Source organism: Myotis myotis, unplaced genomic scaffold (genome assembly GCF_014108235.1).
Source record: "Myotis myotis isolate mMyoMyo1 unplaced genomic scaffold, mMyoMyo1.p scaffold_m19_p_58, whole genome shotgun sequence".
NCBI classification, from domain to species: Eukaryota; Metazoa; Chordata; class Mammalia; order Chiroptera; family Vespertilionidae; genus Myotis; species Myotis myotis.
The window spans coordinates 225393-346703 of record NW_023416366.1 but is presented as its reverse complement, the minus strand read 5'-3'; the positions used below and the strand labels follow the sequence as shown (position 1 = coordinate 346703).

At 49.3% G+C, this 121311-nt stretch overlaps 4 protein-coding genes across 8 annotated transcripts; 3 read left to right on the top strand and 1 right to left on the bottom strand.

Annotated features, from left to right (window-relative positions):
* Positions 1–10886: 10886 nt before the first annotated feature.
* On the bottom strand, positions 10887–16005 carry TMEM74B (transmembrane protein 74B). Of its 2 annotated transcripts, none has more exons than XM_036311590.1 (2): positions 15486–16005; positions 10887–11626 (listed from the first exon to the last, which is right to left on the bottom strand). In XM_036311590.1, exon 2 carries the CDS (start codon positions 11583–11585, stop codon positions 10887–10889), a length of 699 nt encoding a protein of 232 aa, XP_036167483.1. In that variant the 5' UTR covers positions 11586–11626; positions 15486–16005. The 2 variants fall into 2 exon arrangements, with proteins under 2 accessions (XP_036167483.1, XP_036167484.1); XM_036311591.1 differs by lacking the exon at positions 15486–16005 and adding an exon at positions 15244–15423.
* Positions 16006–16222: 217 nt separating this feature from the next.
* CUNH20orf202 (chromosome unknown C20orf202 homolog) lies at positions 16223–35403 on the top strand. The gene is made up of 4 exons (XM_036311607.1): positions 16223–16322; positions 16706–16851; positions 33016–33225; positions 35042–35403. Exons 1-4 carry the CDS (start codon positions 16223–16225, stop codon positions 35273–35275), a joined length of 690 nt encoding a protein of 229 aa, XP_036167500.1. The 3' UTR covers positions 35276–35403.
* Positions 35404–44693: 9290 nt separating this feature from the next.
* Positions 44694–73278, top strand: RAD21L1 (RAD21 cohesin complex component like 1). Of its 2 annotated transcripts, none has more exons than XM_036311615.1 (13): positions 44694–44844; positions 46704–46833; positions 48378–48471; positions 51625–51731; positions 53617–53787; positions 54700–54795; positions 55814–55924; positions 57545–57771; positions 58364–58463; positions 59277–59401; positions 61610–61693; positions 68266–68343; positions 72922–73278. In XM_036311615.1, exons 1-13 carry the CDS (start codon positions 44701–44703, stop codon positions 73108–73110), a joined length of 1656 nt encoding a protein of 551 aa, XP_036167508.1. In that variant the 5' UTR covers positions 44694–44700; the 3' UTR covers positions 73111–73278. The 2 variants fall into 2 exon arrangements, with proteins under 2 accessions (XP_036167508.1, XP_036167507.1); XM_036311614.1 differs by having other exon boundaries at positions 61607–61693.
* Positions 73279–79267: 5989 nt separating this feature from the next.
* On the top strand, positions 79268–119333 carry SNPH (syntaphilin). Of its 3 annotated transcripts, none has more exons than XM_036311618.1 (7): positions 79268–79383; positions 79638–79744; positions 107830–107857; positions 108560–109153; positions 109763–109870; positions 113945–114094; positions 116838–119333. In XM_036311618.1, exons 4-7 carry the CDS (start codon positions 108972–108974, stop codon positions 118009–118011), a joined length of 1614 nt encoding a protein of 537 aa, XP_036167511.1. In that variant the 5' UTR covers positions 79268–79383; positions 79638–79744; positions 107830–107857; positions 108560–108971; the 3' UTR covers positions 118012–119333. The 3 variants fall into 3 exon arrangements, with proteins under 3 accessions (XP_036167511.1, XP_036167509.1, XP_036167512.1); XM_036311616.1 differs by having other exon boundaries at positions 109664–109870; XM_036311619.1 differs by lacking the exon at positions 107830–107857 and having other exon boundaries at positions 79274–79383; positions 109057–109153; positions 109664–109870.
* The last annotated feature ends 1978 nt before the right edge of the window (positions 119334–121311 follow it).

Genomic DNA, 121311 nt, shown 5'->3' with positions numbered 1-121311 from the left:
GTCATGCTTCCCCAGCTCACCCGAACCAGAGAGTCTCCTGCGATGCTTGCTGTACACCCTGTACACCCTGGGCCCAAGCCAGACCGGGATGCAGATCTCAGGGAAGGGCCTTTGAATCCATGTTTATGAGTAACTCAGGTGATTCACATTATCAGGCAAGTTTGAGAACTGAGAAGGGAGGAACAGACTTTCTACATTCTTGGTACTCAGATCAGCAGCAGCACCTGGAAACTTGTTAGAAATGTAGACTCTCAGGCTGCACCCAAGACTTATTAAATGTGAGGCTGCATTTTAACAAATTCCCCAGGTGACTCATGTGCATGTTAAAGTTTAAGATGTTCTAGTGTACAAACTACAATGTTTTCCTTCACCTGGATATCAGGTGCAGTCTTGGTTCATGGCACAATATGATTAGTGCATGCAGGAGCCCCTCGTTTTAAGTTTTCCTACTTTTACCCCCTGTATCCACTCCATTCGCTTGACCTGTGAATCAAATGTGTTTCATATGTTTTTAAATATGCATATATTCTTATAGAATACATTATATCTTCAAATAACCATAATGAGATACTATCCTCATTTTCTAGGCCAGAAAAAGAGACTTTGGAAAGGTCCAATAATTTGCTCAAAACCTAGCAGGGGTCTCAGAACCAGGCAGGCATGAGTGCAACTCTCAGCCCTACCTTTGCTGGTGTGTGGCCTTATCTGCAAAGTGAGTATCGCCTCTACCTTTGGGATTGTTGTAGGGTCTGGCCAGATACTGTGTCTTATAAACAGATAGTTGGAGCTCAGGGGCTACCAGCTATTATTACTGAGGCCACGTGAGTAGGTAAGCCTGGGGGCTCATGGACAAGAGGAAGAAAACTGGCTGCCCTCCAGTGCTGGAAACAAGCATTATCTGGTACTTGGCATACTAGGCTTTTCCTAGTCATGTGTGGTATCTTAGCCACCCCTGCCATAACACTGTTGGCAATTGGTTGAGGTGCTGGACTTGCCCTCTAGGGGTGGTAGCATGATGGGAACCTGGGTCAGCCTGGTTCTAAAGCCAGTGCTCTCTCTGTAGAACCGCTGCACCCTATGCAAGTGAAGAGCATGGATCCCTGGGCAAAACCTATTTCTGAAGCTGGAAAATGAAATCAGGGTTTGTGTGAGACAGGAACATGACTCCAGAATGGTCTCAGACTCCTAACTCGGTCCTCTCCTGTTTGTAAGGTGTATCTCATATTCGGAGCACTTCCACATACAGCCACGGTGCCCAGGGCACCCAGGTTAGGGGCATCTGCAACCACCCAGCACAGGAGCATTAAACAGAAGAAACAGGCCCACGAAATCCCTCCGTTATGGTGAGCTCCTGAGCGCCTTCACGAGACCCCAGAGAAGGGCTTGGGCTCTGTGCCGGGCTCTGTCACCAAATAACACTCACCTCCGCCTCCTGAGTTTAGTAGGATAGGAGCTACTCTCCCCATTGAACAGATGAAAAAGCGGGCCCAGAGCAGTTAAGTGGCCTTTCTAAGGTCATGCAGACCACAGAATTTCTAGCTACAAGGTTTTCCCACTAAAAACTGGCCCAGACAGGTTGGCCCCCAAGTGACTAAAATGTAAGTCCTCTTCCCTTCCACCTCCCTCTTTCCCCTCAGTCTGAGCATTATGAGGAAGGAGCCATACAAGTTCAGCACCTTGGTCAGCGCCCTCCTTCCTCGCAGCTGCCAGAGGCAGCCTTTAGGCCAGATTAGGTCAGAGTCTAATACCTAATCCAGGATGGCCCACCCCTGGGACAGACAGGCATCCCTAAAAGAAGAGGACTGGGCCCTAACGGGTTTGGCTCAGTGGATAGAGCCTGCGAACTGAAAGGTCCCAGGTACGATTCCAGTCAAGGGCATGTGCCTTGGTTGTGGGCATATCCCCAGCAGGGGGGTGTGCAGGAGGCAGCTGATTGATGTTTCTCTCTCATCGAAGTTTCTAACTATCCCTCTCCCTTCCTATCTGTAAAAAATCAATAAAATACATTTTTTTAAAAAAGAAGGGGACCTGGCTATAGGTGTTCTGCCTCCAGGAAAGAGCCCTGTCCGTCCCCTCTAGATTGGAACCACAGGAGCACAGTTTCATCCTGTAGACTGCTTGGTGCCCAGGGCATAAATTCAAGCGAGAAGCCTATAAAAAGAGAGGGATATGCAAGGGCCCTGAGCCATGGTGACCTTAGGCAAGTCCTTTAGCTTCTCCCATCTGTAAAATGGGGATAAAGTGGGCCTGACTGTTGCCAAGATCCTGTCCACCTATGAGATTCCATGGTTTTAAGTGGGCTGGCTACCTGACCAAGTTCAGTACTCCCCCACCTGCCCTCTCCCCTACAGAACTTTCCAGCTCACATTTAAACCATGGGCCTGAGAGAGGCAGCCCACAGCCCATATCTGTCCAAAACATGCTCTGACTGGCCTGCATGTTATTAAACTTGGTAAGATGCACAATGGCATGTTGTTAAGTCTGAGACTTGACTGCTATTTACCAGCTCTCACCTTGTGGTCTTGAGTAAGTCACTTAATCCACCTGTTCCTCAGCTGCCTCGTCTGTAAAATGGAAGTAAGATAGCATCCACTCTCCAAGGTGGTTATGAGGCTTAAATAAGCTAGTAGATGTAAAGACTTGAAAGCATGCCTGGCACAGAGAGGACACTATTTCATGTAAAAATTTGATGATCTAATGTGTAATGCATGACTGGTTCACTGAAATATAGTGACATGAAGTCTTTATTCTACCAACCTCTGTCAATTCCCCCTTTCTCATCTCAGCAGTGAGCGTCCAACCAATAACTAACTGGTCAATTTGATTTTCAAACTCAGTTCAATTTAAAACTTTTCTACTCACAGCCAGTTCTAGGATGTCTCCTCTGGCCTCTTAAATCCTTGCCCCACTGTGGTGGGGTGGGAAGGACGAAGGGAGAAAGATAAATGGTCTCTTCACTGGCCATGATGTTGGGGATTGTGGGAGGTGCTCTTGTTCCAATTCACACTGCTTTTGGTGTGTGGAGGGGCATGTTTGATTGGTTGGTGGGTTTTTGTGTTTGTTTTTTATGCTGGGGTCTCCAGTAGACAACATGAATAATTTGGGGAATGGGTAGAGCTTCATCTCAGACTCTCAGAGAGGAGTCGGGGTAGTCAGGGTCTCTGTCCAGTCCACAGAGACCCACAGTCCATCTGCTTCTTGAGGAAATATGCTGGGCTGCATAGCCACCTATACCACCCCACAGCTCCAGCCTCCCTTCACTGCCCTTCATCAACACTTGGAGCCCAGGAGTGCCAGCGTCCTTCACCTCCCTCCAAGGCCTCAGAACACTGGGAGGGGATGCAGGACTTCCCTCTTCCTCCCTGTCAATACCACCATCCCTTTAGGCTAGCATGGCTGCACCCATGGGCCTCCCACATCAGAAATTCTGCAGGTAGAAACAGACCTCATCTCCACGTTCACAATCGCCCTTATGCTCCAGAAGACGCCTTTCAAGCCCTCAAGAACAACTTCCTTATATTTTTCATCTGTTTGGTGCTATACCTCCAAAACCAGCACAGAGCTGACGCTCAGATCTTTGTTGGAAGAATGGATTCTCTTGGGTGAGCAGTACTCGAGTGGTCCGCAGGCCATGCAGTTCAGCAGCCTCCAGCTGGGAGGCAGAGGCTACTCCACTTCCTGAGAGAACTCCCATCTCTGTGAGTGATGCAGTAAGCCCTGGGCAGGGGGCGGGGGATGCCTGGGCCCAGCAGGTAACATCTCATTGGACACTCCCTTGTCCTCAGACTTGGCCTGTCACAATTCTCCAGCAGTAGGATAATCCTTTTCTCCATCCTTTTACCTACACAAAGGTCCAGATGTCCAGCTGCTTTTTAAAAAATCATGAACCCTGGCAACCCTAAACCCATCCATCATAGTGTAACAGCCAGCCAGCCCTGACACAGGCGCCCCTTCTCATCCTGCCACTGCTGCCTACAGCCACTTGCTTCATTCGTGAATGTCACCTAAGGCATTTGCACTTGGGCCCCTGCTTTCAGTTTTTACGGGGGAGGCTGGAGACTCTCAGGATGAGAGTCAGATGCTGTCGGTGAGTCAGCAATAATAATTCACCTGTGGGTATTTAACCCCTAGGAGTGGCTTCAGTAAAAGGAGATGTGGACACAGAGAAAGGAATCAAAAAGAGAAGGGTAGGGAGAGATTGGAGGAAGAGAACTGGGAGAGAGAGAGAGGGATGGCCTTTCCTGAATGCCCTTGACCCTACCTCAGTATTGGCCCAGATGCCCCACCACCCTACTCCCCTGGCCAGCTTTCCTCATTAACCTTCCCCCAGGTCCAGGAGAGCAGCAGCTGCCACCTCCGCCTTGGCAGCTCCGATGCTGAGAAGGGACAGGCTGCCGAGATGGAGTCCTGGGTTTTGAGGTCAGCCCTTCAATGCATTTGGCTTCCAAAGATTCTTCCTGCCACACACATCTGCAAGCAACCATATGGTTGACTGAGCCTCAGCACATACCAGGGCCTGTGCTATGTGCTGTATCAGCATGAACGTGAGTCCTCATAACAACCCTATGAGTTGAGGACTGGTCGCCCCCATTCTATAGATGATGAAATGCAAACTCCCATGATGATGCCCCTGCCTTACCGCATGCCTCATCTCGACACTCCAGCACAGAACCTGCAGGCCTCCCTCCCAGCTTGCTTCTCCCCGTACATACCGGGCTGTTTTATGCCCCTCCGCCTCTGTTTATGCTGTTCCTCTGCCTGGAATACCTTTCCGGCCCCCCACATCCAATACTGCCTCACTGTTTTAAGATTCCTATTAGATATCATCCCTTCCACAAAAGCCTTTTCTGACCCCAACTCAATCCGACAATCCTGTACTTCCTCTGTACCCCACAACACACACACACACACACACACACACACACACACACACACACACACACGGCCTCCTGGGCACTGTCCTGTTTCCCTAGATGGTCTTTGACCAACTCAAGGGCAGGTGCCACTTGCCCCACAGTGCCTTGCCCAGGGAAGAGTGCAGATTAGGTGTGAATGAATGGACAAGTGAACGGAAATAGCTAACATTATTGAGGGGTTATGAGGTGCCAGGCACTGTGCTAAGTGCTTTGCAGGTATCAACTCATTTACTGCTCACCCCGTCTTATGAGGAAGGCACTGTTATTAGCACCCCCATTTCACAGATGAGAAAACAGAGGCTCGAGTACATTAAGCAGCCACCAAGCATCCAGGGAATCAGATTCCAGAGCCAGGGCCTTTGTACTTTTATGTGATGGATGATCCCCAGTGGACCCCCTCCATAAGGGGGCCTGTTCCCAGTCACTCAGAAAGCTCAGAAGTGCCTGGCCTCCTAGGAGGAGGGAGGCAATAATCTTGCCATCAAGCTACCCTGGGCCCTCCCATCTGCTCATTAACAACCCGGCCCAGGAAGAAGAATGAGTGAGGAAGAGGGTGTTCAGACCAAAGACAAGAAGATACAGCATGTCCAGGGATGCTACTCTCTCTAGCCAGGCTCTGGTCACTGGGGCACTGGGTTTTCTCAAAGGAGGGGAGTTGGAAGCTTGGGGAGCCTCTTGACTAAATCCTGCCTGACTCCCCTACTCTATCCCTGAAGGTACCCAACACTGACCAGTAAATGCTAACATACCTCCACTAACAAGGAGCTCCCTACCACTCCAACCCAGGCAGGTCTCAGCAAGCTTCTCCTTCCCGTAGCTGAAGTTTACCTCCTCGTGGACATCCAGGGAAGCCCATTCTCTCCCAGGGAAACCAGCAGACTCAGCTGGAGGCATCTCCTTGACTTCATCAGTACCACCGACACCCCATTCCCTCCCAAACAGAACAGAAACCCTCCTCCTGTGGCCTCTCAGTGACGCTCCCTTCCCCCCCCTCCCCTCCTCGTGCCCCTCCAAAGCTCTCCAGGCGCAGGGTAACGTGCCCGTAGCTTTGAAGAGCCCTCTGCTTGGTTCCCCACTTCCCTTGTTCCCGGAGAAGGCAGAGTGGGGAGGTTCCCAATTTTATTCAGAGGTAGAATGATTTGCCCAAAGGCCTACAGGGAAGGGATGACCTGCAGGACCTTGCTCACCTGGTTCCCTGCCCAGAACCACACCGAATTCCAGGTAGAAAATGCTCCCTGGACATCTCTCTGCTTCCTCCCGTCAGGGAGCAGGAAGGACACAGAGCAGCTTAGCATGGAGAGGGGAGGGAAACTGTTGCTGTGGGTTAGCATCCTGGGAGCTGCAAGCCTGTGGCTTCCGGAGAAAGAGAAAACGTTATCAATAACCCAGAGGCTGCCTGGCTGGGAGCTGCTTCAGGAGCATGTGTCCTTGGCTTCTGAGCTAGGTCACGCCAGAGAAGCTATGTGTGCGCGAGTGTGTGTGTGTTCATGCACAAGGTGTGTGCATGTGAGTGCGTATACATGCACAGGCATGTGCTCCTGCAGGTGTGCATGTATGTGTATGTGTAGGTGCATACATGGAAGGAAGAGGACATTTTAAAGAGAATACCCATAATTTGATTAACAAAATAAACTGATGAATGGAGTGGATCCAGAGATTTGGAAACATGGAACAGAGTGTGGAATCTCAGAGGGAAGGCGGGGGTGGGACAGGGAGATTGATGAGTAGGAGATGATCAACCAAAGACCTTGTATGCATATATGCATAACCTATGGACACAGACTATAGGGTGGTGAAGGCCTGGGGTGGGGGTGTGAGACGGGCTGGAGGGGGTCAGTGGGGGGAAAGGGAGGCCATATGTAATACTTTCAACAATAAAGATTTTTTAAAAAGAAACTTAAAAATAAATAAATAAAATAAAATCCCTAAGAAGATGATGCTTATTGCCAAGGAAGGGAGCGGTAATGGTGGGCTCTCCGGCAGCAGCATTTTCAGCTGGGAGACGCAGAGGATGCCTGAGATGCGCAGATGCAATGGTGGATATTGGAGCTCCAAAGGTCCAGGCCTGGGCACTCCCTTGAGTGAGGAGAATCAGGATGGTGGATCTCAGGCTCCTAAACACCTGGCAAATGTCCCCAAGATGAGCTGGAACCTGGCTGTCTCCTGACAAGGCTGGGGAGAGGGGTCTTCTGCCATCAGGGAGACCCTCACCTCTCCAATATAAAGTGGGAGACAAGGAGGCGAGCCTGGCTTTCCTGGAATAAGCCAGAGGCAAGGGATGGGGAAATAAGGTCAGGGAGGCCCAGGGGCCATATTGCTTGGTGTTTTATAGGCCACTAGAGGCCTAGTGCATGAAATTCATGCATGAGTGTGGTCTCTAGGCCTGGCCGGTGATCGAAGCGGGAGCATCTGGTGTGGAAGGGCAGGTACCAGGTGACAACACCTGGGTCCCAGACCCCTGTACACGCCCCTCTGCCTGAGTCAAGGTGCCCGAGTTCCCACACGAGGCTGCGATGAGCGTGGCCAGACTCCGCGAGCTGGGGTGCAGCGTGGGCCTCTGGGCCGCCCAGTAGCACCACACAGAAGCTGGATGGACAGAGCGCTCTCTCCCAGCCAACCTCGCAGACCAGCTCCTGCACTAACCCACGGGGAACCCGACTGACCGGCCCCTATGGTCCTGGCCGCTGTGGCAGGTCCCAGTGGCTATGGCCCAGCTCACCCAGAAGAGGCCACGGTGGGGGGAGCGGGGGTGCAGGGGCGGGCTCCTCATGGGCACCAGCACCATGGGGGGGTGGGGGTGGGGGGCTTCCCTGGAGCCAAACCCTGGCATCCTGGGGGAGGGCAGTAGGGGGAGTGAGAATGAGCTCGGGGGACACCCTGCATTCTCACCACACCTCCATCCCCATCACCCCCAGGAAGCTGGCAAGAGGTCACAGCACGTTGCCATGGTGGTCAGCACACATCATAGCAAGCAGCTGAACTCCTGGTCTCCCAGTAGAACTCCCGGTCGAATGACCGCCCGAGGGGACAATTTGCATATTAGGCTTTTATTATATAGGCTTGTGAGGGACCTAAAACTTAGGCAATTTAGGGAGTCATCCTTTTAAAAATCAAAATTATAAATAAAAACTTGACTCGGGACCTTGGAGCCTATGCAAGTGAGGGGCCTACACGGTAAAACCTCCTTTGGACAGGGCAACAACTTCTGCTTTTGCCTGGAGTGAGAGGGAGCCATCGGAGGGCTCTGAGCTGAGGAGTGACCTGCCCCAAGTAACCTTTTCACAGGATTCATCTGGCTGCAGACTGGAGGCTGAATGGGGAGCAGAGGGGGGTGCAGCAGAGGGCCAGATTCTGAAGACAGAACAAAGATCTGCCGATGAGTAGAATGAGGCGTGAGAGAAAAAAGGCAGACAGTTGACCCTGAGGTTTGAGGCCTAATCCAGTTGTCTCCACTGCGGCGGGGAGGAGAGCGAGCACTGACCGGACCTCATTCCATGCAGGTCTGTAGCTCTCATCTCTTACCACCTCCCTGAGCCCGAGCTCTCATTCTTCTCACCTCACAGATAAAGAAGGCAATATACTTGGAGGTGGAGTATAACTTGCCTAATGTCACACAGCCAGTAAAGAGCAGAGCCTGGGTCCAAACCCAGTTTTCCCAACTCCCAAGACACTATCTGTTCTAATGCACCAGGAGAAGCAAGACGTGCGCCCCAGTAGCATGTCTGGTGGGAGAGGCCGTTCCTGGAGGGGAGCCCCCCGTTCCAGTGGCCACCCGGTCCTGTGGAACCACTCCACACTTACCCCCCAAAATCCTGCAAAGAAAGTTCTCGGCACCCTCCCTGCTGACTCCTCCCTAACCTCATTCCCATCCACTGCTGGGAGAGTTCAGCTGCAGCCCTGGAGAAATGTTTTTGGCATCTCTCAGGTTTTCCTAATTCACTGACAAGGTAATGACTGCCTCAATCCATTACATTTTCTAAAGGAATTTCTGCATTAGGATGCAAAGCAGGCTTCTCTGTTTTAGAGAAAACCTGAGATTCCTGGGATTTCATCTTCTGATTTAGCTCCTTAAATATAATTCATTGCATTTAAATTATAGGAACTGATGATCCCAGGTGTCTACTCCACGGGTCTAGTCTCCAAATGGGCCCCCCACCATCCCAGGAATCCATATGGCCTGGGTTTGTGTTTTTATTATCATTATGAATTTGAAGAGCCTTGGCTCATCATTTGGGATGCTCAGTTCTACTGTCATTTCCCTAGAATGGCTCGTGCCACTTTCTGCAGCCACTCCTCACGGGGAGCCCACGGGAAACGGGCACCGTGGTGGAAGCCCTGGCTTGTGAATCTCTCCCCATCTTGAAGCCTTGTTCTTTTCGCACCACATCCCTTCATCACCAGGAGCAGCACCTGGCAGGCCAAGCTGAACAGCCCTTGTGCCCTCCAGCCCTCCCCTAGCCCTCTGCTTCTGGCAAAACCTGCCGGCAGGAGCAGATACTTGATCTCCCATAGAAGCTGTGATGTTACACTGCCCCATGTGCCACTCACCAGACTGGAGGCTCAGGTTACAGCTCTAATCAGGGCTGCTCTAGCCTACAGACCCCATGCCCACCCCACCTGCCCACCCCCAAGGGACAGTCAGATCCAAGGCCCACATGGCCAGTGGAGATGGAGTGAAACAGGATCTGCACGGAGTCAGGGGGCTCACTGAAATGACCCCTCCCGCCCATGGCCTAGAAAGCATGGACTCTCAAAGCCTTCCCAGGCCATTCAGACTGGACAGAGACTCCCCCAGTCCTCAAACACCTGTATCTCCTTGCCCCCTAGAACTCACTTCCTTTCCTTGTCAGTAGTTTAAAAAGAGTCTGGACAGAGCCTGGGATCACTCCACAAGAGAAATGAACAAACCATGATCAATGTGGCCGGAGTTTCCAGGCCACCCAAATGTGCCTGATTCCTCCCCAGATATTTTGGGGCTGCACTTTACTGCTGAGAAGGGCTGGGGGAGAGGGAGAGATTACAAATTCAGCACTAAAAAAAAATTTTTTTTTTCTGCTATCAGAATAAAGCCAGGCCCACGAGAAATACTGTGGAGAAGGGGGAGGTAATGCAGGGCCACCTCGTGTCCACAGAAACACAGCAAAGCCCTCACCCTCTCTTGCATAAAAGACCCCTCTTGTTCAGGGATTTGGTGAAAACTGTGCACTTGACTTTGTGAAATGTGTGCTAAGATCTAGTCACTGCAGGAAATTCAATCCCAAGACCAAAACCAGGATGTAGCGAATTTTGAACTTAACCTGGCATCACCGGGAGACAAGGAACTCTAGCAGGGCCGTGAGAGCTCCTGGAGTGGCCCAGAAAACGGCACAGAGAATGGTCAGTACCTGAAGGAATGGCCAGAGGCAGGTAATGGGCGCTCCTCCTAGGGCAGAACTGGAGGCGCCCAAGGGATCGTCCAGTCCAACCCTCACTTTACAGTCAGGGGGACAGAGGCCTGGAGAGGGGAGGGTCACCCCAGTGCTGACTTCTCCCCTCATTGTGAAGCCACCTCCCACCTTAGATGGTCAGAGCTAAAAGGGGTCCCTCCAAAGTCGCCCAGCACCCACACTTTGCTGATGAGGACTGTATACAGAGATTCTGGAATTTCCCAAGGCATGAGGACCAGGATGGGCAGCCTTTCAAACTGCTCTCAATTGTCAGAAATGCCAAGAAACCTCATCCTCCAAGGGCAGCAGTTTCTGAACTTCTGTATTTTTAGCAGCAGAAGCCATCTCCGAACAAAACTTATACAAAACCTCAAGCTACAAAACAGATCAGGGGGCCACCCTCTGCAGGGGAGCCTGAGCCCGCCCCTGGCCTCCCCTTCCAGCACCCAAGACTCCTGCCCCAGGCCCCTGTGTGGAGCTCAGTCTAAAACCCAAGGCCTTGGGGGGCTTGTAGCCTTGGGTTTCAGATCAGGGGAGCTCCTAATTAAGACCCCTGGAGGGTGCGGCTGGTCTCTGAGACCTGGACAACTTCGTTTTCCACCAGGCCCTGGCCCCCATCCCCACTGAGCTGTCTCATGCGCAGGTTAATGGAGCCATAGGTCTTCCTGGAGCCCCTGTAGGGGACGAAGGTCGGCCGGCGGTAGAGCTCGCCCTTGCACAGGGAGATCATCAGCAGCACGGACAAGAGCATGCCGCCCACTGTGAGCAGCCCCAGGCCCGCGATAATGCACTTGTCCAGGTGGGAGCCCAGGCGGGCGTAGTACATCTCTAGTCGTTCCATCTCCCGCGCTGTCACCGAGTCCGGGTTGACATGGGCCTCACGGGGAATGGCATACGCTGTCACCACCAGGAGGATCCCACTCACCAGGAAAACCAGAGCAGAAGCAAAGCCATAATCCACCGGGCGGCTCACGGGCTCCAGGCCTGGCCCTTCTTCTGAATGCAGGGACAGGTCATCCCGCTGGGATCGGGGCCTTGAGGGTACACCCCCGGGAGGGCTGGGGGAGCTGCCGAGTCTGATGTCCCCAGGGTTCTGGAAATGGGTCTCATGCTCCTCCGAGGAGAAGCAGGCGTTCTCCACACCCTGCCTGGATGGGGCCAGGAGGCCTAGAGGAGCTGGTCTCCTTGGGGTCTGGGGACCACTGCTCAGTGTCTTCAGTTCCAGACCAGGGGGAGATGCCATTGGGAAGGAGGGGCCCAGCTCATCCCTTGGCCCCTTGGCAGCTGGAAGAGAAAACAGAAAGTCAGTAAAATTTAGCAAACCTCGACCAAGATCCTGCTGGTGTTGGACGGCACACTGGACCCCAAGCGATGTGCAGGTGAGCCAGGCACAGTTCCCACCAGGGGGAGCCTGCCAGAGAGTGGGGAGGTGGGATTGAGACAAAGACAATCCTTGCCGGGATCCTGCTCTACCACTGGCTGGCATGTGGCCCTGGGCAATTCATTTATCCTTTCTGGGCCTCGGTTTCCCCATCTATTAAATGACAGTACTACTACCCCTCCCTTATTTAATGGGGCTGATGTAGGGATTGAGATAATCCATATAAAGCTCTCATGACAGTAAGTGCTTGTAAGGATCAGCGCCGGGCTATTTTATGATGGAGGGAACTTAGACACAGTGGCTATCAGGTGTAAATCCCAGCTTCACCACTTGGGCTTGGGCAGGCAATGTGGCCTCTCCACCCTCAATTTTCTTATCGGTTAAATGGGAATAAGCGAAGTGCCTCCCTCACAGGGTCAACTTGTGGGTTTCATAAAATAATGCATGTAAGGCCCAGCCAGTTCAATTAATGGACACCATTGTGATGAAGTGAGGATGACAAGGAGCAGGGGAGGGATAGAGGTGATGACGGTGATGTGGGAACAAAGCAGAGAAAGTCAGAAAAGATTCTGGGAGTGGGTGGCATTTGAGCCAGATCTGAGAGGATGAGTGGGGATAGGGGGATGGGGTACCTCACAGGTCAGCTGGGAATCCACTCTCAAAGGTCTCTACACGTCAGGCCAAGGAGTCAGGGAGGTGAGGTGTGGGGACAGGGAGGACTGCCTAGGTTTCACAAAGCTCTTTCTGGCTGCTGTGCGGAGGCCAGGGGTCCAGGGAGGACTCTGATGTGGTCAGGGGAGGCATGGGTGGGACTGAGAGGAAGGAGCATACTTGAGAGCCACGCTGAAGTCAAAGCCAAATGCCTTCATGTAAGTAGAAGCTGGGGGTTGGAGGGGGCTGGCTGAGGACTGCAGATGGGGAGATAGAGGGGGAGGGGGAGGGGGAAAGGGAGCACGCTGCTCAAAGAGGAGGTGTCACACCCAAAACCAGAACACACTCCCGCACAGTCAGACAGGTAGACAGCACAGGTGCATTCCTGCCAAAGGATACCAATTTATGGCTCATGGGCCAATGTTGGCTCACAGAAGTTTCAGGGGTGTTTTTTGTTTGTTTGTTTCTGGTCTGTCCATTTGTTTTTGGTGAAGTATTTGCCAATATATAAAAAGCAAAATATTTTACATTTTAAGCTTTGGGTTCCTGGCTTCTCTTATAAAATGAATAATCTCAACACCCTAGGCACCCATGTCCTCACAACACCTCAGCTGAAGTTGATGGAGGCCTCCTGTTAGCGGATTCAGTGCTGCCCCTCCCAGGTCCCATCAAAGCCCCCTTCCCCACCTGGCATGTAAAATTCCCGGTCCCACAGCAGAACTACTCAGTTCCCCACACACCCGATGTCCTGGGAGTACATACCCAGGGCCCCAGGCACACAGACCCAAGTCCCCACACTGTACAGAGACCCTCCAGTTGCAGAGTGGCTCACACACTCTGGTGTGTCTACATACACCCATATACATGATTCTAGATGTTTCTGTGCACTCTCATGCCTAAATTTATTTTCCAGTGCATTGTTGTTCCGTGTGTGTGTGTGTGTGTGTGTGTGTGTGTGTGAGAGAGAGAGAGAGAGGGCGGGGGGGGGGGGGAGAGAGAGATGGGGCGGGGGAGGGGGGATATGAGTTAGTTAATGAAGTGAAAACTGAATGAAATGAATGAGTGAATAAATGAAACTCAAAGAGCCTCAGTGCAGGAAGACACGTTTTTCTATCTTTCTGATCTTTTTTCCAACATGGACTTGCATTGGACACCTCTGAGCTCACACAGAGCCTTTCATCTGAGTACAAAGCCTGTTTCCACTTACAACCCAATTCTATCACCACATTCTTCTTTCCTGAGTTCCAATTTAGTAAGTGTTTACTGAGCACCTCCACGCCCTGTTGGGCCCTACACTGGTCACCAGCCCCGAGCGCAGGAATTACTCTCTCCACTTGACAACACGTGGCCAAGGTCCCATGCGTGCGTGTGGGCACCCGAAGGCAAGCACAGCTTCTTTTATCACCTGCAAACCTGCAAACCCACACACTCCTGCACCAGCGGCATCATTCCACCCGCCCTCGCTCTCGACTGACTTTCTCCCACTACTTATCAGCCACTATGAGCAGCTTGAGGGCAGGGAGGGATATGTGTGGATTCCGTCTGGATCCCCAGCCCCCTGCCCAGGGCTTAGAACACAGGCAGCCCCCAGGAGTGGCTTGGCAACCTGCCCAGGGAGACCATCTCTCCCACACAAGGATAAGGGAGGCCAACTCAAGGCCAGGCCCAGCCGACTGCTCCCACTCCCAGTAAACGGAGAGGAGAGATAGATTGTTTGGCTTTTCTATTCTTTGCACCAAACGCATTTTCCTGAGTGCCCTGCACAAACAGGGAGTGGTGATGACAGCTGCTGCCCAGTGGATGTCCAGATGTGCCCCCCACCCCCAGTTTTCAGCAGTCTCCAGAGAACTCAGCTCCTGCAGTGGCCTGGGAACCACCTTCCCAGCTTGGCACACGGATGCCTCCGTGTCCCAGAGGAAATCCAGGGCACCCAAATTCTGGCAGCAGGGCTTTCACCAGCAGGAGCCCGAAACTTTTTCCTCAGGATGCCAGAGTTAGGAAGAGGGCAGAGAAAAGGGGGACTCGCTCTCACAACAGGTTCAGAGATGCCCACATGCCCAATCAATAACCCAAAACATAAGGAGAAATGGACAAACTGACAAAGATGCTGGAGTCCACTGCTCACATGGCAACTGTCCCAACGACACTCCAATTTCACCTGCAGTCCCACAAGACCTGAGAGGCACCCCCCAGTCCTACAGTCACACCCCAGGGGCCGTTTCCACCCGCAGCACCCACAGACATGGGGAGCCACACGGTGTGACCCACAGATTCACGGGTCACACAGGCAATCACACCCAAAAGGGATAAGGCTGGACACACACACACACAGTTAACTACCCCCAGGACTGCCAAGGTCTACGCCAGACCCACCCGGGGCCCAGCACCACCACCAACCCGCGCGCACTAACACGCGGAAAGACAGACGTAGAGCCGGCGTGGATGAAGCTTCACAAAACCCAGTCGACAGATACACGCTCGAGTTGTACACAAAGACTTGGGGCGCGCACAGACGCACACGCAGATCCACGCTGTTACACCCAAAGTTCCGCTCAGGAAGCGCCAACACCCGACTGCCCGCCGCACCGGCGCGCCGCCTGCCCGCAGCTCACACCCCCTGCTCCTGCCCTTGACCACTAACGCGGCCGGGCCGGGCCGGGCCGGGACAGACGGAACCGGGCCGAGCGGCGCCGGTAGCAGGACTGCCTGGCGGCCCAGGGAGACCAGGTCCGCGAGGACCGGCGTGCGCCCGGGTCCCCTCGCCGCGTGTCCTTCGGCCGGGCCGCGAGGTCAGGCGAGCTCTCCTCGCCGCCCTCCCCGCCTCGGGCCTCCGCCTCCCGCCGCCCCGCAGTCGTCCCCGCGGGCGTACCTGTGCCGGGCCTCCTTCCCTGCCTCCCCACGCGGGCGGCTCTGCGCCCCGCGGCCGCGGACGAAGGCGAGGGCGCGTCCTCCCCGGCGCCCACCCACCTCCCGGCAGCCGGCGCCCGCCCGCCGGAGTCGCCGCTGCGGCGCAGCCCGGGAGGCGCGGGCCCGGCCGCCACCCTGTGCCTCCCGCAGCTCCCGCCCCCTTCCCGGCCCGGCGCGGAGCCGCTGCTGCCGGGGCGCACGTACCTGCTCGCGCCGCGCGGGGCTGCACGGCGGCGGCGGCCGCTGGGGGCTCCGGGGAGGAGGGACGCGAGAAGGGGAGGGAGCCGGGGATCGCCGAACGCAGCGGATCGAGCTCCGCCCGCGGCCGGCGAGGGCGCCCGGAGAGTTAGCGTGGGGAGGGACGGGGAGGCCGGGAACAGACGGGGGTGAGGAGCGGGGGACATGGCGCCATCCTCCTCCCCTCCCCTTAGGGCTTATCTGCCGAGTGGGGGGACCGAAGCTCCAGGGCGCAGGGGCGGGGCCTGGGAGGGGGGCTGCTGAAGGAGACCCCTCCCCCGCCGCTTGCCAGTCTCCACGGCTGGGGCGCCCCGACTGCGCCGATCTCAGACGCCGCCTCCCCGCCCTAGCCCTCCCCTCTCTGCCCGGCACACAGACCCCAGGTAGGACCTGGTCCTTAGGTCCCGACGGTCTTCAATGACTCGTGCGGCTCCGCGGCTCGAGGGCGCCACCTGAAGGCTGGAAGAAAGCCATTGAGACACCCCCACCCTCCCCACCACCAACCACCTTTCCCTGCTCTTCTTTCTCAGTGGGACAGTGGGGTGCACGGCCCCAGCGAGGTGCTCTCTTGGTCCCCGGGAGCCCAGCGCGGTGGGTGTGAGTGGACAGGTGGTGAGTAGGGGTGACTTTCACGGCTTTTTTCCTCTACAGGGTCTCGGTTAAGGTAGATCAAGTGAGGTGCCCAGAGCACAAGAGTTAAAGAGATGCTCCTCGTTTTGGGCGCCCAGGCCAAGTCCAAAGAGAAGTTTGGTCTGAAGGTCATGGGCTCCTGGGAAGACTCGGTGGCCGCCAGCGTGGCCTCAGGTAAGTGCTCTTGTCTGTGAGCCTCAGTGTTCGCCCTGCTGATGGGATCCTGAAAGTGCAGGCTCCCGGGCCTCTGAGGGGTTAGCAGGGGTCCGCCATCCGGAAAGGTAAGTAGGGGTGGAGCCCTGCCCTGGCTCCTCGAGCCACCTTATTGGAGAGCCTGCCCTGCCCTGCCCTGCCCTGCCCTGCCCTGCCCTGCCCTGCCCTGCCCTGCCCTGCCCTGCCCTGCTCTGCTCCAACGGCCTGTGCGGTTCTCAGCAGCCAGGAGGGTCCTCAGCAGCCAGGAGGGTTCTCAGCAGCCAGGAGAGCCAAGGTCACCCCGGAAGCCAGATGTCTGGGCCTCCAGGGTTGAGAAGGCTTCGGTCTCTGTGTGCCTTCCAAAGGGCTGGCTTGTCAGGGACTTCGAGGGGAAGCTAGCGGCAACACCTCACTCCAGAGCGAATCCCAGCGCTGCCGCTCACAGCTGTGTGGCCTTGTGCAAAAGGCTCCCCTCGCAGAGCTCAGTTTCCTCATCTGCCAAGTGGACGTCGTAAGGGTTTGGGGGATTAGATGAGATACTCCCTATAAACCACGTACATTTTCCTCCCTCACTCACGCACAGCCCCACCTCAGAGCCATTGCCTTCGCTGTCCCTTCTGCCTGGGACACTTCTTCCTGAGATCCCCAGGCTCACTCTCTTACTCCTTCACGTCCTTGCTCAAGTGTCACCTTCTCAGAGACTTCTTCCCAGACCATCCTTTGTTTTGTTTTGTTTTTAAATATGTTTTTATTTAGTTTAGAGAGAGAAGAAGGGAGAGGGAGAGAGAAACATCAATGAGAGAATCATTGATCTGCTGCCTTCTGCACACCCCCTACTGGGGATTAAGCCTACAACCTGGGCATGTGCCCTGACCAGGAATCCAACCGGTAACCTCTTGGTGCATCAGGACGTTTTTGCTCAACCAACTGAGCCACACCAGCTGGGCCCCAGACCATCCTTTGAAAAATAACATGCCCCAGAACCCTTTACTCCTTGATTTTTTTTCTCCCTAGATTGATCGACTCCAGACACTAGCTTCTCTTTGTTAATTGTCACTCCTACCAAAAATAATTGCAGGAGGCAGAGGCTTTAGCTGTTTCCCTCCCTGCTGTATCCCTAGAGACGAGAAACAGAACCAATACATTGGAAGCCATTAATAAATATTTATTAAATAGAGAATGGAGAAAATAGGCAAATATTTACTGAGCATCTATTGTTTCCCCCTTTTAAATCAGAGTCACCCATAGGCTGTGCTACATAGCAAACACTTATTTTCACAGACAGCATAAATCTAGGGTACAAATAAGAATTATAGGTCCACAGTCCCTTTATAGAGACCCTTGTCAGAATTTAGAATTTTAAGAGTTTAGAAAGATAACATGATACTTATACTACAATTTATAGACTACACCAATGTTGTCTGGGATAGCATCCCCAAATGAATGGATATTCACACTAAGCGGGCTGGATAAAGACACAAATAGCCTCTTATCAGTTCAGGAAAGGTTTTGCCACAAAATCACTTGGAGAAGAGAACTTAGAGCTTTGGGGTTTGGGAGTTCTGGATAAGGAACTGTAGATACGTGGGAGAACAGAGTACTTTCAGGCTGCCTGAGGCACCTCTCTTGATGTGCAGTTGATATGTTTGCTATTGATATTATTTTCTCCTAAGAAAAACTAGTCCGGAATGAATTGCTAGTAATCATTTGAGCTTAAAAATAAGACATTTTAAAGTAGTTTAGCTCCAGCTGGTTTGGCTCAGTGGATAGAGCGTCAGCCTGTGGACTAAAGGGTCCCAGGTTCAATTCCTGTCAAGGGCACATATCCAGGTTGCAGGCTCAATCTCCAGTAGGGGGGCGTGCCGGGGGTGTGCAGGAGGCAGTCGATCAATGATTCTCTCTCATCATTCATGTTTCTATCTCTTCCTGAGGCAGTCGATCAATGATTCTCTCTCATCATTCATGTTTCTATCTCTTCCTCCCTCTCCCTTCCTCTCTGAAATCAATAAAAATATATATATATATATATATTTTAAAAAAAGTAGTTTATCCCAGCCAGTGTGGCTAAGTGTATTGAGCATCTTCCCATGCACCATGAGGTCACTGTTTTGATTCCTAGTCATGGCACATGCCAGGGTTGCAGGCTGGATCCCCAGTAGTGGCTGTGCAGGAGGCAGCTGATCAATGTTTCTCGCTGATGTTTTTAATCTCTCTCTCCTTCTCCCTCTCTCCAAAAAATCAATAAAAACATATTTTAAAAAGTAGTTTATAAAATCAGTTGTGGCCCTAGCCGGTTTGGCTCAGTGGATAGAGCATCAGCCTGCGGACCCAAGGGTCCCAGGTTCGATTCCGGTCAAGGGCATGTACCTTGGTTGCGGGCACATCCCCAGGAGGCAGCCGATGGATGTTTCTCTCTCATCGATGTTTCTAACTCTCTATCCCTCTCCCTTCCGCTCTGTAAAAAATCAATAAAATATCTTTAAAAAATAAAAAAATAAAATCAGTTGTGTATAGGTTGCCAGTAAACCCCCCTTGGTTGGTCTATCTATCTGAACAAATGAAAAATCAGACTTATGCAAACCTGTCACCCATTTCCTCACTCACTCATTCTTCTGTCTGTTTTGTTTACCATCATCCCCCCACCCCTTTCCTTTACCCTATTTTTTCAAGCCCCAGTTTAAATTATACCTTTCCTATCATCTCAGCTCCAGGCGTCTCAACCCACACTGCTCTTCCCTTCCCTGCTTATTTTACCTGAAATCCTGTTGTCTATGGAACAGGTCAATCATTGTTTTATGCACATTTGTTTTAAAAGCTTTGTTTCCCCAGCAAGACTATATCTGCCTTAAAGGAAAGACAGGAACTATATTGTATACTTCATCTGCATCACCCACTGTATCTTTCATCCACAGTGTTTCTGTAACTTCTATAAATAAAAAGAGGAACTTTGTAAAACATGAGTTTTGGGGTCAAGTGAATTTGAGAAATGCTGAATAATTTGTTCCCCTGTCGGAGATTTGCAAAGCATATTGGCCTTAAAGGCTCTAAGGCAGTGGTTCTCAACCTTGGCTGCACATTAGAATCACCTGGGGATCTTTTTAAAATCCTGATTTCTGGGCCTCATCCTCCAGAAATTGTGTTTCTTTGTTACTAATGTTGTGGCCCCACCCCATAACAAAGAAACAGAATTTCCGGAGGATGAGGCCCAGAAATCAGGATTTTAAAAAGATTCCCAGGTGATTCTAATGTGCAGCCAAGGTTGAGAACCACTGCTCTAAGGAGTCCTTCTCTAAAGAAACCTATATTAGCTTTATTAACCACACATTTCCTATTCACGGTTGACCTCAGAACTCCCCTTTTCACTAGGAATATCCTGCCAATTTTTTTTCTTTGTTTAGTTTTTTCCATTTATTTTAATGGGGAAAAAAATCTGTTTACCCCATATCTTCCCCTAACCCCCAACCCCCACCTCTGGCAACCACCAATATGTTCTCTGTACCTATGAGCTTGGATTAATTTATTTATTCATTTGTTTGTTTATTTATTTACTAGAGGCCTGGTGCATGACATTCACGCACTGGGGGTTGGGGGGTCCTTCAGCCCTCTTGCAGTCTGGGACTCCTTGGGGGATGTCTGCCAGCCAGCAGTCAGACACCCCTCTTGCAGTCCGGGGCTCACGCAGTCCAGGACCCTTCACTCTTTACCGCCCACCTGCAGCGGAGGCAGGAGGGGCTCCCACTACTGCTGCTGCACCCGCCAGCCATGAACCCAGCTTCTGGCTGAACAGCGCTCCCTCTGTGGAAGCACACTGACCACCAGGGGCAGCTCCTGCATTGAACGTATGCCCCCTGGTGGTCAGTGCGTGTCATAGCGACCAGTCGTTTTGCCATTATGTTGATTTGCATATTAGGGTTTTATTATATAGGATAGATTCCACATATAGGAGAGATCATATGGTATTTGTATTTTTCTGTCTGACTTATTTCACTTAGCATAATACTTTTGTTTTTCAAATATGTTTTTATTGATTTCAGAGAGGAAAAGCAAGGAAGAGAGAAATAGAAACATCAATGATGAGAGAGAATCATTGATCAACTGCCTTCTGCATGCCCCAACTGGGGATCGAACCTGCAACCCGGGCAGGTGCCCTGACTGGAAATCCAACCATGGCCTCCTGGTTCATAGGTTGATGCTCAACCTTTGAGCCACATCAGCTGGGCAAAAATTCAACTCTTGAAAGATAAAATAGTTTAAAATTTTATTCTGAGCACAAGTTTAATATCTTTCTTTAGTGATATGCTTTTATTCCTTTCTCTTTGCCTTTTGTGTATTTACTATAGGTTTCACTTTGTAGTTATCATGAGGCTTACATTTAACAACTTATATCCATAACAGTCTATTTTAAGTTGATAACAACTTACGTTTGATGCCGTTTTAAAATTCAATATTATTACTATCCCTCACACATTTCATTTTTGATGTCATATTTTATCTCTTTTTATCTTGTGTATCCCTTAAATAAGTATTGTAATCCTAGTTGATTTTACTACTTTTGTATTTTAACCTTTATATTAGTTTTATAAGTGATTCATTCACTACTTTCCAGTGAGATTTATCCTTTCATATATGTACTTGCACTAACAAGTGCCTTTTTTTAGCTTAAAGAGGTTCCTTTAACAACTGTATATATACATTACTTTAACATTTCTTGTAAGGCGGATTTAGTGGTGATAAACAACTTTAGCTTTTACCATTCTGGGAAATGCTTTATCTCTCCTTCACTTCTTAGTTGGAAGTTTTATTCTTTTAGCACTTTGAATATATCATACCATCTCTTCTGGCCTGTGAAGTTTCTGCTGAAAGATCTACTTATAGTCTGATAGGGGTTCCCTTGTACATAGTAAGTTATTTTCTCTTGCTGCTTTTAATATTCTCTCCTTAGCTTTAAATTTTGACATTTTAATTATAACGTGTTTTAGTGTAGGTCACTTTGGGTTCCTCTTGTCTGGAACTCTCTGGTATTCCTGGGACTGGATGTGTTTCCTTCCCCAAGTTAGGGAAGCTTTCAGTCATTGTTTCCTCAAATAATACTTCTGCCCCTTTCTCTTTATCTTCTCCTTCTGGGAGCCATGTTTGATATCTATATAAATATCATGGCTATATATATATATGGCTAATATGCAAAGTGTCCCTCAGGAGTTTGACCGGGAAACCGGGAGTTTGATCACTTGCTATGACGTGTGCTGACCACCACGGGGTGGCACAGAATGAAGGAAGGCCCCAGCCAGCAGCCAGGGAAGAAAGGCTCTGGCCAGCAGCCAGAAGGCCTCGATTGGCCCTGATCGCCGGCGAGGCATAGAGACCCTACCCGTACACTAATTTCGTGCACCAGGCCTCTGGTTGTCCTATAAGTCCCTTGAGCTATCTTCACTTTTTTTATTATATTCTTTTTTCTTTTTGCTGCTTTAACGGGTAACCACTGCCTTGTCTTCGAGTTCACTGATTCTGTCTTCTACTTCATCTAGGAGAGACTTGGAGACAATTCACCATAACCCCCACCCCAGGTGCAGTGACTCACAATGAGTGGGACTCAAAACCCAGAGCTTCTCCCTTAGGATCAAAGGGTTTGAACCCCCACATTGGGCATTCCAACTTTTAAGACATACATTTGAGCCCTAGTTGGTTTGGCTCAGTGGATAGAGCGTCAGCCTGCGGACTGAAGAGTCCCAGATTCAATTCCAGCCAAGGGCACATGCCTGGGTTGCGGGCTCGGTCCCCAGTGTGGGGTATGCAGGAGGCAGCCGGTCAATGATTCTCTCTCCTCATTGATGTTTCTATCTCCCTCTCCCTTCCTGTCTAAAATCAATAGAATATATTTTTTTTAAAAAAAGACATACATTTGAGAGATGAGCCCCCAAAATGTCTAACTTTGAAAACCAATGTGCCTCCCATCCTGAGACCCACAAGACTGAAGCAATTTGAGAAACTGCTCTTAAAGGTCTCACTTGCTCAGACTTGCTCAGCTCAGGGCCCAGCTCAGAGGCAGCCGGCCGTGCCCAGACTTAAACTGAAGGAGGTTCACCTGCTTGTGTTAAAGCGTCAGCCTGGGAACCAGGCATCTCATGTAACACACGTGTCTGGGAGTCTGCTGGGACTGTCCAGGGATGGAGACTGGCAGGTGCCATCTTCACACTCGCCCTGTGCCATGCTCAGAGCACCAGCATCTCCCAGAATGGAGCTTTTGCACACGTCTGATGTCCCAATTTTTGTGGCTGCTGCCTAGGGGACACCTCCTGTTGCTTGGCTCTGGAGGCCAGAGAAGCCAGGGACTATAATAATTGGTGTCACCCAGAAAGGAGCTTATGCCCTTCGCTGGCACCCCAATGTTTATGACTACTGCCGACGGACACCTCTACCTTTTCTGGCTCTGGTGGCCAGTGGGGCTTATGCTCGTGGGTCCTACAGGACTATAACCACTGGGGAGTTTTAACAGCCACCCCAGCACACAGCAAGGGACAACAGACCCAAGAGCTTGGTTAGCTAATCGTCATGCCTGAGGCCTGAGGGGCAGGATTCTCATTAAATATGCATCGAGGGGCCCATTGTAATCCTTTCTAGAGACCCCTGAGGGGGTCTTTGCGCTCACCCTCTGACATGCTCTGGAGCACCAGTGTCTCCTGAAGGGAGCTTTACATGAGTCTGCACTGGTTTTTGCAGCTTCTGCCCAGGGGACACGCCTTGATTGCCTGGATCTGGTGCCAGTGGGGCTTGCATTCTGGGACCATGGCAATTGGAAAGTTCTTGGAGAGCTGCTGCCCCCGGGGCATTGCACACACAGTGGACTGAGGCCGACCCCCAGTCTTTCTGTGCAGGAGGCCTCTTTGCTTGTCCTGGAGCTTTCGTCTGAGGGACAGGCTTCAGGTCTGACACATGTTTAGTGGCCTAGAGAGTTCATCTCAAGGAGCGTGGGCTGTGGATGCGATCTCGGCGCTCCCCCTCTGCCTTGCTGCAGCTCACCAGTATCATCCAGAAAAGACTTATACACTCGTCTGGAGCCCTGATTTTTGCCACTGCCACCCAAATGACACCTCCAGATCACCTGGCTCTGCTGGTCAGTAGCAGTCCCACGGACTGTTTATATTTGCATACTTTTAAAAGCCGGTGCCCGAGGATCTGGCTCCCAGTCAGCCTATGTCCAGGGGCTGAGATGCTCCCCTTTAGGACACTGACAGGTCTTGGCATATCCTCAACTACTGGGCGCTATTAAGAATATAATAGGGCCTTAGCCAGTTTGGCTCAGTGGATAGAGTGTCGGCCTGCGGACTGCAGAGTCCCGGGTTCGATTCCAGTCGGGGGCACATGCCTGGGTTGCGGGCTCAGTCCCCAGTTGGGGGCATGCGGGAGACGGCCGATGAATGTTCTCTCTCATCATTGATGTTTCTCTCTCTCTCCCTTCCTCTCTGAAATCAATAAAAACATATTTTTTAATAAAAGAATATAACAGGCTGCTTGGACAAGTACAAGTACAAAGTTTTGAGAGACAGCCCAGAGCTGAGGAAGGGCTGAATCACAAAAGTTCATGTCTTACACAGGCCACTCCTTCAAGACTGGGAGAGGTGGTTGCTTCATCTGCTGTAGAGAAACCAACACAGAGAGTCAAGCAAAATGAAGAAACACAGGAATAGGTTCCAAATAAAAGAACAAGACAAAAACCTCAGGGAAAAACCTTAATGAAATGGACATAAATCATTTACCTGATAAAGACTTTAAAGTATTGGTCATAAAGATGCTCACTGAACTGGGGAGAAGAATGGTGAACGCAGTGAGAACGTCAACAAAGAGAGGATGAGCCCTGTTATATACCGTTAACTAGGTAGACACCATCCCCACCCTCAAGAAGCGTGTGTTCTAGTGGGAGAAAAGGAAAAGGAAACATAACACTGCTGTTGTAGTCAGTGCTACAACGCCAAGGTGCATAGGCTGCGCAAGCCCGAAACAGTGCTGACCTAGCTTGGGAGACGGGGTGACTCCCCAGCAGAAGCGAGGACTGAGCAGAGATCGGAGAGATGAGTAGGAGGCAGCCAGGTAAAGAGGGCCAGGAAGAGAGACCCAGCAGAGAGACTGGCCTGGGCAAGGGCCCTAGGAGAGAAGGGAGTGTGGTGAGCGTGAGGCCTGAAGGAGAAGAGCGTGGTTGCCATGGAAGCTCAGAAAGCAAGTGGGAGGAGAAAAGGCTGGACTGTCAGCAGGCCAGGTCACTGCAGAACCTTGTGGGCCAAGGTGTTAGTTCTTTATCCTCAGAGCAGTGAGTAGCCACTGATCAGTGAGAGTAAAGGCTTAACATCTTTTCCTCTTTTGCCTGAGAATTGTACCTTTCGTTAACTGTCTAGCACTGTCTCCTTGGAAACACATAAATGTGTGTCCACTATGTTACTAGGCAACATTGCTGTGATAAAAATGACCCCTGAGGAGGAGGCTGGAATGATCCATGTGGTAACGGATTGGAGATATCAGTATGAACTCGTGCTTGGCTTGTATAGATGCAGATGACTCCGTATAGAAATATTTATAGATATGTATATACACCGGGTTAGTATACAGGCATGGTTTCCTTTCTCTGCCAGCCAAAAGGTCCTAGAAGCAATGATACTGCATAACAATAAGCACACCTCGTGCCCAGATCCTGGTTTCTAATACCATTCTCCAATAAAAAGGAATCAGGGAGAAATGGCTGGTTGTAGGCCTGGGGCAGGAAATATACAAGATGAGCTTGGAACATTATATAGTGCCAGAAACTAACTCTCTCTCTCTCTCTCTCTCTCTCTCTCTCTCTCTCTCTCTCTCTCTCTCTCTCACACACACACACACACACACACACACACACGCGCGCGCGCGCGTTGGGGTATGTTAAAGGACATAGGGACCAACTGGAAGAGCTCCCAATGGCCAAACCTGAAAAAATTTGATCAACAAAATAAATAAAGGAATATTGGATTATACCCTAAAGTATGATAAATGAAAAAATGGGAAAAAGATCAATCCCCCATGAAAGGGAGTTGGGGTGGGGGGCAGAGCAACTTTGCAGGGGAGAAACCTGACATGCCTGCTTACCTCCGGCAGGCGATCAAGGTCAACAACGGTCAAATCATATTGGCAGTACATGGCCTTGATATAATGTGATGAGAATGGCACTTTACCCCTGTGGTTTTCCTCCCCAGTCCCATAGCCCTAGTCTAGCCATGAGATGAGCATAAAATAAATCCCAATGGAGGGACATTTTTCAAAATACCTGAGCAGTACTCCTCAAAACGATCACGGTCATCAAAAATAAGGGAAGTCTGAGAAACCGTCCGCCAAGTGGAGCCTAAAGCGACATGGTGACTAGATGTGGCATGTTATCCTCAATGTAGTCCTGGAACAGAAAAAAGACATTAGGTAAACACTAAAGAAATCAGAATAAAGGACTTTAGCTAATAATGCGTCAATATTAGTTAACTAGAGGCCTGATACACGAAAATTCATGCAAGAGTAGGCCTTCCTTCCCCCGGCTGCTAGCACCGGCTTCCCTCCGGCACCGGGGACACAGGCTTTACTCTGGCCCTAGCTTTGTCTGGAAGGACGTCCGGTCTAATTAGCATATTACCTTTTTATTATTATAGATTAATTGTAACAAATGTATCATACTGATATAAGGTGTTAATAATAGAGGAGATGAGTGTGAGGATATGGAAACTCTCTCTACTACCTTCCCAATTTTTCTGTACTCTAAAATTGTTCTAGAAAATGAAGTTTTTTGCCCTAACCGGTTTGGCTTAGTGGATAGAGCATCAGCCCACAGACTGAAGGGTCCTGGGTTCGATTCCAGTCAAGGATACATACCTTGGTTGCAGGCCTAAAAGATCCCCAGCCCTGGCTGGGGGGCATGTGAGAGTCAACCAATCAATGTGTCTCTCTCATCGATGTTTCTGTTTCTCCCCCTCCATTCCTCTCTCTCTAAAAATTAAATAAATAAATAAATAAATAAATAAAGTGGTTTTTTAAAGACACTGATAGGTAAATTACATCTGGGCTAGGAGGAATTATAAATGCATGGCAGGAAATCATACTTTGGGCTTCATGAACCTGGTGACACATATAACTGGGCAGGTGCAAAGATATTGGCTCCATGGGACATGAAGCTTTTAAGCCAGGATGGCTCCTGTACCCATCGGATGGGGATCTCACAGCCTTGCACCTGCACTGTACTGCCTGCTGGATGGCAGCGAGGACTGCTGCTGAGAGAGGAGCACCTGATGCTAGCATTTGTGGGGTGCCATGCCAGCAAGCTGAGGTTTCTGAACTCTATCCTGCAGCGTAGGCCAATGCCAAGTGGGACTTGGGACCCACTTGACTGCTAATGGGTCCTCTTACCAGCTGTGGGCTAACACCTTGGCCCACAATCATCTCCTGAGCCTGAGGGTGTATTTGAACCAAAGAAGACCCTTTGTGGACCTTGTGGTGGGTGGCAATGAGCAGGAGAGAGGTTTGCATTTTGAAAATATTCTCCCTGTGGTTGCTCATTCTCCCTCAGGTGCAAGGAGACAAGAGAGAAAATAGAGACCACTTCATTTCTGTCACTCAGAAAAAAATTGTTCCTTTAAAGAATAATTTAAAGACAAATATATGTCAATCAAAGCAGAGATGGTAGGGAAAAATTGAGGAGGAGGTACGTGAGTAGCAGAAGTTTGAAAAATACAGATCAAATCTGACCCCCTGTGTTCTAGGTGAGAAAACTGAAAACAGCCTGCAATGTGACAAGGGGAGTGATATGAAAGAACAGCCCCGGTAAGATTGAAATTTCGCTAGGTGAAGGAAGGGGGAGAAAGGAAAAGTATTCCTGGAAGAGGGAACAACACTTAACAGGCTCAGAGGTGAAGTAATAGTAATAAATTACTTGTGTGTGTATTTTAGTTTACAACCACTTATATGGGCCTCCCCGTATGCCAGGCACTGTTCTAAGTGCTTTTCGAATACTAACTCAACCATCTTAACCACAGTGTTCTGTGGGTGCATCATCCCCATGCTCCCCCTCGTTGGCACGATGGCAGGTGCTCACGTGGGAGGAAGGGAGGGTGGGAGGGCTTGAGGGCTCTAACCTGTGGAAGCTTCTTCCTGCTACACATCTGCCTCGTGTATTTTACTAAGTGGGGAGAGAACTAAGGTGCCTAGAATAGGAGAGGGGACAGCCCCAAGGGCGGGTAGGGCCCTAGACTGGGAGTCAGAAATGGGGGCAGAGCTAAATGACACTCTGAGTCCACTTGCCCGTCCAAGAGATGGGAACTCTGCCCATGAGCCTCAGGGCAGGTCACTACACCGCTCGCGTCTCTGTGAGCCCTGTGAGCGTCACGGGGTGCGCTCTCTGCTGTGAACCTCACGGAGCTGTTGTGAGGAGCAGGCCAGGTCCCGAACACGAAAACACTTGGAAGAAAATAAAATAGGTGGGAGGATTATAGGAAGGGCCAGAGGGGGACGGAAATCAAGGGACCTGACTTCTGCCGCTATATTTCTAAGGACATTGGTTTGACTCCTGTATTAAATAGTGTTTTTAATAAAGCAGAACTTAATAAAGAACTTTAATAAAGCAGAACTGTTCTTAATATGTTTGCTCATATTCTGTCTCATGTAAAAGTATACTTGGCAGTTAGGACTGGCATGGTGGCTTCATCAGTCACAAGAGACCTGGGTTCCTGCTATCGTGTTGCTCTGCTGTCCTCCACTTTGTGGTCCAAGCTGGCTACGCCACCTCCAGCCCTTGTGGCTACATTCCAGTCAGCAGGAGGAGGAGGGAAGAGGCAGGGCCCCTCCTCCTTCCTTTTAAGGGCACAACCCAGGAATTGCACAGATCACTTCCATTTGTATCCCATTGGCCAGGATTTAACCACATGGCCACACTTACCTACAAGGAAAACTGGGACTGTGTCTTTGCTATGAGTGACTAGGAGAAGGGATATCAAAGGACAACTGATGTTTGCCACAGCTGCTGAATTGCTTGGGCAACTCGTATCTCCATCTGAGCCACAGTTTCATTTGCAAATCCCTTCATTCCTTCACTCATGTATTCATTCTACATATCCTATATAATAAAACCCTAATATGCAAACTGACCAAACAGCAGAACAACCGGTCACTATGATGTGCACTGACCACCAGGAGGCAGATGCTCAATGCAGGAACTGCCCGCTGGTGGTCTATGCGCTCCCACAGGGGGAGTGCCACTCAGCCAGAAGCCAGGCTCATGGTTGGCAAGTGCAGTGGTGGTGGCGGGAGCCTCTCTCGCCTCCGCTGCAGGCAGGTGGTAAGGAGCGAGGGGTCCCAGATTGCTAAAGCCCAAGACTGTGAGAGGGATGTCGGGCCTAAGCCGGCAGTCAGACATCCCCTGAGGGGTCCCACACTCTGAGAGGGCGCAGGCTGGGCTAAGGGTCCCCCCCCCCCTTCAGTGCATGAATTTCGTGCACTGGGCCTCTAGTACTAGTATATGTGCCAGGCTTGTGTTACAAAGTACTATTTTTGAACCACTTGACTGCTAATGGGTCCTCTTACCAGCTGGACCATAAGCCCCATGAGGTCAGCTGTGGGGCTCTTTCTTGCTCACCGCTATACCCCAGCATCCCTGTACCCCCAGCATCAGTGCAGGGTCTGACACATGGAAGCCATAGTATTAGCTGCCCATGGATGATGAATAGATGGCGATTCTGGCTTTTGTATTTGGTGAAGACATTTTTCCTTGCTCAGAGTTTAAGTTCCTTTCTGTTCCAGGCCTCCTGGCTCCCCCTTCCCTTACCCCACATGCCAAGCCTTTCTGAGCTTATGAAGTAAAATGAGCCAGAATCCCAAGATTAAAAATAAATGAAAATGCATCAGAACAAGTTAACCACGAGAAATGGCTTTCCAGGTGATCAGGTGTCAGCACTGGAGGCCAAGGACCGAGCGCCAGACTCCAACTGCCACGCACTCCTATCGACTCTCCACTGTGTCGGGCAGAGAACCCACTGGGCCTGCCCAGGAGCTCAGCAGATGGCTGGCTCGAGCCCCTGCCTGGCGCTCCATCACTTCAAAACAACAGGCAAGGCCTTCCACACAGGTCAGGGGGAACAGGTTCTAATTCCAGCCCTGCGGGGGTGATCCTGAGAAATCCGTGCCTCTTGGTTTTGTTTTGTTTTTTCAGTCCTCATCAGAGGAGTGAAGATATTTTTTCCATTGATTTTTAGAGAGAGTGGAAGCAAGGGGGAGGAGAAGAGAGAGTGAGAGAAACGTCACCATAAGAGAGACACATCAATTGATTCCCTCCTGCTCGTGCTCTGACTGGGGGGGAGATGGGGGGAGGAGGAGGATTGAACCTGCAACCTTGACTGGAAATTGAACTGGCGACCCTTCGGTCCTCAGGCAGACACTCTAACCACTGAGTGACACCGGCCAGGGCCAGGGCCTCTTTGAATGTCAGTTTCCTCATCTAGAAAAAGGGGCGAATAGTAGGATCTATCTGTACTCAACTATAAAATGCAGATAACAATGGTGCCTCCCTCGCAGGCAGAGGTTCCTAAACTTCCTCAGTTCACAGCACCCTTAGCTGCCAGGAGCTGGTCCATGCTTGCTGTTTCAAGGGACCTGGCATATATGGCGTACTGTTCTTAATATGTTTGCTCACCTTCTTGGCACTATGTGTTTTAACCAAGGTCTCTGAGAAAGGTTGTTTCCCCAGGTAGGGATTTTCCCCTGAAGTTAGGGAGGGAATAAAACCTCTTAACTAAGTGCCAGGCGGGTAATTAATCACTTTAACTATGAACAATCATGCTTAAGCTACATAATCTTTACTCCCTGGAATGGAGATAAGAAACGCCCTAACCTTTGGAATAGAGATTGATAGGATTGAATCAACTGGCATAAATACAGATGTAACAAGACAACAGGAGACAGAACTTAGAACACAGAACTTAGAAGACAGAACCAGGAGGCACAGAACCTACACAGAACGTTCTCTAGAGACAGAAGGACTTCGCTGGAGAGAACATGGCAAAAGATCCTGGACAGAAACTGGCCACAGAACCTAGAGACAAAACCTAGCGAGAGAACCTGGCTGAAGAACCTAGAGACAGAACCTGGCTACAGAACCTGGACAGAACATGGCAAGAGAACCTGATAGAACCTGGTGACTGAACCTGGCTGGAGAACCTGGACAGAACTTAGCGAGGGAACATGGCTACAGAACCTGGCTGGAGAACCTGGAGAACCTGGCTGGAGAACCTAGCAAGAGAACATGGACACAGAACTGGCTGGAGATCCTGACCAGAACTTGGCTAGAGATCCTGGATAGGCTGCTGATCAACTGAACGCTGTCTCCGTGTCATTCCTTCTTCGCTGACTCCATCCACACCTTTGGGGACCCCTGGACCTGCTGGGGTTGGACCCCAGCACTTAGCATGTCAGTAATTTTTTCACAGTGTGCCAGGCCCAAAGAAATACCTAACAGTTATTAAGCAATTCATTTTAAACAACTTAATAATTGTAATTTACACAGTACCCAACAGAGGTTATTGTGTTTTCTTCAAATTTTAAAAATACTTTGTTGTACATCTGTGAGATTTCTGCCATACCTCAGGGTGCCTCAGCACATGGTTTGGGAATTGAAGCCAGAAGCTTTTTTTTTTTTTTTTTAAATATATTTTATTGATTTCTTACAGAGAGGAAGGGAGAGAGATAGAGAGTTAGAAACATCAATGAGAGAGAAACATCGATCAGCTGCCTCCTGCACACCCCCTGGGGATGTGCCCGCACCCAGGTACATGCCCTTGACCGGAATCGAACCTGGGACCTTTCAGTCTGCAGGCCGACGCTCTATCCACTGAGCCAAACCGGTTTCGGCAAAGCCAGAAGCTTTTGAAGATGAAATGAAGTTATGGATGCCATGATACCTGGTCTGGAGTAGATCAACAAATGCTGACTGTCCTACATTATCCTTCAATTCTCTAGTTCTTTCTGGGTCTCCTGCCACGGCCACACAGCCATACTTCCTGTCTCCGACTCCCACCGCCTGCTGGTTTCCGCTTGCTGCCTTTCCTCTGGGCCCCTCCAGGCTCTGGCCCCACTTCTGAACTAACTTCCTTCCTGGTGTAGGATTGTTGGTCCCACTTCCCCACCCCTCCCCAACTCCACACACTTGACGTGACCTCTTCCTGGGTGGAGGGTGCATCCCTGCCCCTTACCTTGGACTTGGCCATGGGACTCACTGTGCCCAATGGAATGTGTTGAAAGTGACAATCCTGAGCGTAGGCTTTAAGAGGCCGCACGGGGTTCCACTTGCTCTCTTATCCTTTGCCACTGAGAAGGGAAGAACACACCCCAGAGGCCCAGTGATTCGAGGAGGAGGACGAGAGACCCAGGAAGCAGGCTCAACTCTGCAGGTCTGAAGTCTGACGCAGACCACCCCCACCAACCCACCACTCAAAGGTGAAAATAAACAATTGTTGTTTGAAAGCATGGGGTTTTGGAGAGGTTTGAGAGGTCCTTGTGACAATCCAGCCTCTGTACCCAGTTCCTACAGCTGAACTTGGCTCACAGTAGGCACTCAATGAGTGATTGTGGAAAGAGAATTAAAGGGTATCCACTTCAGCCCTCGCCCTTGGCTCAGTGGATAGTACGTCAGCCTGTGGACTGAAGGGTCCTGGGTTCGATTCCGGTCAAGGGCACATACATAGGGTGCAGGCTCGATCCTTGGCCCTGGTCGGGGTGCGTGCAGGAGGCAACCAATCAATGTGTCTCTCTCACATGGATGTTTCTCTCTCTCTGTCTCTCCCCCTCCCTTCCACTCTCTGTAAAAACCAATGGGAAAAAATCCTCGGGTGAAGATTAACAACAACAGTAAAGGATATCTGCTTCATAGCAAGTTGTGAAGAATAAATGGGGTGTCAGTTAAGGCTGTGTTTGCCCAATTAAAACTGGGGTTCACTGTCTCACAAAACAGGCAGATGCTATTGGTGATTCTGTGACTCCGTGATCGCAAAGCCTGTGCAGTTTTCTTGCCCTTTGTCTTACTTAGGGGTGTAAGCTGGTTACTGTAGCTCCAGGCATCACTCCCACATTCAAGGCAGAAAGATGGGGAAGAAAAAAGTAGGAAGAAAGGGGAGCATCGCTGACACTTTCCCTTTTGCCAGCTAGACAAAAGTTTTCCTAGCAGTCTCAGAGCAAATTTCTGTTTTGATCCCATTCACTAGAAATGGGACACCTGGGCATCCCAGAAGCAGGGGGACTTAGGGAGTGAACATTCCCCTTTATCTAGACGCGATGGATAAGTGAGGAAGGGGGGGGAGGGACTGGGGACACAGCAGGAATAGATGGGGTATTTGCCTCAAGTGAGATTTCATATATAAATAATAGAAATACATGTTTTAGAGGGAGAGACTATAGATATATATGTCACTTGGAGCCCTCAGAAGAGGACCCCTATTCCCATAATAATTGTTGTTTTCATCATGTGAGGCTTTGCAGTCTCTGTAGTCCTATTGGCATCAGATCTTGGATTCTGGAACTCGCAGGCACGGAGGCACTGTTATCCCAGCGGTCTCCCTCCTGCCCTCCCTACTTTTTCTCTTTAGAGCACTGAAACACTTAAAAAAAAAAAAAACCCTACATTTTCCAATGTGAGCCACTTCCTGGTCTCATTAACTTCATCCTCGGTGATTTGGCCAGACTCTGCTTCCAGCCTGAAGCAGGCAGGAGACTGTGCAAGTCAACGGTCCGCCAGGCCCATCACCAGGCCAGCGTCAAGGTCTCTCCCAAGGACACTGAGATGAAAACAGCAGAAGAGCCAACCCCGAGTCTTGGGCAGACCCTGGAGTGGCTGAGGAAGGAACTGGTAAGGCTCTGCATTTCTTTTTACCTGACGCCTCCACCCCACGTATGCCAAGGTTCGCTGGTCCCCCTTCCCAGGTGCCCATTGGCTGGGACAGAGGCTGCAGGCTGGGGTGCAGGCCCTGCAGGCAGCCCTCTGGGACCAGCCACACAGCGCACAGTCGCCACCTCAGGCACAGGGATAAGTAGGTCATGGCCCACATAGGAGGCTCTGGGTGCACTGCGTGCCAGACCGTTTTCAGAAATTACACTGAGTCCTGGGTATGTGCCCAGCTCTGCTGCTGTGTGGCTTCTACCAAGTGGCTTTACCTCTTTGAGCCTCAGTTTCCTTATCATAAGATGGGGGTAACAGTTGTACCAACACTGCAGGGCTTACTGAAAGGGTTCGGTGAGAAGATGGTGTAATTCGCTCAGTGTCTGCTCGGCACGTCTGCTACAATCCTGACCCAGGTGGCTGTGGAGTACAGCCGCTGTCTTAGCCTGGGTGCGCTCTGTGTCCGCCTGGGGCAGAGGCTTGCACAAGGATTGGGGTACTAACAATTCATTTTGGAGGTGCAAGCCCAGAGCAGTGAGGAAAATGGGGAGTGGAGGCCAAGGGCATATGCCCAGGTTGTGGGCTCAATCCCCAGTGAGGGACTTGCAGAAGGCAGCCGATCCATGATTCTCTCTCATCATGGATGTTTCTATCTCTCTCCCTCTTCCTTCCTCTCTGAAATCAATAAAAATATATTTTTTAAAAAATGTGTGGGAGGAAAATCCTAAAATTGAGAAAACACAGGCAACGTTTTCCCAGGAATTGGGAAGGGATGGCTGTGTGTTCTCGGGGGTTTCCTCTTTCTAGCTCCCTGCTCTCTTGGTGTTATTACTACTGCCTGCAGGGTGTACTTCACTTTAATATGAAGTCACTATCTCCTTAATGCCTATAAAATGATTTGTTAGTGAGGGTTATAGCATATAAGTGGGGTTGTAAATAAGAAGAATCATGTTTAATATTGATGATGATAATGAAGATCATCACAGATCTTGGTAGTTCCGCATGTCCTATTTTAGAGTGGGAACTAATTCATTCCATCCTCATAATGTTACTGGACCGAAGTCTGTGTGCCCAATGCTTTGAAAGGCCAAAACTCAAAAAGTCTGGGTTTGGAATAAGGAAAGGTTTATTGATCAAGAAGGCACCCACCGAGAAGATGGGAGACCTAGTGGTGCCTCAGATCCATCTTGCCCACTGGACCAGGCCAAGGGTTCTTAAGGGGCTCTGAGGAAGTGCTGGTGCTGCTGGGGCACGTCTTAATTAGAGGACCTCGGAACCTGGCCATTGGTGGTAAAAAGGCATCAACACTGGATCTTCCTGGACAATAGAACCCTGACTTCTGAAAGGATTCCAGTGTTCAAGTTCCGATTATGTCCTGGTCCTGTGGTTCTGTGAGGTGCGGGCTGGGGCATGGGAGGTGGAGGATGGGAGGTGGGGCGGGGGGATGGTTGTGGTGAGACCTTGGTTCTGGGTGCAGCTGGAGGCCAAAGTTCTCTCCTCTGTGCCATGCTCCGGCTGCATGATTGTGGTCTTGGTCTGCTTTGTCTGAAAAGCAACTCAGTATCTCGTTGAACAGCAGAGGACCATCTTGAGCTGGTTACAGTAAGAGCCCTGGGAGGTAGGTAATTTGCTTTCCGCTTTGCAGATGAAGAAACTGAGGCTTTGGTGCAAACGGCTTCTTTGAGCTTGTGGGCTTGTCTCCGGCGAGACGGTAATGAGAACAGGCTTTCTGGGGGAGCGTCCAGTGCACTGCCCGCACCTCGCAGACCTGTTCTCTCTCTCCCAGGCCGAGATGCAGATCCAAGACCAGAAGCTCCTGCTCACACTGAGGCATCTTCGCAGTGTCCTGGAGGAGCTGCGTTCCGAGAGTGCCCACTGGGAGGATGCCGTGTCCAGCAGAGGGACATCGCCCATCAGAGCTCGAGCAGGCTCCGAAGGCCGGGGTCACCAGCCCGTGTCATCCAGGCGGCTGGCCCAGCTCCTCCAAGGGGTAGATGGCCGGCGAAGCTCCCTCCCCTAACTGGTCAGAGATGACCCTGGGCTTGAACCCCCCACCACTAATCTAAGTTTTGTGATGCTGTTGGGGTGGGGGACACTGGGATGGGAGTCAAGAAGTCCCTAGGTTCACCTCTGTCCTCATCTACTAAATGTCCCTGGACCCATCACTCAACTTCTCTGTGTCACTGGTTCTTTCTCTGTCCGTTATGAGCATTTTTTTGATGAGGCACAAATAAGGTATTGGGTGTGAACATGCTTTGAAAAACACAAATATGTTACATGGTTCTGGAAAGCACCATCAAGTAATCCTACCCTTGGGAATTTCTCAAAAAGTAATTGTTAGAACCAAGAGCTCAGTATGTGAGGAAGTTTATCTAGCCTTGCCATGGTGACAAGCAGAAGCCTGCGTAAAGCTTGATGGTTGTTTTCTGTCTTCCAACAGGACTTCTCATTCCCCTTTATCTGAAAGCAACAGACGCTGTCACCATTCTGGCCGTAGGGGTGGACATGTGACCAGGCCTGCCCAATTATAATGCATGGCCACTCTAACAACAGGATTGGCTAAGTGGGTTGGCTGAGTGGGTCAGCACAGCCAATCACAGCCCTTCTCTGGGATTGCTAGCTGGATGCTTGTTCTATTGCAGTTGCAAAGCTGGGGCTGCCAGAGGCCATGTAACCGGCCAGGTGGGGAAGACCTGTCTGTGCTCAGAAAGAAAAAGGCTAATCTTAAAAGAGAAGTAGAGAGAGGATCACACGAGAGATAGGCTGAGAGGTAGAGTGCTTGCTCGTTTTAGTCCCTGGTTTCAGGTCCCAGTTCAATGAGTTACTCCTGCGTTCTTTCCAGTGACTGAGGCCAGTGAATTCCACCACCACCACCACACACACCAATTTGTTTTTGCTTAAGCAGCTTTGAGTAGGGTTTCCCTCATTTGCAACCAAAACAGTCCTCGAGAATACAATCCAGATGTTCACAGAAGCAAAGGAGGGAAGTGATGAAGAAAACAGCATTTCACTCATTCTGGGTTGGCAATAACAACCCTGTAATAGCAGGCAACAAGGTTTATGATGTGGCAGAACATTCAGTGGGATGGGGTGCAGGAGTTATAGCTTTGAAAACATAGGAGAGGTGAAAATAAAACACCCTGTTGTTAGGATGGTCTGATGATTGGTAGGCCTTTCTATTTTTTAAAATCAACTTGCATGTTGTTAGCATATTGTTTTTATGGTTTTGAAAAAGTAAACTCATTGCATACAAACACAGAGTGTGGGGGATTTGCATTATATGTACAATGTTTACAGCCAGACTAATCGGAGACTTTTTAAATATAATAGTTGATAATACAAAAATACTTCTCTATTGACAGCTAAATGGATAAGCAAAATGTGATATATACATAAAGTGGAATTTCATTCAGCCTTCAAAAGGAAGGAAATTCTGGCACATGCTACAACGTGGATGAACTTCAAAGGCATTATGCTGAGTGAAATAAGCCGGTCAATCACAAAAGGACAAATACTGTATGATTCCGTTTATATGAGGTGCCTACAGTAGTCAAATCCATAAAGACACGAAGTAGAATAGTGGTTTCTAGAAGCTTGGAGAGTGGGAGTGGGGAGTTTAATGGGTACTGAGTTTCAGTTTTGCAAGATGAAAAACATTCTGGATGGATGGTGTGATGGTGGCATAATAGTGTGAATGTACTTGATGCCACACTGAACTGTACACTTATAATGCTAAAATGGCAACATTTGTGTTATATTTTTAATATAACACAAAAATAAATACTGAAAAAAAAACCGCACTGTGATGCTGGGGCTGGGGCTGGGGCTCAGGCTTCACGAACCACATTTCTGTGTTACCAGTGCCCCATGTTAGAGTTTGTTAGACTTTGCCAATAATCAGGATGGGGCTAGAGGGACACCCCAAGGCTGGAGGAGGGAGAAAGAATTCACTTCTTCATCTTTGTTCTCTGTAGCTTCCTGTTCCTATGAGCAGCACCACCTTGCCATACTTCACCTCACAGCAGCAATTTCTCCCCAGGGCACCAACCAGCACCCTCTTGTCAAGGTTCTAGGTCCCAGGCCCCATGGGCATCCACCAAATGCCAAGCTAGGAAGATACATTTGGAGAGTCACACACTGGCTCTATGACACTTTAGACAGGAAGTGCTACTAGTATATGTCCCTTCCTCCCACAGCCCATTCAATAGAATAGGTCACATGATCTGTTCCAGGAGGCAGCTGGGAAGTGTGGGAAACAGAGGGAGAGTCTGGTGAGTACCAGGGTGTCAGACACATGCTCCAGTCTCTCTTAGCTTCCTTGTCCTGTCAGCACTGGAGGCATCTCTTGTGCTAACATTTGTTTGACCCTGACACAGGCTCCTAAAACCCTTGTAAATTCCTAATTATATTGATTCTGGGTGGGCTCCTAGATGGCTCCTGGATGTGGACTGATCACCAGAAAGACCAAGCCATGGTTGGAAGCTTGGAATTCCCATCCCCATCCCCCATCCTCCAGAGAGGAGAGAGGGGCTGGAAATGGCGGTACTAATTGTTCATGCCTACATGAGGAAGACTCCATAAAATCCCACTAGTAGGGGATTTGGGGAGCTTCCAATTTGGGGCATCCACATAGCAGGAGGGTGTAGACACTCTCCTGCACTGGGGACCCTCCCAGACCTTGCCCTGTGCATCTCTGTATCTGGCTGCTCCTCGGTATCCTTTCATGAGCTGCTAAAGGTAAGTGAGTGCTTCCCTGTGTTCTGTGAGCCCTTCTAGCAAATTAACTGAATCAAGAAGGGGGCACGGGAACCTCCAATTTGTAGCCACGTTGGGTGGAAGTTGTAAGTAATCTGGGGACCTTCTACTTCTGATTGGCATCTGAAGTGGGGCGGGAGCCATCTTGTGGGACTGAGCCCTTAACCTGTGAGACCTCCAGGTAGACAGTGTCAGAATTGTGTTAAATCGTAAGACACCCAGCTGTTGTCATGGAGAATTGCTTGGAAGTGTTCTGTGTAAAAGTAAAGGGAAAACACACAGGAGATGGAGAACTGGGTTTTTCCCTACTCAGGAGGGAAAGACTCGGTTTTTCTATTCAGGCCTAAAGAGCAATGGCCAAGGAAGCAAAAGCGGGGCCATTGGGAGCAAATTATACTGGCAATTCAAAGTTTGGTGTTTGACAAATGTTTTTGTGTCTCTTAACCAAGAGGTATCAGTCAGGGTAACTACTGTGTGGATGGGCGCCACCTACTGTCCATGCACAGTCATTCTTCCGGAACCTGCCTGCTCTGGGTTGTAGGACTGGCTCCTTCACCACGTGCTTTCTAATTGTGGGGCATCTTATTGGGAGGACCAAGGAGGATAAGGCTTTCTGGCCCTTGAGATCTGGGCTTCAATTTCAGCTCTGCCCCTTAGTCACCTGGGGCAAGTAACTTCTCCTCTGAGCCTCCATTTAACCTTAAATCTAAAATGAAAATGACACCGCTTAGATCTGTGAAGGGGATCTTGGGAAAATGCTTTGTGAACTGGAAATAACTGGAGGCAATAGAAAGAAGCATGGTCTGCAGTTGAACAGGCCTGGGTCTGTTCTTTAAAATACTTATTGTGCACCAGCTGTATGCCAGCCACTATTCTGCATGTGGGAAGGTAACAATGAATAAAGCAGACAAAATTCATGTTCTTATGTAGTTAACATTCTAGCACTCCAGTTTCTGAGTCATTCATTCATCTACAGATATTTTCCTGATACTACTATGTGTCGGGCACTTTCCTAAGCAGTGGGCATGGAGGGATTCCAATATGGCTGGAGCACAGGGAGCAAAAGGACCAGGGTTGAACCAGGTTTTATGGGGCTTAAAGCTTTTAAAGTTTAGGGTATTCTTTTCTTAAAGAGAAAGAATACAGTCCTAGCTGGTTTGGCTCAGTGGATAGAGCATCAGCCTGTGGACTGAAGGGTCCTGCGTTCGATTCCAGTCAAGGGCACATGCCTGGGTTGTGGGCTCGATGCCCATAGGGGGCATGCAGAAGGCAGCCCATCAATGATTCTCTCTCATCATTGATGTTTCCATCTCTTTCTCCCTCTCCCGTTCTCTCTAAAATCAATAAAAATATTTTTAAAAAAGAGAAAGAATACAAAGTCATAAATACAGAATTTGTTAGGAAATAAATTTTTTTAGAATAACAGAAGAAATAATAACAAATTACAAAATTTAAAAAGCTGACAAATACCACAAATATTATACAATCTAGATAGAGCCAACATATTTTTACTAATTAGCTGCATGATATAACTCTTTAATAATTTTTCTCTACTTTTTTTCTGTATATTCTTTGATCATCTCGTCATAAGACAATGATTTTGTTGTTGTTCATCCTCACCTGAGGATTATGACCTAATCGCCTCCCAAAGGCCCATCTTCACATTGAGGGTTAAGACCTATACTAATAAAAGGGTAATATGCTAATTAGACCGGACATCTTCCGGACGACCTTCTGGACAAAGCCATGGTGGTGGGGCCGAGGCAGAGGTGGTTAGAGGCGATCAGGCCAGCAGGGGAGAGCAGTTAGGGGGATCAGGGCAGCAGGGGAGAGCAGTTAGAGGGATCAGGCCAGCAGGCAGGTGAGCGGTTAGGAGCCAGCGGTCCCGGATTGTGAGAGGGATGTCCGACAATCAGGCCTAAACTGGCAGTCAGACATTCCCTAAGGGGTCCTGGATTGGAGAGGGTGAAGGCTGGGCTGAGGGACACCCACCCCTCCCCCCACTCCCATGTACAAATTTCATGCACCTGGCCTCTAGTTTTAATATATGAGCTTTGGGGGAAAACAAACATTCAGCCCAAAACATCTCTGAACCTAAATTAAATGTATACCTAATTCAACTGTGCCTTAGCTGCATCCTTTGGGTCCTCCATTGCCATCACCAACACAGTGTGATAGAAAGTGGGAGTGGGAAGAGACATTGATCTTAAAGGATTACAGTTAAATATCTTCTGCCAAATTTCCAAAAACATGTGCCCAGGTGAACACATGGCTATGTTTCCCCCAGGACCGTGGAGGGACCAATGAAAGCAAGGGCCCTAAAACTGAAGATTCACTGTTGTCAAGATAAACCCACCCATCCAAAATGAAGCTAGAATAATAAGCATGGGGTAGACCATGCAAAGTCCTATAGTTGTTGGAAGGGAATTTGGGTTTTATTCTAAGAGCAACAGAAAGACTTAAAGGGCTCTAAAGGAGAAGGTCAGGGGGAATGTGATTTGATTTATGTTTTTCAAAGACCCCTCTGGCTTCACTGTGGACAATGGGCTTAAGAGAGGCAAGTGACATGAAGGAGGCTGTTGGAGCTTTTTCAGGAGAAAGGCAGCTGAGGCAAGGGTGAAGTGAGTAGAGACAGTAAGAAGTGGATAAAGTCACATTTGAAGGTAGGATGGTGGGCTTGCTGATGGATTGACATTAAGGTAGAGGCCAGGAGGGCATCAAGGTGTCTCAGGCATCTGCTTGAGTGGTTGCTGGGACACTGTTCCCGGAGGTGGGAAACAGGAGCTACACCTGAGTTTGAGTCCTGTCTCTAGCACTCCCAACTATGTGACCCTGCACAGGGTGCTTCTCCTCTCTGGGTCATGTCCGCATTGCAAAAGGGGCTCTACCTTGTGAGGTTGTTTAAAGGGTAAATGAGACAACCTATCAACAGGGAGCCCGAGACCATATCAATAACCTATACATTGGATGCCATTGCTGTTCCAATATTTATTAGTATTTACTATGAAGCTCAGGGAGGAAGCCAACTTTGGATCCTTATGGTCTAGTCTGACTTTTCTTACGTTCTAGCAATTGGCTTTGGCTGTTGAAAACTGATATTCCAGGCAGAAAATGTTTTCTGTCCCCAAGGGTTGGGCCAATGTGAATGATTTTTTTAATTTAAAAAAAATATTTTTATTGATTTTAGAGAGGAAGGGAGAGGGAGAGAGAGAAACATCAATGATGAAAGAGAATCATTGATTGATCAGCTGCCTCCTGCATGCCCCCAACTGGGGACTGAGCCAGCAACCTGGGCATGTGCCCTTGACCAGAATCGAACCTGAGACCCTTCAGTCCGCAGGCCCACGCTCTATCCACTGAGCAAAACAGGCTAGGGCTGGATGATCTTTTTAATAACAGTAATAATAGTTAACATTTATAGAGCATTTATCATTGCTAGGCTCCTTACAGGCTTCATCTCATTTATCTCTTACAATACCTATATGGCACAGATACTTTTATTGTTATCATTTCCATTTCTCAGATGAGAAAAACTGAGGTTCAAGGGATTAAATACCGTAACTTCTTCAGGGATCCCCTTAGCTAGTTGTATGTGGAAGAGATGCGACTCCATCCTAGCGATGTTCAGAGACCAGGGAGAGGGGTCAGACATTACTACCTTTCACAATTGTTCGGTAGGACCCTGTCATCCCCCTGCATCGGTAAGGTTTAAGTTCAGAGAGTGCCTAGAGTGCAAGGACATAGCTGGTGAATTCGTGCTTGGAGCGGAGTGCCTGGCCCCTGCCCCGCCCAGCCCCTGCCACTCCGCCCACTCGCCCCGCCCAGCCCCTGCCACTCCGCCCACCAGCCCCGCCCAGCCCCTGCCACTCCGCCCACTCGCCCCGCCCAGCCCCTGCCACTCCGCCCACTAGCCCCGCCCAGCCCCTGCCACTCCGCCCACCAGCCCCGCCCAGCCCCTGCCACTCCGCCCACCAGCCCCGCCCAGCCCCTGCCACTCCGCCCACTCGCCCCGCCCAGCCCCTGCCACTCCGCCCACCAGCCCCGCCCAGCCCCTGTCACTCCGCCCACCAGCCCCGCCCAGCCCCTGCACTCCGCCCACCAGCCCCGCCCAGCCCCTGCCACTCCGCCCACTCGCCCGGCCTCTCATTAGCTGGCACCCAGCCACTCTGAGAGCGAAGCGCCTCAGACTTGTCGCTCTGACCCTGCATTCCCTTCTGGGGCGCACCTGTCCCGAGATCCGCACTGAAAGTAGGGCTCAGCCTGAGGGACCCCGCGGGACCTGGGGGCTGAAGGCGGCTGAGCGGTGGGGCCGCGGCCGCACGCCTCCCCGCACGCGCCCGCCGGGCTCCTCACGGGCACCAGCCGCGAGGCCCCCGCCTGAGGGAGAAACTTCTGGGGCTGGAGGCGCGGCCCCGTTCCGAGTCCCTCCTCGGGGCCGGGGCGCTGGCGGCCGCCCCTCTGGCCTCAGTTCCCCGCCGGGAGCACCGGCCTGGGCCTTGAACCCTGAGGAGTGCCCGGTGGGAGGAGCTTTGGCGGCCCTGCGCCAGGCGATCGCCGTCTCCTCACAGCCCCGGACACCCCCGCCCCAGACCCTCCCCGCTCCCCGCCCCGCCCTGCCTGCTCCCTGAGGAAGCTCGCCCTCCTCGGCTCTCCCCCGAGCGCGCGCCGCTCCCTCCCGGGCCCCTCTAGGGCCGCCGCCCGGCTCCCCGGCTCCCGGCTCCCGGCTCCCGGCTCCCGGCTCCCGGCTCCCGGCTCCCGGCTCCCGGGCCCCTGCGCCCGGTTGGCGTCCTCTCCCCCGGCACCCGCAGCACCTGTGGGGTCGGTGGGGTTTGCTCTGCGAGAGGCACGTGCTGAGGAAAGTCAGTGCCTCGGGGACATCAAACCACAGGGCAGGCTCCTTTTCTTCCTCACGCGCCTGGAGCAGTTTAAAAGGACCAGCTGGAATTTATTCCAAGATACCAAACACGCACATATAATTTCTGAAGGAAAGAAGCGAGCGGCCGGGGCGGACGCGGCCACAGACCTTGACCTCCAGCCGCCTGCGGAGGACGGAGGGGCGCGGCGGGCGGAGGAGGGAGGGGCGCGGCGGGCGGAGGAGGGAGGGGCGCGGCGGGCGGAGGAGGGAGGGGCGCGGCCGGCCTCGGGGCGGGGATTTGGTTCTCGGGCGGACGCGGGCCTTGGTCACAGTCCCGCTGATTTTAACGCTGTGGCTGATTTGGTTTTGGTATTTATTTTGGCTCAACTTGCTCCGAACACTTTAGAAAGGAAACCAAAAAAAAGAGAGCAGCTTTTATGGTGGCCGCTTAAAATGATTTATAAAGGGTGTCCCAAAATTCACGCAAGAAGTAATTTTGATAGAAAACACAGGTTTATAATTAAACATTGTAAATTTTCTGTTGATTCATAAAGCATCCAGTATAGGGTTATGTGTGGGATAGCACATCGGGTAAACGGCCTCCGCGGCTTTGCTGGCACAGAGGCAAAGCCGTGGTCTTCACTGGTCTTCACTGTCCCTGCTCCTGGGCCATCATTGGTACTTGGTGATGCTTATCAGATTGAAGGGATTGACATCAAAGGGCAACAGATATTAGAATCTGATTCAATAAACCAAGCAAAATTAGGCTTTTTTGTTGCTGTTAATGCTCACGCAAAATTCAAATCTTGCGTGGATTTTGGGGCGCCCTGTACGTGAGGACCCGCGGATCCTCCCTCTGGGAGTCACCAGGCACTGGGATTCCCTCTGCTCCGTGCGGACCCGGAGGTTCTTGAGGAGAGCGCCTGTGCAGAAACATGCTTAACTTCTCCGCTGGCAGTGGTTTACTTCTGCCACTCTCATCTCAGAACATTTGAAGCTGATTCCTGTTTCCTTTCTCGCCTTCTTTTTTTTCTTTCTTACAGTTTCTTGTTTTCTTATTTTTTCCACTTTACGGTCCTTTGGAGTTTTATTATTTCAACTTCAAAAATTACTACATTGTTGCCCCAGCCGGTTTGTACCTTGGTTGCGGGCACATCCGCAGTGCGGGGTGTTCAGGAGGCAGCTGATGGATGTTTCTCTCTCACCCATGTTTCTCTCTATCCCTCTTCCTTCCTCTCTGTAAAAAAAAATCAATAAAATATATTTTTAAAATTAATATATTGTTGAGTAAACCAGAGCATCTTGAAAAGAACAAAGAAATCCGACTCCCGGATATAAAGCAATAATCCCACACGTCTCAAATTCCTGTGTCTTAGAAAAGAGGTGGCCTGTGTTCTCTTTCCTAGTTTGGCCCGCCTTTTCCAATTCATTGTTTTTTCCCCCTGTTTCCATATCTTTTTTTTCCCCCCCTCAGGCTCCCTCCTCTACTTATTTGACCATATGAATAAGAGAACCCTTTATAGGATAAAATAATTAAAATGCAAACAGGGATCAGTGGTCAGGATACCTTTAAACCAGGGGTGGTTCACAATCTAATAGAGCTCTGTCATTCGTTTATTATTTTGTATTTTAAATAAGGGTTTCTTCTTTACGAAAAAATAATTTGAATTGAATAACACATGGAACTAGAAGGTAATCTGAGCGTTATTTTATAGAACGAAGGAAAAGTGTTTTTGCTTGCTGTCAATTAGTATGAAAAGCTTTTGTGATCAAATTTTAAATAGCTTTTAATGTTCTCTCTTGTTCACTAAACGCAACTAAGGAACACAGGCAGCATGTTCTACACACATGTGCTTATGAGTAAGCGGGGGCCATTGGCCAAAATCTGGCTTGCCGCTCACTGGGAGAAGAAACTCACAAAGGCCCATGTATCTGAATGTAATCTAGAGATAATCATTGAGAAAATTATTTCACCTAAGGTATGTTATTGTTTAAATATAGCGTGTGTTTGCCATGACTTACAGAGAGGAAAGGAATTAAAATACATTATATCATGAAACATATTTCCCAGGATGTTTTATTTCTCAAATGGTCTCTCTTTTAGTTCCTATAGCACAGCAGTTCTCAACCTGTGGGTCGCGACCCCTTTGGGGGTCGAATGACCCTTTCACAGGGGTCGCCTAAGACCATCGGAAAACACATATATAATTACATGTTGTTTTTGTGATTAATCACTATGCTTTAATTATGTTCAATTTGTAACAATGAAAATACATCCTGCATATCAGATATTTACATTACAATTCATAACAGTAGCAAAATTACAGTTATGAAGTAGCAACGAAAATAATTTTATGGTTGGGGGTCACCACAACATGAGGAACTGTATTAAAGGGTCCGGCATTAGGAAGGTTGAGAATAACTGCTATAACATTTATCATCTATACATATAGATGATAAATATATCATATATATATCATATATGATATGTATATATATATTTTAGAAGCCTGGTGCACGAATTCATGCATGGGTGGGGTCCCTCAGCCTCGTCGGTGATAGAGGCCTATCAAGGAGCCAGCCAGCGGGTGGGAGGGACCATGGGAGGCTGGCCTGCTGGCCCCCCTGATCAGGGCCTGGGGGTTGGGGCTGTGGGAGGTTGGCTGTTGGAGTGCACTGACCACCAGGGGACAGCTCCTGCACTGAGCGCCTTCCCCTGGTTGTCAGTGCACATCATGAGACTGGTCAATGGGTCATTCTGGTCGTTCTGGTCATTCGGTCGTAATGGTTGCTTGAGCTTTTATATATATATATATATATATATATATATATATATATATATGAACTGTGTTATGTTTATCATAAATAGATTGGACTCTGAAGGATAACGGCCATGTCTTATACATATTTTGCAATCGTTTCTCATCCTCTATCAGATTACTATGTACATAGTAGTATCAAATAAGTATTCCTTTTAAAAAATTAGTGAATAAATAAGGAGAGTAGAACAAAAAAGGATTGAATATAAATGAAAATATCTATGAAGACACTTCATAAACAATAAAGTATTATGTTCATTATAAAAACCATAACAAGCTATTAGAATTTACACTAAGATAGTATTTTAATATTTTATAGGTTAAGTTTTCTGCTTGAGAGGACAAATTATAATTTTAAAAAACCAACCATGTATAAAGCAGTGGATTAGGCTTTATGTTCATTAGTTTTTTAAATATTCGTAATAATCCTATGCAATACACTTCTTTTTGCTTCAGTGAAGTGTGGTAGTTAAGAGTGTGGACTTTTGAGTTGGTCAAATTTAAATTTAATTCCTGTTCCATCACTTAATAGTTGTGTTACTTTGGGCATACTACTTAACATCTCTGAGTCTCATTTTTTTCTTCTGTAAAAAGAGGTGGTTGTCTAAATTAACTTAATGAATGAATCAAAACCTCTCAGGACAATGCCTGGCACAGAAGAAGTATATAATAAATTGTAGCTATTGTTAATAAATTGAAGTTCAGGAAGGTTAAATGACTCAGCGTTAGCAGTTGAGCCAAGGCTTGAACCCAAATCTGCCTGACTGCAGACTTGGTATTCTTCCCATGAAGCCCATAATAGCATACTTCACTTAAATGCCACATTAGATTATCTTCATAGAAGAAAAAAAATGTTAACTATTTTACTAGGTGAGGTAGAAGTTAAGCAATTCACTTTAAATAAGAATACAAAATGTCTGATTTTAAAGAGAAGAAATTCTTATGATTTTATAATTGTAAAAGAACAGAGTTTGTGAATCTAGTTTTTAATATTCTAATACCTTAAAAATTCTTGAAAGGTGAAAATTGCACTTCGGACTTCAGGACATCTTCTCTTGGGAGTTGTTCGGATCTATAATAGGAAGGCAAAATATCTTTTGGCAGATTGCAGCGAAGCATTGCTTAAAATGAAGATGACATTTCGCCCAGGTATATGTCTTGGTTCCCTTTTGCATTATTTCAGGTGGGCTCTTTTAATTGGCAGAACTCCATAAATCCAGGTTGAGTATAGTGAAAGTAATCTTTTTTTTGACTGAACTAAGTTTCCATGGTTAAGTACAAATTATATTCTTTCCTTCATTCTTTACATGTGTTTGTAGGAAAAGGTTATGCTTTCAAGTGGAATGTTTCTGTGTGTTTATGTAAGAAATATACACAAAGCTACCACACTTGTGCAACACACTCTGATATTCAGTTTTAAATGTGTTACTTTGTTTGCCATATCTGTTTTTGCCTTTTGAGATAAATTAGAAATAGTGTAATTGACAAAACCTAGATATCAATAACTGTCATTGTTTTCAGAATTCTCAAGACCCCTTAAATAGCATGCTATTAATAAAATATTTTTTAAATCTCTAGATATCCCAAAGTGCTAGAGATTTACATGTAATATAAATATAATGCCTTTAAATTTAATTTTAAGAAATCATTTTCCATCTTGTATTATGGTTATTTAGTCACAGGCTTTGCCTCTCACACTGGTCTGTAAGCTTCTTGAAGGCATTATCTTTGTCATTTATTTTCTGAATTTCTAATAGTACTTTTCTCAGTTCCTTGTACATACTATTCCCTCAATGAGTATTTGTTGAATCAGGATTGACAGGGTTTTTTCTTTATTTAAAATATTTGTATAATCTCTATGTAGATTTAAAATTATATTAAATATGGTTCATTTGTTCCTTATTTCATTTATTCCACAAATGTTCATTGCCCCCATACTTTATGTGAAACACTATGCTAGGCTCTGGGATACATGGACAAATAGGTCCCTTTTGGTTTGGTGAGGGAATCAGATAATGAAACAGTTTTTTCAACTTATTACAATAATTGTAATTGTGATTATTATGATTAATTACAATTATTGTAAATTGTGATTATGCTGTGAAGGACTATAAAAAGATTACTGCAACAGAAAATAACAGCACATCTTATTTTAGTTAGGTTCGTCAGGAAAAAAACTTTCCGAGAGAATAGAATTTAAGCTCAAACTTGAAGAATGAGAAATACCCAGTCATCTAAAAAGTCCCTGAGGGAATAGCATTCTGGGCAGAGGGAACTGTAAGGGCAAAGGCCTTGAGGTGAAAAAGTGCTTAACTTGTTCAGGGAACAAAAAGACCAGTATGGTTGGAGTATAGTCAGTGAGGGAAAGAGTGTCGATAGATGATGCTGATAGGTTTGTAGGGCTGCAGAGGCCCTGATTAGAAATTGGGATTTTATTTAAATGCACTGGGAAAGTCACTGAATCATTTTAAACATGGAAGTGATCTGATCTGATTTTGTATTTAAAATATCACTCTGGCTGCCTTGCAGAGAATGGACTGGAGAGAGACAGGAGTGGATACGAGAGAACCAGTTAGGAGACTAAGCAGTAGTCCAGTGAGAGAAAGTCTTATTTAAATAAAAAAGATTCAGTTGGGAGTTTCTATTTTGCATAGCATGGTTACTTATTGAATGTGGTTTTTTATTCTTTTCAGGACTAGTTGACCTTCCAAAGGAGAATTTTGAAGCATCTTACAGTGCTATCACACTGCCAGAAGAATTTCATGATTTTGAAATCCAGAATGTGAAGTAAATTATTTTATTTTATTTTCCTTCAATTTGACTTTCTTGATATTTTATTGTTTTCATCTTCAGATATCATGAATTCACAAGGAATGTAGTTAACTGAAGTAAACATAGACAAATACTTAAATTTAGTGTGAAATTTCAAACGAATATCATTATATTTGCTCAATTTGCAATATTGATAGTATATTCACCCATTCATTCAGTAAATAATGATTGAGTGCCTTCTATATGCCAGACACTGTTCTAGGCACTGAGGAGATAGCAATGAGTAAAACACAGTTCCTGGCAGCATGAATCTTACATTTTAGTTGGAGTAGACAGACAATAAACAAATAAACAAGTAAATATACATTATGAGATGATCATCATTATGAAGAGAAATAGAAAATAAAATAAGTAATAGAATGGTCAGGCAGGACTTTTCTAATAAGGTCAGAACAGAAACCTGAAGGAGGTACGGGAACAAATCATTCAATAACGCGAGGAAGAGTATTTCAGGTACAGCAAGTGGAAAGAAAGGTGCTAAGGCAGAGTGCACTGGGCATTTTCAAGGCACAGCAAGGAGGCAGGTGAGACTGGAGTGGAGTAAATGAGGGTCTGAGTGGTAAGAAATGAGGTCAGAGAGGTAGCCAGGAAGGCAGATGTGGGGCTACAACAAGGACTTTTATTTTACTTGGGGAGCACAGGACGGTTTTAAATAGGAGAGTGATTGCACTTGACTGGATTTCAAGTGCTCTCTTTGGCCACTCACTATAGGGGAAAGGGGAGGAAGCAGAGAGTCTGTGAGAGATTATTGCAGTAAGAAGTCCAGGTGAGAGATGACAGTGTATGTCATTAGTTCTCAGTCTTCATTTATATCAAGGCGATAACAGTCAAATTACGAATATACTTTGAAGTCAGAGCCAACCGAATTTGCTGATTGGATATGGCTTTAAGAGAAAGAGAGATGTGAAGGATGACTCTATGATTTTTGACATGAGAATGGAGTTACCACTTAATGATATTAGGATAACTATGGAATGGCAGGTTTAAGAAGGACAGTGTGAAAGAAGTAAATTAGTTTTTGGATATAAGTTTTAAGGTGACTGTTATATATCCAAGGGGAGTAGGTGGGTAGTTGAATATCTGGGTCTGAGATTCAGGAAAGGGGTATGGATGGGATGTATAAATTTGGGGGTTGTGAATATTTAGATAAACTTCCACCATGAGTCATAGGATCTCCCAAGGAAGTAAGTATAGATTTTAAAGGGAGTAAGGGAGAGAATGAGATCAAGATCTACAGACTGAGTGTTGGGTCATTCCTAATAGTTAATAGTCTGGGAGATGAGGAAGGATAATCAAGGAGATGGAAAAGGAGCAGCCAATGGGATAGAAAGAAAATCAAGAGAGCGTGGTATTCCAGAGGCCAAAAGTAGAAAGTGTGTCATACGGAGGGAAGCTAACATCTATTTCAGATGCTATTGTTGGGGTAAGTAAGATCGGACTGAGAGTTGACCATTGGACTTGGCAACCTGAAGGTCATAGGCATGTATAAAAAACTAGTGTTTATAAATAACTAGAGGCCCCGTGCACAAAAATTTGTGCACTCGGGGGGAGGGGGAGGTCCCTCAGCCCAGCCTGTGCCCTCTCGCAGTCTGGGACCCCTCGGGAGATAACGACCTGCTGGCTTAGGCCTGCTCCCGGGTGGCAGAGGGCAGGCCCAATCCCTAGGTGCAGCCCCTGGTTGGGCTCAGAGCAGGGCCGATTGGGGAGTTGGGGCGCCGCCCCCTGTCATGCACAGAGCAGGGAGATTGGGAGGCTGTGATGCCACCCTCAGTCACTCTCAGGGTAGGGCCGATTGAGGGGTTGGGGCACCGCCCCCTGTCACACTCAAGGCAGGGTCGATGGGGAGGTTGCGGTGCCACCCCCTGTCATGCACAGAGCAGGGCCTATCAGGGGGTTGGGGCACTGCCCCCTGTCACTCACAGAGCAGGGCCAATCAGGGGGTTGGGGCGCTGCCCCAGTCACACACAGAGCAGGGCCCATCATGGGGTGGGGCACCACCCTCTATCACCCACAGAGCAGGGCCGATCAGGGGGTTGGGGCGCCACCACTCTCACACTCAGGGCAGGGCCGATGGGGAGGTTATGGCTCTACCCCGTCACACACAGAGCAGGGCCCGTGGGGGGGGGGGGGGGTTGGGGAGCTCCCCCTATCAGGCACAGAGCAGGGCTGATCAGGGGATTGGGGCGCCTTCCCCTGTCACGAACAGAGCAGGGCGGATAGGGAGGTTGTGGCCCCACCCCCTGTCACACACAGAGCCGCAGGGCGATCAGGGGGTTTGGGCACTGCCCCCTGTCACGCTGATCCCGGTACCGGGAGGCCTCTCGGCTCCGCTGATCCCGGTGCTGGGAGGCATATTACCCTTTTACTATATAGGGTAGAGGCCTGGTGCATGGATGGGGCTGGCTGGTTTGCCCTGAAGGGTGTCCTGGATCAGGGTGGGGGTCCCCACTGGGGTGCCTGGCCAGCCTGGGTGAGGGGATGATGGCTGTTTGCAGCTGGTCACACACCCTTCAGGGTAGGGGTCCCCACTGGGGTGCCTGGCCAGTCTGGGTGAGGGGCTGAGGGCTGTTTTCAGGCTGGGGATGACTGAAGCTCCCAACTGCTCCTTTTTTTCTTTTTTTTTCTTTTTTATTCTGGGCCAGCTTTAGCTCTGAGGCTTGGCTCCAGCTCTTAGGCCTCTGAGGCTGAAAGTAAGTTTCTGGCCTTTGCTTACAATGTTGCAATCCTGCTGGCTGAAGTCCGGTGGTATTTGTTACAGTTTCTTAAACTGCAGGCTCAGAGGCCTGCAGCGGCAGGCAGGGAACGTTGGAGTCCTCCGTCACTGAAGCAAGCAAGCCTCATGTTAGTTTCAAGCTGCCTGGCTGCCGGCCGCCATCTTGGCTGTCAGTTAATTTGCATATCTCGCTGATTAGTCAATGAAAAGGGTAGCGGTTGTACGCCAATTACCATGTTTCTCTTTTATTAGTGTAGATACTATTGAGAAAATAAAAATCTTTATTTTTATAATAAAATATGGATTTTTTGTTTTAAGGATGTTTTTGTTGTTTTGCAATATACTATAAAAAATGTTCTGTTCACATGTTTTCTTCAATTTTATATTCTCCATAGTGCTATTGGTGTTTTAGAAAAATTTACTCAGAACCAAAGCAGACCAGAAGAAATCACACTTAGAGAAGATTATCACAATGTTCTACTTTTCCAAGCTGGGAACTTTGGTGAGAATATTTGGGAACTCAAAATTACATCATAATCAATTATATAGAATGTCCCAAAAATGTATATAGACACTTTGAATAATTATAAAGGCAATGTTTATTAAAATACATTTCATTTTTAAAATTGAGTTATCAGTTATTAAAGTGTGTATGCATTTTGGGGGGACACCCTTTATTTGTGGTTTTGTATTGAAACTATGCCAATAGAAATATCTATTTCTATGCCAGTAGAAATATCCTTAAAATGAATCTTTTGATGTATAAATTTAACCCCCAAAAGTATTGTCCTTACTTTTTTCTAGTATATGTGGGAAGAACATGTTCTTAGTAGACCGACAAACCTGGGTTCAAATATGGGCTTTCTCTGTGGACTTGCTGTGTGATACTGGACAAATTACCTATCTTCTCTGAGCCTTACTGCTCTATCCTTTACTGCTTTACTCCCCTAAATTGGGATACTTCTAGCAACATCACAGGGTTATTTTCCTTATACCCTTCTTTAATCCTTTCTACCAATAAGTGATATTTCTATTCTTCAAAAACTAATTTAAATCTAATGTCCTTCAAGAAATGTTTAATATTAATCCATCCTATTCTGAATACAATATAAGATTGAAGACAATGATTATTTCATTAATTGTATTTGTGTAATCTTGTTTCTTGTGATGCTCAGTGCTAGGAATATAGTGTCTTTTCATAAATGTTATCTTATTGGCCAAGACTGATTTTGGGCAGCGGGCGGGGGGGGGGGGGGGGGAGTGTGCTATCAAGCTGTACCTGGAAAATGTGGATATATTTTTAGTTCTTTTTGAAAAGTCAGTCTTTTCTTTTGAGCAAATCTTTAGTCCAGCACAATAAAGGTTGCCTTTTTAAACTCTTACTTTCTGGAGGATGTGTGCCTATAGAAGAATTTTCAATCTGAGTGGTACTTCATGATTTTATTTACTGACTAGCACTAACATGGATTGTTAGAGGGTGGACAGGAAAGACCAAACTCTGACCCTCTGGGATTTCAGACTCCTGGGCATAGAGATTTAAACCCAGGGAAGGGAGAGAATATGTGCTCTCAGCCAATCTGGAAGAAGGCTAGTTTGAAGCAGGGAGTTTATCTGGTGCTGAAAGTGTCTTAGGAGTTTTCTATCATAAACTTCCACTTGGCAAAATATTTTACCAGTCAGAATTCTAACACTGATACTACCTTACCACCAGCTCTGCTGGGTTCAGATCCTGGCTTTGTCATTTACTAGTATTAGAGTGTGACTGTGTGCACATTACAAAACCTTTCTGTGGATGTGTTTCCTTGTTTGTACAATGAGGATTATACTAGTATCTTCCATTGCATAATGTCGTGCACATAATAAGCACTCAGTTAATGTTAGTTAATTTTTGTCTTTTTACTGTTGTATCTTCAATCCCCTACATATTGCCTAATACCCAGTCATTCAATAGGTCCTTATTGAATGAATGTAGTAAGTCCATTCTTTTCATTCCTAAGAAGGCAAACATATTTCTTATTTTTCTAAACCCCCATTATGGATAAACAACACAAGCAAGTATCCTTGAAATAATGCTTGGTCAAGCAGGACATGACCTACCTAAAGTAGAAGAATTATTAAACTGTGCCACAGCTAAAAGCTCTCTCCCGATGTTTTGGCTTTCTTTTTCCTTATTGTATTAGAAAAAGTGTTAGACTAGAAATCCAGTATCCACTAATCAGCTTAGTGACTTTAGTTTAATAATTCAACTAAGTGTTTTTAGCTTTCATTTTTCCTTACCTGTAAAATGAGGGGAAGGGGCTATAGAAGATGATATATGAATTTCCTTCTAACCCTAAAATTCTGTGTTTTTCTGATTAACTCAGTATTCATGATATGTATGTATTTAGGGGCGGAACCTGAAATCCTGAGAAGCCATAGCTTCTTTGATGACAACATCTTGCTGAATTCCAATGGTCCTTTAGTTGAACATAGTTCTGGAAGCCTCAATGCAGAAAAATCTCTGCTCTATGACAGTGGAGATGGATTTGGTGATGAAGGGGCTGCAGGAGAAATGATTGGTATGCTGTCTGGTTCTATAGAAATTGGATATTTATTTCTGTGAAATTACTAATGTACTAGTAGATTTACTAGATCAAACTAAAATTTTAGGTATGCTTAATATAAATCCACACATTTTTTACACAAGTTTTCAAAGTTTGTAATATATTTAAACATTTAGGCTAGGTCTAAGTAAATAGCCATCTGTTTAAACATATTTTCTATATAGATTGTGAAATACTGCTTGCTTTAATTTTTAAAATTTTCTAATTTTTAGAAGGGAAAGAATGAGCTTAGTATAGTCCTCACAAAATATACTAGGTCATATACCAAAAAACATTGTTTTCTTTAACAGAAATTGTGGGAGGGCTATTCCAAGGGCTCTCTCCAGCATTTTATGTCATTTTTTAATTTTTATATTATATGAAAGTATAATAGGGTAGACAAAAACTAGGAAATCCAAATGCACATATTTTAAAGATATTGATTGTTATACATCAAATATTTTTTTTAATTCTCTGGCCTACATTAAAAGGCTGGTTATGGCAAATTTCTGGAATTTTGAAAATATGAAAAAATAGTGGCTCTACCTTAGATCTCTACCAAAGGAGTCTGAACACTTTTATTTCTTGATCTGAAACTAAACATGGCTTTGTAACAAGGCTACTATCTTAGTATTAGTATAGTATTTCCTGAAATCAAACATCTAAAAATATATTTTAAATAAAGGAAAGAAAATTAAGTATATAAAATTCTATGTCATCCTGCATGAAATGTGATAATCTATGTATCCAATCAAATCTAATTAAGTAGGATTAATTTGTTTTTGTATCCTTTCACAATGCTTTGCATATAATAATGCCAATCAACGTTTAGTGAACAAATGATAGATTCAACTCTGTATGACAAAAGTATTTATTGTGTTTTTCAAGACAACCTATTACAAGATGATGAAAATATCCTGTTAGAAGACATGCATTTGAACAAAGACGTTTCCATGCCTCCTGAGCCTCCCAGTACTATAGTGGGTATGTTGAAATTTTCTTTGTGTAGAAAATGAACAGTGGCTAATATTCAAATTAAGCTTTAGAACTTCTGGGTTTAAGTAGCAGTATAGTATATTGGAAGATAATAAAAAATGTCCTACAAACTCTTAGTATGACTCAGTACAATGCAGATTAAGATACTGGGTTCTGAGAAAAGTACAATAGTAGTTATTTATCAAGGACTGGGTTAATTTGGTATGAGAGCACATTTAAATACTTTGCCAAAATACTGTGCTTTTGAATCATTAAAACAACATATGTTACATGGTAAAAAACATCATTAATGTTTGACATTAATATGGTTATTAATTATATTAATGTCATATTAATATGGTTTGACAACCTATATTCAATTTGAGAGAAATTACAAATGGGAGGATATTTTCTACTTGAAATTTATGTGAAGGCACCTCAAATGATTTGAGGTCTTTTCGTCTGCTTTTTTTTTTTTTTTTTAGCATTAAAAATATGATTGGCTTCACGTTCATGTGATATTGGTTTCTAACACAATAGTAGAAATTTAAAATGTTACAAGAGATAGACAATTAAAATTTAGTTATGTTTTCATGGGTCAACTATTAATTCAATTATTTAATAGATTATAAAAATTTTAGCAGACATATAATCACATTTAAGTAGGTTAAGAGTCTCATGCTCTACCGACTGAGCTAGCCGGGCGCGGTAAAGTAGGTTATTTGTTATGGTTAGTACCACTGTTTTCACTTTCACTGAGACTATAGTCACAGTCACATCGAAGTCCAGCCTTAGATGTCACATGTGCAAAAGAGGGTGATCATACCTGACTCACCTAGACACTGTGGGTCCCAGACCATATGATAGCTGAGTCACTTCAACTCTATTAAATACATGATTCTAACAATTCAGATGTGGCTCCAAATGGCAATATAAATATTCAATTAGTCTATCTTTCACTTTAATTTTCAAATAGTCCTCCAGCTATTATTTTTTTTATAATTCCTTTTATGGTGATGTTGATTAGTAGAACCAGATAATCCAGAGTGTATACATCTACTGGAAAATGAAAAAATGCATGAAACCACATTATCAAATGAAGAGGAAGGATTTACCCTTGTTCCGATTGATACTTCAGGTCAGTCATTCATGTTTTTATTTTTGACACCTACTATCTTATTCACTGTTAAATATTTGAATAATCTATGAAATATTTTAGGAGGTTGGCAATCTAGTAATAACATTTGTAATACAAAGGGAAGAGTGTGAAGGAACTTTGAGATGACCCTTTCATTCTATTCTGTTCTGATCAAACCATATTTCCAGTTTGGGAAACTGGAAAATTTTAAACTGAGTTCAATTCCAGAAGTTATTGAGCCATTACTCTGTACTGGGCACAAATGAAGAAGACATAGTCCTTGCTATTAAGGAAATTAAAATTATAAATATGTATATATATTTAATTTTAATATATATATTTAACACATAGACACAGACAAAAGTATGGTGATAACCAGAGGGAATTGGGGTGGGGGAGGTGGAAGAGGGCAAATTGGGGATAAATGAGGATGGAAAGATACTTTACTTGGCAATAGGTGCATGATGAATTATACATGTGATATTTTATTGAGTTGTACACTTGAAACCTGTATTGTTAACCAATGCCACCCCAATAAACTCAATAAAAAAGGAAGCTTACAATCTCGTCACTAAATAAATAAACACATAAATGAATATCAAGGCATACTAAAAGAACCAGAAGAGAGGTACTATCTTTTCTAATGTTTAACCTCAAGCATGTTTTTAGGAATAACAATAAATATGAATCTAATATATAACTAAACCTTTTAGGAGGCACTAGTTTTAAGTAGTATATTTGATATGGATTTCAGTTTATAAACTCAGATATGCCAGGAATAAAGCATTCAAGTTTTTCTTTACCAAATTCAATTCTGAGCTTCTACCCCATGGGGCTGGCAAGAATTTCAGTCTGCTCCCTTATCTGCCCTAAGCCATGTGATATCAAAATTTGGGGGAAATATGTGACCAGTGGAAGGGAATGCCTGGTTATCAACCACCCCAGTTTGTGGTGCCCACTGTCCCAGCCTGCATAGCTTCTGGAGTCATCACACAGCCAGCTCCTCTGGGATCTTATCCCAGGATTTCACTGAGGCACATCAGCAATCTGGTTTCTGTTCTTTCTGGATCCATCTGATCCCAGATCTTCACATTCTTGGAAATCTCACCTTCCCTCCCCTTTTACATCTTTACTAAGGAAAAACTTAACTTTTGCTTTCTACCTGGTAAAATGTCCTTTGGGAACGAAATCCCATGGACTACCCACTTAGACTTTGTGTATGAATTTCAGTGGGAAAGGAAAAAATATGCTGGACAAATACAAGTCAATGTTTCAAAAGCTATTCTGTTATGTATATATTTTAAGGAACCTCAGAATTGAGTGACTTCCTCATCAATATAACCTCTGCTCTACATTTTCTCATTGTCCACTAAGTAGGTCAACAGAATTCTCCTCAGAGCCTTGGAGAATCACCTCAAAGTGTGTGAATTCTTGGCTGCTTAGACACTCTAGTTGTGCAAAAACATTTTACAGCATAATTTTCAGTAGAGAGACGGGAATTTTCTTCTCTATGCATCTCTGTAGGTTGTATTGTGGTAGACATTTCTTAGATATGTGGTGCCTAGAATATTTTACAAAGCTGTACAATCAGTCACATTTGTGCCTATTTCTTATGTTTAGATATTGCTTGGAAAAGGAAAAACAAAAAGAGGAAATTGCTCATAGATCCAGTCAAGGAGATCAGCAGCAAAACTATGCATAAACAGCTTACTTTCTTTGCTGACACTCTCATGGTTTTGGAACTTGCACCTCCAACCCAAAGACTGATGATGTGGAAAACAAGGGGAGGAGTGGATACACTTCTGTCATCTGCTACCCAGGATTTGATTCATACTGAACTGAAAATGGTAACAGTTCATCCTTTTACATGGGGGCAATGTTTAGATATCCTAGCTAATAAAAGAGTAATATGCAAATTGACCATCACTCCAACACACAAGATGGCCACCCCCATGTGGACACAAGATGGCCAGCAGGGGAGGGCAGTTGTGGGCGATCAGGCCTGCAAGGGAGGGCAGTTAGGGGTGACCAGGCCAGCAGGGGAGGGCAGTTAGTGGCGACCAGGCCAGCAGGGAGGGCAGCTGGGGGTGATCAGGCTGGCAGGCAGAAGCGGTTGGGGCAATTAGGCAGGCAGGCGAGCGGTTGGGAGCCAGCAGTCGTGGATTGTGAGAGGGATCCCACATTGGAGAGGGTGCAGGCTGGGCTGAGGGACAACCCCCCTGCACGAATTTCATGCACCAGGCCTCTAGTAAATAAATAAACACATATTTACACTCATATAGTCAAGAACTTAAACTTGTAAAAAAATACCTCCTTATTTTTAATTAATTTGCTTGATGTGTGTGCATGAATTATAATTTTGACTTTTTAGCATATTTGCTTGTATTTATTGAATTTTACTTGTACAAAATCTAGAAACAAAAATGTGTATTTTTACAGTTGTTTACAAAATGCTTTCTGTCTTCTGGCTTTAAACTTGGAAGAAAGTTGATACAAAAGGAATCAATAAGTGAAGAAATGGGGGGCAGAAACGTAGTAGGTAAGACATCCTAATTCTGTTGATGTTGAGGGGAATGTAAACTTTCCTTTTATATTTCAAAATGAGGATGGGATCCATCTTTATATTCCAAACTATAAATGCTATCTCTAGAAGAATATTTGAATTTAAAAGAAATTGTTATGTAAGCATTGTATTTTTCAGCTTTATGGATTAATTTTTGTCCACAAAGCTACATAAAAAGATGAAGTTTATATACAGTGTGTACTACTCTTAATCTCACACTTTCCCACCGCCTCCACCCCAAGGCAGTATTCACAAACCTCCAACAAAGAAAAATTTTATATCTAGTAAGTTAATGTTTCACTTTAACACAACATGAAAAAAGTCACCTAGTGATAATAGCATTTAAACAATATAGTTAACCTGAGACAGATCTTTCCATACACCCAGAGGATACATGGAGTATTAATGATTGCTGATTATTATTGTGACTATTATAAAGGAATAATAAAGCCAACTTATGTGGTGAGTGAGCCTCTGCTTCCTGACCACCTTTACTGAAATCATTAAAATCCGCTGAACGATATACTAAGTGGGCTTGAACTATCCCTGTTGTCTGTGAGTAAACGTATGGGGGTAAGTGCTGAGGAGATAGTTGGTGCAGGATGGGGGGTGGAGGTGAAAAAGAGGCAGATGTGGGGAAAGGGAAGATAAATATGTGACAGAGAGAGTTTGAACACACTTTGTTTCAATGGATCACAGTGTCAGAAGTTTTCTTTTATAACAATCATATTCGAATTTAAGTTGGAAAGATATTTTGGTAAAATCTTTTTTACTTCCTTAATAATTTAGAGACCTCCATGATGAAAGATCCAAATTCCCAGCAAGAGTTAAGCCAACCCAAAACTTGGCAGGATATGACTGATGAATCTCACTATAGCTCTCAAGGGGATACTAATAAAAATATTAGCCTTGAGGTAAGTTAACCAAAGAGAATCATAAAGATATTATTTTTCTGACAAGATATATTAAAGGAATGTTGAGACTCTAATTAGTTTCTTCTTACATTTATAGTTTATATTTTCATCTCATACTACCCTGTAATTTCTTCAGTAAGTAGCAGTACTACAGGATAAAACATGATTTTCATCTGTAGAACAGGATTTTCTAGAAGTTTAGGATAGTTAATCACAAGAAAAGCAGTTTCATACTGAAATAGTACTTTGTGTGGTGCATTAAATAAGTGATTGTACTTGAATCTGGTTATATGCTGGGAATATTACTAGGCCCCAGTTTGTCATGGAATCTTCTAGGACTCTAGACAATACACCTGTGTTTTGATTTTGATCTAAATTCACCCTTCCCACCTTTAAGAATAGTATGTTTTGGACCCACCAGTTACCTTAGCTTTGCATCTGAAAGACTATCTAAAGATTCCATGACCAAAATAAAATTTTAAACATTTTTTTATTTGAAGACATAACTTTTACTTAAAAAAACATAGTTATTTGAAAACATACTTGGAAACAATGTACTATAAAATATTTTCTCACCTGTCACTTTATTGGCTGTACAAATGTAAATATTATAGCCATACCAAATAAAAATAAACCAGTGCTTTTCTACTCTGTCCCATCATCACTGTACTTTGATAACCACTCTGGGAATTCAGAGTCAGCCCACACTGAAACTGAATGCCCTTGGAAGGAAAGACAATTTCATAATGCACTAAAAGAGAATGTGTTTTACTAAATATTAGATAACATACTAGATATTGGATACTGGGATACTACTCTCTTCTTTATTTGGGCACAGGCATTTCCTAGAGCACAACTACTGAAAATTATGACTAAACAAGCTTGTTTAGTTTATGACTTTTTAACATTAACAGAATTGATTTCACCCTAGCTGGTTTGGCTCAGTGAATAGAGCGTCGACCTGTGGACTGAAGGGTCCCGGGTTCAATTCCGATCAAGGTTGCAGGCTCCATCCCCAGTAGGGGGCGTGCAGGAGGCAGCCAATCAATGATTTTTCTCTCATCATTGATGTTTCTATCTCTCCCCTGTCCCTTCCTCTCTGAAATCAATTTTAAAAAATTTTAATTGATTTTCCCAAGTGCTTGGAGTGAAGGAAAGAGACTGACGCGGTGGTTCTTTTGAACCTTTTACTCCTTTATCCTATGCTCATGCTTTAACCTTCAATTTCATTCTTATTCTTCTTCCAAAAATGGTAGACAGATGTGAAATAGAGTCAGGAATGAGAAAACAATCAGTTTGAAGGGACAGGAAAATATTGATTCCAAGTAATCATTTTCAACTCTTCATAAAACAGAATTTTTATGTAGAGTAACTGAAGAATTGAGAGTATCTAAAATGTAGAATATTCATAAAAATTAAGAGAGAAAAACATGTTTCCACAAATATGTATATTAAAGAATAAAATACAACTCCTTATATTCACTAACATTTTTTAAAACTGAAGTGAAAAATCAAGTAAGAAACTGTTGTAGAAAGCTCCTAACTTAGTCAAGATCATAGATGGCAGACACCTGGGGTATGAAGCTTGGCGACAGGTTGAAGATGAAAAAGGCTCACAGCTTCTATAGCAATGAAAAGGGGAGAGGATGGGAAATGAAGAATTCCTGGCTTTCTCTTTTTCCTTCTTCCTTTATGTCTCTGCTCCCCTTCCAGATACAGCTTTTCTTCCCTTTTGCCAGTGACAGCCCCAGCAGTGGTGGAAGAATCCTGCCATGGCCCTGGGTGGGGATAGTAATATCCCTTTTCTCATTCTCACCCTCTCTACTTGCAGATCTCCTCATTCTGCCACCTGGTACTGGCATGAGAATAGAGGTAGGGGACTGGGGCTAGATAAAATGTTTCAAAGGAAAGTGACCTCAGCCACACAGCAGCAGAGACTTTTGATATGAGATCTGCAGTGTCAAGAGATATAGGAGTGACAAGGATAGGAAGCAAGGGGGAAGGGGCATGCAAGTTCTTCTTTTGTAGGAGGCATATGGAAAACAGGAATATTTATGTTGGAGGCAGCCTACCTAGAATATGGTATTTTAAATTAGTTTTATAAATGAGCATTCATGTGATTAAAACATTTAACAAAATGAGATTGTTCCTGTGATGACGACTACTACTGTGATAACTTACCCATTTTTTTCTAATTTGTTTTAGCAGGATATTGTTTCTTTGGCTGCTGAGGAATCCTCTTTAATGAATGTTACCTTGGCACAAGGAATTGAAAATGGTTCAGTTGAATTGGTAAATATATGTATAGTCTTGGAAATGTTCTTAAAAACTTTGTTCCTAAATGTTTAACACCTTATTTACCTAAACATTGATCTTTAGAGTTATAATGTTACTTTCTAAAATTATAATTTATATTAGTTATCTCAACAAATGCATGTGTGAGTGGTTTGATAATACAATTTCAGAATTGCTTTGGCTTTTTTGTTTTGAAACTTCAAATAATTTTAAAGGAAGCTGTGAGAATTTATGCTTATCAAAAGTAGTAACAGATTAAAAAGGTTGACAATCACTGTTTTAAGTTATTCTTATAAAATCTCTAGAGAAAGAGTTCTATTAGGGGTGTGGCCTAAGGCATTTGAAATTTATTTTAGGGGACTTCTGGTCAAGATGGTGGTGTAGGTAAATGCAGTACTCTCATCCTGCCACAACCACAAAATTACAACCAAACTATAGAACAACCATCATTTAAAAAAAAAAAAGAAAAAAGAACAAGCATCATTCAGAACTGACTGAAATCTGGCTGAATGGAAGCCCTCTAACTAGGGAATTAAAGAAGAAGCCACATGGAGACTGGTAGGAGGGGTGGAGATGCAGAACCAGCTGATTCCACATCCATGTGTGGCAGAAGAAAGCAGGAGGGATATCTCGGCTGAGGAGCAAGAGGTCCCAGCTCCAACCAGGCCCCCCAACCCAGGGTTCCAATTCCAGGAAGGGAAGCCCCATAAGTTCCAGCTGTAAGAACCAGCAGGGATTGCCTGAAGTGAGCGTAGGCCTGCACAGTGAAGGGTCTTGAGTTTGATTCCCAGTCAAGGGTGCATACCTGGGTTGTAGATTTGATCTCCTGGTGCATGCAGGAGGCAGCCAATCAATGTGTCTCATATCTATGTTTCTCTCTCTCTCTCTCTCTCTCTCTCTCTCTCTCTCTCTCTCTCTCTCTCTCTCTCTCTCTCTCTCTCTCCTGACTCTCTCTCTCCCTTTTTCCTTTCTTACCTCCCTTCCTCCCTTCAACTCTCTCTAAAAATCAATGGAAAAAATATCCTCAGGTGAGGATTAACAAACAATAACAACAACAGCGGGGATTGAGGCTGAGGGAAAGGGAGGGCTACTGGAGTACCAGGCAGTTCCTTTTAAAGGGCCCACACACTGACTTACTCAGACTCTCTCTGGACTTCAGCACTGGGATAGTAGCTTGAAAGGCACCAGGGACATGTGGAGAGGAACTGAATTGTCTGCCATCAGGGCAAGAGCTGGACCAATAAAGAACTTCCCAGATAAGAAAAAGCTAAAGGAGTTCATCAGCACCAAACCAGTATTGTATGAAATGTTAAAGGGTCTTCTTTAAAAAGAAGAAAATTAAAAATATGAACAATAAAGTGGCAATAAATACATATCTATCAACAATTGAATGTAAAAGACAAAATAAATGAACTAACAGAATGGAAACAGACTCATAGATACAGAGAACATTTTGATGGTTGAGAGAAGGGAGGGGATTAGGTGAAAAAGGTGAAGAGATTAAGAAGTACAAATTGGTTATTACAGAATAGTCATGGGGATGTAAAGCACAACATAGGGAATATAGTCAATAATATTCTAATAACTAAGTATGGTGTCAGATAGATACAAGATTTATCTGGTTGATCACTTAGTAAGTTATGTAATGTCTTATCAGTGGGGTGTAGAGTTGAAACTAATATAATAATGTATGTCAACTGTAATTGAAAAATTTTTAAATGATTAAAAAAGGAAATTTTACTATATTTATCAAAAAATGTATGGGAATCTTTTTCCCAAAAGATTATATGGCTCAAAACCTATATCAGTGTTCTCAACCTTCTGGCCCTTTAAATACAGTTCCTCATGTTGTGACCCAATCATAAAATTATTTTCATTGCTACTTCATAACTGTAAAGTTGCTACTGTTATGAATCATAATGTAAATATCTGATATGCAGGGTGGTATTAGGCGACCCCTGTGAAAAGAGTCGTTCGACTCCAAAGGGGTCGTTCAACCGCCAAAGGGGTCGCGACCCACAGGTTGAGACTCGCTGGCCTATATCTATATAAGACTTGAGAAAGAAGATAGCCTGCTCAAAGGGCCACAGGTCAATAGCAAAACTATATATATAAAAGCCTAAGTGACCAGCCAACTGGCCAGTAGCTATGACATGCAATGACCACCAGGGGCAGATGCTCAACACAGGAGCTGCGGTTCTCGGGTGATGCACAGAGAACCAGAGAGGAGGGAGCCTGATTCCAGGGTGTGTCACCCAAGAACCACCCTCTCACAATCCGGGACCTCTCAGGGGATGTCAGAGAGCGGGTTTTGGGACCCCACCAGTGCACGAATCCGTGCACTGGGCCTCTAGTTATAAATAATGCTGCAGTGAACATCCAGGCTATATAGATCAGTCTGCACCTCTACAGTTACTTCATGATATGAAATTATTAGAGCAAAGAGTATGATCATTTTTAGAACTTTTGATATATATTGACAAATTGTTTTTTTACAAAAGAATTTTATCAACTTACATATTCATCAGGAGTACATGAAAGGGCTTGTTTTCCTGCAGATGTATCCTATTTTTTTTAACCTTTATTAATTTTATAAATAAAAAATGAAATCACAGAATCACAAAAAAAGCAAAGCTAGAAGTAATGTTTGACCTGCTTAACTCAATATATATTATTATCTTCTTTCTCTAGTTTTTGCCCAGAGTGCTAAAAGCATCTTTAAGATTGTAATGAATTTTAGCAGACGTTTCTTAGTAAATAATATCAAAACATTGAATGCTTGATATTTTAAATAATCATTATGATGAGTTCTAAGGTTATTAGATTATTTTTTTTTCATAGGTGGAAAACAGACTGAATTCTCTGGATAATCTAGAACAGAATAAATACCTAAACTTTTTATCTGAAGCATTTAAACAGCTGAGCCTGAAGTGGGTTGATTTATGTTCTCTTTTCTCCTTGCCTCTATAGACACAGGTTATTTTCGAGCAAACCACAACACAGCACAAGTTCAGCTGTTTTAATAATCCACTGGGCTTTCTACACAAAGGATTCAGTTGTAGGGTGTCCAGATAGATCAAGTGGACAGGCTTCATTCAGCAAAGCACACAAACTATTTCTTCTGAACCTTTTCTTGGTTAGTTTAGTTGTGCAATATAGGTCAAGCTTCAGTCTCATGGATCTTTAACAAAGAGTTGGACCATTGCTTTTTACATTTGAAAAATAGCACTTTGTGTATTTAACAATAAAAATCAACATTAGTAATTGGATGAGCTCATTTATCCAAAAACAGACCAGAAAGGAATAAACATCCATTGTAACTGGAGGGATTGGGAAAACTCTTCAGAATAAAGTGACCATATTTTCAAATTTTCTTTGGAATGTAAGAAAGGATACAGCATTGTTAGGATCAGGAAGCCATAAAGCTGGTGGGGATGGGGACTCAGCAGTCCCCTTAGCCTCAAATAATTTAAAATGTCAGACAGGCCTAGCTGGTTTGGCTCAGCAGATAGAGTGTCAGCCTGCTGACTGAAGGGTCCCAGTTCAATTCTGGTCAAGGGCACATGCCCAGGTTGCAGGCTCGATCCCCAATAGGGACGTGCAGAAGGCAGCCGATCAATGATTCTCTCTCATTATTGATTTTTTCTCTCTCTCCCTCTTCCTCTCTGAAATCAATAGAAAATATTTTTTAAAAAGAATAAAATGTCATACAGAATATTCTAGAGTTTTCTGAAATCATTTTGGAGTCCTTGTAATTGAAAGCACTTTTAGGAAGTATCCAGGCTCCAGAGATACACATGAAAGCAGGACAGTGAACCCGTGAAAAGGTGACACAGATGCTGTTGTGTTGCATGGTCAGAGCTAGCTTAGGGAAAAGTATAAAGTAGGTCAGATTTGGGCCACTTTCCCTGCCCCAACTCTTTGTGGGCCTGCTTTTTTATCAGATTCAACAGCACCTTTCTTATGTCCAGTTCTGTTCTCAGCTCATAAGGTGTTAGATGATAAGGGCTTTGAGTGGGTTCCTGTGAAGGGATTTCAACTTTACGGTTTTTCAATACTGAAGTGTTGCTGAAGGTTTAAAAACAGAAAAGAATGAATCTATGCAGATAACGATAGGCAGTTGGTTGATCTCTTTTGGACAAGGCACTCTCAAAATCTGAAAGACTTCTAACCCAATTGTGCACAAATTGCTAAACATCAGTTATTGTTAAGAGCTCTTGTATCACCAAGTAAGTTCAGATAAAGGCCTTTACAAGGCAGGTTTTTTAATATATAGCTTTATGTTTACTCCTGTTAACTGAGTTCAGATTAACCAGAGCTGAAATAAGTCCTAGCCAAAAGTGGTGATCTTTGCTGACTGTTTTTCAAAGCAAGGGCCCAATGCCCTGGATGCATTACCAGTAAAGACAACAGAATCTCCTACTCTGGAGCCCCTTATCAGAAGATTTCCTGGGGCGGATGACATGATACTGTATATAGAGACCTTTAAAGATTCCACCAAGAAACTACCAGGACTGATAAATGAATTCAGTAAAGTAGCAAGATACAAAATGAATATCCAGAAATCAGTTGCATTTATATACATCAATAATGAAGTATCAGAAAGGAAAAGTAAGAAAACAATCCAATTTACAATTGTATTAAAAGAAACAATACCTAGGAATAAATTTAATCAAGGATGTAAAAGATCTGTACTCAGAAAATCATAAGACACTGAAGATACAAAAAGTGGAATCCTATACAGTGTTCATGGATAGGAAGAATTAACATCATTAAAATGCCCATACTACCCAAAGCAATCTATAGATTCAATGCAATTCCTATCAAGATACCAATGGCGTATTTCACAGAACTAGAACAAATATTCCAAAAATTTATATGGAACCACAAAAGACTCTGAGTAGCCACAGCAATCTTGAGAAAGAACAAAGTTGGAGGAATCACACTACCTGATATCAAACTATACTACAAGGCCATAATAATCAAAACCACCTGGTGCTGGCATAAAAACAGACATTTAATGAATGGAACAGAATAGAGAGCCCAGAATAAACCCACACCTTTATGGTCAATTAATATTTGACAGCCTGGTCAGTGTGGCTCAGTGGTTGAGTGTTGCTCCATGAATCAGAAGTTCAAGATTCCATTCCCGATCGGGGCACATACCCAAGTTGCAGCTCGATCCCCAGTAGGGGTGTGCAGGAAGCAGCCAATTAATGATTCTCTCATGTTTCTGTCTCCCTCTCCCTCTCCCTCTCCCTCTCCCTTCCTCTCTCTGAAATCAATATATATATATATATTTAAAATGTATGACAAAGGAAGCAAGAACATGCAATGAGGTAAAGACAGTCTATTCCAGTGGTCGCCAACCGGTGGTCCATGCACCTCTGGTGGTCTGTGAGGTCCAAGAGGTTGGCGACCACTGGTCTATTCAATAAATGGTGTTAGAAAATTGGACAGATAACTACAAAAAAAAATGAAATTGGACCACCTTCTTATACTGGTCACAAGAATAAACTCAAAATGGATAAAAGACTTAAGAGTTAGACTTGAAACCATAAAAATCCTAGAAGAAAACACAGGCAGTAAAATATTGGACATTTCTCATAGAGATATTTTTTCTGATATATCTCCTCAGACAAGGGAAACAAAAGAAAAAATAAACAAATGGGACGACATCAAACTAAAAAGTTTTGCACAGCAAAGGAAACCATCAACAAAATGAAACAGATTTGCCCTGGCTGGTGTTTCCAAGTGGTTAGAGCATCGGCCTGCATACTGAACGTTCTCAGGTTTGATTCCTGGTCAAGGGAATGTACCTGGGTTGCAGGCTCCAGCCCCAGTCCAGCCAGTCAGAACACATGCAGGAGGCAACCAGTCAATGTGTCTCTCTCACATTGATGCTTCTCTCTCTCTCAACCTCCCCCCCCCCCCCTCCACTGTCTCTAAAAGTCAATGGGAAAATATCTTCGGGTGAGAATTAACAAAAATAAAAAATAAATTTAAAAAATTGAAGCAGACTCATAGATACAGAGAACAGATTGACAGCTGTCGGAGGGGTGTGGGGGTGGTGGGCTGGGCGAAAAAGATAAAGGGATTAAGCAAAAACCAAAAACAAAAAAAACCTCATAGTCACAGACAACAGTATTGTGGTTACCAGAGGGGAAAGATGGATGTGGGTGGAGGTAGAAGAGGGTAAAGGGGGGATAAGTGACGATGGAAGGAGACTTGACTTGGGGTTGTGAACACACAATGCAGTATACAGGTAATGTATTATAAAACTGTACACCTGAAACCTATGTAATTTGATTAACCAATGTCACCCCAATAAATGTAATACAAATTTTAATAAAAAGAAGGTAACCTGGGGAGTACAGATGTCATACTACAGAGGTTGATCTATATTTGAATTCTAGTCTTGTTTTCTGTTAATCAGCCTATAAGCTCCTTATTTGGCAGAGCCCAGTGTTATAATTGTGTTTCTTGTAGCAGCTACCACTATGCCTGACAAATAGTAAACATTCAGTAAAATTTGGTTAAGTGAAATATTTTATCAATCATTCAAACAGGAGTCATTGAGAAGTGAACAAAATATTGAGGCAAAGAGATGGAATCGAAGAATACATCGGCTGTTAAATGATTTGCGGGTAAGATGGTAGGGTTTGTTAACACTATTTTTATTTTTAAAAATAAGTAAAATGTTAACTTCAATTTTCTAGAGGTCAGTAAAAATGAAACTGTTTTTCATTATGTTTTTATTGAGGCCAGATTAGTGAGATGATTTTGAGCAATATCCGCAAGGCTAATTATGGGAGTCTGTTTTTTGTGCCTACATCAAAACAGTTCTAATTAGAAGCTCTACGCAACTTCTTACCCATTCCCATGCCCCTAGACATCTATTTTATGTCCCATTCTTATTTTTAGCACACTATTAACAAATATTCAATGTGGAACTTAATTTATAACAGTTTATGAGTGAACCATAATTTTAAAATTTAACATATTTTTATCAAAAAATACATGTATGTAATTTTGAGAGTTTAATAGTACTATGCTGTGAGGCCTGTTCCCTTCTTATCTCTAAGTCCTGCTCACCAAAAGCAACTATATTAAGCTGTTTCTTTTAGTATTTATATCCATATTTCTAATGACTTGTTTTACTGCTCTTGATATTTTAGCTTTAAGTTTTATTTACTTCTTTCTAATGAAAATTTAGCTTAATTACATCTCACCCCTCCTCAGTATATTTGAGCCAAGTATTCAGTGCTTATAATGTTATAATTGTAGTAGTTATAAAGCAGGTTTGATTGTGACAGAGAGCCAAAATATCAGTGGCTTAAAAAGATAGACTTTTTTGTCTCTCAGGTAAAAGTACCAACTGGCATGGCAGGTGTTCTCACAAACTTGTCAGAGACCCACCTTTCCCTTTATCTCATTTTCTTTGTTCTCATGGTCCAAAATGGCTTTGCTGCATTCCAATCAGCAGCAAATTTTCTTTTAAGGGCACAACCCAGTTATTGTGTGTATCATTTTTCTCATTTCATTGACCAGCTCTTAGTCACCGTGTCACATCTAGCTGGGAAATGTAAGTCCTTCTCTGACAATCTGGGGCCCAGGTAATAATTCTATTACCATGGAGGAAGAAGAGAATGGATATCAAGGGACAACCAGCAGTTGCTGCCCCAAAGACGATGTTAAAAATTAGTCCACATTGAAACTTCATAGTGTAATTACATTTATTTTCTTGTCAACTGTATGAGGGGGGTAGGTAATCATTCTTTTTTTTTTTCTTTTTCCTAGTGTCTATATGTCCATTCTTAATTATTTTCCCAAACTTTCTGGCAACATAATTCATTGGTTCCATTTTATTTTCCTTGAAGCTATTCCTCCTGGAGCTCAACATCCTTTTGTTCTGCTCTGGATTAGTTGTTCTCTAGGTCTGCCCACAGTTTTTGTCTTGGGACATTCCTTTACCATAACATTGAATTCCTTTGTCCTTTTCCTATGTTGATTCCTCTGTTTCCTGGTACTTTGATCTTCCTTTTGGTCAGCGTACTGTCATCATTTCCTGAGACACGGAGCGCATAGGAGACCCTACATACAAGGCTGAAAATTTCTTTATTTTACCTTTAACTTGTATGGTTGTCTCTAAACATAGTTTGAAAATGTTATCTCTCAGATGTTAAAGGCTTTTGTAACATTTCTAGGCTTCTGGGTTGTTATTGAAAAGTCAGATGCTGTTTGGTTGGTGATCCTTTGTAAGTGACCTTTATTTTCTCTCCGGAAACTGTTAGATCTTTTCTTTATCCATATTGGTCTGAAATTTCATGATGATGTGCTTTGGTATGAATCTTTTTTCATTTATTGTGCTGAGTGTATAGCGGGTTCTTTATTCTGAAAGTTCATGCCCTTGAGTTCTAGGGAAGTTTTTTATTATTATTATTTCTTGGATTTTCTCCTTGTTGTTAATCTATCCTCTCTTTCTGGACTGCCCAATGGGTCCAGAGGGGTCAGATGCAGGATCTCCTAAATTGCACCTTCAATTTTAAAAAAATCTTGTGTCTCCTTTATTAATTTCCTTTGTTGTTGTTTTTCTACTGTTTAGAATGTTTCTCCAACTTTATCTTCCAATTTATTGAATTTTATTTCTGCTTTTACCTTTTTTGTTTGTTGTTTTCTAGGAGTTTTTTCTTAGGTTTTAGGTGGGGTTTCATTTGTTTGTTTTATAGCATACTAACAACAACAACAACAAAAAGTATGTACAATCCCAAAAAGTTTCCTTGTGCCTCTTGATAATCCCTTGTCCCATTTCTCCCATCCCCAAGCAAACCACTGCTCTGCTTTCTCTCATATCATCCTAATCATTTTTTACAGATGTAGTCTCTTTTCTTAACTTTTAGAAGTTATCATTTTCTTTTGCTCCCTGCATTATCTGTTTCCTTACTGATTCTCTTGAATTCTTTCATTTTTGCTCTTGAATGTCAGAACTTTTACTCCAATGTCTGATGGACCTTAGGTTACCTGTTTTTATTTAAGAGTGAAACACCAAAATCTGATTCAGTTATATAAACACTAGAGGCCCGGTGCATGAAATTCATGCACTGGGGGGGGGGGGGGGGAGGGTCCCTCAGCCTGGCCTGCGCCCTCTTGAAGTTCAGGAGCCCTCAGGGGATGTCCGACTGATGGCTTAGGCCCGCTCCCCGCTGTGGGAACACACTGAACACCAGGGGGCAGCTCCTGCATTGGTGGTCAGTGTACGTCATAGCGACCGGTCATCCCGCCATTCAGTCAATTTGCATATTAGCCTTTTATTATAGAGGATGGGTGGTACTTGTAGACTTACGGATTTCATCATGAAGTAATTGGGTGGTTCCCCTCCCCTTCCCAAACACACACACACACTGATGTCATTACCTATAGGTGTATTTTTTCTCAAAATGGACAGTTTTCCCAGCTTAATCCTCACATCTACTGCCTAGCATATACGTATAAGCATGATGCCCATGGTTTGGGAACCAAAAGTGGGTCAGGGAGAGGCTGACTCTCTTACTGTTTAGGGTGTAGATTACACTTACCCCCCTCATTTGTGGGATGACACTTCTCTACCATCCATAGTGCCTGGTGTCCCAAGGCTAGAGTCTCATCTCAATGGTTGGTGTCTCCAGAAAAGCATCTTCCTGCCTCCTTCATTTTAGAGGGCTTTCTGGGGGAAACAGAGTAAGCGCATATGTTCAGTCTTGCACATTTGTCCCCTCCGGGTATTTTTTCAAAAGGTTTCTTAAAGTTGAAAGGATTGTCCCTGCTCTCTCCCAGGGTAAATAGCCTGCAAGGGTATAGCTGTGTCTTGGTTCTGTGAAGTGGTGGAGTGGACTTGAGGGTCTAACTGCTCCCAAGTAGACTTTCAAGAAATTCTCCTGTTTTCAGCTTCACTCCATATCTCCAGCTCATCATATACTGTTGCCTCTAATTCCCGAGGTTTCCAAAGGTTCTATAGCTCAAATTGGCTTGCTTTTTGTTGGCTTCCCTCCCTGTTAGCACTTGGGTTTCAGCTTTCTCCACTCTGCAAAGTCCATCAGTCTTTCACTTCCTTTGTCTTTATTTCCTTTCTTTGTTACCTTTATATTTCTTTTCCTTTGTTTTAGAGGGGTGGCAGGAGGGAACAGAATAAGCACATTGTTGAACCTTGCATATTTGTCCACTCAGAGTGGTTTTCAAATGGATTCTTGAAATTGAAAGGGCTGTCCCTGCTCCATCCCAGGGGAGAAAGCCTCTAACTCACATCACATCTCCTCAAGAACAGGAATAAATGAAGACCTATCATGCCATCTCTGAAAAGTTGCCAAGCCTGGGCCGCTTCTTTGGTTGAGATACAGTATTTAGCTTATTAATTTGTTAAATGGTATGAACTGGTAAAAAAAAAAAAATAAATAAAATAAAAAAAATAAAAAAAAAAAAAAAAACCACACACTTGTATATGATATTTCTAAAAATGCTTCACAACTATCCAAGAAGTACCGTACTCACAGGGATACTGGCCAGCAATTCTAACTAAAAACCGTACTTCTATTCTAGGAATCTGATACCAAGTACAAGTCTTCATAAAAGGAGTTCTCTTCATCCATAATTAAACACTTCATTTTACCTCAACTTTTTCTATTAGGTTCACAGTTACCCTATGATGAAACCAACATCTTTTTAACCTGTGCAAAGAAACTGGGAGATATTTATATAGTCATATTGCCCTATCACTGAGATATACAAAATAGAATTCTATATTTACTGCTAGAATTTCATAGTCACCACCATCCCTCAGTGCCTTTAAGGAAGAGAAGCCTGATAGCTTATAATCTTCATTGCATTAGGAGCCTCCCAAAGTCCTGTGGATTTTTCTCTCCCTGCAAGCCTAAATTAATTACACTTTCCACAGGAGCCATTTATGTTAACATCAATTTTTTAAAAGACCGAACATTTGTATTAACACCTTAGGAATTTGTATAACGCTTTAGAGCTCTTTTGCATGCATTTCTCAATGAACCAAGCTTGTGCTCAGTGACCTATATGGTTTTTAAGCTTACTCATGAGTCATTTGCATTTCTCCATGTAAGGATTTCACAGTCACTTATTAAAAATGCCAATATTTTGTTGTTCATTGTGCATCCACAGCCTGCTCTACTTCTAGTGATCTTGTTTGCCTTTCCTTTTCTCTTTTCTAATTCTTTTCCCAGGAATCTCACAAGACAGGAATGAAGTGCTTTAGTCTGATGACTCTCTGCAGAAATAGTGACCGAAAACAAGCTGCTGCCAGATTTTATAGCTTTCTTGTCCTAAAAAAACAGCGGGCTATTGAGCTGAGCCAGAGTGCCCCCTATGCAGATATTATAGCTACAGTGGGACCGATGTTCCATAAAATATGAAGGAAATTCAGAACATGCAGATTTATGTCATCATTGGAATTTCTATATAGATTGTTCGATTTAACGCAGCAGCCGCCTGGAAGCAGCTGAAGGTCTGATCCCTTTCATAGACAAGCCAACCTGCCATTTCTTCTTTGTAAGCTCAGAATAATCATAGCCAGAGCTGGAAACATATATGCTCACAGAAATACTAAATTATAGCTGAGTAATAGTTTTAACTTAGCTGACTTAAATGTATAGTACGTACCATTTCCCTGACTTGAATGTTGCATTTAGAATACATTTTGAAAATATTATATGGCTTCAGGAAACACTCAAGGATGTTATTAAAAGGCTACTTTACATTGGAATATTTATTTTAAATTTATGGGGCTAATTAATAATTAATACTTTTTATTTCCCCACAGACAATAATTTACTTATTTTTACATTTTTATTTATTTCAGAGAGGAAGGAAGAGGGAGAGAGAGATAGGAACATCAATGATGAGAGAGAATCATTGATTGGCTGCCTCCTGCGCACCCCCTACTGGGGATCGAGCCCACACCTGGGCATGTGCCCTTGACCGGAATTGAACCTGCCGGACCCTTCAGTCCACAGACTGATGCCCTATTCACTGAGCCTAACTGGTTAGGGCCAGACAATAACTTATTTGAGTCAAATGCATATCATCCTTGATTTGACCTAGTGCCATGGTTTTCAATCTAATATCTTAATTGAAGAGTTATAAAATTCATCTTTGTTTTAAATTATCTAAATGGCTGTTAGTCTATTTATAGGTTATTTAACCTTTTTGTTCACTACTTACTGATTATTATAATCACCATTCATGTGTCAGTAAAACTATGTTTATTATGTTTAAAATGTTAGCAGATATGTTGTCTGCAGCTGGAATTCAAGTGAAGGTTACTAAAATAAATGTTCTTTTACTTGGTGTTTATTAAGCATTTCTTACACTAAAATGATTTTTTTTCTTATTTGGAGTTTGCTAGGAAATTTTCATATAATGCTCTGTGAGCTCCATACTAGACTGTAAAATGAAGCCTGTGATATTCTCTAAAATACTGTTATGCTACAAACTAAATTCTAAATGGCTTCTTTGGGTATATTAACTATAAGATTTAAATGTCAAATTACCTTTTTAAAATTAATATACAGAAAAATTGACTTTTTCATTTTGGTGCACAGTTCTATCAATTTTAGCACATATGTAGATTCCACCACCACAAGCAAGATGCCAACAGTATCATCAACCAAAAAAACTGCCTTATGCTATCCCTTCCCAGTCACATCTTTCTCCCATTCTAACTCCTGGCAACCACTCTACTACATGACTATAGTTTTATTTTTTATTTTTCCATTTTCATGTAAATAGAATCGTACAGTATAAAATCTTTTGGAGACTGGTTTATTTCACTCAGTGTAACATCTTTGAGATGAGTCCAAGTTGTTACACGTAGCACATAGTGCTGCTCAGTTCTCCTACATCTTTGCTTATTTCCTGTCACTTTGCTTATTTTCTGTTACTGAGAAAGGAGTGTCCATGTCTACAGCTGTCATTGTGAATCTGTCTAGTTCTCCTTTCAGTTCTGACAGTTTTCGCTTCATGTATTTTGAAACTCTTTTATTAGATGCATTCACATTTGTAATTATTATGTCTTCCTGGTGAAGTGGCCCTTTTATTGCTGTATAATGGTTCTCTTTATCACTAGTAATTTTCTTTGCTCTGAAGTCTTTCTTTTCTTTTCTTTTTAAATTGAAATATAATGGGCATACAATATCCTATTAGTTTCAGGTGTACATTATAGTGATTTGATATTTACATATAGAGTGTTCCAAAAAATGTATACGTACACTTTGAGTAATTATAAAAGCAGTGTTTATTAAAATACATTTTGTTTTGGAAATTGACCTATCAGCTGTTAAAGTGTGTATACATTTTTTGGTATACCTGTACGTTACAAAATGATCACCACAATGAGTTAGTCTTGGTCACCAACGTTATTACAATATTACTGACTGCATTCCCTTCCCCATGCTGTACATTATATCCCTATGACTTACTTATTTTATAACTGGAGTTTGTACCTCTTAATCCCCTTCACCTATTTCACTTATACCTCCATTCCACCCCGCTCTGGTAATCACCAATTTGTTTCCTGTATCTATGAATCTGTTTCTGTTTTAGTTTGTTTGTTTTGTTTTTATTTTTTATTTATTTTTAATATATTTTATTGATTTTTTACAGAGAGGAAGGGAGAGAGATAGAGAGTTAGAAACATCGATGGGAGAGAAACATCGATCAGCTGCCTCCTGCACATCTCCCACTGGGGATGTGCCCGCAACCCAGGTACATGCCCTTGACCGGAACCGAACCTGGGACCCCTCAGTCCGCAGGCCGACGCTCTATCCACTGAGCCAAACCGGTTTCGGCTGTTTTGTTTTTAACATTACACATGTAAGTGAAATCTTACGGTATTTGTTTCTCTCTGCCTGTAAAGTCTTTTTCTCATATTAAGCTATCCAGCTTTCCTTTGATTAGTATTTGCATGGTATATCTTTGTCCATCTTTTACTTTTAGCCTGCCTATATCATTATATTTAAACTGAGTTTCTTGTAGTTAGCATCTAATTAAGTCATTTTTATCCATCCTGATAATCTCTGTTTTAATTGATGTGTCATTAAACCACATATTGATATTGATATGCTTGGGTTTAGATCTACCATTTTATTGTTTGTTTACCATTTGCTCCTGTCTTATTTTGGAAAATTTGAACATTTTTCTAGAATTCCATTTTAATTTATCTGCTGATTTTTACTATATCTTTTGTTATATTTTTAAATGGATGCTCTAAAAACTACAGAACACATGTTTAACTTTTCACATTCTATTTAGAATCAATATTTTACCACTTCAAGTGGAGTGTAGAAACCTTGTATCATATAAGTTCCTTTATACTCCCTCCTTTGTATTGCAATTAATTGTCTTATGTTTTACATCCACTACATTGAAACCCCATCAGACAATGTTGAGAGTTTTGCTTTCAGCTGTCAAACATATTTAAAAGAATTCAAGAGGAGAAAAATAGGTTATTAAATGTACCCAGATATTTACCATTGTGATTGTCCTTCTTTCTTTCTTCCTGATGTTCCAAGTTTCCTTTTATATAATTTCCCTTTTAACTAAAAAATTTTCTTTCGCCAAAACCGGTTTGGCTCAGTGGATAGAGTGTCGGCGTGCGGACTGAAAGGTCCCAGGTTCGATTCCAGTCAAGGGCATGTACCTGGGTTGCGGGCATATCCCCAGTAGGAGATGTGCAGGAGGCAGCTGATCGATGTTTCTCTCTCATTGATGTTTCTAACTCTCTATCTCTCTCCCTTCCTCTCTGTAAAAAAATCAATAAAATATATTTTTTAAAAAAATTTTTCTTTCGTAGTTCTTTCAGAGCAGGTTTTCTGGCAATGAGTTCTCTTAGTTTTTCTTTATCTTGGAATTTCTTTACATCATCTTTATTTCTGAAGGATATGTTTGCTAAGTACGTAATCCAGGACCACAGCTACTCTGATTGGAGAAGTTTCTCCTCCCTCCGAGTTTCAGGCACCTATGGGTCCCTGTTGTCACAGCCACCACTGCAGGATTGCTTGGAGGCTGGGTCATGAGACAATGGAGAAGAGACTAAAACAGAAAAGAACAATTATTTCCCCCTCTCACCCTGAGCATCAAGGGGTCTCCTTTCCTGATCTTCAAGTCAGAACTAGGGAGACTCTTTGAGAGCTATCTCTGTTTATTCCCTAAATTCCAGATTTTGGCTGCCTTGAAACCAGGCCAGGGGACACCAGAGGAAACAAAAATGGTGAATTCACTAGTTCAGTGGCCTTCTTCCCTAATTTGCCTGCTAATATTTTCTCTTCAGACTCCTCAAGTAGTTGCTCTCTGCATTTTGTTCAGGTTGTATTATGGCATTCAGTGGGAGCAGTGTGCTTAGCAGTGGAATCAAAATTGTTTTGAAACTAAACAAATTTAAGTATTTCCCAATTAGTACAAAACAAAACTACTGATTTCTTTAGAGCAATTTTGCTTTATGCTTAAAATCCTCCTTTGCAATTTACATTATGACTAAACACTAGTTCTTTTTTTAATCACGTTTTATGATGCAGAGGAGAGAATTATTTATTGCCTAACTCCATTCCAGATGGGAGTATTGTGGGTGAAAGTACTCTAGTTTTAGAGAAATTCCTTGTGGAGAATTCTGGGAAATGTAGTCTTCTAAGTACCAAGCAAAAATACATGTGGGTCAGACAAAAAGGTATATTTTTAATGAGGATCACAAATTATCTCCTGATTTAAAAAAAAAAACATGGCTTCCTTTGATTTTACTTTAAGTGTAAAAAAGTCACTTACATAATTTAGGTGAGCCTTAGGGCAGATAAAACATTTCATCAATTGACTTGCTAATATAGCAATCGGTGTTTTTTTTAGACATCAGGCCACCTTTCACATGGCTTTTTTCACTACCATTTCCTATTCCTGCTACAAATGCTCTACATGTTTTCCCACAAAACATAATGTAATAATGGTCATCTGATAGAATTCAATTTAATTGAATAGCGGGGGGAAAGTAACCAATGCCAAAAAAAATTATAGGCCTTTATTGCAAAATTATAGGCATTGTTGTAGAGTGATTTACCACAAATCAGAGCTACAGAAAAAGATTTCACTTTGAGGTGGGCTCTCTCTGGAGCACGCCCACAACTTTCTTCCCTCTCAGGTGTACATCTTTACTTTTCTCTCCTAGAAACTCTAAGGGTTCCCATGAGATTTGCAACCGGGGGAGCAATCGGCAGTGGCAGCTCGCCCCAGGTTTACACCCTGATTCCGTTTCCAAGGCCTGCTTTCCTCTGACTTTTCAGTGAGCTAACAGCAGCCCTAAGGCGGCTCACTCTCTGTAACGTCTCTAGAGAGCCACAGTGATACCACCTAGTCTCTCTCCTGTTGCTTCTTCTATCCTAGACTTTTCAGTGAGCTGACAGCAGCCCTGCCTAGACTCGCTTCCCTCACTGTGACTTTTACTTCTCAGTGAATTCACTCAGCCCAGCGCGGCTCACTTCTTTCTTGTAACATTCCTAGAGTAAGAACAGAGTACCGCCTGGGCTCCCTCCTGCTGCTTCTTCTCCCCTACGACCTTCCTTTGTCTCACTGTCCTCAGCTTTAATAGACGTACTCTCAAAATCACCTGGACTCATACTGTGAGATCTTTCCTGCATGAAGTCAAAAACCCACCCAAGACTGGCCAGACCAAGAAAAATCCACTCCAAACCTGTTTTTTTTCCCTGCAACAAAACCGCGTTAAAGCACTAGCCAACCACTTCTGCAAGCGACACACTTAAGAGGCAGGCTCAGTGGGCACCAAAGCCCTGCCGAAGTCAGTCCTGCTCCGTGGGGAGGGACCTTGCACAGCTGATCCTCCATGGTGGTCGCGGCCAGTCCTTGCAGCTGACCAGCCTGGGGAGTAAATAACTTCCATCGATGTGCCAACAGCAATCAGGGTTCAACTACGTGATAGTGATGGAAGGCAGTGGGGAAAAATGTTTCACGAACATTTATTTTTAGGTTGTAATTGTTTCTCTTTCCACCTTTCCAATGAATCACCATCTTAACTTCAAAGAAAAAACATGTTCGTTTTCAGATATTTAAGATTCTTGCTATCATTTTTTGTAATAGTCCAAGTGCAGTTTGCATTCAATAACCCTGGTACTCAGAAATACTTGGTTTGGGGAGTGAAATATGTTCCTAACGGAATTCAGATCAAAATATTTATTTCATGTAAGCCAAACGTGTGCCAGGAAGCCAGATGGGTATCATCATCCCATGTTACAGAGCAGAAAGCTGAGGCCCAGAGAGGTTAAGGGACTCGCCCAGGGTCACACAGCCGCTTAGCGAACCAACGCACGTTCCGCGATGCCCCACCGCCCAGTACAGACTGGTGTGTAGGTGGCAGAGGACGCCGCTCTGCGTGCTCGCGTGTCCGCTCCCACGCCCTCTGGAGCAAGGGGCCAACTATCTCTTTAAGAAGGAAAGTGAAGACCAGCCGCTTACGCAGCTGCCGGCGAGCCGCCGACTGGCTCATCCCTTCCATCCACCTCACCCTCCCCGCCCCGCCCTCCCGGCAGCCCCAGCCCCGGCGAGCGCCCAGTTAGCCGCTTCCAGCAGGGGCTCCGGAGAGCAGCTCGGCAGCCCTGGCCGGGCAGCCGAGGCCATGGCAGCCTCCACAGGTGATGACAGGGTCTCCGGGGACCTCCGAGCCCACCCCCCAGCGGCGCCCGCCGCAGCCCGGGGTGCCCAGTGCGGGGTGGGGGGAGGGGAGGCGCGCACCGCCAGGAGGAGCGGGCCCGGCGCCCCGCAGGCAGCCCGCCCTCCAAGCTCTCCGGCCGCGGCGGCCCAGCTGTCGGCGGCCGGGGGCTCCCCTGCCTGGGGTCCCCGCCCGCGTTCACCTGCACCTGTCTGTCTGTTTTCCCCGCCGCCGCAGGTTGCTGATCGCGGCCGGGCAGCTGCAGCAGCGACTGCAGAGGCGCTGCGCCAAGCCGGGCCGGAGCGGTGCGAGCCCGCGCGGCCGCAGAGGGCGAGTGGACTCAGGTGAGGAGGCCGCGGCGACCCGGAGGGGCCCCTGCGCTGCAGCGCGGCGGGTGGCGGGCGGGGGCCGCTCGCTGCGGTAGAATCCGCAGAGGGCAGCGGCCGAGGAGGGGTTAACTGTGACTCACTCATACCCTCCCTTCCTTCCCCTACATCCTTCTAATTGCACCCCCACCACCGCCGCCACCGTGAAATTCACAACTAGAGGAGACTCATTGCCATAAGGAAGATGCCCCAGGTGGGCGATGAAGAGGGCGTTAGGGACTCCCCGCATCGCTGTTTGTCTTCCTCTCCCAGCATTTGGCAAACACTTCGCCTCTTTCCTCTTGGAGGAGGAGCAAGGCTCCCTGGGGGTGGAAGAAGGCTGGAACCCCACACCCAACCCAAGGTCAAGTACCAGTGACGGCCTCCCTCCCATATCCCCCTGAGAAGTATCCGGGCCCTGCAGTAGATCAGGAGAACATGCCCGTGACCTCTAACGCGGGAGGTCCCGGCCCCACTCTCCCTGGAGCCTCCTGGGGTGGGATGCTCCCTCCTTCCACTCCTCGGGCTCCCACTGGCCTGAGCAGCCCCGTATTCCCTCCCTCCGCCCTGCAGATGAGGGAGGCCTGGGTCCTCACTGCCTGTTTCCTCTGCTTTCTCTGCCCATCGGGTGGTGTGGGATGAGCTGGAGTTGCTCCCCAGAAGACGGTGGTCTCTGCAGGCAGGGTGGGGTAGGGAAAGTGCCAGCGGTTGGGGTCTGGCCCCTTAGCTTGCTAGTAGGCGACTAGTAGCCATTTTAAAATGCTCCAGGCGTGGGTGTCTGTCTGCTCATCTGTTCGATGCAGGAGTTGGATTAGATGGTCTGTACAATGTTAATATGCCACTCAAGCAGCTTTAATGTGGCAGGAGACCCGTCTCTTAAAGCAACCCAGGATTCAAACTCGAGTCTATGAAATAATTGGGGTTTCCTCAGTTGATCTCTCTCAACTCTGGACTTCTCAAGTGAAACCCTGACCTTGTGGGTCTCGTGGAACCGGAGGCACCAGGCAGTCCTCTGCTGGCATCCCTGTGCCGTCACTAGGGTGACCTTTGTCAAGTCACTTCCCTTCCCCAAGCTTCAGTTTCCTCATCTGTAAGTCGGGAAGAAGGGCACACGTCTCAAAGGGTTGATGTTGGGATTAAAGGAAACACTTAGAATTGGACCTGTGCCTGGCACATAGTAGGTTTTCAGAGACACGGGAGCTGGGAGATAGACTGAGGAAAGAGGAGTAGCTGCTTTTAGTCCTCTTCTCTCCGCCTGGTACCCCACCCGCCCCGCCCCGCCAGCCTCTTCTACATCCCTGCGGAGGTGTCCCTGCCAGGGGCTAATGATGCTGGAGTGTGCTGGGCTGCTGGGCTGAGGGCCTAGGAAGCCACATTCCCACTGCAAGGGCTATGACATCATTTTAGCAAAAGATGGTCCCAAAGAGGCATAGATAGCCCGGCCCTGGGTTTGGAAAACCTTGGCATCTGAGGGCAGAGTCGCTAAGGGAACAGAAGCATCAGAAGCTTGTGTGCCAGCAGGGGGTGGGGACCAAGCTTCCTGGTTTCAAGTGGACCCCCTGCTGCTCCCTTGTCCTCTTGGGAGTCTCTTACTAGGATCTCCCCTGAGACGAGGCAGTCACGTGTTTAGTGTCCAGATTTTCTATTCTTTATCTCCTTCCCTGCTGTAATTTCCAGGCTTGCACTTACCCTTTCTCTCTCCAGCCTATTCCACAGATACCTTCTGCCTCTTGATGGCATGATAAAGACAGCGCCCCAGGGCGTGGGGCAGGGACTTGGCTGCTGTACCCTTTGGGTCAAAAGAAGTTGTGGTGTCTCCACCTGCCTTCATCCTCCTGGCAGAGGCCCTGTCTTTCCTCTCTATGTCCTCAACCTCTGGTCTGTGGCTAGGCACAAAGTAGGTCTTCAGGACGATTGAGGAAATTATGTCCCTGAGCCAACGGGTTAGGGAGAAGTTTTGGGAATGTGTTGATGGTGTAGGTGAAGGCACTTTTAAGTACAGGGCATTGTGCAAGTTCCTGGTTGTCACTTCTGTTGTTAATACTGTTGTTATGCCATTGCCAGTGGCCAACAGCGGTTTTACCTTCTCAAGTCAGGTTTAAAGGGGCTAGCTGTGCCTGGGAGAGGGGTGTTGTTGGCAAACAGGTGGTGCTAAGATGAATATGAAGGGAAGAGGATTGGGAAGAGAGTGAGTCCAGCCACTTGCTATGTTTGTGGGGTAGAGGCAGATGAGCAGAATCAAGTGAGCCAAAATGGATGCACAGTAGAAAACCAGGAGACCCAGGTCTCAGGTCTCATTCCACCACCTCACTGGATGACCTTGGGCCAATCACACCTCCTCTCAAGATCTGGGTCTCCAGCTATAAAGTGGGAGGACTGGACTACATGATCCCTAAGGTTCTGACATTTTTAAGTGGATTTTGTTAAGTAAAAATGGGACTGTTATTGCTCTCAGTATCATTGATGGAGTGCCAGACCATTCCCTATCTCATGTAATTCTCATTAAAAAGCATACCCGTTTGAGAGAGGATGAGGCTGAGGCTTAGAGAGACTGACTTGCCTAAGATTGCACAGCTGGAAGGGGCAGAACTATTATCTGACACCAGGTCCGCCTGACTCGAAAGAGCACGCTCTTGCAAAAGTTTCACTGCCCCCCGTCGGACCTGCTGTCATCACTGTGCGTGTGTGTACGCTGCACGTGCGCACCGCGGTTTGGAGAAGGGAAAGGTATTTCCCTGAAGTAATTACTGCAGAGGACTTGCTGGGTGGAAACGTGCATAGATCGGTGCTGAAAAGCCTTCCTTCACTGTGAGCTCTGCTGTGCTGGTGGGTGGTGGGTGCCCTTTACCACGGAGAATGGCTCGGAATGAATGGCAATCACGACAGACAGGCTTCCTATGTGCTGTGTGGTTTACACAGGGGCACTCAGTTACTCCTCAGAAAATCCCGTTATGTGGGCGCCATAATTTTACCAATTTCACAAGTGAGAAAGTCAGGGCAGAGAGGCAAAGGGTCTTGCCCAGAGTTACACGGCGAATTTGTTGTGAAACCTGAGAAAGTTGAGCTGGAAGCGCGCTGTCCTGGGAGTCAAAGAGCTGCTTTCAGTCTGTGCCCTCTCATTGACTGAGCAGCTTTGGGTAAACCAGCTTCCCTCTGAATGTCGGTGCTCCCGTCCCACAAAAGGACTGGATGAATCTACTGGCTGTGAAAGACCTAAATGCCACCTTGTCCCAGAATAGGCGTGAAGGGGATTCCTTGTCCAGAGAAACATTAATCAGCATCTGTTATTTATTACCCGCGGGGTAAGTGCAGGGGATACAGGAAAGAGTAAGAGTTGATCTTTAGTTTTAAGAAGCTGACGGAAGAGACAAATATCTAAACGTGTAGGTATGGTAAACCGTCTAGGAACTGTGATAATCCTGATATGGGCTATGATGGGCCTGGGGGTGGGAGGGGTGGTCTTTTCTGCTCAGAGGCCAGGAAAGCATTAGAGAGCTGATACCATTATCAGCTCCTTATTTTCAGCTTTGAGTTTATGCAAGAGGATGATGGTGAGGACGATGATAAATGTTCTACCCAGCTTAGGATATTTCCAAACAGTTTTAAAGTCTCGTTGACTCTTGATCCCAACAACCCAAAAAGTAGCCACAGACATCCGAGGGACAGCTCAAGCCCACTGTGTGCCACCCTTCCGGTGGAGCTACCCGTGTGCCCCAGGGGGGCCTAAAGCTTTCCCTCCTCCGGTGCTTATGGAGGCGGGACTCTGAAATTCCTCTTGGAAAGCCTGTCAGGTGCCTACAACTTGGGGAATCTTCCTCACATCTGTTCTCACCATCCCTCCTGTCTGCAGCACCTAACACCTGGAGAGGTGAAGGCATTTACCCACGATCCCTCAGCAAGCCTGGGATCATAACTCCGGCCTCGTGGGAATGGCATTTCTCAGCTGCACGCAGTCAATCTCCATCCAGGTCACCAGGGGCCTGAGGGGCCGTTTCTTCATTTGATGGGCAGCTCACAGAGTGAAGGTTGGATGCGGGTGAAATGAAGCTCGGGCTGAGGGCCCTGGAGAGGGAGAGGCCTGTGTTCCCTGGGCGCTTTGCACCTCTTAATAGACAGATATTCACAAAGCATTTGTCACATGCTCAGCGCTGTCCTCTGAACTGAGGTGCTGAGTCAACCTAAAGGGAGTGTCTAGGAAGCGGCCTGGTGCAGTGGAAAGAGCCGGCGCGAGTTGGGAGACTCGCCTGGCTCTGCCAGCAGCTCCCTGGGTGGCCCGAGGCGAGGCCCTTTGCTTCCCCACACCTGCAAAATGAGCGCCAGAGGTGGTCTCTGAGGGCTTCGCCAGCTCCCACTGGCTGACAGTTCAGCCGCTCTTTCTTCTGTTCTGTAACCACTTTAGGGGGCACGGGAGTGGAGAGGATACAGATAACTGTAACTCGAGGAAGAATGAGATAAATATAACAAGAGGCCAGAACAAGTGTTCTGTGGGTTTGCTGCAGGGACGGGGCTTGGGAAAGGCTCAGTTCAGAAGCCACCTCTTCGGTGATAGGATGCGGATGCGCTGCAGATAAGGCGGTTTGGGGGTTCTGAGCCAGGCAGTCGCCGAAGCAGGCTGTCTTCCTGGGAGAGAAGGTTTCATAGCAGAGCAGCGGTCCCCGGCCTCAGATTTCAAACATCGGTACATTGGGGAGTCTGTCCTCGGTTAGCCAGCGTTCTATTTTGCCATCTAAGGACATTCAAAGGGCAGTGAGAGTTCTGTTTACTATCACTACCACATAGTGAGAGAAAGAGCATGTTAACAGTTCCATCTCCCACGGAAAGAAGGCCGTATAATATCAGGGGGGAAGTACTTCTTCAAATTGAATGCATTCTGCTTTACTAAACACTGCATTGTCCATTAATTTTGCCGTAGACGGGTGTCCTTGTGTTTGACTCGAGTCAGGCTGCTTGGGTTCGAATCCTGGCCAAGTGACTTTTTCTCCCAGAGCCTCTGTTTCCTCATCCGTAAAATGGGGAAACGGTGCCATCCACCTCTTACTGTCATTAGGAGGTCTGTGTGCCACCATAAAACAGGCACAGCCAGGGACCTCCAACCCAGTTGTCTACAGAGGCAAACCAGGCTGGGCTGTGCAGGGACCGCGGCAAATGGAGAGAGGCTTGCTTGAAAGAGGCTGCTGCCAGCCGCCTCCTGGGCCCTGTGTTGCCAGATCTTCTGATTCATAAAACAGAAATCTGGATGTTCCTTCATGACATCTCTTGATTTTTAAAACGTGGTCAACATTTTTAAATGCACATATTAGAACGTGAGTGTGGTGGACCATCGGTTCATGTCCTGCGATGTCAAGTGCCAGGTGTCGGACACTAAAGCTCAGTAGCTGTGAGCTGAGCATGAGGTCGGAGAGGGAGGGGAGGCCGGAAAGGCGCCCGGGCCGGGGCATGCCTGTCTGCAAGGCTGGGAACACGTTTCTTTGGCAGCTTGTGATCTGCGTCTGGGCCTCCGGCGTCAAAGGCCCTGTTTGTGCCCCTTCCCTTTTGGGCAGCACTGTCGGGATCGAGTCTCTAGGGACCGAAGCCTCCAGACACCTCTGTGCCCCCTTGAAGTTGGCACCAGCCGGGCTTCCCTACCACTGGGTCTTTGGGAGCTTGGTCGGCAGCCTCAGAAGAGGGAACTTGGCTGACGGCCTGGGAAGCCTGGCAGAGAAGCCGCCTGGAGAGGTGGCCTAAAGAGAGGCTCTGGCAGCTGCTCGGTGGGGGGCAGTTCCTGTCCTTGGAAGCCTGGCTGGCCTTGCGGCCGAGGTCCTGCCGCCTTCTGCTGGGGTCGTGGTGAGGGCTGGGCGGTAAGCAGTCCCTCCGGACCTGCATGGCTCTGCCACGCGGCCGCCACGGAGGGGGTGTCGGGATCTGGCTGTGGAGGAAGCCCGGAGCGTTCTCCAAGAAAGGCCCCAGAAGAGTTCCGAGTTCGCGGGAGGACGCCCACGGACAGGTTGCAGGGCGTTCTGGGATTCCGATGGAAACCTCTAATGACAGCTTCTCTTTTGCGGCTCCCATTAATCAAATATGCATCAAGCACCTTCCGTGGTAAGGCTTGATCCCGGCCTCTGTGGGGGAACGAAAAGAAGTATTTACACCCATTCATTCCACCAGAATGCCCGGGGTGTCTGCTCTGAGGCAGGCGCCAAGGTGTGGTCCTGCCCTCGGGGAGCTATTCAGCCTGATAAAGATATACAAATGGCGCCTGGCTCGAAGAAATAGTAGTAACAGCTGCCATTGGATTGCGCGCCTTCCGAATGTTAGGTCCTAGCCCTATAGCACCTGTGTGAGAGGGTGGCTATGGGGATTGCTGGCTGGTACCTGGGCCGACTCCCTTCAGAAAGCCCTTCTCCACCCCCGCAGGAGGGGCCTTGGAGGGTTCTGTGCCTGCGAGAGGAGGAGCCTCAGATTGGGTGGGACTGGCAGGAGATGGTCAGGGTAAGGAATCCCAGAGGTCAGCATCCAGGGGAAGGAAACCAGGCTCCAGATCTAGACGCTGGCAGGCCCTTTGCCCTGAGCGGTCGGAGACAGAAGGCCCGGACTTCGGAGGTGGACACACTTGGGCTGCCACCTCGGTCTCCACATGGACTTACTTTGTGACGTGGGCGAGTCACTTGATTTCTCTGGCCCTTGTTTCCTCAGCAGTAAAAACAGGCATCATAATCATAGCTCCAGCCTCTTAGGGCACCTCTGGCATGAGAATTAAGCCAGATTAGAAATCCCACATGTGCAAAGCCCCCTGCACAGGGTTCAGCTCACAGTAGGTGCTTAATAAATGCCGTGCCCTTCCATCCACAGTTAGAAAGAACTGTAACTTCTCTAATTTTCCAAAGACCCAGTGCATCCTCAGTTGGTAGTGAGCTCCCCTCTCACTGGAGGTATCCAAACTGGGTCAGAGAAATTGAGCTTCAAACAGATGGATGTTGGGCTTTGAAACCTTCAGATTCTCCCCCACCCCGAATTCCTGTGATTCTGTGCAGACTTGGCTCAGATCTCATTAGTCAGTTATTAGAAATCAGTTGGGGTTTGGCTTGGGTGTGTGTTCACAGATAAAAGACCGATTTCTGCTGGAGAAGTGCAATCATTGAAGGCTTCTCCCCAGAGGGGCAAGGCTAGAAGCAAAATGAGGTCCAGAAAGATCTCTGAGAGGTCCTGCGAAGGGAGCAGGGAGCCAGCTGGGGTGTTTGGGGCACGTGGCTAAATGTTCAGGTTGAATTTGGGGCAGGCTATGCCATGACTGATGGAACGAACTGCCCAGGACAAGGACTGTTTGCTTTACCTCTGAATCCCAGGGCCCAGCACAAGCCAGGCCCACAGGAAGTACTTTGGAAAAAGAAATGAGCAAATGAAAAGTAGCCAATAGAATCCTGGGTTGAGAGACTTAAGTATCCCTAGAGGCCAGGTGGCAGCGTCATCCTTAACACACATGTGTATGTCTGTGTGTGTGCCTGGCGTCCTAAGTAAGACTCACCCTGCTTGCTGCTGCTCCTTCTGCTTCTCTTTCCCCTGCCCCTCCTTCTCTTTGTTGCAGCTTTATTGAACTACTAGGGGCCCAGTGCATGAATTCGTGCACCTTGAAAGGAACTGTGAGCCATGAGGCTGCGGTGGGCACAGGGGCAGGTCTTGGCCCATCTTCCACGCCCCGGCCCGGCTCCTTCCGCCACAGTTCCAGGTCCCCTGTCTGCTGGCAGCCCGGCTCCCACCACCACTGCTCCCATGCACTGACTGCACCGGCTCAACTCACACCCATAGACAGTGCAGAATAATTGGGGCCAGGGCCGGAGCGGTGGCTGCTGCCCGATCACCCCTCAGGAGCAGGGGAAGGTGGAGAAGCCCTTAGGGGTGATCAGGGCTGGCAGCTGCTCCTCGCACCCGTTGATGGCGCCAAGCAGTCGGGGCTGGTGCTGGGTGCCGACAGCAGGTGTGAGCAGCAGCTCTGGCTCCAGCAGTGGGTGTGAGCTCTGGGCAGGACCATGGCACACAGGAGCAAAGAATTTTCAGTAACCACCACCAGAGGCTCACCTCGATGACAGCGACTGGTGCCCTGCCTTGGTCTGGTGCCCCTGCTCACTTGCTCCACCATTCCGCCTTGGCCAATGCCCGCCATGTTCTGCGCACAACCCCTGGTGGTCAGTGCACATCATAGTGACCAGTTGTTCAGTTGTTTGGTTATCCCGCCCTTAGGTTTATTTGCATATTAGGGTTTTATGTATATAGATAGTCAACACACAACAGGCTGCACATATTGAAAGTGTACAATTTGGTTAGTTTTTACTTAGCATCTAACCCACAAAGCCATCACCATGATTAATAATGAACGCCTCCATCATCCCCCAGTTTCCTCTTGCCCCTTGGTACTTCCGCCCTCTTGTGCCTTTCCCTCCCCCACCGCGTCCCCAGCAACCACTGACCTGCTGTTACTACAGATTATGTAGCATTTTCTAGAATCTTATAGAAACAGGATCATACAGTAAGCACTCTTTTTTTGGTCTGGCATCTTTCACTCAGCATAATTATTTTGAGATTCATGTTGTTGTGTATATCAATAGTTTATTCCTTTTTATTGCTGTGTGGTATTCTTTTGCATGGAAGGATAAACCCTGATTTGTTTATCTCTTCATTTGTTGGACTTTTTTTTCCCCCAGGCTTTTTGCTTTTAGAAATAAAGCTGCAGGAAGCATTTGTGTATAAGTTGTTGTGTGGGCATATACTTCCCTATTCTCTTGGCTAAATACCTAGGCGTGGAATGGCTGAATTATTCGGTAAATATATATTTAACCTGTTAAGAAACTGCCCGAATAGTTCCCAAGTGGTTGTAGCATTTTACATTCCCCTCATCAGTGTACGAGAGCTCCGGGTCCTCCACTCCTTGCCAGCACTTGCTACGGTCAGTCTTTTTAATATTAACCATTCTAACAGGTGTGTAGTCGCATCTCCTGTGGCTTTAATTTGCATTTTTCAATGAGTGATGATGTTGAGCATCTTTTGTGTGTTTGTCATCCATGTATCTTCTTTGGTGACGTGACTGTTTAAGTATTTTGCCCACCTTTAAATCTTCAATCATTTTGTTGTTGGTCATCTTATTATTGGGTTGTAACAGTTCTTTATACATTCTGGATACAAGTTCTTTGTCAAGTATATATTTTGCACATATTTTCTCCCAGTCTGTGTCTTGCCTAGAGGGCCCTGTGGGAGTTTCCGACTCAGTGTGCACATGTGTGTGCACATGTGAACGTGCAGGTGTGAGAGAGGGCCTGGCTTCCTGTGAGATTCCTGCTTCTGGATTCAGTTCTTCTCCACTAACGTGCAGAATCATGGAAAGACAGCACAGAGGGAGCAGGCCCAGGGCTGGGTGCCTGAATTTCTTTTCTTCCTGTGACCCCAAGCAAGTCAGGTCACCCTTCTGAGCTTCTCTCACTTTGTCTATAAAATGGGCACAGCAGTGCCTTCCTGTGGGGGAGAGGCCAGGGCGGACCCCTCTAGCTGACCATCCCAACTTCAAGAACCATCTATTGCCATCACAGGCCCGGGAAGGGAAGCCCTGTGTTCATTAAAGAAGGTTTATTGAGCTCCACACTGGCTGGGTTGGGGGTGGGCGGTGTGGCTGGGCCAGTGCTGGGAGCCTTCTCTGCTTTACTCTGGGCTGTGTAGAGCCTGGTTGAGGGCATCTTCATCCCTCTGCACGGCCCTGCACACCTCCCAGCAGCAGCCCAGCTGCTTAAGCTGTGAGGGGGTGGGCGGAGGTGTGTGTGGGGGGGGCGCTTAGAAGTCCTCAAAAGATGGAAGCTCGTGGTCCCCAGGTGGGATGTGTGTAAGCAGCCTGTGTCCTATCGGTGTGAGAAGTGCTCCCAAAGGAGCATGTGGGGCCCACAGAGGAGCCCCGACCTCTGTCTCCTGTGAGCTCTGCTGGGCATCCGGGCTGGACCTGAGCTTTGGAAGATAAGGACCTAGAAGCTTGGAAGGGCTTTCTAGGCAGAGGGCACCACACAGGCGAACGCAGAGCGAGCTCGGGGAAGATGGCCGAGAAGACTGTGTGATGGGAGCCAGAGCTCGCAAGGCAGGCCGGGTCAGGTTACCACAACAGCTGTGTGTGTGGGTGGGTGTCGGGGGGGGGGGGGGGGGGAAGAGGGGGGGATGTATTTCCATTTTACAAATGGGGTCGCTGAAGTACCACGAGGTGGAGTGTGCCTTGGGCCTGTGAGCCAGAGGCTCCCACCGCCGTGCTCTGTCTGCTGTGTCCCAGGGGCGATGGATGGTGGGGCTCTCCCTGGATAGTGGGGGGGAGTGGGGGGGTCTCAGCACTCCCAGGGCATCTGCTTGGTCCTGACTTCCTTCCGCGGGCGTTGGTAGGCCTTGGTTCTCAGGCCAGTGCTTTCTCGGCACCTGGGAAGGCCCCGAGCCCCTGAAGGCGCGATGCCCGCTTCTCTCCGGCCTCGCAGGCTAGTGGACCACTGGCCCAGGTGCTGCTGCTTACGGTGCACGGGCCAGAGCTGCCACCGTCACTCTGGCTGCTCGTGTGCTTTAGGTTGGCTCCGTGGCCACCCTTGAACAAAATGGGGTTCTGTTGTTAGGGGAGAGGGGGACTGGACACTGAGTGGACAGTGACTAGTGTCCATCACTCCACCCACCCAGGGGCCTGGGCACCACCATGATGCTCTCCCCTCCACGTTCCCACAGCCCATCTCTTTGGGGCCCTGAAGAGTCGACCGCCGTAATTTCCCTGGACTCCCTCTTTGCTTCTCTCGCTCCTCTACTCCCGTTTCAGCTCTCCCATGCCTCTCGTCTCTTCCCAGCCCATTCCCAGCAGAGCTGGTACAGGGTTTCCTTCTGTAACGTGGACCCGACCTTGTCATTGTCCTGCCCAAAACCTTTTTCTGGGGACTCACATGGCACTGCCAGCCTTCCTCCCTGCTCCCTGCCCACACTGTCTGGTCTACCCACACCCCTTGTCCTCCTCCCTCTTCGTGCCTCTGCGGTGCTCACCCCTGCCCCTGCCTTGAATCTCGTGTCTCCCCTGCAGACAGCAGACAGCTCTGCATCCACCCTTCAGAACCCGGCTTGGGCTTCCTCCCCCTGCGCTGGGCACAGAGACTCCGCCCTCCTGGGCCTGCCCTTCCTGACCACGGCTTCGATTACAGGGGCTGAGGGAGGAGGCCCCGCGCAGTGGACACTTGGTAAATATTGACTGACATGGCCCTGCCAGGGCCACCCCGCAGATAAGTGCTGTAATTATCGAGGGAAGGCGCTCTGGGGAGCCGCTGCCGGTCTTGCAGCTGGGCCGCTTCTGAGCCAGGTCTCTCCAGGAGGCCGGGTCTCCCCGCCTAACCCCTCCCCCCCCACCCGAGGACAGAGAGGCACAGAACCATCACCTTGGTGAAGTTTTGTGTATGAGCTTGAACTCCTTGCCTTTTAGGAGGCCAGGCTGAACGCCAACGGCCTTGTCGAGGGAAGGCACAGCTGATGTGCACGTATTATGGTGGAGCATTGTCAACAGCCACTCAACCCTTTAGGGAAGCGGTCGGCAGCATCTTCATACTTTTTGACCCTATAAATCCACGGGGGGCCCCTCCTGAGGAGACCATTCTGAATACAGAAACGTACTTATACAGATATCTGTTAAGGCATTCTTTTTGATAGGGAGAAAGTCTAAATGTTAACTGTGATGGACCCGTGAAATGAAATATTATGCAGCCCATAAAATACTTTTTATAAAGCATATACCCTATTAGAGGCAATTTTTAAAACATGTTACATTTTTTTAAACATATTTTTATTTATTTATTTATTTAATATATTTTCTTGATTTTTTACAGAGAGGAAAGGAGAGAGATAGAGAGTTAGAAACATCGATCAGCTGCCTCCTGCACATCTCCCACTGAGGATGTGCCCGCAACCCAGGTACATGCCCTTGACTGGAATCGAACCTGGGACCTTTCAGTCCGCAGGTCGGCACTCTATCCACTGAGCCAAACCGGTTTCGGCCCATGTTACATTTTTTAAAGATACAGAGGTGCATGTGTACCATGGCTGTAACTGTGTGAAACACACACACACTCACACACAAAAGAAAAAAGTTTTTTTCTAGGCCTAGAAAAAAATAGAGAAGGGGCAGTGGTTTATCTTTAAGTAGCAAAACCACTACTGGAGTTTTTTGTTTAAAAGGTATGTGCTATTTTTAGACTATAACAGCTGCTTTTATAAATATAAGTATATTTAACATTTTAAAAATACCCAGTCAGAGCCGAGGGGGCACATTTTCGTTCATGACCCTCTCAGGGTGAATTATTCACTTGTCTCTGGGCCTGGTTTATGGCATCAGGGAGAGGAGCCCGTGTCCCTGGGCATGTGAGGAGCTGGTGTGCCAGGCTCTTCACATGCATCATCTAATTAAATTTCACCACCGGAGCCCTGTTTTTCAGATGTGGAGGCTAAAGTTCATGCTCAGTCTGATTAGAGCTAGGTTTCCGGGGGGGTGGTCCTGCTCTGCACACCACCCCAGGGGCCCCATGATTATGAAGATCTCGCTGCTCCGGGGAAGGCAGGCGGGAGGGACACCTGAGAGCGCTGTGTCCGCAGAGCCCGTGCTGGGGTTTCTCTTACAGGGCGGGGAGGTCGGTGTCCGCCAGTGGCGGGGAGAAGAGCCCTTCTGCTGACTGCAGCCCAGGCGGTGCTCTGTGCTGAACCTCTCCAACCATGAAGCCTTTTCCTGAACAGGGTGTCCCCCTCAGCCCAAGGCCCCTGTTCTGTGTCCCCACCTTCTTATGCATCCCAGCACCCCGAATTCAGCGCTGCAAGCCTAGAGCTTGAGTCCCAGTTCTACCACTGACTTACCCGGTGCCACCCTCCCCGACCTCAGACCCTCTCCCTGTCAGACGGGGTTGACTAGATAAGCGATTCCGAACTCCAGTGCTCTGCGCTCCCCAAACAGCCCCGGTGTAAGCCCAAGAGATGCTGGCACAGGAGCCTCTGCTCAGCCTCAGCCGGCTTTCCAAGCTGGAACGAGACACGCGCTGCAGGGTCTTTGGGTTGGTAAGACAAGCTAGAAACCTGGACTCATTCAAATATAAAATCTCTCCACTTATAAAGGAGAACTAAAATTAAAATATATGCACACGCAGGTCTGCAGCCACGAGAGGGCCGAGGGGCTGCCAGTCTGACCTCTAGAGGCGCCCGCCTCTGAGCCCGTCTGGCTTGGCCTCTCTGCTTCCTGGATTCCTGCTACAAATCCTGCTGGAGGTGTTGCTGGGCAAATGAGGCCCAGGCCTGCGAGAGCAGGAAGGTCAGTCAGCCCAGGAGGAAGAGGCTGGCTCTCCTGGGCCCCATCCACGCCCTAGGCAAATACACAGGCCTTTGAAAGGGCCGTGCTGCTGCCTGCCAGGACCGCTGGCCCAGCCGTGCCTGTGGGTCGTTGTGCACTAGACACTGCTCAGCAGCTTGACATCCCTTTATGGTCTTGTCAGTGATTAGCCTCATCTATACTAATAAAAGGGTAATATGCTAATTAGACCGGGAGACCTTCCAGACAAAGCCATGGTGGCAGGGCCGAGGCAGAGGCAGTTAGGGGCGATCAGGTTGGCAGGGGAGGGCAGTTGGGGGTGATCAGGCCGGAAGGGCGGCAGTTGGGCTTGATCAGGCTGACAGGCAGAGTGGTTAGGGGCAATCAGGCAGGCAGGTGAGCTGTTAGGAGCCAGCGGTCCCGGATTGCAAGAGGGTGCAGGCCGGGCTGAGGGACACCGCCCCGCCATGCATGAATTTCATGCACCAAGCCACTAGTGTACACGCAAGGAAATTGGCCCTGAGTGGGACTGGCCTGAGGCACAGAACTCCCAACTGAATCCAGGAGTGTCTGCCCCCTGGGCTCACACGCAGTAGTCATCCTGCCCCTCGGAGGGGACTGCGGTGCTGACGGCAGTGTTTGGTACACAGAGCGGAGAGCAAACAAATGAGTGTGATTACGTGTGCACACTTGTACACAAACACAACTCCACGTACTGTGTGCAAATCTGTGTCCAGGATGGGTGTGCACAGCACCGTCGATTCCCATCCTTGGTAATAGTTATGTTCTATAAAGCCACTGCGAACCCTGAACTATTGAGTATTGAGCCAGTGCCCCTGACGGAGAGTACAGGGCTAGGCTCCTGTGAGCCTTTGGTCACAGCAGTTCATCAACTGATCGATCCCTAACCTTGTTTTATGTGTATTTCTGTTTAAAGACACCTTCCTAATAGATTGTTGATTCATTCACATTGAACTCACGCCAGCAGCACTGTCATTCGTACCTGAGTGAAGCTTATCGGACACACATTTTCCCTGTCGGGCACAGGCTTCTGTGCGCAGGAACACTGGACAGCACTTCCGCACCCCGTAGGCCGGGGCATTTTAATCAGCAAAATCCACAGAACACACAGACGTGTGACAAACATGGCATTAACAGGCTGCCAAAAGGAAGCTTGCTGAAGGATTGGAGGTGGAACCAGAAGGTCGCCTTGTTCCACCTCAGATGTTCCCGCTGCTCAGCTCGTGTCCGAGGAGGGCTGTGCAGGAGCTGTGCGCTGATTGGAGGGTCACAGATGAGTCTCAGGGAGGAGGTGAATCCACAGATACAGAACTCCCGCGGCATGAGTTTCAGCTGTGTGTCTCGTCTCTTTCCGGGGCTGCTGTCAGGACCTGGGGCTGGTGGCGGAACTGACTGGCTGTTCTGAGTGCGGGTGTCGTTTGGAGGGGCAGCTGGCATCCGTTCTGAGCTCCGCTCTCCTAGTTGCCATGTGCCTTCGTTCAAGTTCATGGTCTCTGTAGCCTGAGCTTCCTCAAGGATAACAGAGAGGACACCTCTAGCCTCTGGGGGCGACCCAAGGGGGGATTGAGAGAACAGAGGTGGAGCAACAAGGCAGTGCCTGGCAATACGCTGATTAGCTGCTGGCAGTTTTAAACCGTGGTGCTTTCATGCCTTCCCTTAAGATGCAGTTACTAAGAGCTTAGCACTCAACACCTGCGAGATGCTGACATTTCAGAGATGACGAAAACCCTCTGGCTCCTAATCTAGTAGGAGAGACAGCCACCTAAATAGGACTCTGTATGAAAAAGACTATAATAAGCCCTGGCCGGGTTGCTCAGTGGATAGATGTCAGCCTGTGGACTGAAGAGTCCAGGGTTTGATTCCAGTCAAGGGCACATGCCCAGGTTGTGGGCTCGATCCCCAGAAGGGGTCATGCAGGAGGCAGCCGATCAATGATTCTTTCTCATCATTGATGTTTCTCTCTCTCCCTCTCCCCCTCCCTCTCCCTCTCCCTCTCCCCCTCCCTCTCCCTCTCCCTCTCCCTCTCCCTCTCCCTCTCCCTTCCTCTCTGAAATCAATAAAAATGTATTTTAAAAATAATAATAAAAATTAAAAAGACTGTAATAAGCCCTGGCTGGATGGCTCAGGTGGTAGGAGCATCATCCTGTGCACCAAAACAGGTTTGATCCCTGGGTCAGGGTGCGTATGGAAGGCAACCAATCCCCGATGGATGTTTCCCTCTCACATCAATGTTTCTCTCTCACGCATGCTCTCCCCCTTCCACTCTTTTTAAAATCAGTAGCATATCCCTGGGTGAGGATTTTTTTTAAAAGAATACTATAATAATATTAACAAAGCTTTTTTGTCCCTTTTTTTATTTACTAAGATGCTCGCACTTGCTTGGGTGGTGACGTCGATGAGTGTAGGTCTGCGTGTTCATTCAGCAAATATCTACTGAAGGCCTGTGGTGTACCAGGCACTGGTGTGGGCACGGGAATGAAGAGCACAATGGGAAGATAGCCTTGCCTTTCTGGAGCTTATATGTTAGAGACGATAAGCCAAGTAAATATATAAATATATTAGCCGTTGCTAAGGCCTGTGGGGGAAATGAAGCGCGGGAAGAAAGAGAGGGAGTTGGGGTTGCAATTTAGATAACGTGGTCAAGGGAGGTTCCCTGAGAAGGTGGCATTGGAGCAAAGACCGGAAGGGAGAGAGACTACACTGGGCAGAGGGAACAGCATGTGCAGAGGGGACACCCTGAGTGGGGGTGTGCACGGAGGCAGAGTGGCTAGAGCAGCATGAATGCGGGGAGGGTAGGCGAGGTCAGAGAGAGAAGGGCTCTCGTTCCTTTGGCTTCTATTCCAATCCAAGAGTTTTCACTATCCCTTAACCATGAGAACAAGATGCGACCCTTGGGAAAGGAGTTGAGCGGAGGAGTGACGTTATCTGACTCACATTCTGAAGGATCCCTGACTAATGCACAGAGGTTGTAGGGGTGAGACTGGCATCACCCAGGAGAGAGGTGGTGGCGTGGACCAGGGAGGGGCCGTCAGGGGCTGGTGGCGTCGCATTCACGCCAGGAGTTCATGTTTTGGACATACTCATTTTAAGATGCTCTGTTTGATGGAAGTGGCAACGCCCGGGAGTTCTGTTGGTTAGTAGGCGATGATTGGGTTGTGATTTTTGTGGGTGCCAACCGACCTAGGTAGGTATAAGTGGTTCTGGGGTCCGGACCCCTGAGATACCAACTATGAGAATATTTCAGGCTGAGATTTGGGAGTGGGCTCGGATGTCGTGTGTGTGAAGGGCATTAGGAATCAGACTGTATTCAGGTGAGTAACAAGCACCACTGGGCACAGAGGGCTTTCCCCGTGCCAGCTCACTGCTGGGCATTGAGCCTGTGCTGTCGCGAGTCATGACCAGCTCACGCACAGCTGTGATCGGCCCCATCTCACAGGGACCCCGAGGCTTGAAGAAGTGAAGGGCGTCCCACTGTCACAAGGTGGTGGGCGTGGGGTTTGGAATTCGAATCCAGGCATATGTGAGCCCAAAGCCATGACTTCTTTCTATTAGGTTCGCCGGGCTCTCTGTGACAAAGGGCTTTTTAAATAGGACTTAGCCCTAGCAGGTTTGGCTCAGTGGGTAGAGTGTCCACCTGCGGACCGAAGGGTCCTTGGTTCGATTCCAGTCAAGGGCACATACCTCGGTTGCAGGCTTCTCCCCTACCCGGGCCCTGGTCAGGCTCCTGCAGGAGGCAACCAATCAGTATTTCTCTGTCTTTCCTTCTCTCTTCCACTCTCTCTAAAAATCAATGGAAAAATATCCCCAGGTCAGGATTAAAAATAAATAAATAGGACATCGATATTTACAGAGCTCCCTTTTAAAACATTTTGAAATGTTCGCTTTAGCTAAATTAAGGTGTGGGGAAGCCTGAGCGCAGGCTTCTCAGGGGAGGGGTTTATAATGACCCACCCTCTCCCAGCAAGCACGAGCCGTGTTGGGCCTGTGGGAGGCCCTGGATCTTAGCGAAGGCACACGAGCTCAGCTGGACCTGGGAAGGGCCACTGGAAATCAGCCGGACAGGAACCGGCTGCTCAGGGTGGCGGAGACGCCGGCAGCTGCAGGAAGAAAGAGGATCTGGGAGGAGAGGGGAAGGTGCTGACATGGGGTCTGCATGGCTCCTGGGCTAAAGCAGAAACAGTCGGATGAGCTGGGCTCGTATCTCCGTGCAGAGCCCCCAGGAACTTCAAGGAGACTGAGGAGACTTGCTCCATCAGGGCAGCGCACCCCGAGTGGTTGGCGGGACTGGAGTCAGCTGGCTCTCAGCCTGTCCCTGCTCCTGTGGCTCACACTGTGGCCTTTGGCAAGTCCTCTGTTCTGCTTAGAAAATGCGGCAGTTGAACTAGATGGTCATGAAATGCCAGGAGGCGAGGGGAAGGGTGAGGAAGAAATGAACATGATGAGAGAGAGGAGATGAATGCGAGAATATGAATGAGGGAGTTTATGTGGTTCCCTGTTCTGGATTCCAAGGAACACAGAAGCTTTCTGATTTCAGGCTGAGCCAGGAGCGGTCTCCATGGATAGGGACAGTGGTCCCGGCAGATCAGATACATCGCCACATGTGCCCTTGTGTTCCACGAGTCCTCACCTCATGTCCGCAAAGAACAGCACACACAGGCCACAGCACACACAGGCCACAGCACACACAGGGCCACAACACACACAGGCCACAGCACACACACAGGGCCACAGCACACACAGGCCACAGCACACACACAGGGCCACAGCACACACACAGGCCACAGCACACACAGGCCACAGCACACACACAGGCCACAGCACACACACAGGCCACAACACACAGGGCCATAGCACACACAGGCCACAGCACACACACAGGGCCACATCACACACACAGGCCACAGCACACACAGGCCACAGCACACACACAGGCCACAGCACACACACACAGGCCACAACAAACACAGGGCCATAGCACACACACAGGCCACAGCACACACAGGCCACAACACACACAGGGCCATAGCACACACACAGGCCACAGCACACATAGGGCCACAGAACACACACAGACCACAGCACACACAGGCCACAGCACACACACAGGCCACAGCACACACAGGCCACAGCACACACACAGGCCACAGCACACACAGGCCACAGCACACACAGGCCACAGCACACACAGACCACAGCACACACAGGGCCACAGCACACACAGGGCCACAGCACACACGGGCCACAGCACACACACAGGCCACAGCACACACACAGGCCACAACACACAGGGCCATAGCACACACAGGCCACAGCACACACACAGGCCACAGCACACACAGGCCACAGCACACACAGGCCACAGCACACACACAGGCCACAGCACACACAGGCCACAGCACACACAGACCACAGCACACACAGGGCCACAGCACACACAGGGCCACAGCACACACGGGCCACAGCACACACACGGGCCACAGCACACACACAGGCCACAACACACAGGGCCATAGCACACACAGGCCACAGCACACACACAGGGCCACATCACACACACAGGCCACAGCACACACAGGCCACAGCACACACACAGGCCACAGCACACACACAGGGCCACAGCACACACACAGGCCACAACAAACACAGGGCCATAGCACACACACAGGCCACAGCACACACAGGCCACAACACACACAGGGCCATAGCACACACACAGGCCACACACACACAGGCCACAGCACACACAGGCCACAGCACACACACAGCCACAGCACACACACAGGGCCACAGCACACACACAGGCCACAACACACAGGGCCATAGCACACACAGGCCACAGCACACACACAGGGCCACATCACACACACAGGCCACAGCACACACAGGCCACAGCACACACACAGGCCACAGCACACACAGGCCACAGCACACCAGACCACAGCACACACAGGGCCACAGCACACACGGGCCACAGCACACACACGGGCCACAGCACACACACGGGCCACAGCACACACGGGCCACAGCACACACAGGGCCACAGCACACACACAGACCACAGCACACACACAGGCCACAGCACACACAGACCACAGCACACACACAGGCCACAGCACACACAGACCACAGCACACACACAGGCCACAGCACACACAGACCACAGCACACACAGGCCACAGCACACACAGACCACAGCACACACACAGGCCACAGCACACACAGACCACAGCACACACACAGGCCACAGCACACACACAGGCCACAGCACACACACAGGCCACAGCACACACAGGGCCACAACACACACAGGCCACAACACACACAGGCCACAACACACACAGGCCACAGCACACACACAGGCCACAGCACACACAGGCCACAGCACACACAGGCCACAGCACACACACAGGCCACAGCACACACAGGCCACAGCACACACACAGGCCACAGCACACACACAGGGCCACAGCACACACACGGGCCACAGCACACACACGGGCCACAGCACACACAGGGCCACAGCACACACAGGCCACAGCACACACACAGGCCACAGCACACACACAGACCACAGCACACACGGGCCACAGCACACACAGGCCACAGCGCACACACAGGCCACAGCACACACAGGCCACAGCACACACACAGGCCACAGCACACACAGGCCACAGCACACACAGGCCACAGCACACACACAGGCCACAGCACACACAGGTCACAGCACACACAGGGCCACAGCACACACAGACCACAGCACACACACAGGCCACAGCACACACAGGCCACAGCACACACACAGGCCACAGCACACACAGGCCACAGCACACACAGGGCCACAGCACACACAGACCACAGCACACACACAGGCCACAGCACACACAGACCACAGCACACACAGACCACAGCACACACAGGCCACAGCACACACACGGCCACCTGGGTGAACTCTGAGGGCGTCATCTCTCCTCTATTTTAGGACCCTCCTTGCAGGTTCCCAATAGGCAACCTGGCTGGAGCAGCATGAAGGTCTGTAGTGTCCTAGGCACTGGTGTGGCCACAGGAATGAAGTGTACCCAGCCCCTCTTCCCCTGCAGCAAATCCCATGCAACAATACTTCTTTTCGCTTTTACTTTAGGGAGGGCTTTATTTCTCCTAAAGAACCAGTCCACTTTCCGTTCCCCCTTAACCCGGAAAGCAAGAAGATTGGGCATAATTTCTCTTTTTGCATCGGTGGCCAGGAAGCTCGGAGTCAAATCTGAGCCTTGTCATTGTGCCATGTGTGTCTGAGGTCAGGCTGTGGCTTCCCCTTCTTCCTGGGCCCGGACTCCATGTATATTTTATTACGGTCATTTGCGAGCTGCCTTAAAGTTGGTGAGACTTCCCCGTCTTAGCTCTAGGCTTCCGCTCCGACTTCTTTACTCAGAAAGCTGCCCTTGGCTCTTATTTTGTGGAGCTTTTGCCCGGATTCAGATGCAAGTGAGGGGCGGGGCTGTGGTGCCAGCGAGGCTCTGACCCACTTGCTGTGCGACCCCAGACAGACCACACGCTCTCTCTAGGTTTCCGTTCCTCTCCTGAAATGAGGGACTGTGGCAAAGCCCACCCAAGATGCTTTCCATTCTAGAATTCTGAGAGTGTGTTAGCCCTTGTTGGTACCTGGGGTGAAAGCAGGGAGGGCACCGACTCAAGGATCCTAAGAACCAGGACAGAGATCTGGGAAAAAGGGGGAATCCGCAGACATGGAGACCCCGTTTTCTCCATCTTCCCATGATGCTCTAGAGCTGGCACCTCGGGAGCAGGTAGAGGAGCCAGGCCGAGGCTTGACAGCTCTATCAGCCAGGAAGCCCAGGGAAGCATATGCTGCGGCCAAGGTCGCTGAAGGGCCTCCATCTGCCAGGAGCTGCTGGCCAGGTAGCTGCCCGCTAGGGCCAGCCCCACGGTCCCTCTGTCCCCCACCCGTCCCCACGCTCTCTGCAGAGAGGCAGCCCTAGCATAGAGCTGGGCGGTGGGAGGATGGAAACCAGTGTCCCACCTGCTGCTGCTCCCCACACAGGAGGCCTGCCAGACATTGCCCTGGAGAGCCACCCACCGCAGTCGGTGTGGCAGAAGGTGCCAGGAACTTCAGAGCCACCCCCTGGGCCTGCTCTGACTTACCCTGAGAGGCAAAGCCAGTGCTATCTCCGAAGAAAGAGAGATCCCCTCAAGAGGTGGTAGTAGTAGCCCGGCCGGTGTAGCTCAGTGGTTAAGTGTCATGGTTCTATTCCCAGTTGGGGCACATGCCCAGGTTGTGGGCTCGATCCCCAGGAGGGGATGTGCAGGAGGCAGCCGATCAATGATTCTGTCTCATCATTGATATTTCTGTCTCTCTCTCCCTCTCCCTTCCTCTCTGAAATCAATAAAAATAAAATTGTTTTTAAAAGAGATGGCAGCCGAAACCGGTTTGGCTCAGTGGATAGAGCGTCGGCCTGCGGACTGAAAGGTCCCAGGTTCGATTCCGGTCAAGGGCATGTACCTGGGTTGCGCACACATCCCCAGTAGGAGATGTGCAGGAGGCAGCTGATCGATGTTTCTCTCTCATCGATGTTTCTAACTCTCTCTCTCCCTTCCTCTCTGTAAAAAATCAATAAAATATATTTTTAAATAAATAAATAAAAAATAAAAGAGATGGCAGTAGTAATAGCAAGAAGTGTCCGGTCCTTCAGTTGTCCAAGAACTCCCCCATCCCTCCGTACCCTGCCTGGGCTGGATCCTGAAGAGACGGGCAGGGTCAGGAGGTGATTCCCACTGAATACATGAGGCAGCTGAGACCGAAAGAGGTTAAGGCCCAGGGTCACCAAGCGGGACCATGTGGTGCGGCTCAGGGGAGCTGAGGGTCCCTCGGTGGTGGCCTAGCCCAGCACCTGCACTGAAGACTGGGCTGCAGCAGCTGCTGGAAGAATTGGAAACGGTGGTCCTCACAGTGAGGGCTTCTCCCTTGCCTGCGTGGCTGATTCTTAGGCACAGGAGAGACTTGCCCTGGTCAGGGAGAAGACATGAAGAATTTCTTTTTATTTTTTTATTTTATTTTTTTTAATATATTTTTATTGATTTCAGAGAGGAAGGGAGACGGAGAGATAGAAACATCAATGATGAGAAAGAATCACCGATTGGCTGCCTCCTGCACGTCCCCTACTGGGGATCGAGCCCACAATCCAGGCATGTGTCCTTGACTGGAATCGAACCCAGGACCCTTCAGTCCGCAGGCCAACGCTCTATCCACTGAATTTCTTTTTAGCAGCCTCCTGGCCCTGCTTACCTCCTGTTTCTGTGGTGTCTGGTTTTATGGGAGCTTGAGGAGGCCAGGATGTAGGGATATGACCCCCTCACCTCACCGTGGTCTGAGTGTCTCCTGGGCAAGTAGATTTTTTTCTCTTTTATGCAGCAAAATGGGATGTGTCCCAGATCTCTCCCATCATGAGACCTTCGTGATGCAGTAGAAATGCATGTGCTCATGACCTGGCCGCCCAAGGTCTGACCTTGAGTGATCTTGCAACCTCTGCAGCTTCGGGTTTCCCATGGGTCGGATGGAACGGTCTCTACCTGGCCTCCCTCCACAGGGAGTGTGTGAGGACCAGATGGGGTGAGTGGATTTGCAAAGCCTTCCAAGGGGCGGCCTTCGCGCCTGTCTCCCCCAGGCTGACCAGAGCCAGGAGCGGCGGGGAAGCGCCAAAGTCAGGAGGGTGGAGGAGGATGGCCCGAGCCTGTCCTGGCGCTCCTTGCCGAGCCACCCCGGGCAGCTCCCTTCCCTCCCGGGACCATGCCTGCCCTTTTGCAGATGTTCATTTTACACATGTGTTACATAGACTTTCACATTTGCTTTTTATGGAGATATAATTCACATACCGTAACATTCCCCCTTTTAAAAGATACACAATTCAGGGGTTTTAGTATAGTCCCAAAGTTGTGCATTCATCACCACTCTCTAATTTCCAAACATTTTAGTCAACCCCAAAAGAAACTGCATACCAATTAAGTCACTTGCTACTCCTCCTTCCCCCGACCCTTGGCACCCACTAATCTGCCTTCCGTCTCTGTGGATTCACCCGCTCTGGACATTTCCGATAAACGGGATCCTACAATGTGTGTCTTTGTGCCCGGCTTCTTCCCTTTAGCGTCATGCTGCCCAGGTCCGTGCCCGTGGTGGCACGTCAGCAGCTCGTCGTTTTTGTGACTAACTGGCGTTCCGTTTCATGAATGTACCGCGTTTGTGTACCCACTCCTCCATCGATGGGCATTCGGGCTGTTTCCTCCTTTGGCCCCGTGGCTAGTGCTGCTGGGAACATTGCTGTGCAGGTTTCTGTGTGAACACCTTCTCCTGCTCCTCGGGGCACGTGCCCACTGGGGGATTGCTGCGTCGTGTGATTCTCCGTGTAACTCTTGAGGAACCACCAGACGGTTTTCCGCAGCAGCTGAACCACTTTACTCGCCCACCCGCGATGCACGAAGGCTCGTTTCTTCACATTCTCACCCAGGCTTGCCCATCTTTTTTATCATAGCCATCCTAGCAGATGTGAGAGAGTATCTCATTGTGGGAACTGTATATGACATCGGTTTTTAATCTGCAAGTCCCTCTTTAAAAAGCCAGTTCCTGCCCGACCAGCACGGCTCAGTGGTTGAGCGTCCACCTATGAACCAGGAGGTGATGTGCCCAGGGGGCGTGCAGGAGGCAGGCGATCAATGATTCCCTATCATCATTGATGTTTCGCTCTCTCTCTCTCTTCCTCTTCTTTCCTCTCTAAAATCAACAAAAATAGTTTTTAAATAATTTTTTTAAAAGTTAAATAAATAAATAAAAAGCCGCCTTCCTGGAGATCGTCCATATGTAGGACTCATACCTGACGAGGTGCAGTGGGGCAGGTGGCCCGAGCTCACCCCTCAGCGGTCCCAGCGGCAAGTTCGCCGGGTGGTTCCCAGACACGAGTCTGACTCCCAGAGAGTTCTGTGCCGCAGCACCTCAGCCCTCGGTCCTGTCCTGGTTGCCCTAGGAACCCAGACAGCATTGGCCCAGCGGTGGGTCTGCCCTGCCATTGAGCCGGGGTTGCCATGGTGAGAGGAGGCGTCCAGTGGCTCCCACCCATGGCTCCAGCTCGAAGGGCAGCTCGGGCAGGACCAGAAAGCCGGCTGGAGAAACGCCGCCACTGCCTCCTTCCCAGGCCCAGGAAGGGAGGCCCTGGGTTTGGCTGGTAGCGCCGAGGAGCGGGGTGGCTGGTCAGGTTGCGAAGCCAGCGGAAGGGTCACTGAACTCCGCTGTGAGTAGCCCTCAGAGCACAACCCTCTGCGATCCCCGTGGCCGCTTGGCACGCTCCCAGGCCGCTCTCGCTCCTCCCGCGCCTCTCCGCATCCGCACTCTGGGAGCACCAGGCGCTCTGCCGGGTGATGGGTGGGGTGTTCTGCATTCCCGCGTTGCCTGGGCAGAGGGGGACCCCCTCCCCAAGTTCTGTTCTGCTGGTTGCGAGGCTCGGGTTGTCACAGCTGTCAGAGGCGTGAGTCACCAGCCGCAGATTGTTCTGTTCCCTGGCTGGGTTTTAGGATAGCTTTCTTCTTTCTTGATGGCTAATTCTTTGAAAAAGGATAATTTATAGGTTGTGCAGGGACTTTCACTTAGCTAGAATATTAGATTAACCCGAGTGCCTGGCTTCTCCCCCGTGACTTGCTGGTGGAGTGAAATGCCATAGTGTCTTTAAAGGATGCAGCGTCCTGATTCTACAGCTGTGGGAACTGAAACCCCGAGCCCTAGTGATCGAAGGGGGGAAAGCATGACGGAGGTCCATCGCTTCAGTAACAGCCCTGGAATTACAGAATCGGAAAAGGTTGGCTCTGGAAGCGTCTCAGACCATCTAATCCAACCCCTGGGCTTAGCAAATGTGCCTGTTTCAGCCATTGTGTTATGTACAGTTGTGTGTTGGTTGTGTTCATTTGTATGAAACTCCCCAGAGGGTGGTGTTCCAACCCCAGGCCTGGCAAGTGATCATGACAGTAAGTGATGGGAGCTGTCCCAGCGTGTGGTGTGCGCGTGGGGACAAGGTGGGGGGGGGGGGATGCAGGATGGTCGTACAGCCCAGGCAGAACTGTGGGAGCAAAGAATGGCTTTCCTGGGGGGGGGGGGGCGGTGCAGAGGGGGGGAATAGCAGGCAGCTGAGAGCAGGGGGAAGGGTACAGGTGAGAGGGCCCTGGACTCCGGGGTTAAGAGTTTTGCCCTGATCTTTACTTAATCGGGCACCTCTGGTGAATTTTGAGGGAGTTTCTGGCCCTCTTGTCCATCGCTCCTGCTGCTGCCCTGACCTGGGCCCTTCTCATTCTTACCTGGGGTTTCTGATAACCTCCTACCTCATCTCCCTGCCTCTACTCTTGTCCCTTCCCAGCCACACTCCACAAGGGCCTCTGCCCACCGGGCTTTCTAAAATGCAAGTCTGATGGTGTTCCTCCATGACCTCCTATGCTCAGAGGGCGGGCGAGACCCTGGCTGATGCCGCACAGCGTGGCTGGGCCCCGCCTTCTCCTGCAACCTCGCCCCCCCCCCCCCCGCTGTGACTCGGCCCTCACCAGGCCCCTCGTGTCCTGAGCAGCTGTGCCTTTGCCCGGGCCTCTTGCTTCCTGCTCACTTTCCCTGCCTGGTGAACTCCTACTCATCCTTCAGGGCCCCGTGCACATTTCTTTTTAGAGCAGCTTCCCCTGGCCTTCCTGAGCCACCATTACGCCTTGGGTGCGTTTCTGTTCAGAGGGTCACATTGCATTGCAGTGATGCCCTTCTAACTGACTGGCATTCCCCTTTGTGAGGGTGTGTCGGGTGATGGGCCCTGGGCTCAGCCCCACCCGTGCATTATCCCGTGTCATTCTCACAGTGACCACAGGAGGCGCCTTCTGGCACAGCCCCACGGACAGATGAGGAGGCCTGCGGCTGCAGGCGACAGAGCTGGGATTTGGGCCCACATCTGTTGGACTCTATTCCTGTATCTTCCCTCTGCTGTTCCCTAGATCCTCCTGTATCCCCCAGACCCCCCGGTGGGTCCTCAGGAAATGCTGGGCATGTGAGGGACTGGCCACAGGGCTGGGTTCGGCAGGGCACCGTGGTCTGGCAGGTGGGGAACTGGAGGGAGGCAAGAGGGAGAAGGGGCTGGAGTTACTTGGGGTTAACATGATGAGAGACTGTGACCCGTGGCTAAGGGTTTCCTTTCCACCCTCCATTCCAGTGGCAGCCTCTGGCCACCTGGAGACTCTGGGCCAGCAAGCAGCATGGTGACAAATGCCATGGCAACCTGCCTTCTCTCGGGCGTGGAGGGGAGGGAGGAGCTGAGAGCGCACGGGCCCCACACTGGGACTTCTGAGCAGGATCCTAGAAAGGTGGCTGCATTGGACCTGAGTGACTTCTGCCCTCCCCTGAGGGCGCCTGCCTGCAAGGTCCCATCCCAGCAGGAGAAACGCCACTTCCCCTCTGCCCTGGATGAGTGGCTGGCCCTGGCCTCCCAGGAGACTGTGGGCTTTATCCAGGTACAAACGCAGTCCCCTTCCCACCCCGCCACCCCCCTCTCCCACCCTCCTGTCAGAAAGGAAGGAAGGAGCTCAAGAGGGGGAGGCGTGGGGTTGCCAAGCAAGGTAGGGGAGGGACAGCTGGGACAAGGCCCTCATTGTACCGAGGCCACACGCAGCTCCCAGGCAGGCCAGGCATCTGCCTGCCTCCCAGGACCTGGGACTAGAATTCCACTTGGCCTTTCCCACCCAAGCTACTTAGCAACACGCATCCCAGCCAGCCTGGAGGAGCACGGCGCATGCTTAGATCTGAGTCCTGCCTCTGCTGAGAGGTCCTCCTGGAGCCACAGCCTCCGCTTTGCCTCCTCCCAAAAGCAGAGGGAGGCGGGGATGTGGGTCGATGCCGGTGAAGCCGGCTGGCGGGAACTAGCAACCAGGGTCTGTCAGACCTGCAGCCGTGTGGCCTTGGCCAAAATGTGATCACAAACCCTGCTTGCCTGGAAGGTTGATATCTGAAGACATGGGCTTGGCACACAAACGCACTCTGCACAGTCACTTGGCCACATGGGGTTCAGACCCCAGTCCCCAGCAGGTAATCCCAGAAGCCTTGGCCCGCCCCCGCCACCCCCGCCAACGAGGAAGGACCATCAGCCCCAGCCCCACCCAGCTGCGCCTGGCCCAGCCCTCCTGTGCTCCGGAGGCAGGTGGCAGGCGGCCATTGGCAGCTTCCTGACAAGTGTGGGGGCACCATTGTTGCCCCAGCCCCTGTCCTGTGGTTCATCCTCCAGGTCCGGCCCTACGGTCCCAGAAGGCCCTGCCTGGGTGACGGGGCGTGATGGGTGGGCCGCGTCACCAACCAAGGGCGAGCAGCTCAGGTGACAGGCCTGGTGTCGGAGGCTCCTGCGCCAGCACCTGACACCTCGTGCAGACAATGCTGGCTGTGTCTGGCTGTCTAGGGGACAGGCCACATCTGTGTCACAGCCAGGAAACAGGCCACTGAGGAGCGCCTTTGTCTGCTCAGGAGGCAGCCCCACTGCCGGCCAGGATGGCCAGGCTCCCCAGGGGCCCTGACGCGGGAAGGGGTGGTGCCCTGGCCCGGGGACTCCAGGGTTTGAGGTCCAGCCCCTGAGCGCCTGGTGTTGGCCCAGCCACCACTGGGTGTGACTTGGGCCCGTGCCTTCCCTCGGGACTCCTCACCTGTAAAGGGACTAACCACAGCACTTCCTCTTAGGGTTGTTGGGAGGCGTCGATGGCAGAATGTACGTAACATGCTCGGCCTGGGGTCTGAGGCGAGGAGCGGGGCTTGGTGAATGCTTGTTTCCCGGCATGGGGGCAGGTCTGGGGCCTGGCGTCCTCGGCGAGTCTCCTGTGACCCAGGCTACTGCCCTGAGCGTGGAAGAAGGGGACGGGTCTCTGGAGCCGGCACAGGACTCGCATGTTGGCTGCAAGGGCCCAGGCCCTCCACCTTGGACGCCAGGAGCCCTGGGCTGGTGCCCAGGCAGCCATCTCCCCACAGCAGCTCACACCCCGCCTGGCCTGGGGCCTCCCCTCCTTAAACCCCTGTAGGGTCCCAGGAGAGGGGCCTAGTGACTCCTAGGCCGGAGCCAGGGGGCCTGTGTCCCCCTACCCAAGGGTGGGCCTCTGCAGGCACAGTCACTTTCTACTGGGCCCAGCCCCTGAGACACCCCCGGGGGGGCTTCTGCTCCCACCGCCCAGCCCTCACCTGCTCTGAGCCTGCGCCTGAGCTCCTGTGCATGGCAGGACCAGCACGCGCTCCTGCATGGGTGCGGGCATGCGTGTGCAGCACGTGTGCGGGAGGCCCCTGCATGTCCTGCACCGTGCGCAGGTCCCCAAGCATGTTCACATGGAATGTCGGGCATGGTGCCTTTTCATGACCGTGTGTATCCATATGTCTTTCTACACGTGTGCTGGTCTGTTGGTCTGTCTTGTCTCCCCTGTAGACGGGAAGCCCCGAGCCACACACCAGCGGGCACTCTGGGAAGGTGACGCCGAGACTAGCCCAGCGTAATTTGGGGGTCCTGGTCCTGCTCTGGGAGCCTCCAGCCTGCAGCTCCCGCCGAGAGCGGGGTCTGAGTGTCAGGGGCCCAGGGGGCTGGCGTGTAGTATAGAGGACTCGGTGCTGCTGGGTGTCGGGCGGCGCTGCCGATGCCTGTGTGACCTTGGGCGAGGCCTCTGCTCCGTGCCCACGGTCGCCCATCTGGAGAGCACGGGGTTGGACTGATGATCTCTGGCTGCCCTGAGGCTCTGCCAGTCATTTTAAGTCGGGTGCCCGGAGCCAGCTGCGGCCAGAGCCTGGCCTGCCAGGCCCTCGCTCCGTCCTGGGTGCCCTGCTGAAGGGTGAAAGGAGAAGCCATGCCGGGCAGCGGCCCCAGCGAGAGGATGACGTGGCCCGGCCCGGCCCTCGCCGCGGCCCCCCCAATGCGCCCTCTCTCCTCAGCCCCGGGGACACCACCCATCCCACCCCTCACCCGGACCCGCAGCCTCATGGCCATGTCCCTGCAGGGCAGTAGACGGGCCTCTGCTGGATCCCGCAGGTGAGTCTGCCCCTGACCCAGACCTTGGCCTCAGAGGATGGGAGGGGTGTCCCCACTCTGCCACCCCCTAGTTTTCCCATCTCTAAAATGGGCTGCTGACACTCGCTCCTCCTGGAACTGCTTAGGGCTCGCCTGGCGCGGTGGGTGTAAAGTTCTCTGAAGGCACACGCCGTGGGGTTCCTGCCCCCATCAGTGCTGTTTGACCTTCATCGTTAGAGGGATGTCCCCCCGTCCTCCACGCAGCTCCCTCCTGTCTCCCCCCGCCTGCCCCATTCTTCTCAGTCCATGCAGGACCTCCTCCTCTGGGCTTGGGGGACCCTTTAAGGGCACATTCCCCACCCCCCGCCCCCCCATTGGCCTGCAGCCCTGTCCAGCCTCCATTCCTGCCCTGGGGAGTCAGGAGGACCGGCCTCCTTCTGGTTTTCCATCTTGATTTGCACTGTCTGTTCTGTCACCCTGTCTGTGCATCCCCGATTCTCCTCTGCTTCTCTCCCGGCGGTGACCCCGAAGTGGGGGCGCTTTGGGCCGCAGCGGCCTGGCAGTGCTCTCCCAGTGTCCGCAGCTGCCCACCAGCCAGAACGAGCACCTGCCCCTTCTTCCCGCCTCCAGGCGCACCTCTCCGCCCGTGAGCATGCGGGACGCCTACGGCACCTCCTCTCTCAGCGGCAGCAGCACCTCGGGCTCCTGCAAGGGCAGCGATGGCAGCCCCACGCCCAGGTAACGACCTCCCCTCCAGCCTGGCCTGGCCCAGATGCCTGGGAGCCTGGGTACCCTGGGGGGCGGGGCGTGGGTGTCCTAACACCCCCACACTCCCTGGCTGTCCGACCCCAAGCAGGTCACGTCCTCTCTGAGCCTCAGTTCTTGTGTCTGTGAAATGGGTGTGATATGTCCAGCTGTGAGTCTCCAAAGACAGTGTCCTAGGCCCACGAGAAGGGATGCTTTCAGGACCAGGCGCCACAGGCGGCAGCTCTCTGCATGTCAGAGGCCGCCTCCTGCCTTCCTGCTCACCCTCCTCGGTGTGTAGCTCTTGTCCTCATCACATGTGGCTCCCACACCTCCAGGCAGCGGGCTGATGCCCAGGAAGGAAAACGGGAAAAGCCCAAAGCCCCACCCCCCGGCCCCCGGCTCATGTTTCCTGACGGGGACCCCTCCCCGGGAATCCTGTGTGCGCCTCCCTGTAGAGCTGGGTGATGTGCGGGCCCAGGTCGGACAGAGCTGTGTGCTCCCGGGCACAGCGTTGGAGGGCACCTCCCAGCTTCTGCCGCTTGCTTTCTTGGGGGGCACCATGAGGGTGGCAGAGGTAAGCAGGTCTGGAAAGCAAAGTGGGGGAGAAAGGCTGAGTTGTGCCCTCAGGAAAGGCGAGCAGAGACCTGAGAAGCAGGATCGGGCTGGGAGGCAGGGCAAGGGGAGCCGCAGGTCCTCAAAGACCAGGGGTTCGAGCTGGGACGACGGCACAAGCCTGTCCCCAGCGTTGAAATTCTGGGGGAGGCAGAAGACTGTGGGCTTGGGGTTTGGTCACTTCACATCTCCATCCGACACTGGTAACGGCCGTCAGTGGGGCTTTGGTCCTCCGTGAGAGTCGTGGCCGGAAGACGGCCTGCAGCCCTGTGGCCAACGCACCCGCTGGGAGGACTCGTCTGCCCGTTCCAGTGGAGAGCGTGTCATTTGTGTGAAGTGATATTCGGGTTGTGCTGAGGCAACAGTTCTCAGTATTGTCCAGCATGACACACGAGTGATGGGTTGACACACGTGTGCAGGACCCATGCCCCAGCATTCCGTTTGTAACCACACTCCAGAACACAGGGCATGAGGAAGACGGATGCGTACACTTACATTTTAAAGTGTATGCATCCATCTTCAGAGAGAGGAAGGGAGAGAGAGAGAGGGATAGAAACATCAATGACTAGAGGCCCGGTGCACAAAATTCGTGCATGCAGGCGGTGGTCCCTCAGCCCGGCCTACACCCTCTCCAATCCAGGACCCCTCGGGGGATGTCCGACTGCCGGTTTAGGCCCAATCCCTAAACCAGCAGTCGGACATCCCTCTTGCAATCTGGGACTGCTGACTCCTAACCACTCACCTGCCTGCCTGCCTGATCGCCCCTAACTGCTCCCCTGCCTGCCTGATCACCCCTAACTGCTCTCCCCTGCCTCGGCTCCTGCCACCATGGCTTTGTCTGGAAGGACGTCCGGAATGTCCAATCTAATTAGCATATTACCCTTTTATTAGTATCGATGAGAGAGAATCATTGATCAGCTGCCTCCTGCACGCCCCCTACTGGGGATTGAACCCACAACCTGGGCATGTGCCCTGACCAGGAATTAATCCATGACCTCCTGGTTCATAGGTCAACACTCAACCTCTGAGCCACACCAGCCAGCCTAGATGCAGTTCTGATTAGTTAATAACTATTTTTTAAAATATCTTTGTAATAGTGGCCCATTGCACAAAGATTCATGCAATAGGCCTTCCTTCGCCTGGCCGCCAGCACCAGTTTTCCTCTGGCATCCGGGACCCAGGCCTTTGGTCCGGCCACAGCAGCGAGGCTTGGCTTCTCTGCTCCAGTTGCTCCCAGCTCCTCCTTTTTTTTTTTCCCAGCTCCTCGAGCGGAGGCCAGGGCTGGATGGAAGCCTGGGTCGCCCCCAGTGACCCAGGCCCCCAGGCCCCCACCCCCTCCTGAGCGGAGTCCAGGGCCGGCGGGAAGCTTGGCTTCCTCCGTCGCCGGGAGCAACCCAAGCTTCCTGCTCGCTCCAGCTCTTTGGCCGCAGCCATCTTCAGTCGTCTTCAGTCTTCGCTCTGTGCCTGCATATGCAAATTAACCGCCATCTTTGTTGGTTTAATTTGCATAGTCACTCTGATTGGCTGGTGGGTGTAGCGGAGTGGCGGAGTGATGGTTAATCTTCATGTTTCTCTTTTATTATATAGGCTTGATTTCAGAGAGGAAGGGAGAGGGAGAGAGAGAGATAGAAACATCAATGATGAGAATCATTGATTGGCTGCCTCCTGCACGCCCCCTGCTGTAGACCGGTCTGCATCCCGAGCGTGTGCCCTGACTGGGAATCAAACCGTGACCTCCTAGTTCATGGTGATGCTCAACACTGAGCAACACCAGCCAGGCCACTGACATTTTTAAAAGTTCATAATTGACAACTTTAGTATTTTTCCTTTCAGCAGCAGATATTTGTAATGCATGTCATACCTGCAGCCCCGGGGCAGTCCCAGCCCAGAGGCTGACCTCTGCTGGGGAAGGGTCCTCTCACCCAGAGAGCCTGCTGCCCTCGGAGAGCCTGCTGCCCTCGGAGAGCCTGCTGCGGGCGAGCAGGGCCCGTGCGGTGGCCTCCCTTACGATTGCTGGGCTCTCCGAGGGAGGAGCGGAGAGGCTTGGATTATAGTACAGTCTCCCTGTGTGTAAATGTTTTCCCACAAAGATAGAGCTAGTGACTAAAATGTGCGAGTGTTAAATGTTATATTGGGGAAACACTCATGAAAGCAAATGGAAAGGTTAAAAGAGTTGCTTCCTCTCTCAGCCTCAGCACTTACTAGGGTAACTCACCCTGGTTCCCCTCCTCCAGGCATGGGGAGGAGACCGTTCACTCGCCACAGAGCTGTCCCCAGCAGTCCTTGCAGGGTCCAGGAGCCCACAGGGCCAGTGTGTGGGGCCGCGGGGCTCTGCTGGCTTGCTTGTCTTTTGGAAAGAGATTTCTTGCACCACCAGAGAGGCACCCTGAGCTCCACCCCACGCCACCTCTGCCCCTCGTCACAGAAAACAGGAGCGACTTGGCGCTGCAGCAGTGGCCCTCCCCGGCCTGCTTTTCCAGGCCCCTCACATGCCATCGTCCCTCCCTAGACCTGGAGCCCCCAGCCCCAAAGGAGCTGAGTTGGGGGGCAGCAAGTCCCCTGCCAAGTTGTTTGAAAAACCTGCCCAGGGTGTTCAGCCAAGACCCAAGGCGGGAGGAGGGATTCATGAACAGAACCACCAGCAGGCAGGAAGCTGGGAGCCGAGCAGGCCGGGCCAGGCTCTGTTGGTGGAATTGGGGTGCCCTCCTTCTCGGGGTGAAAGCCTTGGCCCTCCCTCCTCTACATGGGTGGGACCAGGGTGCACCCACCATACACACGCCTGTGCCACCTCGTGCTGGGAGCATGTGGCCTCCGGAGCAGTGCACAGCCAGCCACTGCCACCTCGGGGTACATCGGGTCAGAGCCAGCCGTGTCCACACGTGTGTTCACATGTGCCCCAGAGAAAAGGGGGGCGTGCACTTGTATGAATCCATGCATGGTGTCCTCACATGTGCCTATGCCCGCAGAGAGGGTGGGGATGCGTGGGCATGGGTGTGTACTCATGTCTGTGGACATGCAGACGCAAATGGACTGGGAGTCCGCGTGCTCCAATGTGCACGCCCAGTGAGTGTGTGTGCGGATTCGAGGAGAGAGAGCCCCCAGCCCCAGCCTCGTTCTCGGGTTGGGAGACTGGGCGCCTGAGCTCTCTGGGATTGGACTGATGGAGGTGGTGTCAGTATGTCCTACAGTATGTCTCCCCACCCCCAACTAGTGGAGCCGGGGCTCCCCACCTGACGCTGTGGTTTTCACTCAGAAGAGCTCTGATAAAGCCCACCTTCCAGAAGAGGGCAGGGTGTCCTGGGGCCCACGGGGGCCTGTCCGGGAGGCCTGGCCTGGAGTCCTGGTGGCCATGGACCTGGGTGGTGGGGCTGGCATCCTCTTGCTCCCTGGAGGCACGGGCCTACCCCTGGCTCTGCTCTCCGTCCCCCCTGGCTGACGAGCGCCCCCTTGCAGGCGCTCCATGAAGTACATGCTGTGCAGCGACAACCACGGCATCAAGCCGCCCACCCCAGAGCAGTACCTGACGCCGCTGCAGCAGAAGGAGGTGTGCATCCGGCACCTGAAGGCCAGGCTGAAGGACACGCAGGACCGGCTCCAGGACCGGTGAGCAGGTGGCCAGGGGCAGCCCTTGGCAGCCCGGGGGCACGCTCCGCACTCCAAGGCACCAGGGCCCTGGGCATCGCCGGGAGGAGGGAGCGGCTTGGGGAGCCCATTTCCAGAGCCCCTGCGGGTCCCTGTCCCCCCTGAGTTGCTGTCTTTGACCTCAGGAAGCTGCTTGGGGCCAAGCCAGGAGCAGTTTCTCCCAGGAGGGCTTGTCGGACTTCCCACCCAGGGCAGGGCTCTCCCGGTAAACCCGGCAGCCCCTCTGGCCACTTCTCCCTGGCTCCTTCCCTCCTGGGCAGTGAGTGCGCAGGGCTGTCTTCCCGGCCTTCCTTCTCTGTGAGGGAGGAGCAGCCCATTGGCCCTGCTCGTCCCCAGGGGACTCCTGACCCACCAGTTCCAGCCCCAGAGCCTTCCTCCTCATCCGTTATAGATGGTGTTCAGTCAGGAGAAATCTGTGAGCTCCTCCCCAGCCCGGGGGTCTCCCAGGACCCCCTTGGGCCCCCCTCAGTGCGTTCTCCAGACCTGAGGGCCAATGCTTGGCTTCCCCCTGTCCAGGCCAGTGGCCTCATCTTCAGGGCCACCCTCCGATCTCCTCCTCGCCTCCACCATCTTCTCTGACTGTGTTGATTTTGATGTGCAGCCCACCGGGAGCTGTGGGCGCTCTGGGGCACTGGAGGGCGGGGCCAGCCCCCACGACCAGGTCTTCCTTCATCTCCTTTTCACATATAACAACTCTGTTGATTGTAAATCACATGCCACACAATCTATTGTTTCTGTTATAGTCACAGAACTCTGCACCCATCACAGTATCTAATTCCAGAACATTTCACCCCAGAAAGGAACCCACTCCCAGCAGCAGTCATGCCCGCTTCTCTGCATCCCCCCAGCCCCTGGGAACCACGAGTCTCTGTCTCTACAGACTTGTCGGTCCCGGGCACTGAGGTCACGGGAAGCACACAGTTCACACGCCACCTCTTCCTCGAACCGTGGCAGCTGCAGGCGGCGCTCTGGGCCTCCTTGTCTGCAGGGCTGGTGTTTCTGTTTTTCTTTCCCCTCAACGATGCCCTGAGCTGTCTGCACAGAGGTCTCAGGAAGGAGGCGGCCCCTCTCACAGCTTCGAGAGCCGGCCTGCGGCTCTGAGCAGGCAGCGTGCCCTGCCGTGGAGGGCCTACACCTAACCCCTGGCCGCTCCCTGCCTGCTACCCTTGCGGGAACCTGTGGCTGTTCATCACCGGCTTCACTCCACACTCTCTGTGTATCCAGTTTGCTGCCTGCCGTTCCAGCGGTCGCCTCCCTCTCAGTAATCTTTTACACCCTGTGGTTTCGGAGGCTGTGTCCCTACTTCCTGGGATGGCCTTTCCCCATCTGACTTTCTTGGCAAACTTATCCTTTAGGGCCCAGTTCAAAGATAAAGCCCCAGGCAAGACTGGGAAGCCACAGTCCCGGGGACCCTGCCGGCTCCAAGGAGAGGGGGCAGGTGCCCGCAGAGCTGAGCATGCCCAGCTCTTTCTTCCAAACTCACTCTTCCTCCCTAGGCTCCATGTCAGTGAGGAGGGTCCCCGTGGGATGAGCCCCCACCCTGAGGAGTGAAGGGCGAGTACCCCCATACCTGCTGGCATCGCTGTTGCTGCCAGTCTGAGCCTGTTGCTGCCGCATCCTGGGCACCCTGCGGCTGCGATTCCTGGGCCCACTTCCTGAACTGCATTTCCGATCTCACTTTGAAAATAAACGATGCCTGATCTGGGACTGTCATTCTAATGGGATCGAGAACCCCAAAGTGACGTTGTGCCGCTTGTGGGCTGTATTTGCACAAACGCCGGCCGGCGGCTGCGTGTGGCCGTGTCACCGAGGGGTGTGCTGCAGGAGGGACCCCAGGCCGGCTCCAGGCTCACTGCTTTCTCACGGCTCTGGTCCGTCTGGTGTGAGCTCTGGGCTTGATGGCATCTTTGTCGAACTCACCTCCCTCCCCCACGGCCCCCAAGTCATCGTCAGCTCAGGGACTTACAGCCCGAGAGTTTCTGGACAAGGGTCTGCTGACTGTCGGGTTCACCTGGCACTTGCCTCTTCCCTCAGGAGTAGCTGTGTGCCTTTTTGCCCTCTTTTGCCTTTGTTGTTGTTGTTGTTGGCTTTCCTCTTTACAGTAGGTATAAAGCAGAAATGTCCCCCCGGATGAAAGAGTGCCGCCCTGTTTCATCGTTCCCCTCTGACTGCCCACTTCTCCCTCCTCTTGAGGGAAGATGTGGAATTCCCAGCTTCCCTCCCGCCTCCAGCCCCCATGTTGCAGGTGCTCATTTAAAGGCGGCCAAACAGGAGGCCACATCCCTTCCCATAGAGCAGACCGTAGGTTTCCTTCTGTGGTTGTACGTTAAGATGTTTAAGGGTGCCTTGGGTTTTTATAGCAGGAGCACCTTGAAATTGAGGCTCTTTACCGTCTGCTCTGCTCCGCAGGTGATGGATTTAAACGAGGGGGTGGGATGCTGTGCTGTCTCTTGCCCCATTTCCTCTCCCCCCTCCCTCTCGCCCCCCTCCTTCCGGGAGGAGGCCTCTCCTGTCTTTACCGCTTGGCCCTCTCCCACCCCCTCACCCTGGGGAGTAAGGAGAAGGAAGGAGCATTGAGCAGATCCTGGTTTCAGCTCTGTGAGCCGGCGGCACAGGCCGTCTGTCCGTGTGGCAGCCCCCTCCTGACCTGTCCCCCTGGTGGCGGTGCCAGGCCAGCAGTGAGCATGGGTCTCGTCCGCCACAGGGACACCGAGATCGACGACCTGAAGACACAGCTGTCGCGCATGCAGGAGGACTGGATCGAGGAGGAGTGCCGCCGCGTGGAAGCCCAGCTGGCCCTGAAGGAGGCCCGCAAGGAGATCAGGCAGCTCAAGCAGGTCATCGACACCGTCAAGAACAACCTGATGGACAAGGACAAGGGGCTGCAGAAGTACTTCACGGACATCAACATCCAGAACAAGAAGCTGGAGACGCTGCTGCACAGCATGGAGGTGGCCCAGGACGGCACGGCCAAGGAGGACAGCGTCGGGGAGTCAGCAGGCGGCTCCCCCGCCCGCTCCCTCACCCGCAGCTCCACCTACACCAAGCTGAGCGACCCGGCCGTCTGCGGGGACCAGCCCCCCGGGGACCACCCTGGCTCCTCCACGGAGGACGGGGCTGACAGTGGCTTCGCAGCCAACGATGACGCCATGAGCCGGACGGACGTGCTGGAGGCCAGCAGCCTGCTGTCGTCGGGGGTGGACTGCGGCCCCGAGGAGGCCTCGCTGCCCAGCTCCTTCAGCCTGGGGCCCCGCTGCCCGGCCAGCAGCACCTACGAGAAGCTGTTGTGCGGGATGGAGGCCGGCGTGCAGGCCAGCTGCATGCAGGAGCGCGCCATCCAGACAGACTCGCTGCAGTACCAGCCTGACCTAGACACCATCCTGGAGAAGGTGACCCAGGCCCAGGTCTGCGGGACGGGTCCCGAGTCAGGGGGCAGGCGCCCGGAGCCGGAGCCCCACCCCCCAGGGCCCAGAGACCCCAGCTCAGCGGTGGTGGTGACGGTGGGTGATGAGGTGGGTGATGAGCTGGAGGCCCCGGAGCCCATCACCCGCGGGCCGACCCCACACCGGCCCGGTGCCAACCCCAACCCCAGCCTGTCGGTGAGCGTGGCGTGCCCCGTGGAAGAGGAGGAGGAGGCGGCCGAGCCCAAGAGCTACTGGAGCCGCCACTACATTGTCGATCTGCTGGCCGTGGTGGTGCCCGCGGTCCCCACGGTGGCCTGGCTCTGCCGCTCCCAGCGGCGCCAGGGCCAGCCCATTTACAACATCAGCTCCCTGCTGCGGGGCTGCTGCACGGTGGCCTTGCACTCCATCCGCAGGATCAGCTGCCGCTCGCTGAGCCAGCCGGGCCCCAGCCCCGCCGGCGGCTCCCAGCTCTGAGGCCTTCCTGGCCAGGGGCTCGGGCGGCCTGACCCCTGATTGTCAGGGTGCCGTCCTCCCTCTCGCCCATCCCCGTGGGGCATCATCTTACTTAGTTCTGGGTTCGGAAGTGGTGTTTTCTGGATGTTAACAGTGTGGGGGCTGGGCGTCGGAGCCTGGACAGGAGAGAGGGGAAAAGAGACCAAAGGCAGGGAGGCCCGCTGTAGGACCGAGTGCAGGGGAGTCCTCACCCCGGCCCCTCCGCTCAGCCCTTCACAAGGGCGGCCCCTGCTCAGGAAGTCTCTGGTGTACTGAGCTGGAGAGGCTGGACCTCAGTTGCCCACTTCAGTCTCCCCATCCTCCACCCACCACATCCTGTTCAGTTCCCTGATCACTCCACACCACCCCTGCCCTCAGCCCGGCGTCTGGACCAGTATTATCTCCTCAGGTGCAGGCAGCTGCGACCCAAAGTGCAGGCTCCTGGCCCAGGACTGCGAGCAGAGCCTGAACTGCCGGGCCTGGCTGGAGCCCCAGCCCCTCAGACTGCTCCACACTTGGGCGAAAGGTGGAGATGGGCAAGAGGGGCAGAGGGCAGTGTGGGTTCTGCATCTGTCGGCCCCAGACCTTCCCTACGGTCCACTTTCCTCCTGACATGTCTGGGCGTCAGATAATTCTTCCTGTGAGAGCTAAGCCAGACGGCTCGGTGCTGGGGGAGGAAGGCTCCTCTCCAGAGTGCCAGCACGAGGAGAGGAGGCGGGCTGGCAGCTCGGGCCCCTCCGGCCTGAGATGAGGCCCTGTGGTCTGGGAGGCCGGGCTGCACTCAGCAGTCCTCAGCTGGTGTGGACAGCCAAGGCCATGACGGCCCTGCAGCGCACCCTGACTTTCTCTGGGGCCTCAGGCCCAACTTCTGCTTTGCACTGTGCTCACTCGGGGCTTGGTTCTCATGTATCCGGACCTCCTGAAAGGGGGCTGCTTACTGTCTAGGGTGAGGGTTCCTGGATCTTAGACTCATGTGCCTCAGGGGGAATTACTGCAGGATGAATGGCAAGACGGAACTGAAGCCATGTTGTCATCCAAGCCAAAGCAGGTGCCCTGGGTGTTTCGTGGGGAGCGAGGGGGGAGCCCGCAGACACCCTGCTTCCGGCCCAAGCCCAGCCTGGGAAGGCTCACTGTCCTCCCTCCATCCCCAGGACCACATCAGGGCCCCCAGAAACGCTGCTGACCTTTTATTACCATTACTAGTGCCCCGGTACACGGATTCATGCACATTGAAGGGAAATTAATTAGAAGGTGGCTGGTGGGGCGGGACTGGGCGAGACAGGCCAGACATGCCCTGGAGCCAACCTCCCGTGGTCCCTCCCCGGCTGGCCACACCTGGGGCAGCGCTGGGCTCAAAGGCATCTGCGGAGTGAGCGGGGCCCCTCTGGCGGGTGGGGTCCCTCGGCCTGGCCTGCGGGGATCAGGCCAAAACTGGCTCTCTGACATTCCCCGAGGGGTCCCAGATTGCAAGAGGGCAGTTCTCGGGTGATGCAACCTGGAATCGGGCTCCCTCCTCTCTGGTTCCAGGGTGCATCACCCAAGAGCCACTGCTGCCAAGTCACCGCAGCTCAGCAGCTCCTGCATTGAGCATCTGCCCCCAGTGGTCAGTGCGCGTCATAGCTACTGGTCAGACGGTCGGATGGTCACTTAGCCTTTTATATATATAGATTATTTTACAAAGTAAACCCGGTCCTTTTTCCCTTCAGGGCTGACACCCATCTGGTTGTCCCACCCACTCTTCAGAGTTAGGCCCCACACTTGGGGTTGGTGGGACCCTGTGTCCTACTCACCCCTCTGGCCTATGGGACACACTGGTTCTCTGCCAAGGTTGCTTGCCCACCCCTGCTGCTCCGGAAGCCGTTGCCTGACTCACGGGCTCTGCCCTTCCTTTCTGCGCCCTCCCCTCACGGGGGGCAGCGCCTGCATGCACTGGGAGTGGGCAGCCGGCCCAGCCATTGGGGCAGCGGCCCCCTCTGCCACGCGCTTTGTGCCTCCAAAGCTCCCCCTCCTCGGTCTGGGCCTCAGGCCGCCTTCCTTTGTGGAGCACCTCCCACCCCAGCCGAACTGAGCCCGAGCTCCTGGGGCCTGGCCAGGGCTGCCCAGGGACGCCGGGGCCGTGGCCTGGGGGCAGGACAAGCCCAATCCAAAGCCAAGCCGGGACTGGCCGGGACCCAGCCTCCCGAGCCACGTACTCACAGGCCGCGTAGTGTCTCCTTAGAAACAGGCAAAGCTTTGCTGAGGAAATAAACGTATGACTCTATTTGACAACATAAAATCTATATATTTTTCACCACGGGAATTCAGTGGAGCTGCATACCCCCTCTGCTCTTGTCTATGTCTTGCTGTCTGTGGCCTTCCTGTTGTGTCTTACGTTTTGGTGGATGTGGTCAGGGCTGGGGCCACAGTCAACACTGTCTGCTGCCGGAGAAGCCACTGGTGAAGGGCTGGCCGGGCTCGGACCCGAAGCCTCTGGGTGAGGTGAGTGGGTCCAGCCGTCACCCTCTGTGCCTCCTCTGGCCTGAGACTAGCCTGTCTGGGTCCCAGGGGTCCTGTTCTCAGCATTGAGGGTCCTCGCTCTTGGGAGGGAGGGGTCTGGTGGGGCCTTGGACGGGCGTTTCTTTGTGTTAGTGGAGGAGGCGGCTTACCGGCAGCCCTGAGACAGCCCGGGGGACCCTGTCGGTCAGTGGCCCCCAGGGCTCCTGCGTGTGTGTGTGTGTGTGTGTGTGTGTGTGTGTGTGCGCACTCAGTGTCCGCATCTATGCAAAAGGTGCAGCGCTCCCTGTGCGGCTGCCGGCGGTGGAGTGGGGCCTGCCCCCCTGACTATGCAGGGCACAGAATGTGGGGCTGAGTGCTCATTCTGCACGTGTCTGCTTCACGCCTCCTCCCGTTGGGCTGTGACCTTTCCCGCCTGCCCTCCGCTTCTGGAGCAGAAATCCGTGGGCCCCCCTTTCGCCAGCCTCTGCCAGGGTGGATGGTTAGGTCCTACGGGACAGTGTTTCCAGGAGTCACTTTCTGGAAACGCTGGCCCCGTGGAGCCCAGCAGGGAAAGGTGGCTTCTTCATTGTCGGGCCCGGGCCAGAGCGGCCCTGCTGCTCCTCTGGTCCAGGCTCAGGCGGAATCAGAGTCGGGCCAGGACTCCGCACACAGAGCTGGCCGGGCGGAGTTTACTGCCTGTCTCCCAAGGGGATGACTTCGCTCTTCACTGAACACCTTCCCAGTCGCCAGGCGCTCAGCTAGCCGGCTGCAGCACAGGAGGCTGACGGCCTTGGGGAGGGGCGGGCA

Coding starts and splice junctions, on each gene's coding strand:
- TMEM74B (XM_036311590.1), bottom strand. CDS start 11,585: ATGGCATCTCCCCCTGGTCTGGAACTGAAGACACTGAGCAGTGGTCCC.
- RAD21L1 (XM_036311614.1), top strand. CDS start 44,701: ATGTTCTACACACATGTGCTTATGAGTAAGCGGGGGCCATTGGCCAAA. Junction 44,845..46,703: donor AGAAAATTATTTCACCTAAG/GTATGTTATTGT, acceptor AATTCTTGAAAG/GTGAAAATTGCACTTCGGAC. Junction 68,344..72,921: donor GGCTGTTAAATGATTTGCGG/GTAAGATGGTAG, acceptor TTCTTTTCCCAG/GAATCTCACAAGACAGGAAT.
- SNPH (XM_036311616.1), top strand. CDS start 108,972: ATGCCGGGCAGCGGCCCCAGCGAGAGGATGACGTGGCCCGGCCCGGCC. Junction 109,154..109,663: donor GCCTCTGCTGGATCCCGCAG/GTGAGTCTGCCC, acceptor GTGACCCCGAAG/TGGGGGCGCTTTGGGCCGCA. Junction 114,095..116,837: donor CAGGACCGGCTCCAGGACCG/GTGAGCAGGTGG, acceptor CGTCCGCCACAG/GGACACCGAGATCGACGACC.
- CUNH20orf202 (XM_036311607.1), top strand. CDS start 16,223: ATGCTCCTCGTTTTGGGCGCCCAGGCCAAGTCCAAAGAGAAGTTTGGT. Junction 16,852..33,015: donor TCATCTGCCAAGTGGACGTC/GTAAGGGTTTGG, acceptor TTCCAATGTGAG/CCACTTCCTGGTCTCATTAA. Junction 33,226..35,041: donor AGTGGCTGAGGAAGGAACTG/GTAAGGCTCTGC, acceptor TCTCTCTCCCAG/GCCGAGATGCAGATCCAAGA.